This window comes from Micrasema longulum, unplaced genomic scaffold, assembly GCF_059751315.1.
Source record: "Micrasema longulum isolate JH-2025_06_02 unplaced genomic scaffold, ASM5975131v1 h1tg001359l, whole genome shotgun sequence".
NCBI classification, from domain to species: Eukaryota; Metazoa; Arthropoda; class Insecta; order Trichoptera; family Brachycentridae; genus Micrasema; species Micrasema longulum.
In genome coordinates, this window is record NW_028278545.1 from 1 (window position 1) to 144,179 (window position 144,179).

A 144,179-nucleotide genomic window follows, 5' to 3' on the forward strand; every position below is an offset into this window, starting at 1 on the left:
TCTGCACTTTAACTACGGTTGAATTTTTGTATCATCTCGCTGTACTGCCCTGGGCAGTCAAGGCTGCTCACAGGGCTGGGACAGGACAGTACTGTCCTGTCTATTGTATTGCCCTTGTGTGTTTTTAATTTTAATCATAATTATTACTCATAAAATAATGACCCTTCATTAAAGCTGCCATGTTCATTTATTGAATATATGTATGAATATAAGAAAACTCACCGGAGCAGAATCCATCACGAGTTTCACTACTCCGTTTCCAAATTTCTGCTCGTACAATTTGAAGAGTCGTTCTGAGATTTCACTAAGTGTCGTCACTTTAGGTTCTTTGTATATATATTCAATGCCACAGTCGTCCTCAAAATACACTTGATTGAAGAAAGCGACCCGGTAGTATCTACCCAGTAATCTCCGCCCTGTATTCTGAATCTCCAACACTTTAGTGTAGGCTTGGTTGAGGTGACGATAGCAACGAGTAAGAGCTTCAAAGTTCCTTTTTTTCTCATAAAAAGGAAGGATTAATCGGTAGAAAGGACCCAACAATTCGTATCGTTCGGCTTTATCTACATAACCTGTACATGTTTCTAGTTGTTCAAGCAGTCCATTTTCAGTGTATTGAATATCGACCATACCTGTAACAAAAAGCAAATAAGATTATTGCTTATTTGATAACTTAAGAAAACTTATTTAAAAAAAAAATAATAATTTAGATTGGCAAAGCATAAAACAGTAATGTCCTGTAAAATGTGTAATTTAAAAGATACAACTTAGCCTTAGCGGGACAGTATACCACACCATTCCACACAACTTGCATCTATCTTGGAACGGGTATACCTACTTAGATAAATGCAATAAATACAAGAAAAAACAAAGTACATTATTATATAATATGATGAAATTAGAAGACAAATATAGAAAAATGTAATTGTTTATAATTGATAGTATTACGTAAATGAGTATTTATCTCAAAATTATTACTTACTAAAGTCTACTGACTAGCTAGGAGTTTCCCGTGTTAAGTCAGGACTTATTTAATGTATGTATATCTTCGGGTTTCTGGCACAAGTTGGTACCTACAATTTTTTTTAAAATGACATGTCTTCATAAATGCGATCAAATAATTTTTATTTAAAAAGTAAATAAAAATATTTCATAATTTATAAATACACAAAAGAATATTTTGTAATAATCAACTTAAAGTTTTATTTGTATTGTTGATTTGGAATAAGTTTTTAACTTTAAAAGCGAAATAACTCACAACTTGTGCCAGAAATCCGACGATGTAATAATTTAGAATGCAATTTAGCTTAAACTACGTAAAATAGTTTGTAAATAAATCAGATTTATTTACAGTATTTCAAAAAAATAATGTAAATAAAAAAATAGATCTATCATAAAATTTTCACATTTAAACTGTTTTTTTTTCTAATTTTAAGTCAAATTTCACTAACACAAAATTGCATGCCAAATGACACATGTGAATATTATGTTTTAGCATCATCAGAAAAATAATCATTTCCAAAAGAAACTTGTATTAAAAAAATATAAAAAAACAATAAACTAATTATAAATATAATATTGAGATGAGAATATTGAGCCTTCCTCATGTTTCACAACAATCAAGACCCAATAAAAGTATTGGAATAATTAAGATAGTCATAATAAAATACATTATATCTAGAAAGAATTGCTTCATAAAATAACAGTGTCTACAAAACATTGATAAGCTATGGCGTGATTCAGGATACTATGATAACATAATATGTAAAAATATAGTGTGATGAGAAAAATTAACAAATATAAACAGAAGGAGAATTAAAGCTTCATTATTATTCCATAAATAAATCACAATCTGTCAAAGAGGCAAATACATAATAGATTATGTCTGAAAAATATTTTGTTATTTATGTATACCTATATATTTTAAGTGCCGTATGTCAATTATTTAAGACTTATAAAATTAATGTTAGTAAATCGGGTTGTGGTCCTGTGGCTAGTGTCTCGGACTCACGGACCGAAGGTCCGCGGTTCGAATCCCACTCTACCCCAACTCGATTCCATTTTCTAATAGTGAGTTATTTACAACTCGTTGAAAATGGCCCTCAAAATGAAATATTTGGGTAAATCATAAGAACGCAAATATTTCTTTTTCTAAATAAAAAAAAAAAAAAAAAATAAATATTAGTACATAACCACTTACTGACTTTTTTATGTCTACCGGTTTCGAGACGTACAACTCTTGCTATGACAAGACGTATGACAAAACGTATGACAAAACGTATGACGAGACATGTATGGGTGAAAAGATGAACGAACTGTGTGATTGGATGAAGAATAAATGTTTGGATATAATGTGTGTAACAGAGAGCTGGAAAAGGGGAAGTGGTTCGGGAGCATGGTGACGCTATGGTTCTCTTGTCTGGGATCCCAGATACAGATAGAGCTTGCCAGGGAGTTGCCGCATTTTTGTCGCCCAGAATGATAGAATGTATGCAAGAGTATGTCTTTATATGTTCTAGACTTATGTGTTTGTCAGATTTAAGGTTTGATTGATATTAATAGGAATTGAATAAATTCCGACTGCGAATCTGAGAAGGATAAGTTTTGGATTAGTGTAATGAATGTGATGAATGGGAAAAAAGAGAATGAGAGAGTAGTACTTGTGGGAGATTTAAATGGATGAGTGGGAACTCGAGGTATTATAGACAAGGTTTATTTCAGTAGATTGTAGATATACAAATAAAAATATACCTAAAACATAAACTCAAATTTCAAAAATTATACTACTGGTTTTTTATACAAAAATATATTTGGCATTTTATCATGGAAGTTGGGATTTTAAGAAGGAAACTGGCAAATAAAAATATTCTTTTAATAAAAAAGAAATACTTGCGTTCTTATCATATATCCAAATATTTCAATTCTGGGGGCATTTTAAAATAGTCAGAAATAACCCTTCTAGAAAATGGGAATTGAGTTTTAATAATGTAAAAATATTTTTTATTTGTATTCTAAAACAAACAGCCTATCTTTTTTCAAAAGCGATTTTATAACATCGTCATAATAAGTCACTGAATGTTTGAGATCTGCTAAAAGTCTCTTGGCGTTTTTTATATTATTTAAATTATCATAACATCAGAGAAAAAAATGTAATATTAAAAAAATATTAGTTTAAACGAGTGCTTTTATACTGACCGATTGAAGTTTGTGAAATTCATAAATCAGAAGTAAGTCTAGGGATGAAATAATTTTTTTTTTCTAAATAATATTTAATGTGTTTACCTTGCCATTATTAATTCTTTTACATCTTCCCGTCGGAACGTCGGCCATCTCCGAACTCGTCTTATATATCACGTTTTCACAAAAATGCTGGTAAATTATTATAAATCTTAATCAGTGAAAGTCTTTAATCAATTTAGAAAAAATAAAAGTTTCAAATTATCAAATTCTGTAAAAAAAAGAGCATAATAAATCATATGAGAACCGCTTAAGGGAGCTTGGGTTAGGTTCACTGGAAGAGCGGAGACAGCGTGGTGACTTAATTGAAACGTTCAAAATCTTAACAGAGCAATATAATACACCCATACCCAAGTTGAAATCAATGTTCACTATGAATGAAAACCGCCATCTCACAGGGCATTCATTGAAACTCAACACTACTTCCTTCTCATCCAACCCCAGGAAGAACTTCATGACAAACCGAGTTATGGAGAAATGGAATGGCCTTCCCGAGAAAGTGATTGGTGCTAGTTCAATTAATGTATTTAAAAAGCACCTAGATGCACACATCAATTTATAATGTTTAATAACCATGTACACTTGATATCCACGCATCAGCTTAATAGCTGCTAGTGTATTATTACCATTAATAATAAAAATAAACAATATTAAAGTACATTCAATACAACATACGAGAGGCGCTGTCTGCTAACTTCACCCCAAAGAAGCTGGCTTCAAATTCCTATAATAAATAATAAATAAAAACATGTCTTTGGTGACCTGATCTGAACTAATAAAAATTGTGTCATTATCTTAATTATCAAAGTGCTTTTGTTCGTTTTTTTTTCAATCTATAATAATGACTCATTAAATAAATGTCTTGATTAAACTTACAATAATTTATTTTCGTTACGCTTTTTTTTCATAGATTCATAGCTGAAAGCCTTCGGTATAATTTTTAACTCAAAATTTTGTGGTTACTTTGAAAAATACGAAACAATCGACGAAAGAATACGAAGGTGTCACAATTTACATTCTTCTTTTGCAATTTCCCAAAAAGTTAATTTTTTTTAGTTGAGTCATTTTCATTCTAAAGGTGTGATATAAAACACAACATATACGGACCAACATTTTATGAGTTTACTGTTTGCATCACATGTGAATTGCGCCTTGACAAAATCCCCATACGAAGCCCACATGAGAGAGAGAGATTAGAAGACCGTCATATCATAGCGTTCGCGCACATGAATTTCTTGTGGTTCGGATCTCAGGATGCGAACAGTAGGAATGAGAAACAGGTCCCTAATTCTACGCGTCGCGAAATTTGAACAACGAAATTAATTATCCTTAAGCGTTTGAACCAGATTTGGTAATTTTTATATGAAATTGTTAGGCAAGCCCGGCTTCTATGGAAATACCGCCACTGTTGTGATGTCACCATGGCTGTTCAAAATTTATATAGATAACTGTATGAAAGAACTGAAAGGCTTAAGAATGGGAGCAAAAATGGGTGATTTAACTGCAATTGTCTTTTGTATGCTGATGATGCCGTGCTTCTTGCTAACAACAAGGAGGAACTGCAATTCTTGGTAACAAAAGTTTACGATGTATACGAGGGAAGCGATTTGCTGATGAATGTCGATAAATCGAATGTGACGGTTTTTGGAAGAAATGAAAGTATGACTAAATGTGAAATCACTGTGAATAGGGTTATACTAAAACAACAAGAGGAATTTGTGCATCTGGGAAGTATGTTTACTAGGGATGGAATGACCCTGATGTATGGGAGCGAAGTATGGACATTGAAAAACAGAGATAAAAGTAGGCTGATTTAATAAATAAAATGTAATATTATACGTAAATAATAATAAATAAAAATAAAAGAAAAATTTTAAAATTAAAATAACCAATCTTTTAACTTTTAACCTCCTAGCCCCTCTCCTTCCTAACCTCCCACCCTCTTTATTAACCCAATTTTAGTGCATGTTCGGGCAGTGGCGTTTGCATCCCCTTTAACTTTATATGTATTTTATGTATTTTTTCGTAAATACTATGTATACTACGGCGATGTTAAAGGTGCAAGTGTATTTCAGTATTTGCATGCTGGTGTAGTGAGTGTCCTGACGAAGAGACAGGCATGTCTCGAAACCGGTAGACATAAAAAGTCGGTAAATGGTTATTTACTAATATTTACAATCATTAGTTAACATGTTTGACCACAAAGTTAATGCTTTGAACATAAATAATAGGTACTTATAAAAGTAAATTTTATTTTTGAAGCACAAACTTTGTGGTTATTCACTATAATAAAATAAATAAAACAACTTTGTTTTTAACCACTTATTTTTTTATTTTAAAATAGGATAGAATTCATTAGTTAAGTATACCTTGATAAAGAAACTTGTATAGCTTTGAAACCGGTAGGTAGAAAAAAAAGTGGTTAAAGACAAAATTGTTTCATTTATTTTACTTATAAAAGTGTTTAGAAAAATGATTAAACTAGTATATGCTTAAATTTAACTGAAAATAGACATTCAATCGGGTTGCGGTCCCGTGGGTAGTGTCTCGGACTCACGGCTCAAAGGTCCGTGGTTCGAATCCCACTCCACCCCAACTTAATTCCCATTTTCTAATAGTGAGTTATTCACAACTCTTTGAAAATGGCCCTCAAAATGAAATATTTGGGAAAATCATAAGAACGCAAATATTTCTTTTAACTAAAAAAATATAATCACTTTGGTATAATTTGAAAACACGATACTGAGAAACATTCTCGACATTTATCTCTCTTACTGAGCGCGATTCACTAATGCAGTACTTTGTCAATAAAGTTAAGAAGAAGTGTATTGTTATATATTTGTAAAAATATTTGTTTATCAACCTCCTTAATTAAATGTTACTTTTTAACATTTTTTATTTTAAAATTAAGGAAATATGTTTTTTTTGTTTTTTTTTCAATGTATTTTTTTACAGTACTTGAAGTTCTTCTGTTAATAACTTGAAAACCTTATTTTATAATTTTCTTCACCACGTTATAGTATGTATGTGGGTGAATGTGCATGTGCGTGTGAGTGAGTTTGCGTGTGCGAGTATATGTGTGGATATTTATGCATGCGCATTTGCATGCATATGTATATGCACTTATTTATTAAAAAAAAAAATTAAAAACCTTCATTTATTTTTTAATATATGTATATTTTGTACTCAAATTATTAATATTGTAATCCCACAGCAAGCACAAGAGGTTACTTCTTTTTTGGTGTGGTATTTCGTTTAGTTTTTTTGTTTCTGTACTTTTGCTTTATTATGTATTTCTTTTTGTTAACATGTTGTAACTTTTTTATTATATTAAATAAAATATATATTTTTTTAAATTTTACATTTTTTTCAACAATTATTTTCACGTGAGTGATCTATAAAGATCTATGTTTAAAAGTTTGACAATATGATTATATAATGAGAATTCAAGTTATCTGTGCATATTATATCCCAGGGCAATTACTTCAACTAGGTAACTTTAAGATCAGCATTTGTGAGTAGTAACTAAAGTCCGTGGGTGCTACAAATTGCGGATTCAAATCACTATATTTTTTATTTATATAAATGGCTTAAATTGCCTTTAACATATACATTAAACATAAATATGGAGAAAAATAATACGTTTGCACATATATATACATAATAAAAGTTATAAAATTGCATAACTATAACAATAGTAATAAGTAAATACACATAAGTAACCAAAAATATTAACAAAATATTTACATAAATACATTAAGAAATATATACATAGTATGATTTGAATGAATCACGGCTTGCCCATTTGCAACATTCACGGAGAAAAATACAAATATGGGTTTTTAGTGGGTAAAATAAGAAGTTTTTTGTAAGAAGAAAAAAAAGAATTATACATAGACTAAAACTTAAAATAGAAAGACCATATTAGTGAACTAGTTAAACGTATTAGAAAATGTATGAACATATTTATTAGATTAAGGAATATTTTTAAAATCAATCATTTTAAAAGAGCTTTTTACTTAATTGTACAATTTTTGTTACAATATGGTACTTTTGGACGGGGGTGGTGCATATGCCAATATAGTAAACCCTCTTAAATAGTTAGACGTAGCATTAGACGAGGACGACCAAGGAAGACGTGGCATGATCAGATAAACCAAAATCTTAAGTCTGGTCATGTCAAAAGCAGACAGAACCGAAGGGCATGTATGACAAGATGTATGAATGTGGAAGAGGCTAGGATTGTATGCCAGGATAGACGAGTGTGGCGGTCCATTCTCTCTGCCTACCCCTACGGAGAAATGGCGTGATGGTAGTAGTAGCTCTTAAATAGTACAAAGATTAATTATTAAAGTAATTTTAAAGAATCCCTCAACTTTCAAAACGGAAATTCTATATAAATTATTTAAAGTTCATACAGTAGACACTATTTATAAAATAAATACCATTATACAAATTTATAAAGAAGAAAAAATAAAAGAATTTTAGATGAATAAGTCACTCAGATACCAAAATAATATTAAAATCCCTAAATTCCACACAAGTCATGGTCGAAATAGCTTTGTCCTCAAAAATTACAATAACCTCCTCATTAGTTCATTAACTAAATCAATAAATAAATTCAAAATAAATTTAAAGAATTTTTTGAACAAGTGTAAAAACTGCATTCAACTTTAATTAGTATGAACGTATTTATTATTTTCTGTTTTTCTTTATATATATCCAATAAAAAAAAATCTCATGTACACGTATATTTAAAATTACATAAATTCTAATAAATAAACAACTATAATCACTCTCCAAGCACAAGAGTTAGTCTCTTTTTTTGGAGAGTTACAGTTATAACATTTACTAGATGTATAAAAGTAGATTTGTATAGAATAAAAAAACATGTACCATTTATGAATCATATTAATAAAAAAAAACAAAACAACAATGCTGATTTCGAAGTTACCCAGTTATAATGATTACCCCACGATATGTATATTCATATGTTTAAAAAAATGGATGGGACATTGTGAATTTGTGTCTTGCGGAAAATTATGCACAAATTACAAAATATGATATTGCAAAATCAAGCATAGCCGCAATCTCAACAATGTTTTTGACAAAACTATTGTAGCACAGCAGTCAGCTTGTATGTGTGACTAACCTATTCAGTCTACACTAGAGGATGGCGGGGCATGATGGTTCCCAAAGGTGTATAAATATAAGTATTTGCCAACTGATTTGTGAGTAGTACACGTTCTAGCAGCCATGCTGGAAGCACACATCTGCGTCTGCTATCTTGCAACAGTATGGGTAGTGTTAGGAAGTGAAATATGCCGAGTAGATGGGGAACAGGTGAGCCCTATACAGATCAATAATTTCAATATTGACACGGAAGATGTAGATGTGGATAACAGACGCAGTGCAAAGTCAGAACTCAAACTGTTACACGTGGTGAGTGCAATAAATATTTCATTATCAGTAGAATACACAATATAAACCCCACTTACATCTATAGTAAATATTGTTCCTACACATATAGATGTGAAAACAATTGAGTTTACAATGACCAAAATTTTAAACTAACATCGGTTATGATAGTAAAAGATAATATGAATTATAAACAGTAGTAAAATCAAAAACTTTTCAAAGTTTATTTATATTATATTTGTTGAGAAGTGAAACAAGTTAATCGAGGTCATTAACCGAATAATCGTAGTTCAATGTCGAACAATAAAAAAATTAATAATTTACAACAGGGATGAAGAACATTTTAGAGAAGGGGATATGGAAGTTTAGGCATTTACATATTGTGTAACATTCACCATTTTGCCTATGTTTGAACATCCATATTTCTTCAATTCTTCCAGCTGTTGATTTTAGTGAAGTATTGTAATAAAAAAAAATTGCCAATGATTACTTTCTGTTATCTGCAGATCAGATATTGCATATGTAATAAGTTAACCAGTTTTGTCAGGAGCACTAAATATTTTTATTTCATTTTCATTTATTTAATGAATATGTTGAGAAATAATATTTGATGTTTTATGATAAAACTCTTAAGTCAATGATACACACAAAGTATTAATTAAATTTCTCAATTTCTCAAGTTTTAGCTCAAATTATTTAGAAAATCAAGTGCATTCAGTATTATAAATATGTACAATTAATTTATTATTATGATTAAAAATTTACCAATCCAAATCTATTGGTTAAATAAATAGAAAATAAATAAAGCGAGAAATTTCATTGAATTTTTATCAGTTCTTTAACGTATCAGTTCTTTAACGTATCAGTTCTTTAACGTATGTACATCAAACAAGAGTTTTTTATTGCCTACATGTGTTTATGAAAAAACTGATAAAATTTATTATAAATTTTTGCATTGTTATAATATTTTCTGTGGCAAAACTACACATCTCCTAAAGAAGAATAAATTTAATTGCTTCAAAAATATTTTGATTTCGTTACTATAAATACTATAATATATACTATATTGCCATATACTATAAGCATGAGCGCCAGTAAAAGTATGCAAACTGAAAAATCTTACACCGATTTAACGTTTATAAAGTTATACAGCAAACCCCGCCCCCCTCCCCCCACCCATTGATCGCGGGAGATATGTTATGGACATAACCGCGATAAGCGAAATTTCGCAACCAATGAGGTATTTTTCACAGAACTCTATCGGATATTTTCCAGCTGATTCTATGGCTGCACTAGCCGATTCGCCAATCACTTTGAGGCAGTGAAAGTTTGATCATTTTTAAAACTGATCAAATCAACCTTTGCTTGCTTTAAAAATTTCTTCTCCATTTTTCATATTTTAAATGATTGCAACAATTTTTAATTTTGTCTTTTTGTTGCACAATTGATCGCACTGTAGACTCAGGCAATTTAAAATCCCAACCGACAACTGCAAATTTACCACCATTTTATATCATTTTTACTATTTATTTATGTATTTTTTCTAAAGTCACTTCATTGTAAAACATATCGCATTACGATGAGTCCGGACTCACCAGGGTCGTGATCAGCCGGGATTATCTGTATAACAATAGATTTTAAGCTATACTATACATAAAACACTCAATATTCATACGCCATATACGAGTCTAATATTAGTTAGAGTGCAACAAGTTCGGATATTCAGAATTACCCATCATCGGGTGTAAATATAAACTAAACCAAAATAATTATACAGAATAGTACTGACCTGCGGTGATATTTATATATCTATAGACGAGCATTTTTTAACCACTTAAAATCTGGGTATTTTGTCATTACTTAAATTTTAAATCATACATTAATATGTGATAATTCATAATCTGATGATATTAGTATGTATTATTTTATATGTCAAATGGATATTTGGAATAATGTAACGTGTAAAAAAAACACAAAACGGTTGTCCTCTAATGCTCCGATGCAAGCTCTTGCCTTTACAACAGAATCATCATTCCAACTATTTGCGATTTCATAGAAGCTATTACTAGAAAGGCCGCGGCAGTACCCGTTAAATCTAATTGAACTAATCTAACTAATATTCAACTAGCGTGAGGCCTATAAACACAAAGTGTATTATTAATAATACATTAAAAATGTTATTCCACAAAGTAAATGCTAAAACAATAAATACACAGTAACACTAAATAACAATTATAACAATTTATACTGATCAGAAACCACTGGTTCTCGAAACCTGTCTGGAATTAAGTGTACTATGATCATTACATCAAATATGATAGTGATTTAGTGCATAATGGGCCACCTCATTAGCTTATTTAAGATAATAGGTATATGGCAATTGATAGAACAATAATGTACGTGTTGGAAACTGGTGTACTATACTGTACTAACTATCCTGTGTAGCTCTTCCGGCACGGAGACAGGACGCCTGATAGAGAGGAGATGGAGCTATACCCAGACGACCCTAACATTGACAACAAATTCTACCCATACGGATTGAAGGCATTAACTAATGTAAATATATTCATCCTTCATTTCTGTCTGATGTGGCGTACCCGACCGTAAACTGATGATATATTTTTTAAATTGAGAGAATACTTCAGAAAAAATAAGCACAAATACCACTCGGGTGGCTTTGATTTAAGATATATTAGTAATATCATCAAGATAAATTAGTGTTTGTATATCTGCCGAAGTCCATAATGTTTTATACATAAAAACAATAGTAATTTATCATTTTATCTCTAGTACAAAACATGTTTCTAAAATACACAGTTGAATATTTTGATGTACCTATAAAATTATTAAATAATAATTCTGACAGGTTGGTTACAAGCTAAAATTATTAAAATTATTGAATTTATCAGTAAAATATACATAATACACATTTATATTTTTTAGAAAGGATTCATTCTTCCTCCAATAATATTTTTTGACACATTTTTAATTCACACATTGTATATTTATAGTGGAATAATTGTTATCACAGGAAGTTTATTTCAATATATTATGCAGTATTCAAATTAGGTATACAATAGTAAGATATAAAAACAACAGGTAACAAAATACATTTGTAACACCTAATTATTACAGGAAGGGAAACTACGAGAGTACAAATTGGGCCAGATTTTAAGACGATATTATAAGGACTATTTAAGCGGTGTTTATGTACCTGATGAAGTCTATGTACGGACTACAGATTTTGACAGAACTAAGATGAGTGCTCTAGCATGTCTGGCAGGACTTTACCCACCAAAAATGGAGCAACAGTGGCATCCTCAAATTATGTGGCAGCCAATTCCTTACCATACTTTAGCATATGATGATGATGATGTAAGTCAAATTTTTAAAAGTTCCAATGAAAAATTTATGCATCTTACGCCGACAATTCCATCAATACATTTATCTCTTTTAAAAAATGTAATTATTTTTAAATCTATAAGATTAAGATCTATTGTACAAAATAAGAAATTCAGTGGTTCTTTTCACATTTTTTGATTTGTTAATACACTATCAACCTAAGCCAAATTTAAAAATAAAAAAAATAATAATATGTATCGTATTATCATCACAATGATTTTTTAAGTTTTGTAATTACTCCACCTGTGACGTCACAAATTGTCATCAATGAGTTGCGCTTTTTAAAAGTAAAGCCCCATAGCTATCAAAATACACTAAACATTGAAAAAATTGGCTACTCGGAAACCGGAAATCTATCAAAACACATAACAATGCTTTGATTGATTGGTTATTGTTCACCAGAACTTGTGACATTTCATAGTTCATTTTTTCATACATGTTTGAGAAACTTACAGCACAATTAAATGCTCTAATTTTTACTACATGCAGGAAAACATTGGGTATATCCAATTTCCTGTAACACTGAACTTCTTCATTATTTTGCCACCAAGGGAAATTGTAATTCTTACTTCAATAGGATACATGAAATACTTTATTAAACCTTCATAATGTAACTAACTACCCAAGTAACCATTATACTATTTCCTTGTAGTGATAGGCTAAGAGGATAGAACACCAAACTATCAAATCTTTCCAAAGACTTTACTTTTTCCTTAATCATGCTCTTTTTATCCAATTATAAAAATTGATAATAAGTAAATACTAATAATAATGCTAATGAAGATAATGTACTAAATCGTCGGGTTTTCGACACAAGTTGGTAACTACGAATATTCGAAATGTCTTCATAAATGGCATAAAATAATCTTTGTTTCAAAAGTAAATAAAAGTATTTCATATTTTAAAAATACAAAAAGAATATTTTATAATATAATATTCAACTTGCGGTTTTATTTGAATTGTTAATTTGGAATGAGGTTTTAACTTTAAAAGTGCAATATCTCACAACTAGTAAAATATAGTGCCAGAAACCCGACAAAATAATGCAATCTATGGAAATTTCAAATGCAGTAAGTTTCTTTACAGATATTTCTTGTTTTTCCTAATACATAAATAGTTAAACAATATTAATTTGTTCTAATAAATTTAATTAACTATACATATATTAACAATAACAAGAAATTACATTATTTATATTTTCAACTCTTTATTTTGCTAAATTTGCACTTCTTCAAATTTCTGCTGATGATATATTTACATACGACCAAACGAACCAAACAGTTAATGCGCTATCATAAAATTTATGTAAATCACTTTTACAACACCAGCTTAAGATAACATAAAAACTTTAATGTAAAAACACCCATTATTATGTTGAAATATGCGTCAATTATTCATGAGTACAGTAAAAAAATCACAATGGAGGCGACAACAAATATTATTATTACATTTAATCAACATTTATTTTTTAATACGGACTTATACTGTCCATTTAATTAAAGTAAAATACTTTTTTTTTTATATACACGAACGATTAAAGTTGAATATAAAAAATCTAAAGAAAATATTTTAAAATTAAAATTGAGATCCTGGGTTCGATTCCTGGGAAGGTTGACATGAAAAGTTAGTTTTTAAGGTGGGCACCTGAAGCGTAAGTCTGATCACCTTACCTTCACGTAGCAGACAATCAAAATATGTTGCATTTGGTTAACTAATGCAATTCTCAATACAATTTATGGCTCCCTGATTTTTCTGATTCATCTGAAACCTGTGCATTCTGTGCTCTTATCTTAGTGTAAAAAAATGTACATAAATATCTCCAGAAACAGATTATACGACCTTTAATTACCCTACCTACATGAAGCGTAAGACTGATCATCTTACTTCCCATGTAACAAAAATGATTGAGATATAGATTGTATTACCAATACAGTGCATACTGGTGATTATTATTATGACTTATGGACTTGCCACTTCTATTTAAACTTTTAACACACTTAATTCAACATTATGATTTTTTTTAAATGTATTCACATGAAATAATAGGAAATCGAAACATGCCATCTATATTTTTGAATTAAAGATAAAACTAAATTAATTTATTGAGTATTATATTCTCATGGTAATATTACTACTGTCATTGTATTTTTGATAACGCTACTGAAAACATCCGGTTATTACAGCCTTTACTTATAATTATTAGGTTATCAATTTTACATAACTTGTTCTTTCTGACTGTTTCAAAATCATAAAATTATAATCTTCAAATATTTTTTGTGGTTGGTTTTGTATATCGACCAGAACTTCTGAGAAAAACCTCATGGAAAACAATATATTTTTAAATGCACAAGATGCTTCTTTCATATCAGAATTATTGAATTGTTAATAGTTTAACTGTCAAATCTCATGCAGTCAAATAACACTTACATGCACAGACAAACTTTTAAACAAAGTGTAAAGAAACATAAGAAATTATATTTTTATACAATTTTCACACTCATCCTAATTATGTTCCTGCATATTAAGTTTTAGTTTATTACAAATATAAATTATAAATAAACATCAATAAGAGTCTTAAATGAACATCAATAAGAGTTTTAAATAAACATCAATATGAGTAAATCAAACATACATCAAATTTTAATATTCTTTTAATTTCAGATGTTATATTACTATACTTGCCCAAGATTTCTAGAAGCGAGATTAGATGAATTATACAGTGCAAAATTTAGAAAAATATTAGAGCCGTATTCCAATTTTTTCACTAAAATGAGTTATAATACTGGACGCAACTTGACTACACCAGAAGAAATCTTTTACATAGATAATTTATTCCAAGCTGAGGTAAAATAAAATACATAAATATGACATACATTATTACTTTTTTTTATTACACAAAGTTAGATTGTAGAGAAGCTAGACACAGTGTACCTATTAATAAGTATTACAAGTATGATTGATGGATCTATCAATTATTTAAATACAAAGCACATTGATATTAAATTTGTATGAACAAACACAGATGTATGAATGTACATACACAGATATAGGCGTGTATAGCTAATGCACCAAGTTGAGGCAAACACAGATGCATAACTTTTATACAGGGTGTTCCATTTCAGTCTGTTCCATTTCAGTCCATATTATATTTTATTGCATTATTATAATTAAACCAAATCATCAAAAGAGTCGAGAGTTCGAAATACCTGGGAGTATATGTTACAGAAAATGGCAGTTTTTAAAAAGAACTGGGAGTGCGGCTAGGAGTAGCCGGCGCCACATTCAATGGGATATTTACTCAGTGAAAACCAAATGCCGCCTATATAACGCCTGAATAACACCTATTCTCCTCTACGGGTGCAAATCGTGGCACCTCACTAGGGCCCAAAACAGCAAAATACTTAATTTTTGAGAATAGGTGTCTCAGAAGAATCTTGGGTGTACGGTGGTTTGACTTTGTGAGGAATGAAGTAATAAGGAAACGGATGCAGAAAATTCTGGTGACGACTGTCACCAAGCAAGCTGATAAGGTTGGCTGAGCCTTGTACTGCGTATGCCTCCTGAGAGCCTTAACTACGCTTGCCTTCTTTACAAGCCATCAGGTTCTCGACGTCCTGGACGTCCATTGCTGACTGTTCGTCAGGAGTTAATGTCAGAATTATGGGATGCGAACCTGACTTGGGGAGGACACACAGGAGCTGGCAGCCGATAGAAATGCATGGAGGCTCTTTGTGGACACCACATGCTTTAACTAAGGAGCGAACATGGAATAATGTTGATGATGATTATTTTAACAACACGTGACTTAAAATCAAAATGTATTTTATGGCCACCATAGGGGTTAGAGCGTTTGGCTCCGTGCGTGAGCTTAACATAAAATATTTCATAAGTATTTCTAAGAAAAATGATTATATTGTATTTATAATACTAATTTATTATTTTTAATTTGGAAAATATTTAAAAATTAACTACAGAGCAAGACACGTTTACACAACAACAATAATTCCCTAATGGAAGAGACGGGCAATTTATATAGAAACAGATGGATAAAAGATCATTGTAGCAATAACATTAAGCTTTAATTTTTATTCTATCTTCTTAATCCAATTTATTTTTTCATTTCAAATTACAATCGTATACATATTCACCGACATATTATGGCTTTTTAGACTGTGCCCGTTTATAAATTTTTATAATATATTTTAAATGCAAACACCAGAATGTTTTTTTTTTCAGTTCAGTGCCGGAATACGGCATTTAATGACAAAAAAGTATATCCTTGCAAAAAACAAACAAAAAATGTACTCGACATGTAAAATTGCGATAAAATATTCCTAGCAGCTGGAGTAGACACAAAAATACCTGTTCTAATATTATAATAAGGAAAAAAAAATATTACAAAAATAAAATATTTATAAAATACATAATGAAGTTTAAAAAATTAGAAACAATATTACAAAAAATCAAGCTTAATAAATAAAATAAAAATTAGTAAATAACAAAAGAATTACCACGACTCGAATTTGCCTGGATTTACCCGAAAACACTGGAATTGTTACCGCCTCACAACTGTTCGCTATTATTTAAAAAAAAAAACGTAAAATTGTTGAATATTGAATCTCTCAGTAAACGAAACGGGAAAAAAAATCACTGAAAAAGTATATTTATACAGTAAATTAAAAGATCATCCTATAACTTTGTTATTGCATCTGAATGTACATGTCCAATGAACAAACCCCTTGCTATGGCACACTTTTATACTTTTCGTAAGCCTATACAGATACAGTGATACGAACATTTTTCCATGTGTCTGTTCACCTCAACTTAAGTTTCGTTAGCTACACTTTTACATTTAATTTTGAGCAATGTCAAAGTAATAATATAAACACAGTTTTGGAACAAAACATTTTCAATTTTAAACACTTAGAATATGAAAAAAATAGGTAACTTGACTTCCAATTCCTAGAACAATTATTTATTACTAGTAAAAATTACCCTTAAATTGAAATTTTCGAGTAAGTAATAAGAACACAAATGTTTTATTTAAATAACTGACAATATTTTTTTTTTAGAAAAATTACAACATTCCCCCGCCTGATTGGGCTGTTCCGCTTATGGGTCTTATAAAAGAGATGACAACTATAGAATACCAATTACAATTTGCAACTGATGAACTAAAAAGAATTGCCGGAGGTACATACAATATTTTTTTAATTCCAAAAAACACTATTCAAATACTTTATACTTGTTAAAAAATTGAAATTTTAAAACAGGCACACTTCTACAGAATATACTAAAGGATTCCTATGCAAAAATTAAAGGAACATTGGAACCCGAAGGAAGAAAAATATTTCTGTATTCAGGGCACGAGAACAATGTTGCCGCTCTGCTGGCCTGCAGCGGAGTGTTCCAACCCCACCAACCAGCTTATGCCTCGACTGTCATTCTGGAGCTTCATCAGCTCCTACATTCTAAGGATCACGCTTTCAGGGTCAGTAAAAATATTTCCCACTAGAGTCTGGTATACGTTTCATTCTTTCTTACAAAACCAAATTATTTATTTCAGATATTATATATTCGAGATACATCAAAAGAAGCTGAAGTATTGACAGTTCCCGGTTGTGAAGAGTTTTGCCCGTTTGATAAATTTGTCCAATTGACAAAAAATACGGTAACCAGTTCGCTGAAAAAAGACTGCCTATTAAAGCACCCTTGAATACTTTCAATTAGAATCGCAAGCAAAACTACTTGAACCAATCAAGATGTGTTGGAACTTTTAATATGTCAATTCATTGTATTAAACAATGTCAGCAAATAATACATCACAGTTATATGTGATGAAGTCACCATCATGACACAATAAAAAGAGAGCATAATTTTTTTATTTTCTATTATATTTTCACCATCACAAAATTATTTATATATTTCTCAAAGATAGTTGTTTTTGTTAAATGGAAACTTTATGTTTGTTATTTTATTTTAACTGCAGTATATAAAGTACACCTGATATGAAAATAACATCCTAAAAATACAGACTTTTTATACTAAAGAGTCAAAATATAAAAATTACACATTGGGAAATGTGTGATCCCATCATATTAAAAATAATTTTAAATGATAAAAAAAAACATTATTTTTTATCTGAAACACCCCCTAAAAATATATAAACAGATTCAATTATTGATATGAACTGTGTTTTGATGTTTTTTTAAAAATTATTATTATCTACTTACTAATTTACAAAGAGATGTGATCATTTAATATAAAATATTTAAATAAATTATCTTACACCCTTAACGCCACTTATTTTTTTAAACCTATTTAAATAAATCATTTTTAATATCTGAGGAATGGAGAAAATACTTAGCATTTTTTCTCAAATTCATCCCTAATAAGAGATAAACATTATAAGTCATATAATATATTTTATAATCAATATATTGTTGATTAGTCAATCTGCAAATTCAAGTTCTTTCAAGCTTAAACTTAAGTGAAATACGCTGTGTAATTCTAACATTAAAAAAATATTCATTTATTGTTTTTAGATTTAATTGAAAAAAAATAAAAGTGGTTTTCTTACAAAAATAATAAAATTATGGATTAAATTAAATATACAGTTGCTAATAAAATATTAACACGCTGACCATTACACCATGAGGCCGACGGTCCATGCAAGATGTCTCGGGTTCGATTCCCGATATGGTTGATATGAAATATTTATTTAAAAGGTGTTTTTCACACTAGAATATTTCATAGTCCTTGGACTGGTACCTGAAGCATAAGACTAATCATCTTACCTTCACGTTCCAAAAAATGATAAATATTCGCTGCGATTGGCGAACCAATTCAGTGCCCTATGCACCTGTAGGTGCGGAAAGGGGATGATGATGATGATGATGATGAAAATATAGAAAAATAACAACAGCGGAAAGAATGAATTTTTATATTTCTTAAAACATCTAAGTATATTTAAGATGAGTGTTAACTGTTCAGTTGAAGAAATGTGAAGTTATGTATAGTAACTATACATTAATTTACTTAAAGATTTATTTTAAGACAGTATACAACAAGATAGTCACACAGTGATAATCATACTACATATTTGCTTCAAACAAGAGTTGAGTTGATAAAATTTATGATATAAAATAAAACGAGGTGAGCTTTGATTATGCTTTGATGATTACTTATAGGAATATAAAAAATTAACATTCAAAAATATAGGTGGGGTTGGGTTGGGAGAAAAGTGGCACGGGTAAGAAGTGCCACATGGTGAATTTGGTTCTATGTGCACTTTCAAACCGCACGCATCCTTCTAATAGACACCGCAACATGCGCAAGGGTTCGCATTTTGGATTTGTCCCCATTCGCCAATTTTAGTGGTCACATGAGCGTGTAGAATTTTCGTTTGATAAATAACTTTTTTTTCGGATCGCAAAGAATTTTGGATAAATTCCTAGATTGAAGACATTATCCGATTATGTAAGTTTATTTGAAAAACTTATTTTGTTATATTTAAGCCAGTACCTATTTAGGAGACTACAAATAAAGACAGTTTTTATTTTTTAAATGTTTATATTCATAGTCCCCTTCGGGTGACTATGAATATAAACATTTAAAAAATAAAAACTGGGATAAAATATTGTAGAATATTATTGAAATCTTTTAGCATGCCAAATATATGCCAGAGGAAGTTCGAGCATGGCACAGCAACTTTACATAAAATGTATCGAGTTGTGGTCCCGTGGCTAGTGTCTCGGACTCATGGCTTAAAGGTCCGTGGTTCGAATCCCACTCTACTCCAACTTGATTTCCATTTTCTAATAGTGAGTTATTTACAACTCGTTGAAAATTGCCCTTAAAATGAAATATTTGGGTAAATCATAAGAAAGCAAATATTTATTTTTTACAAAAAAAAACATGCTACAAATCTATATCTATCGCGTCCACATCAAATCATCAGTTTTATCCTAAGGAAGTAAAACCTCCTCCTTAATTAAGGTGGCCCACGTAAAAAGACAACTAGAGGAAGAAAGCGTTGTCGAACTGCTATTTTAACTAATACTCCCGAAAAACAGCCCTCGAACAAAAGCAGTCAGGAATAAAGGATCTGGGAACCAGAATAAGAAAAACACAATGGTGAAGAAAAAATTCCCACGAGAAAGAATGCATCAGCGCAGAAGATGAAGAATACTTTTGCATATCATGAATGTTAATCTTATTAAGAGAGTTTTCCGGGAGATGAATGGGTCAAGTGTGCTTCATGTAAACAATGTGCCCACGAGAAATGCATTACAAGGGGATCTTCTACTTTCATTAGTCAATACTGTGATTTTGATAACGATTAATACAAGCAATTTTATTTTACCATCATTTTCTTTTGAATAAAATGATTATTTTTATTCTTAATGCGAGTTATTTATTAATTTGTATGTATTGGCACTTTTCACCCAGCACCTTGGAATTTTTCACCCTGTCAGATTTCTTCAAGAAAAATGACAAAAAAAAATTACCTCGGGAAGCAACTTAATTATTTTGAATAAAAACTATGCTGCAATTATAATAATAATTACAATTCGGTAAACTTAGAATTCCCATAAACATACATGCGCTCGAATTCTTCAATCTAATATAAAAAATGCCACTTTTCTCCCCATCCAAATCTATTACAGAATGTACACTGAAAAACAAAGTCAAATATAATATACATTTATTAAAAGCTTAAGGAAATGTAGTTCTAGTGCCTGTCTACTTACTTACTTATGGCTACCTTTCCATATCTACATACTGTAAGGTAACCTATATAAGAATTCATTTTTCAAATTATATGCCATCAATAATAGTGGTAGTGTGGTTGCGTGACTGTCAGCACATTAAATTTATAATAGTTTTTTTTATTACTAGTAGCTAAAGAGTTGAGAATAATGAATCCTAGACACAAGATGGTCACCCTAATGGAGAAGCTATAGCGAATGTCAAACAAAGCCATGTTCAATTAAGGAAGTAGTTGAAGACCAACAGCGACGATGAAGGTAGATCGTACATGGTACTATGTGGGTGCGCTTGTTGTATTGGCTATTATCGGAGGTCAGTTAATTCCCAATCTTTATAAAAAATGTAATTCAGTTATCTGATAATAGTAATGTACGATTTGATGCATCAAACGGTGTTGATATTAGGACATTACAATAACTCTGTATGCATATTATGTGATCAACAAAAACATGTTTAATTTAAGCAATGTGTGGGGTGTTCATAATACAAAGATCATCAGAAGATGTTACAATATTGCGACAAGTTTATGTGGTAAGAAATAATTTCAATTCAATATATGTTATAATTGAGAAACAGTATGTAACGGATAGTAAATATTTCAGATGTTTAGCCACGGAGAAAGAAGTCCGACATTGGATGAAATTAAAATGTATCCTCTAAACATGAATGATTCTAAATTGTACTATCCATATGGATACGGTGCTCTAACTAATGTAAGTATAAATATTTTTTGTTTAACACTGTTATGTAATACTTTTTATATAAAATATCAATCAAAATTCTTGTTTTAGTTTTACTATTTTTAAGTCCTCACTGGGAAAACCTGTTCTAAGGAGGACTGTACACAGTGATCAAAACATAATTCACATATTTCACATGTCACTCAAATATTTTTTTTATTTCTTCTATGCTAATTTGCTTTAATCAGATTTTGATTGATTTAAAAAAAATATTATTTTAACTGTAAACTTAATTTTATGGGGAAGCATACTAAATAATTTGGGAGAAAAATAATCCTCGCACCTTTGACCAAATATTATGTTAAAGGGAGGAATATTATTTCTTGCTTTCGTCATATATTCATGTCCCTAAGCAGACGATGACAATGTCCGTCTCCAAATCTTTATTGATATTTGTAAGCAGGTTAAAATTAAATAGATATGCCTATTTATGGGTATAACAACTGAGATATTGAAGGGTTTCAAAGTTGTTATGGAAAATTAGTTATAATAAACTGTACCTACTACATCTTAACATTACCTACCTAACAATTTACAAAAAAATAACATTTTTTCCAAGTAAATTCAGAATTTGTCAACTTTTGAAAGGCTACATACAAATGATTAGATAAACACAACACTGGAAAGAGTATAAAATTTTGCTACACAGAGCCATTTTTACAAAATCAAGAATATTTTGAATATGCCGCTTCCTAGGCAGTTATTAAAATTGACATTTATTGCAATAGAGAGGGAAAACATTTTTGTGAAGGGAATATGGAAGTCCATACATTTACCGGGCTTATGACCTGTCATTGGTTGGTTTATGTGATCACTTTAGACACTGTAACTTCACAATTCCGCCTATGTTTGAACATCCACATTTCCTCAACTCTTCCAACTGTTGACTTTTGTGATGTAAGAGCTGAAACCATTATTCATGTGGGTGAAATTTATCTTGCTGAATTATTTCACATCAACAAAGATTTCAGCTCTTTTACTTCACTAAAGCCAAGATGGAAGACCTAAGAAAATGCAAAAATGTGTGTAAAGCAAACCAGTTAATGACAGGTCATAAACATCGGTTGTTTTGGTACTAAATTTCTAATGAGGCAACGATATATTTTATACTCCAATACTGCTAGACTTTAATAATCAATGTTGATTACCTATAGTACGTTGCTAAATTTAAATAAAAAAACGGTAATAAGAATAAACGTGAGTACGTCATTTTTACTATTGAGAGATTAATTTATTACTAGGTACATAGGTAGCGAATAACAACTGACTGACACAAGAGTAGATACGAATACCCCACTAGTTCCCTTCCTCTTACTTAATCTATCAGGCACCATAAAAATCACTCATCATTAGTACGAATTATGGTCAAAACATTCCCTAAGCTCACACTGGGACACCCGGCGAGTATGTTTTCTTAAACGTTTGAGGCTCGTTTACGTAGAGCCTAAGTGATATCAATGTACTCTAAATTCAACCTTAGGTATACAAAATAAACATGCTTTTTGTTTGCAGCACATGTTGTCTGAAGGAGTGCAACTAAATTGAAAATTAAACTGAATAAAATAGATATCATGAGCATTCCCCACGCGTTGCAAAAAACTGTATTTTGGACAGGGGAATGGGGTTGTTTATGCATTGACATATTTTTATATTAAAGCTTTTTACTCAACACGACGCATTATGAACGTGTGAAGTATGATTTTTTAGTGAGGCGGAGCCTCATTTGCCTCACCTTCAAAATAGACACTGGTCATAAGCCTTGTATTAAGTATTCCCTTCTCAAAAATGGTTTCCTTCTCTGTTCAAATGTTACGCGTATAAAATAATGTTTAGACTAATTTTCATTATTTTTTGCAACAAAACCAAAATATGCTGGAAAATTTTTTCATGCTTTATGACATTTTAAAATATTATTTTTAAGGAACATTAATCTGAATTTGAAAATAATAATGAAGTTATAAAGGAACCACGTTTTCATCTGTTTCCATGTTGTCTGAAATTACTAGTTAATGACCCTATGTTAATATGTTAGTGACAGAACATTTTCAAATAAATATTCTAGTGTGCCTAGCTAACACAAATGAAATTTGTATGTTTACTCGGTCCACAGACAGGAACTGAGACATTAATATTTTATAGCACTGCAGGTTTTTAATACTGTTTATCATTGCGTTAATTTCATTTTCAGAAAGGAAAAATGACAATGTTTGATATGGGAGTAACAATTCGTAAATTGTATGATAAATTTTTACCAACGGAGTATGACCATAACATTTTCAAAATGCAGTCAACAAACACAGACCTGTCTAAAATGTGTGCACTCATGGTTCTAGCGGGTTTATGGCCAGTACAAACTGATCACATGTGGAATGATTTGCTGTGGCAACCAATACCTTATTTCTATTTAGAGGAGGATAATGACTATGTAAGATATTGAGCATATTGTGACATGGCTTGTTAATAAAATGAAATTATATAATCAAGTACCTAATTATAATATTGTTAGAAGTAATCTTATTGATCTAGGACAGTGATGGGAACCTTTTCAGCTTGGTGTTTCAAAATTCTGGAAAAACCTGACTTGACTCCGGGCGCCACGTCACATCTAGAAATATTATTGACTTTTTCAGCCCTAGTAAATAAAAGAGTTATGTTTTAAAACTTTTTTATTTTATTTATTATTAAAAATCCAAAACAAATTATTGATTACACTAGTGACTTTTTTGATGCGGAATTGCATTAAATGAGCGAAGAAAGCGCATCACTCATTCTTAGGCGAAGATCGTCCGCAAACGATGTGTGTCACCCAAACTGTCTAGACATGTCACATCTGATGTGTATGTCATAGGTTGCCCATCACTGATCTAGGATCATCGACGTTAAATTTGTGCAATCCAACAAAAGCAGATATATCAATAAAATTTACGGTATAAATAAAGTATACGGTATATTTTTGTAAATAATTGTGATTGAAGATTATTTTATATTTTTTTACATGAGATTTTTTATTGCAATTTATTAATTATTTTTTTTTAGTTTGACAATATTAATATGTCTATTGTAATTTTGAAAGGCATTTCTGTTTAACTGTTTTCTGACAATATTAAAGTGTTTTACATTTTAGGAGTACAAAAACGTAACTGTAGTGATTATTCTTTTCCTTTTAAAAAAATAAATATATATATTAGCGTTCTTTTTACCTAAATATTTCAATTTTGGTGGCCATTTTCAACGAATTGTAAATAACTCACTATTAGAAAATGGAAATCAAGTTGGGGTAGAGTGGGGTTTAAACCTCGGACCTCTGGTCTGCGAGTCCACAACACTGGCCACGGGACCACAACCCGATTATTGATATCGAAGTACAGTGCCTTAATTCAATATGTGTATAATGTTTTCAGCTTCTCTATCCAGAAAGTTGTCCAAGATACATTCAAGAAATACAAATTATTAAGAATGAAACTTTAGACAAGGTTAATCTATTGTCTGCGAGTCCACAACACTGGCCACGGGACCACAACCCGATTATTGATATCGAAGTACAGTACCTTAATTCAATATGTGTATAATGTTTTCAGCTTCTCTATCCAGAAAGTTGTCCAAGATACATTCAAGAAATACAAATTATTAAGAATGAAACTTTAGACAAGGTTAATCTATTGTCTGCGAGTCCACAACACTGGCCACGGGACCACAACCCGATTATTGATATCGAAGTACAGTACCTTAATTCAATATGTGTATAATGTTTTCAGCTTCTCTATCCAGAAAGTTGTCCAAGATACATTCAAGAAATACAAATTATTAAGAATGAAACTTTAGACAAGGTTAATCTATTGTATCAAGATCAATTGCAATATTTAAGCCATAAAACTGGCAACAACATAACAGACACATATCAAATAAAGAAATTGTGGGATCTTCTGATAGCACAGGTGCCGTGAAATGTCACAGATAAGAATACATTAAAATATATATTATTATACATCATATATTTCAAACTTATCTTTGTTTAGGAAAATATGGAAATCTCAACTCCTAAATGGTTTAATCCTATGGATCACGAAATACTACAACTCATAAAAATGGAATATCAAAGTATGTTTTCTAACTCAAACATGAAAAGATTGACTGCAGGTGAATAAATAAAATTTTGTAGAGATATAAAAATCTAGAGACATGTAAATAATACATGTGTATCTATTCACATTTAAATTTTTTTTCAAATTGATTTAGTTCTGTGATAATAATCATAGTTTAATTTAGCAGTAAAAGACAATATTTGCATTTATACTTATTCCAATACTGTTTACACTTATTGTCCTATTTTTACATGAGCAATAATTTAGTGAAAAACTTCCGACGTTTTCTTACGCGCGGTAAAAATTAGAGCATTTAATTATATGGCAAAGTTTCTTGAAAATGTATTAAAAATATATTTTAATAAAAACGAGCAACTTTGAACGACATCACTAGTTCATATGAATCAACCAATGATAAGAGACTTGTGGAAGGTTTCCAGCTTACTTACCGTCAACAGACCAATTGACAGAACTGACCGAGAAGAAGCAGAAGAGAACTTGAGATGTCACATGCGGAGTAATTTCAGAAATACAAAACTTTAAAAAAATCATAACGCTGATAACTTATTTTTTATTTTTTTTGGCTTAGTTTAATAGTCCATTAAAAAATTTAAAAAAACACTGAACTTCCTCATTATGAAAATTTGACATTATGTTGTTGTAATATAATAATTGTAAACCCTTTTGATTTCTAGGTGCTTTTTTCCAACAGATTTTGAATAATAGCAAACAAAAAATTAAATATGATAGTGAAGGCTTTGAAGGAATAAAAATGTTCATGTTTTCTGGATATACACATAATTTGGCCTCAGTGCTAGCGGCCTTGAACAGTTTACATATATTTCAGGATAACTTTGGATCATCCATTGTAATAGAACTTCACTTACGAGTGAAAAACTCCGACTATGCGTACAAAGTATGCACAAAAAATACTAAATTATTTAACAGTTATACATTCGAATCATCTATGCATAAAACTAATATTTAAATATGTATTTTTAGGTTTTCTACCGATTGAAGAATGGTGAAAATATTCGTGTAGAAATACCAGGTTGTGGGTTAATGTGTCCCGTAAAAGACTTTGAAAAAAATATGGACTCCTATTTGGTAAAGAATTATAAGGCTGAATGTAAAGAGATTGTCCATTAACATAAAACTGTGATATACACAACAAAACAATATTTAGTGCAATTCCTAAAGTGGATACAAAATTTGTTATTGATCGGGTTGTGGTCGTGTGGCTAGTGTCTCGGACTCACGGACCAAAGGTCCGTGGTTCGAATCCCTTCGAAAACTCGATTCCATTTTCTAATAGTGAGTTATTTACAACTCGTTGAAAATGGCCCTCAAAATGAAATATTTGGGTAAATCATAAGAACGCAAATATTTCTTTTCTTAAATTTTTTTTTTTTTTTAATTTATTAAAATTTTTTAGTTAGGCTTCATAAAAGAAAGCATTCAATGCGATTGAAATTTTCCATAATTACTATTATGTACTATCTATATTTTCAATATGGATTTAAGCATAAAAATTAAATAATGAAATTAATTATAAAAATAAACAAACTAAAAAAAATTAAACAAAGTCAATTATATGTGTTCATCTCATGGTATGGTAGTCAACAGGTTACGTACCTAACTTATGCTTGTGGTTCCGAGTTTAAATTCCCACAGGTCGTTGAAAAATATTTATTTGAGATTTCTCCATTTTCCTGGACTATTTTTTTATATTCAAGTTAATGTTGCAATTCAGTGCTCTGTGCAGAGATAATAATATATCAGAATGATTAAGTTTTAAAGTAAAATGATTTTTTTGTTCATAATGGTGCTGTACATAATTGTTTAAAATGTTTTATTTTAGAGAAAATAAGCAAAAAAAAACTTGTTATTTATTTTGATTACCAAATAAGATGTATTTTTATTATGAAAAGCAGTTTTTAAATAACAATTTAAAAAGGTAAAAAATGGTACATTTAAGCACAACAACAGAAGACAATAACAATAAACAGATATAAATTATTTTCAATAGCTTTTTAGTTTTTTTTTCTTTTGTGTTTTATATATTCTTTTCTAAAAGGGTTCAATTAAATTATTTACGAGACTAATATTTGTGTTTTTTTTTGTCATAATACCATTTGACCAACACTATACTTCTTTTTAAATAAGAAAATAATAAGCCATAAAACACTATCAGTCAAGATAAGGTTAAAATGTTTTTTTTTTATTCATAGATTTAAAACATGTATTAAAATAATATACATATATTTTTTTAAGAAATAAAAAGTTACTAATAAATAATATCATAGTCCTATGGTGTGTGGCAGACTCCAGATCAGTGATCAATAGTTTTACCCCAAATGAAGATACGTAATATGCCCATTACATAGTTTGATGAATGATCTTATTCATATAACGACAAATACGAGTAATTATAATATTTCAATTAAAATAATCATTGATATTGACAGCATATATTATTAAAGCAAACGCATACAATTTAATCAAGCTGCACATTGATACTCTGTGATAAACATAATACCCCACTGCATCATCTATAAATAGTTTGACTTACCTGGATCTATTTTAAGGCCAGTTTCGTCTCTGGGAATATTGGAGGAGATGCACGTAAAAGATTCTGCTCCCCAGGATATGCAGCCACGGAGACGGAGGTATTCAGCAATTAGTGCAGCTATGTGAAGCTGACAGCACATTGCCTAGAAATATAATAATTTCATATAATTATAATTAATCTACTCCAAGTACTGATGTTTGTCCATAGTTTTATTTTTACGGCATAGCCTGCTAAGCTTCTATTTTGAGGCTTTTCAGCAGGTAGGGTAGAGGGGATATGGAAGGAGGTAATGAAAAATACACCACAACACCCAAACCAATCGAGAAAAAAATTATTCTTGGATTTTTTTCTTGCAACTGGCGGGAATCAAACCCGCGATGCCAGTTTCACAGTTGGCCATCTAACCAACTGCGCCACGGCGCCTTTTCAATCCGAGTTTGCATTTATCGAGTACATGGCAAAAGGCCAATCTATTATCAGCACTTTATTTGTTGCCACACAAATTTTCTTTATACGACAGGCACCGTAGCGCAGTTGGTTAGACGGCCAACTGTGAAACTGGCGTCGCGGGTTTGATTCCCGCCAGTTGGAAAAAAAAAACAAGAATTTCCCAATATACACATTTTTACATACTGCATATCCAGAAGTTCATAGGAAAATATGTATTAAAAAAATAACTCGGAAATAGTATTAGCTTACCTCGTCTAGGTTGAGAGCCCGAGAATGGTGTTGTGCCATGGTGTGCAGCCAGGCGTGACGTAGGCGCGGTGTGGCCCGATACGACACAGCCAGGGTGTGCTGTAATTCCGCCAGCCTCTCCTGCTCTGCACCACCCACAGCTCCTCGGACGGCCATCTCCTCGGTCGCTACCAGAACTGTGCGGATACGCCGCATCAACTCCTTTACCTCCACTGGGAAGCCTAATTGAGTAGTTTATAGCGTATATAAGTATATTTTACAAAAGAGAAATAAATTAATCAGTTTGGATACTAGATATTTTAAAGATAGTTTGGATAGATATTTTAAAGATAGTTTTTTAAAGTTAAAAATACGTTACCAGATCCTTTCATCACTTTGTCACTCGCTGCATAGCTGTTAATTAAAGAAAGGGATTCTTGAAATCTAGTATTGTTAAGGCTTACTACACTCCCTAACATTTCTGACACCCCAATTATAACCTGAAACACATTAAGAAATACTGGTATATGTTTTAAAAATTCATCAATAAAAATGTCGTATTGCTAAATGCTAAATAAATTTACCTGTAAATGTATTCTAGTAAGTCCCTTCCTGTGTGTATGTTCGAAGTTTCCTCTCATCAAGAGGTAAAGTAAAGCGGTAGATTCTTGTCGTAGACTGGCTAAATGACTATCGCAACCCTTAAGCAATACACTGACTAGTTTTCCACAAAGAATCCCATTACCTGAAATGCAAAACTCAAACTGTAAGCATTTATCAGAATAGGCAGGATATAGGAACTTGTTTTATTATCTGTCTATACTAGAGTGCTAAATATATTGAAAAGTTTTTTTTTTAATTCCCACTGCGGATTGTTCTTACCTACAAATAGGGTATCAGAGAACTGATTAATATAAGCCCGCAAAGCAGCAAAGAGATGCTTATTTAGTAATTCACTCTGTGGTACCGCCAACAGACGGAGATATGGCCGCAAGGCAGCTCCATCTAGAGGCCCATGGTTCTCTGTGTACAGGCAGCAGCGATCTACCACTATCATTCCCACTTCAGAAGATAACCAGCCAGCTATATGAGCAGCGGATTCAGCACCACTATCTTTATCTGTAAATTAAATTATTTATTATTATAAATTATAATTTTATAAACGCCATTTGAGGTTGAATTTTACTGAACAACTTTTTACCTTTATTAACAGAAAGAAGTTTCTCTCGATTAACAGTATTATTTTTCTCGGGAAGTGTCGGCGGTTCCTTAGAAAAATCTGGAGGACTCATCCTTGCTGGTAATGTTCTAGCTTTTAATGGTTTATTCTTTCCGATATTTTCTGGAGTGCAATTGCGAACATCTGCCATTATTATTTTCTTGCCTAAATACTTGAAGTTTTCTATACATATTCTAAAATAAAAAAATAAACATTCAATAATTTCAAAACAAATAATATATATTTTTTCAATTAACCACAAATCATATTATTTAAGATGAGGTTATGAAACGAAAAAAATACTCACTCTAGTACACTAAAGAAAGAGTGGAGTTGAGTGGAGGAACATTGTTTCCACCACACAATTAACTGATCATCATCCAAATATTTCAACACAAACAGAAAACAGAATAAAACATCCTGAATTTCACTCTTAGACAGCACACCAAATCTGTAGAAGAATTTAAGATGATAATAACAAATTTAAAAAAACACGAAAAGCAAAAATGTATCATTGGAATAATTATGTACAAATAAATAAAAAATGTATTATATTCGCAAAATCTATTTAATTTAGAAATAACTAACGAAATCAGTACCAAAAAAGATATAAAATCTAAATAATTGATATGGTGCTCTACAAGTTAGCCACCAATTCAATAATTAACACAAAATAAAGATTCTACCGATTGACAGGGTCTGATGAATCTTTATCCAGTAACTTAAGAACATTGTCTGTGCAATGATTATTACAAGTGTCATTGGACATTGTTGAAACATCAGATTCTATAGAAGCATTGGAAGTTCCATTATAGTATCCTGAAAGAATAACAAAACCAATAAATATACAAAAACACCAAAATTACTACACTAAAAAAAAAAAGTGAAAACAATTACCATTTGTATGATTTGCAGATAACGGGATAAAGAAAGTAGACTCTTTCAGATGTGCTGAGTTTCTTATAGGACTGGGCTCATCTAAATGTAGCGTTAACCTATTTCTTTTCGGTGTGCAAATATTATTACTAACTGCTGAATCCTTGGATGACAGACACAAATTAAGAGTATTGGATAAGTTATTAATGTCACCGTTCGATTTCTTTAAGCTACCATTGACATCAAGTAAAGGGTCCTTCAATATCAATCGGTGAATATTGTCTTGAAAGAAAATCATAAATCTTTAAAATTTGTAACACGGATATAATCAGTCACAACTGCGCGAAATGTATAATTACTTACCGCATACAATTGGTAACCAAGGTGCATAGAGTGAAGCTATTCTTGCTCGTGCAGTTTTCCATTTGTATCTGTCATCTATTTCGTGTTTTATTAAAATATCCTTTAAAATAGATAGTGCCGATTTTCTCTTCTGGGGAGCTTCGTTTAATGATAAATGCACTTGCTTTAACAAGATACCGGCCAAAAAATGTCTTTGAATGAATGATTCACTGGGACCCAAATTTTCTGTATCTAAGTAGAAACATATTAAAGATACACGGTTTTGTAAAAAATATTAGGAAAAAAGTATATATATAAATAAAATTATTCGTATATCATATCTTACCAGTACACCAGTCAGACGGTTGCAATCGATTGTGTTGCAAGGGAAGATTAAGCGCTACGTAGTGTTCGTGTTGACATATGATTTGAAGAAATGAAAATTTAAAATCAAAAAGAGCCTTGGGATCACCATGTTTAAATTTATCCATGTAAATTTTAATAAGTTTGAAAACAAATCCTCTGTCCATAAAAGTTAAACATTTCTGAAATAAAGAAACCTTACAATGTACAACAAAAAAATAGGTAATTAGAAGATGAATTTTTACAAATTTTATACAGAATTCAAACAAAAATTAAAAGTACATATTATACTAAGTACATACACCTATGGACAAAAAAAAGTTCGCACTTACCCCGCTATCCGTAATTCCCAGTTTACCTGACTCTATTTCTTAGAAACGATTTTATTATTTAACAATTGCTTTTGTTTATTGTTAAGGAATATATTGGCTACACATTTAAAGTAATTACATTTTTAAAAGCTTCATCAGTCTTTTAAAAACTACGTCTGAAGAAACATCGCTACGAAAATATGGCGAGTTCGGGTCAAATGTCTATCGCGGTAAAATCGAAAATTATTACTCTGTCACAGGAAAATATGTCGAATCGTGAAATTTCTCGTAGAATCGGTTTCTCGGAGTGTTCTGTGAGAATTAAAAAAAAAAAAATTGTGAAACCGGCTCTCTGGAGCGAAAAAAGGGAAGTGGTCGGCAGCGCAAGACAACTCCTAAAGAAGATCGGCTGGTTGCCAAGCTTATCAACCAAAATCGTTTTCTAACTGCTGCAGAAATACACGGAGAGATCCAGTCTACGTGCCAAACCACGTTCTCGGTGAGGATGGTTTCCAGGAGAAAACCTGGCGAAAGATTTCACCCTAAATGTATTACTCGAACAGTAAAGCATTCACCCTATGTCATGATATGGAGGTGCATGACAGCTCATGGTTTGGGTCCACTATAGATAGTCCAAGGCACTATGAATGCCATACAATACGAAACTATTTTGGAAAATCATTTGTTTCCTACAGTTAAAGACATTACACAATTTAGTTCAAATCCTATATTCCAAGATGATTCTGCGCCTTGCCATCGAGCTCGATCTGTGAGTATATAACTTTATTTTATAAATTTAAATTGTTGTAACTTGGTTTGTAATATCATATCTTTCTTACAGGTAACTGAATTCAAAGAGTCTTTTGGAGTTACATCACTGAGTTGGCCTGAAAACAGTCCGGACCTTAACCCGATAGAAAATTTATGGGCAATAATGAAACAAAAAATTGCGAAGAAACGGGCCAAAAATACCCAGGAATTGATTAAAATCATTAACCATGTTTGGGAACATGAAATATCATTAGATATTATAAATAATTTATATTTGTCGATGTCAAACAGAATTTCTTTAGTGATTAAGAGCAAAGGCGATATTACAAAATATTAAAATACTATCGAACCCGAAAAATTACTTTTATTATTATATTCTTTTGTTTAAAATATCGGTCTGTTTACCCTTCACACAAATCTATTAACCAAATGTAATTATTTGCGATTGCCAATAAAGACACAGTGCCGGGTTCAATTATGTCGGGTACAAGAACAATGGTAACGGAGCTGCTACCTGGAAAAAAGCCTATTTATAAATATATATTAAGCTTTTATTTTTATATTTTACTTGGAAACATTACTTAGTCATCAAATCTACAAAAATATATATTTAAAAAAATCCAAGCAATTGAGAAAATTTATTATTTTAAATTAAGAATTTTATTACAAGTGCGAACTTTTTTTGTCCATGGGTGTAGGTTTAGAAATGAGTACAAAAATTATAATTTTTTTTCTCACTTTATAATTTACAATCCATATTATATTCTCTAAAAACCATAATCAAGTTTGAAAAAGCATTTCTAAAAATTTGTGTTAAAAAACAACTTTAAAAATCAACATACCTTCAAAAAGATGGCGACATTTTTGTTTATAATATGTGTTTGAACTGGTTGCTGAAGAACATAAGTGGGTTCCAATGCAATAATTAGTTTTTCTATGTATACATTAAAATTTTCAAGAAATCTTTCACTGCGGCACATCTAAAAAAATGTTTTTATCAAATTAAATCACACATTTTATTGAAATTTAAGAAATAAAATAATTGTAGTTGCGGGAAAATTTTTGATACTGAGTTTATAAAAGATTTTATAATTTGTTAAAAATTACCTTTATTCTTCCAGTATTAAATAGATATTGTGCCATACTTTTTGTTATAATATGGAAAAAGAATTCCGAATGCTGCATAAATTTGTGTCCTAGCAGAAAGTCTTGTTGGGATGACTCTACAAAGGAGTATAGAGGTGCCATTAAATGCTCGTGGACTCCATTTCCGACGCACAAAAATACATACTGGAATAACAATACATATATCAATATAAATTTCCCAAGCACGATAGCAAAATGAGTAGGTATAGTGTATTTTACCTTTATATAGCTATCCAAAAGATCTTTTCTACCAGCATCATATATCATATGAACCAAATGCACCATTAAACGAACAACATGCACTCCCACATCTGACGTACCTTTTACGGTGGCCTAAAAAAATATTAAAATGTTTGTTCTAGAAGAGGAATCAATATTTGAGAATTAATTTATATTGACTTACCAATAGTTCAAACAGTTGATTCAATATAGTCGGTAAAAATTGAATCAAAGTAGAATAATGAATAGCGTGAGCCGCTTTTAATATTTTACAGCTTTCAACTTCTGAGGGAATAGCTCCAGTCGGTGGTTTTATCAATTTTTCTGCGTGGCTAAATAGATTATGAAGATGTAGATCTCTTGAAAGAATTGTGGAATCAAGGACTAACGAGCATTTGAAAAGTGGTTTTTCACTATCAATCCAAACAGTTTCCGGACCAGAATTCTGAAAGAGTTTTGATGTTGCAAATAAGACGATAATAAGAGGTTATTTATTTTATAAATATATAATATATTTTTGAATTCTCACCCCTTTCCCCAAACCCAATGGCTGAATTGAAAGATATCCTGACGCAAGGTGCGTTGCTACAGGAAGGTTCACTACCTCTTCAACAAGTTTGCCAGATTTGTTCAGGAGTGGTATCCAAGAGTAACTGTAAGTTTTAGAGATGTTTTAGATTTTTTATTTTAAATGCAAAAACAACATTTTACACAAGCAATAGTATATCAATTAACATGGCAATATGCAAAACCAAAAATAATATATGCAAGTATTTAATACAGACGCTTACCCCACACAGGTATCTATTCCACAATCTTGTTTCTTTGAAAGGTCACAAGAAACATGATAAAAGGTGAATAGAATATGATGTGCATTAGTCAGTAAAACAGGCAACCTTACTTTCACTTCTTCGAACCAATTAGGACATGTATTATGATGAACAACAGAACACACTTTTTTATTCATTAACCCGTTACTTCCATAAATGACCTAAAATGGAAGTTTTACACTTTAAAACATTTCATTCATAATATAATTACTTAACCTTTATATAATTTATCAAATCATACGCATACATTTAACGAAGTTGCTTCCCGAGAATCACTATCTCTCAATTCCACACAGCAGGCGATATTTCGAGCTCTAGCAAAACACTTTTGAGAATCAAAATTTAGCATCATAGGATAAATATAAAGATGATTAACATAGGCTGTGAATGGATGCTCTAATGGCATATTAATAGTCGATACTTCGAGAGTGCACGGACTAGTTGGAGGCATAGAAAATGGTTTTACTGGAGCCCACCCACACGTTAGGCTATCTGAAAGAAGAATCAATGTTATATAAATTTTATATTCTTTTACTAAAATATAAGTTGCATTTTAATAAGTATTTTTTTAATACTTACTAAGAGGTTGGTCTGTGCACAGCTGAATATTTATCTTAATCCAACCGGGAATAAGAGTTAATTTTGACAACTTCTCAGGTTTTCGATAATCAGACAATATTTTAAGTAAATCATCATCCGACATACGACCCGGTTCTTGACGATATATTGCAGGAAAGTCTGGCCCAGTATCTAATTCATTACTATATAGTCTGAAATAATAAAAAAATATTGTGAGCTTAATTTTACTATTAAATTGTTTTACATACATAATATTCTCACAGTAGTATCGGAGATTATGGGTACCTGAATAATGGTTTTGCAGCCCAAGCAAAGGGCATTTTATAAGAAGCAAGTCGGTTGGCATAAATTTGTACGGTCTTGTGAACTTTAAGACCGAGTCTAGGATCTTTGGCAGCCTTCACATACGGCTCTGTTACTTGATAAATGTTTCCTTGAAGGATTTTATCAATTCTCACAACAAGGAAAATGTCAGGATGAGGATTGTTTATTGACAAAATTGCCTAAAAATATAAGTTCACATTATGCATTATTAGAAACAATATATTGACGAAAAATACTTATTGTGTGGATATCTAAAAATTTGGGTAAAAATAAATACTCGTATTTTCAATTGAATGCAATAAATTTACCTGTTTTTTGCTTTTAAACCAATCATCAGGAAGTAATTTTAAGTCCAATTTAGGATCAGTATCCGAGTGTTCATGGCATAATCCAGAATGGATATCTTCCACTATCAAATCTTTTACCGCAGAATGGTTAATATTAAAATAGAAGTTTTCAGAAAGCTTCTTTCCATTTCTGGCATCAAATAATGAAAGGTATGTATAATATGGCTCTACTTGGCATAAAAGTTGTTTATCTCCGTCTATTGGAGCCTGCAATCGGAATTTTAAGCTTTCGCATTTGAGTAGGATTCGCTGTCCAAACTGTTCTCTGTAAGAAAATATGAACACGTGTATTCTCACTTAATATTCTATTGCGTTAAAGTGAAAAAATATTTAATGACATGTCTACTTACTTGAATGGTTCCACTTGGGGTTCTGGTGTTGGAGAACAATTATTTGCCAACATGAAAAGATTTTTGCGAGCGTAAGTACGCGCAGAAGCAATAGTTGCGGTAGTTTCCTTAGCATAACTTATGAGCTGAGGATTCATGCTATGCTCCAAACCTTTCAGTGTACCAAATATCGCAAGTGGGGGGGCACCTAAAAGTATCGAATATTTTGTGAAAATTGAAACAATTTTTTTAAATGCAATATTAACATTTCTCCTTTTATGTACCTATTATATTACACCCTATAGTAAATGTAATTATTTTGAAATATTAAAAATACATATGTACGCCTGACCACATACTTTTTAGCTGCCCAATAACAGAAGGACATAAGAATTATTTTAAACTTACAAACATAAATTTTCCCATAAATGTCGCTTCTCTCCTATCCTCACTTACCCCCAAAGTGATTCATCACATAGGAAGATTTCTGAGTGAGAATGGTGTAAACTTTTAAGAGGCTTCTATTTAATTTTTTTATTTATCCTTTTGTACATAATGTTAATAGTACATTAAAAACCCCAGTCTACATCAAATCATCTACGTGGATGGCAGAAATCATCCTTCATGGGATGAATTGCCAAAAAAAAAATTAAAAAATACATATGTATATTGTGCATGTATTTCAATATTCTCAGGCACCGTCCAGATGGTATTTTTGTGGTAAATTGGTTTATATAATATGAGAAATTGCAAAAAATGTACCTGATTCTAACTCTTCTTTATTCGCTGACTCTTCTATTTTATTTTGTTGCAGGATGGAAAGCAAAGTTGTTGTCCAACTATCCAATTCAGTTTCTGATTCTGTAGCAAATGTATATCCCTTTGTTCCTGTGTCCATACGGATTTCAAAACAATTTTTCGTACGCTTGGAATTCTAAAATTTGATTAAAAAATTATTATAAAATTCACCAAATATGTCATTTGATTAATCTCAAAGTGATATTTTAGCGAGTTTGTCAGTGATACTGTGCATAAATGTATTGCTTGACAGGTTTGGCAATACAATTTTAGAACTTTTGATAAATTATTACACAAAGAAAATGTTAAAATTTAGAAAAAAACATATTTAATTAGGTAATAACTTATATTTTAATATAAGTTGTAAATTTAAAAACTTAAAACAATATTGCCCAGCTAACAAAGGTACATACACTTTGCTAATACAATGGATTTCATCAAGAATTGCCAATAAATAACATTAGAATGGATTTTAGTAAACACCCCAAAAAAAGTTTTATGGGCAGTAAAAAGTGAAAAGTAATCATTTAAAAAATAACTAAATAAAAACTTTTGAGATAAGCCCTTTAAATGCCCCGACTTCCATATTCTGATCTCAAAGAGGTTATCCATCGCTATTGAAAATAATTATCACAATCAGATATTTTTTCAGTAAATCATTCTAAATCCATATTAAATATTTTAAAATAAGGTTTTCGTATGTACCTATGTATCAACAATATTGATAACCTTTGTTCACACAAAAATAAAATTGGAACTTTTTGTTATCATCAGATATTAATCAATATACTCAAAATTGATGTACACATCTCCAGCTATAGAGGAGTATGTTAATCATTTAAGAAATAACATACAAATAGCTTTTATAATATAGCTACACCTGTATACAGGTTAGTTATCAAATACATATGTATGTGAATTACATTCTTTGGTAAATGTTGAATATCACTGGCCCAAAGCAACAGTAAGATAAACCCGAAATTTCCGATTTTGAGATGCACACGTTAATAAATTAATCAAATTAATGTTTTCAAATAATAAAATATTGAAGTCAGGTAGTTAACCTATGTGAAAATATAGTATTCATAATCTACTTTAAATAATTTAATTCAGACAGACCCTCTGCACACCTCAAAGTCCGATTATATCAGAATATGTTCTTCAGAAATATCTCACTGTTGCTTTGGGCTAGCAATATGTACATGACAATTTGAAGGACTTTCAAAATAAATTCTGAATAATGGAATTTAACCAAGTGAATTGTGTTAGTTAAATAAGACATTTTAAAAACAAAGATAATATAGACACCATCAAATTAATTTTATTCTATAAAATAACCCATCTTAAATAATAAAAAAAAACTAAATAAATACATAATGTGCTTATTAGTTAAAAAATTATGCACTCACCCTTACAACCTCTGTACAGAGATCAAGAATAATAGATTGTTTGGCATCTTCTTTTTTATCATCTTTATGAATATCCAAAACATAAGATCCGTCCATGTGCTGTTTCAAATAACAGTATCGTTTTTTAAATGATTTTGAAGCCAAATTGATAAACATTCTATCAGATCCAATTTCAGGACCTTTCAACAGATATCCTTGTTTTTTAACACAATCAGACTTGGTATTGTTTGAATCCTTGTCCAGTATTTGAATGTCTAAATCAGTTTCATAAACATCCTCTTTTAAGGAGAGTATATTTGGTGATCTGTGAATAAATATGTAAAATGAATAAGTCAAATTGAAACAATATAATGTACTCTTAACTGTATTAACAGAGATTTAGAAAGAGAAATGAAAGTTGCTAATGTCAAAAAACTTTATATATGTAAAATATACAAGGTTAGAAAAATATTATTATTATTTTATTTGAATAGCAGCACCCTCAAATTTCTTAACTTATATGGATAATTTCTATACCATAGAATACAGTTAAAAAAAAATATAGCAAATACTCAAAATGAACAGTCTTGTAGTTAATTTGTGTAATCAATTTGAAATTTTGTACTGTAAAAGAAAAACAATTATACAGGGTGTTCATTAAACCCTGTCACATCCGAAACCACGATGATCAGTATGAGCAAGAAGACATATTGGCACATTAAAATATTTTTTTAGAACTAATAAAATTTAAAAAAATAAAATATCAAAAAAGCAAATAGTTACTAACTTCTGCAGGGGTGAAACGAGGAGAGGGAAGGGGGGAGTATGACACTGTGCAGCGCTTCCCTCACTTCTCCCCTGCAGAAGTAAGCAACCATTTGTTTTTTTTAAACATTTTATTTTTCTTGTTCTAAATGTTTTTAAAGATATGCTAATATGTCTTCTTGCCCATACTGATCATCATGGTTTCGGATGTGACAGGGTTTAAAGAACACCTGTATGTAAGCAATTTCTTTGGACCATTCAAAAATTTCAGCTTTATTCGAAATGAAAAATACGAAACGAAAATAAAACACACGCAAAGGTGAATATTTAACTAGAACAGCAATTGGATTTTTGTAAAAAATATTATTATTTATTAAAGGTAGAAAAGGTGTAACAGAAGAAAATAATTCAGTATCTAGTTATCAGGTTAATGTTTCATTAAATTATCAATCATGTTATAACTACGTAAAACTTTTTTAATCCTGGAAAAGAATATAGATTGTTGATTATATTACAATCAAACCACAAAACAAAACGTTTAAAGGTGGCAAGAAGAGTCATACACATAATAAGGCAATTAATCGAACCTTGGCAAGTCGAGATAAGAACCAGAGTAAGCGTTGTATTTGAAATGTACGAGATTCCAACTGGAGGCATAACTGAGCAGCGCTTGGCGGGTGAGGAGAGGACAGGCAGCCGCCACGCGAGCATCTGGTACTGTAGTATTTACAGTGCGCCATCTTCTCGGTAAAACCACACACTGCAAAAGGAATTATAAACATCACTAGAAAAAATAATTTTCAAAAAAATTAATTGGGGAAAATTAAAAACCATATTATTATATTTTGTTACTCCAGAAATACGCTGCTCCAAACCACTGCTGGGTAGATCCATTAACCTCCGTATATTTTGTAGCTTCAGATATTAAAACCATTGTGAGGATAATAATGGTTTAGTTGTACATTCCTATTTTCATAGAAATATTTTTTGGTGCTTCGTTACTTTATTTTCATTTTAGATTATTAAATTAAATTATTTTATAGTGTAATTTGCTCCGCGACATTGAGCTATTTTACTGGAATAGATCAATATTACATGAAAAATTGCTGAAATATCACAAATATACCTTTGTGCTAAGCAACTAAATTCTGTGGAGAAAAGAAACAACAGAATGAGTTTTAAAAAATGCAGGTTGGGCAAGTAAACTGATTCTTTTAGTCCTTGCCAAAAGTTTTAAATAATGAATCATATCATTTGTCTTTTTTCAAAAAATAATCAGTTATATATATTTTTTTTAACTCTGTTCATTTTTCCTTGCTGGTTATGTACCTAAAAAACAACTGCATAATTAACTGAAAACTCGATTTTTTTTACTCATCCTTTCACACCCAGAATTAATTGTCAATATAATTTCCATTAGAAATATTAATTAATCAAATTAAGACTAAGCTAAGAAGGGAAGATATGAGATTGATTGAATGGAAAATTTCTAAGATAGTAATAATTATTATTAGTATTAGGAATTAATTCAATCTTACCGATACATCATCGACGGGGTACACTAATATTTCCCTCAAAGAATCATTGTGTAAAATTGTTTTATTTTTTGTGACAAATTCCTCAAAGTCTATTGGATCCATTTTTACTACTGTTCAACACTGTCTGCAATAATATGAATATTACTATTTTCATTGAGAAAGAAGAATGGATTGATTTACAAATCAACCACAAAATATAATAAATATAATTTCAATATTGATAAAAAATATATATTTTTAAATGAAATACACTTATAATATGATGGAAATATGTGTATAATTTGTTTACTAAAAAATGATAATACATTGAGAGTGAAAAAAGTGTGACATCTTGGGTATTTTTAATAAACCAATATTAGTAACAACTACTAAAAAAAATCCTAATAATATTATAGCGTTCCTGTAAAATGTAAGATTAATCATTTTACAACATCAGGCCTCGAAAGCTGGACTTTCACCCAAGCTATCTAAAGCTAAAGAGAATTGAAGCATTTGAAATGCTATAGGAGAATGCTTCAAATACCATGGGTAGACAGTGTTAGCAAAGAAGAAGTATTAAGACACACGAAAAAAGAAAGAGAAATTTAAATACAATAAATAAAAAAGCTAGAGTACTAGAGTAGAGAAGTACAAAATAGTTGTATACAAGGAAAAGTTGAAGGAAAACGTAGTAGGAAGACGATATATATCCTGGCTTAAAAACTTAAGAGAGTAGTTTCATTGTAGCTCCAAATCGTTATTTAGAGTGGCTGCGGACAATATTGTCATGATTATGTAAATAGGGGCTAGATTTCTTACTGTCCATGCGCTCTCTAGCTGCAAGACGTGCTGGGATATTTATTTATTGTACAGCGCCCTTGAGGTGATTTTCACAAAAATGGTGCTATATAAATTATCCAATTATATATATATATATATATACATATATATGATAGCCAACCTCTACCGTGGAGTGGCAGCATAAGAAGAAGAACAAAGAAATCAGCTTGTGGTCCCGTGGCTAGTGTTCCGGACTCATGGATCAGAGGTCCGAGGTTCGAACCCCACTCTACCCCAACTTGATTTCCATTTTCTAATAGTGAGTTATTTACAACTCGTTGAACATGGCCAGCAAAATTAAAATATTTGAGTAAATTATAAGAACGCTATCATACTACAAATAACAAGATATGCTGAAATGTGTGTACCAATACAGTCCTATATGCCCAATTAGATGTGTATAAGGGCAAGAAGAATAATACTTTTACAAATTTTAATTGTTATTGACATTTTATACTGTACAGTGTTTCGGAGTATAGCTATAAAAATAATTTCAAAGAGCATTATTGCATCTACCAAAGAAAAAATCCCAAGTTAACTTTTTTCAAGACTACTTTACAATTTTTAAATGAAATATTTATGCATTTTGCATTACTTAATTTGTTTAAAATACCCAATGCATTTTCCTACAAACTATATTTTAATATAAAAGATAAGTATATAAAAATGTGTGGTTTACAAATGATCTCATCTACACAGGATATAGTGATAATATTTTCTTTACCACATAACTGTAAAACACAATATAATAATGATATTGTACTTTAAACACCACAATGCACATATAAATGGAACTGACATATTTATTTTAACAAATCGCTAAATTTTACACCGCACAATCACAGTGGTATACAGAACAAAATACTACTTAGGTTTGTGAAAAATCATTTAATTATTAATTACAATTATCAATTAACCTGAACCGTACACTATCAAGAACAAAAACATAAGTAATTGATGTGATATAATGTCTTAGAAAGGTAGTACTAATAATCCATTTACATATAAACATATCAGATCCAATCACAAAAATAATGCATCAAAGTGTGCAATATTTGTATTTTATTCAGAAGATTGTAAAAATAACAATACATAATGTTTAAGTTAATAAACAGAAACAACAAATACTTGTAATCTCGGTATATTAATATGTGTATTCGCCAAAGTAGTGGATTTTTCATACATACTTTTTCATGACATTTACAATGCACAACTGATAAGGGCAAAATACGTTGAAACTTCCAATAGTCGAGCGACACCCACAGTCCCACATATCAAAAAAGGCTAAATCCAATTCCAATTTTATTTCCTAAAAATGACAGTAAACGTAAATAAGTTATTCTATGATAATAACGCATAAACCATATTTTTTTAACATGTGCCATAAACAATAAATTTAGACAGGAGGTGGTGGTTTGCCTAGTTCTGCAGTTGCGCAGGTACCTAATAATTATGTACAGTCCATTCAGTTTATGCTTATTACTCTGAGAGTTTATGCAATACCTACTAGTTTATGTGTGCGTAACTAAAAGTTTTAAATAAATCTTTCAATTGTGCGTGTTACACAAGTAAAAATTTAATGTTTACTTTGTTAGCCGACATAATAGGCTTTGCAAGATAAATTTTACATTAGGATAAACATTTAAACGCAGTTTACAAGAAGCGGGGTTGCATGATAATTATTAAAAAAAAACTACAAAATGAAAACAAACCGTTTGTCCAGGTGTACGAAACTCTGCTATTTGCAAATGTCAATTTGAAATAAAAGATCTAAACCACCTTTATTTTGAATGTCCCATAAAATATTGACATCCTGAATTGATATCCGACCCCTCCGATATTAACATTCCATTCCCTAGTAGGCATAGGTAACTCAATTTTTAACTGGTCCAAAACGATTTGAGCTCTTGATTTGCAGCTCAAATTTCTAATAGGTGGCTTATAGCTCACAGCAGTTCATTGTGAGTTTCATTCGAATCATACGTGTACGTGACGCTTTACAGACAATTAAATATGAGGTCAGCTGACTTAGTGCGTTAGCGGTGTTTTGGTGAATCATACATTTATTTAAGCTTAACGGTGTGTCCTGTACCATTCAGATAATTATCATAGCCTTTTCATGCTTGAGCTCGCAACTCGCGGCAGTTGAGTGAAATAATGTGATCTGATCTGGAAGCCAGTTCAAAACTCCAGTTCGAATAAAATATTTGAGCTGTTAGCTAACCTGCAGCTCAAAAAATAATCTTGAGTTACCCATGCCAACTTCCGACTAATATTATAACTCTTCTGTTTCCACCTAATAAACTTGCACTGAAAATAATAATGGTGTTAAGTTGAAAATATGTGACATAAAAGGTAATAATATTAAATACTTACACCCTAATTTGTATAATTATTTATTACTAACAGATTTTTTTTTTTAAACTTGACACTGGCTAGAACACCCAAGTAGGAAGTAGGAAGTGAAAAGGCAAAAATCGATGAAGAAGAAAAGCACACAGTTTTTATCTACGGCTTATTTTTATTTGTCATAATTTATATTATACACAATAGTTTAAGTTCACCAAATTCACAATACGCTCGGCAAGTTTTAGTGTTGAGTCAGTAGAGTTAATTATTTGTATTTATTGATCACTGCCTCCTTTGATTTAAATAGATTTAAATCTTAAACCAAAATGACAACAGCGGCGCGTCCAACATTTGATCCCGCAAGAGGAGGATCTGGTCGCGGAGAGAAGGATTTGAGTGCTATCTCCAGACAATATTCCAGTAGGGATTTACCAGGCCACACGAAACTTAAATTCCGGTGAATATATTGCATATGTTTTCTTTATTTTATTCATCCCTTCAATGCATTTTTGACCAAATATAAAGTTTGATAAAAATTTGATATAAACAAAATGTATACAACTCAAATAATGATTGTTTTCAATTAATTTTTTTTAGAGAACAAGGTCAAGGAACAACAGACGAATTAAGAAGCCGTGATTTCCGTAAAGACCTTGAAGAACGTGAGAAGGATGGCAAGCAAATCGCTAGTTCAGCCAGGAAAGTAGAGAGCACAATAAAAAGGCCTAAACTTGACCAAGTTCCTGCTGCTAGTTTGGATGCAGATGATCCCATAGAGGGAGACTCTTCCGACTCTGATGATTCCGATGATGACACAGCTGCTCTTCTAGCTGAGCTCAACCGCATTAAAAAAGAGCGAGCATTAGAACAGACCAAAAAAGTATAAATTTTGTAATTTAGTATTTTATATATCATTGAATGCAAAATCGTCGGCCTCGTGGTGTAGTAGTCAGCGCATTTGCCTACCATGAAAAAGGTCTAGGGTTTGATTCCCGACATGTTCTACTTAAATTATTTATTTAATTTTATGTTTTTACACTAGAATATTTTATAGTCCCTGGACTAGCACCTGAAGCTTGAGACTGATCATCTTACCTTCACCTAACAGAAACGATCAAGAAACGCTGCAATTGATGTACCAATGCAGTGCCCTATGCACCATTAGGTGTGGAAAGGAAATGATGATAAATGCAAAAATAAACCTGAATATTGCGATAACCATATAAGTTAACTATTCAATTCTTTTTAATCCTAAATTACATGCTCTTGAATTAAGAGACACGTTATTGTCATTCATAGAATCTTGTTTTTGTGAGAGACAGCAAAACATTAAGATTGGTATCTGTTTGTCAACCAGCATCGATGTAGCAAATGTATTTGCCTTTACTTGTTTTTGACAACAGTAATTAACATAATTCAAAATACAAATGACTGTTAGCGGCTTCAGTCAGATATTGATTCTTTTAATATTTGGTGCAAAACAAGCCACCTAAAATTAAATATTAAAAAATGTAAAACAATTTATTTTTATAAATTTAAAAGCCTATCTCCTTTGATTACATAATTGAAAATATTTTCTTAATGTTCCCTCTCAAATAGAGAGGGAAACCCTTTTTAGATGTAGTCAAGTCCATTAAGGACCTCTGAGTTATCATGGGCTCTAAACTTACCTTTAATGAACACATTGATGCTATAATTAGTAAATCCCTTAAACTATTTGGTCCCTCTTTTATGTAGACTGGATAAATCTTATTAAATCAGTGCAACATCGTCAGCTAAGAAAAATAGCCTGGACAATTGGCTTCGAGGGGGGAGACAACACATTAAGCACTTCCTATCTTAAATTTAAATAAAAGAAAGTGTGTGTGAGATATCATTGAATTTTTTTATTTGTTTGAAAGATCTATCAATGCCATTATGTATTGAATATACCATCTTTCAAATGTCCGCTGCGGCTTCTCTGGGTGGCACGAATCCGATATGTCCAATTTTCCACGACTGGCGCATAAATCAGGCTGAATTTGACCAATGGCATGGGTTATTTTAGCTTTGAAGGCCGCTGTGGTTTGTGGATTATTCGCATAGATCTGCAACTAAAGAAAACCCTACAAGAAAAAGTCTAACGGGGTCAAATCGCACGATCTCGGTGGCCAGTTCACAATACCTTTAAGTGAGATGACCATGCCCTCAAATCACTATTGCAGAGTGTCCAATGAGGCATGAGCTGTATGGCACGTAGCGCTGTCCTGTTGAAACCACATGTCGTCGGTGTCCATATCATCCAATTCAGGGCAAAAGTTGGTAATCATTGACCTATAACGCTTGCCGTTGACGGTGATGGCCTGGCCAACGTCGTTTTAAGAGAAATATGGACCGGTGACGCCGCCAGCCCTAAAGCCACACCAAACAATGACTTTTTCGGGATGCATTGGACGCTCTTGGATCTCATGTGGATTGGTATCGTCCTAAATTCGACAATTTTGTTTGCTGACGTACTCATTCATACAGAAATGGGCCTCATCGCTGAAGATGATTTTTCAATAAAAATTAGGGTCAGTTTCCAATTGCTCCAGAGCCCATTCAGCGAAAACACGTCGTTGTCTATGGTCGTTTACCTTCAGCTCCTAGGTCAGTTAAATTTTGTATGGGTGCAGGTCCAAGTCATGACGCAAAATTCGCCAAGTTGTGGTCTGCGAAACGCCGAGTTCTTGTGACATTTCTCCTGCGCACTCTCGCAGACAGCGGCTATGTTTTCAGCAGATCTTGCGTTTCATTGACGTACGAGTGTTGGTTGATTGATTACTGAACCAGTGGACTCAAATTTACCCACCACACTGAATAGTCCTCTCAGTAGGACACCTATAGCGACCGTAAAATGGGCGAAGCGCGCGAAACGTTGCCCGAACAGAACACTTATTTTGATGAAAACAATTTTATCATTTGCACGTGTTGTTGAACACTATATCAATCCATGGTAATTTGGCAAAACAGACTGAATAAGTGACAGCCAATTTGACAGATGTTGCTTCAACAATATGGCTACTATTAACTGTTAAAGTTCGGAAGTCCCTATTGGAAGACCCTTTATAAAGAAATGGAGTCAATGTCAAAAATTTCAAGTCTACAAAAACGTAGAAATTACATCAACCGTTTTAAATGGCTTAATTGATGTACTATCGTTACTGGAATAAGTGCCATTCAATGTTCCGATCCACCGGTTGCGAAATAATATGCACAAACTATGGCTTGCAAGAACCAATGTCACAATAGTGTCATATTGGTTGGTTAGAAGAAATTGTCATTTGGCAATAAGCCCGTCAATTTACAATTAATATTATGTACGAAAAGTTAAATAAATCTTTTATTTTTTTAATATTGTAAACTTGAGACACGATTTAGACTTTTGTAAGTCTTTCTAGATTTAAATAGTCACTCAAATAAGCCAGATCTTGTCTCGAGGTAGTTATTTTTTTTTATCCTTGCTTTAATTTTCTTTAGTTATATTTTATTTTAATTGTGCCTGTATATACAAAAATAAAGTATACTTATTTTAGGTACCTAAATGGAATAAATAAGTCCGTAAATAAATAAATAGATGAGATATCTCGGCAGTTTACAAATATAATTACTCTATTTTCTATTATCCGATTTCTGATCTAGGCATAGTACTGCTACTATGTAATTAGTGATAGTCATTATCATTATTTTCCCTATCTGCACCCGGTGGTCATAGGGCACTGCACACCAAATGCAGTGTATCTCGATCGTCAGTTACATGCAGATAAGGTGACAGTCTCATTTATCAGAATCCAGCCCGGGGACAATGAAATATTGCAGTTTAAACCCACTTTTTAAAATAATATTTCACATTGTTCAGTAACTAATATATTAGATTTTATTTTGGATATTTGTAGCATTAACTTTGTGGATCATTGATATATATATAAATTGTTTTTTTGAGAGAAAAATAACTTTGTTTTATGAACCACTTTTTATTGACACAACCCACTAGTTCAGTAACTAATATATTAGATTTTATTTTGGATATTTGTAGCATTAACTTTGTGGATCATTGATATATATATATAAATTGTTTTTTTGAGAGAAAAATAACTTTGTTTTATGAACCACTTTTTATTGACACAACCCACTAGTTCCGGCAACTACACGTTGCCCTCTTCAGGGTTATTAATAACAAACATACATAATATATAAAAGAAACAGAAATAACCCTGAAGAGGGCAATGTATAATTGCCTAAACTAGTCAGTTGTGTTAATAAAAAGTGGTTCATAAAACAAAGTTATTTTATTTATCTAAAAAAAAAAAAACTAATACATTGGTTTCAAAAAAAATTAACACACTGCCTCCGGAAGTTCAGAAGCTAAAGGACAAAAATGCATTCTAATGTTGATGATTTCACTTGATTACAGGAAGTAGAAAAGCGTCAAGAAGATGAGCGCATTCGAATGGAGAATATTTTATCTGGAAACCCTCTATTAAATTATACTTCTAATGCACCAAAGGCAGATTTGAAGGTACAAATTCAATTCATAAACCGTGTTTTTTGTATTTAACTAGAAATTTTTCTAATTAATTTCATTTTGTCTCAGGTAAAAAGGCGTTGGGATGATGATGTGGTTTTCAAAAACTGTGCTCGTTCAGAACCAGAGAAAAAACCAAATACTTTCATCAACGATTCACTCCGCTCAGAGTTCCACAGGAAATTTATGGAAAAATACATTAAATAAAACAACTTTTATATTTTATTTTGATTTGTTGCAATAATTTTAAGTATGTATGTCCTGATTGTCAGCCATTAAACTTATTCATCCACTAACTCAATTGTGTATTTATTTTATACAAAAGCAATTTTAAAGATCACAACACATTTTATGGTTCTTTTCCAAAACTGACTTTACAAATTTGACCTTCTTCAGGAATCAATTTGCTTATTTTTATTGACTCTTAAAATTAATAAAATGATAAGACGTGGATACAGTTAGGTATGAAGAGTTAATTTAGTTCCTGAAAAAATTAGGCCGGTCCACCAAATACATAAAAAATATTTAAAAAGTACATATTTTTTTGTTTTGAATTTCTTCCAAAACTGTCCAATTCCTGGAAATGTTTTATTTTAATAAAATAACTGATTTTTAACCCAAAATTTGTTATTAAAAACAGTTTTTCAAGTTCTGTATTTTTAAAATATTTTTAGCTTGTTTTGTACACACACATTTATAAGTTTTATTGATTTGAATAATTTAAGACAATTTAATTTTCATTCTTAAAGCGTCTTAGTATGGAATTCTATCCTCTCTGTTTACCCCTCCAAGAAACCAGTAAGATGCTTAGGCATTAAATATTATTTGAAAATATATTTTTTGTTCTGCATTGAGTTTATTTATTTTAGTTAAAATATTTACACAATCTTTCATTCCAACATGGGAAAGATTTTTTTTTTTCTATTATACTGTTTAAAGAATTTTTTAATTGTCAAATAGTGTCTAAAATTATTTTTGTGTATTTTGATGCCACTACAATAGTTTTAATTTTTTTATACCAGCTGAAATTTCATACTTGTGAAACATTTCAAATCTTGAATAATAATGTCGCATTATTAGAAAACCTTTCATCGAGAAATGAAATACGATAACATAAACAATGCATTTTTCATAAATTTAGACATGTGACAATATGGTTATCATGTCTGAGAAAATGAATTTGAAATCCAATTTCGTATAGCACTTAACTTCTTCATTTAATCTTTTACAATAAACATATCATTTCTGACGGTATTTTTTTTTTTTTTTCTTAAATTTATCTGTACAAGAAAAAATTCGTTACAAAACAGGTATGTACATACCATGTAAGAATAATAGAAAGTATTTAAGATTTTGTGATATATTACACGCTTTATAAAGTAGACCCAAGATTATAAAATACCTGCTAAGAATTTAATCTAATTTTACTTAAATTGACAAAGTACTGAGGAATCTGGATTTTATCTATAATAATCACTATTGTACATAAAATTTTATAGGTAAATTTTAAACTACCTTTATAGACTATGAGAATTCACTTTGTAAATGTATAATTACATAGCTCCTCATATATTTCAATATTATATACATACTGAATGTAAATTTAATCTAATATAACCCCCTTTGTTTTGGAATTGAAGTAAGAGGTGATCGATAAAGGCTTAAGATTTTGAGAGACAAAATATAGATACTTTTTAATCTATTCAATTCGAGCAATATATCATCATCAGATGGTGAAAGCCACTAACCCACATTTTTTTTTAAATTAGTATTTTGCATATTTAGTAATTTTTTTGCAGTTTTTATATGAAGAATCACCTGGCATGCATTCATACTTAAGCAAAATTCTGTATTGTTATCAATTATCTCTCTTTCCTACTATAAAGAATACATTTTTCTGATTTAAATGGTGCAAAAAAACAATTTTCTGAAAAATGTGAGTTGCCTCTCTTCACCACCACAATGACGATTTGAAGGTTGACTTTAAAATGGATTAAATGTCGCTTGCCTAAAAAAAAAAAAACGTCTGTAATTTTACAGGAAACAGAGAAAATTCAGTACGCAAATCTGTTAACAGTCTAGTTCCAAGGAATATTGAAATGCTCGGGTCTAATTTATAATCTCATTTCCAACTAGAAAAAACACAAAATAAAAAAGGGACTCAAATATCAATAACAATTTGTAGACATTTACAATTAATTAATTAATTTAAAAAATACCTCTTCTGAATGAATAATCGTTAATTTATGTTAAAATTCTCAGGATTCTAGTTCAAATAAGATTTCCCCGTAGTTATGTGGGGATAGCTGCACGGAAAGCAGGCCCTTACAGATAAAATAACGCTACTATAAATAGGCTGTGCATCTGACGTCCACAGTTTCTGTCATATCTGAATTAGCCCTAATAGTTTTAAAAAATAAACATTTTTAGATTAACTATACACCCATTAAATCAGATACTGTCATCCAGTTCCAATAGTAGATGCCGCAGAAGATGTGAGTGCGGAGTTGCCATTTAATTTAGCACCATTGGTAGCTCGGTTAGCAACTGCCAAGTGTTTGGTCTTCAAACGGTCCAGCTCACTGACCCATGAGCGTACATGTTCTAGCCTATGCCATGCCATTTGTAGGACCTTTTGGGACGCATATCCTGAGCCTTCATGTGGCTGACCTGTTGAAACTTGGGTGAGGTAGTTAATCTGCTCATTTAATTTTGATTCTACTTGACTGAGTGTTTTTAAGAACTGGTGTGTATGACCCTCAGCTTGCTTTTGGCTTGATTTTTCTTTACTCAGCTCGAGTAATGCTTGTCCTAAAAAAAAAAAAAAACAGATAAGGACTAAAAAATATATCGGATAAACATTCAGAAGAAATTTATAAAACAATAGCCCAAAAAGGGTTTTGTTTTTCAAGAAACACTGTGTCCAAACAAAGCACAAACTTACAAAATAGGTAAACCGAAATACATTTTTAAAAGAATTTGGTTTATTATTCTAACCTGCACTTTGTAGACATGTCATGATATCCTTTTCAATCGAATCCAAGGATTGAATTCGTTCCATTGGAGCTGTCATTTTTAATCCGATGCACTCTAATTCAGAGATGATGTAGAACTATGACTAGTTCTATAATTGAGTATTTTCAATTTACGCCGAATACTGTCAAGAGACCCTTATTCACTAAGCGTTTAATGATTTAATTAAAGACAACAAAATATCGTGGTCGAAAATAAAAATTTTCGGTAAGGTAAATTTATTTTTCATTAAAATGTTAGATGTGGCGAACGGACAGCGGTAGTAAAAGACGAAAACAAAATACAAATCATTTAATTAAAAACCCACTGATTACCATCTACAGTCAACCAATCAACCACAGATTATACAATCAACAATGACAAATTTCATAAACAATACACCATAGATCTCATAAATCGTTCACAGATATCTTGGCTCTCGGCTCAGATTCCACAGAATTTCTAAAAACTTTTACATTATTATTTTAAAAAATTGTTGACACAATAAGTATAAAATTATAAATTGTTTGTACATATACATAAATAATAATGTTTTCACCTCTCTAATAGAGCGAAAACTCTTGTTTAGAGGGGGAGTTTGTTTTACATTTGTTTTTATTTTTATATATTAAAATAGTTTACAATATGTACAATAATTATTATTATAATTAATAATAATAATACACTAGCAGCTATTAAGCTGATGCGTGTACATCAAGTGTACATGGTTATTAAACATTATAAATTGATCTGTGCATCTAGGCGGTTTTTGACCACATTAACTGAACTAGCACCAATCACTTTCACGGGAAGGCCATTCCATTTCTCCACAATTCGGTTTGTCAGGAAGTTCTTCCTGGGGTTGGATGAGAAGGAGGTAGTGTTGAGTTTCAATGAATGACCTCTGAGATGGCGGTTTTTATCCAAAGTGAACATTGATTTCAATTTGGGTACATTATATTGCTCAGTTAAGATTTTGAACGTTTCAATCAAGTCACCACGCTGCCTCCGCTTTTCCAGTGAACTTAACCCGAGCTCCCTTCAGCGGTCCTCGTATAATTTATTTCTTAGAGAAACTACCATTTTAGTTGCTCTTCTCTGGACTTTCTTCAACAACTCTATGTCTTTTTTTAAATAGGGACTCCAGATTTGGTAGGCATACTCCAGGAGTGAACGAACATATGTTTTATAACTTTTGAGAAACAAATCTTTGGTGATGTGAGCGAATGTTTTCCTTATTAAGTATAAGAGGGAATTGGTGCGTTTGACAATTTCGATAGTATGTGATTCCCGTTTAAGATCACAAGTAATCACAACCCCGAGATCTTTTTGTGACGTTACTGCTTGCACTTGATTTTCATCCACGGTATATATTATTTTCAGATTTTTAGGGCCAATGGGTAGGGCGATGCGTTTCTCAGGGTTTAGCGTTAAGAGCCATTCTTTTGTCCATTGAAAAATCTGATTAAGATAATCTTGGATTTGCTTTAGCAAAAAAGCTTTTTTTCTCAATTCGTCTGGGTGTTGTGATGTATTTTTCATAACTTCCTTCTATATCCTCTCGTGACAACCTGCTGACAAGCCTCTAAAAATAGAAGCTTAGGGGGTTATTCCTTTAAAAAAAAAAAGAAATCACCAGGTAACTATATTTGACGCCATTGTTTATTTATTTTATTATTATGCTTCAGAGAATATTTCAAATAAGGTTTTTTAGTACAATTTCGTATTTTTACCGTGTTACAATCATCATATGCCTTCATTTGTTTGTTTTTTTTAAATCATACATATGGCGGAAGAACTGAGTAATAGGTGCCCTTGAGCTGGTATTCTGAACGGAATTGTGTGTGAAGATATGGTTTTGCTGGCGTGTCTCTCCTACCTACCTATTTAAATTATTATAAAGTAATCACCGATTTCTATCTATTTTTAGTGGACAACACAACAGATATGAAATTTCTACTTTTACAACTTGCAACATTCTTTTCTTAGATTCTCCGATTTGCCCACATACTCGTTCATTTTATCTTTTCCTTCATCATGGTTAGTCCAGTTTTCGTAATCTCTCTGTATTTTTGTCATCTGTCTAATAAAACGTAATTACTTGGCGTAGATTTCATGCTTATGCTTAATTTAACGATTTCTTTGAATTATTTTTAGTCTCATCGCAAGTTTTCGGCGCCACGACATGGGTCGATGGGATTCTACCCCAAGAAGCGGTCCCGCCGTCATCGTGGCAAGGTGAAGGCTTTCCCCAAGGATGATCCAGCCAAACCCGTTCATCTCACAGCGTTCATTGGCTATAAAGCCGGAATGACACACGTGGTCCGAGAAGCTGACAGACCCGGCTCCAGTAAGTGCTTACCTTACTACCTTATTTCATTATTTACCGACAAGTGTCACCCTGTGTTGAGTGAAAACTCGATACTCGTTGACGATGTGTGCAAAGCTGCTTTTAATGCAGTTATAAGCGCACCATGTCGAATAGCAAATTCGCCGCCCTTCGTGGCTGGCGTAAGTCTGTCATATTCCATTTTCCTCCTGTAGTCCATTGGACAATGAATAGGTGGAACGGCCATGCCCTGCACAAAACCTTTCGGATCTACTGTTTATTCATAAATCAGAATGCTCGTTTGACTTTAACAGTTTTTGAATGTACACAGAAATCAACAAGAAGGAGATTGTCGAGGCCGTGACCATCTTGGAAACCCCCCCGATGGTGGTTGTCGGCGTTGTTGGTTACATCGAGACTCCCCATGGCTTAAGATCTCTGTGCACTGTATGGGCTGAGCACATGTCCGAAGATTGCCGCAGACGATTCTACAAAAACTGGTATGTCTTTACTGCCATTTTTTCTAAATCATTTAATATATTCATTCTGATAATTGCGTGTAAATGCATGCATATCTGAATTCAATGTTAATTAATGAAATGTAAATCAGCTCTCCTATGGCAGCATGAGAGTATATTCGCTGGCCTCTGAAGCCGGTAAGGGTGCTATCCTCCGCTCTACGATGAGGCTACCCCTTGTTGTGTTTCAGCTTCTTCATCGAGTAGTCGTTCTGCCGAGGGTTTACTTCTGGTTGGGTTTATCTGGATAACTTTTAATCCGAATTAGGTACAAGTCCAAGAAGAAGGCCTTTACCAAGTCCTGCAAGAAATGGCAGGATGACCTAGGCCGCAAGTCGATCGAGAAGGACTTTAAGAAGATCGTTAGGTACTGCACAGTCATCCGCATCATCGCTCACACTCAGATGAAGCTCTTGAAACAACGCCAGAAGAAGGCGCATGTTATGGAGATTCAGCTGAACGGTGGCTCCATCGAGGACAAGGTCAAGTGGGCTAGAGAACACTTCGAAAAGCCTGTCCAAGTCAGCAATGTATTCGCACCCGATGAGATGATTGATTGCATCGGTGTCACCAAAGGAAAGGGCTTTAAAGGTAATACTTTATTTTTGCGCACTCGTGATCACGCCACTTATTGATCCAACGATCCCTTACAACTGTTTCCAATGTTTTAGGTGTTACATCCCGTTGGCACACAAAGAAACTTCCAAGGAAGACCCACAAGGGTTTGAGGAAGGTAGCGTGTATTGGTGCTTGGCATCCTTCTCGAGTATCCTTCACCGTGGCCAGAGCTGGACAGAAGGGGTATCACCACCGTACGGAAATGAACAAGAAGATTTACCGCATTGGTCAAGGTATGAATTATTGTACCCGTGTCATTTCATATTTCCTAATTTTATGGATTGAAAGTTTTAATTTTCCTTTAGATTATTATTCCAGTCTAGATTATTTTTATTCCAAGTGTTTATACATTTGCCTCTCAACAGGCCAGAAAGCCCAATTAAAGTGAGTTACAGCACAGAACACCCAGGCTTGAGAAAAATCGTATTTAATTTTTGTGTTCTCACCGGGAATACCCGGAATCTTCTGTGCAGGAGTAGCGTCCTATACCATGCCGCTGAAAAGGAGTACACCTTAAGTTGCATTACCCTCATCAAAATATTATCATGAAAAAAAAAAAACAAATATAAGAATTCAACGAGATGAATAAGAATTAATTAATAACCTGGCCAAGTCGATTTCAATGGTGTTCCTGCTGTTTTAAGGCTTCTTCCTCCGTGGTTAGATTTTTTTCTTGACACGTATTTTGTTTCGTATTTAGAATGTTCTTTTTATATTTCCCAAGGTATCCACACCAAGGATGGTAAGGTTGTCAAAAACAATGCTTCCACTGAATATGATCTTTCTGAAAAGTCCATCACCCCCATGGGAGGATTCCCCCACTATGGAGAAGTCAATAATGATTTCATCATGATTAAGGGATGCTGCATGGGTCCTAAGAAAAGAGTCATAACCTTAAGAAAAGTAAGTAATATTTATATTGAATGTAACATCTTAACAGCAGGGCGTAGAAAATTGAATATTTTGCTGACATAATATTTCAGCAGCTTAATACGTTACATTTTGTATGCAAACTATTAGTGTATCGCATGCAAATTTTCTATATAACAGTGATAAATTTATTGCTTCGAATTGTTCCTACCAATATTGAAAATTAATTTCCCTCTTTTACTTTTTTGCTTTGACAAAGGGAACCTTTTCTAAAGTAAATGAGTATCATCTTTTTTAAGTGGTTTCAGTCAAACAGTTGATTCACCGAATATTAACCTTTTGAAATAAAAATAAATCAATATTTTTTATAAAAATAAAAAAAAGATCATAAATTAATGCAGGGCATAATAAATAAATAAATTTTATTAGTAGATTTTTTCAATTTGACCCGCTGATGAGCCAAATATTGTGGAATAACTACAACCAGGTACCTTCAAAATCGCAATTTTTTAATTACCCCACTATAAACACATATTTGTTTTCCTCCATGAATGCTACAAATAAGTAAGTCGTGATTTATCAAAATCATACAATGGCCATTTGAATGATTTGTTTTGTCTATTTGTAGCATTCATGGAGGAGGAAAAAAAATGTGTTTTTAGTCAACAACTTGCAAATGATTTTGAAGTTACATAACTGTAGTAATTCACCCTGTGATATATAGAATATATTGGTAAATGCCCACAGTTATGTATTGGTGGTTTGCTTATTGAATGCAATTTTAATCTGAACACTTTTTTCAGTCCTTGAGAATTCATACTAAGAAAGCTGCCCTGGAAAAGATTAATCTCAAGTTTATTGACACATCATCTAAGTTTGGTCACGGTCGCTTCCAGACCCCAGCGGACAAGGATTCCTTTATGGGAACATTCAAGAAGGACAGGTTGAAGGAAGAAGTTGCGGTCACAGCTGCTGCTGCCACACAAGCTTAATTTTATTTCAAATTATGCTAAAATAAATGTGTGAATTTTATGAAATTTGTTTTTATTTTCAAAATATATTTTTTCTGATATCCCCTGAATTTGATCAAAAGATTAAATTAACATATTAAAATAGAGATAGTGAACATTTCAGAAATCTGCCATCCAGGCGTTGACAGGACCTATGACTTTTCATTGGCTTTATTAAATCACCGTTCTGGGAGAATCAAGTTCTTGTCTGCAAACATTTGGATAGATTCAAAATATTCACTGATCCAGGCTGTCTTGTCCACATAAATTCATATTGTATTTTATAACATTATGTACCTAGCTGCTTTAAACCTTTAACTGCATTTCTTTAGCTTTTTTAAAAAAACTAACTTCTAATCGGTTCTATATTATATTAATTTATATTGTATTTTTTTAAATTTATGTCGTTTATATACTCTTCTTTTTTTATACCAACTTCTAAACACTTCTATCTTTTGTTGCCTTGTGTTGTATTTTTTAAATTTAATGTTGTTTATATACTCATGTTTTATATAACCTTCATGTATGTAAAAGCCTTATGGGCGTGAAAAATTACTAAGAAAAAAAAAAAAGATTGAAATAAATTTTCTGGTATGTAGGTGAAGAAATTCAGTTTGATAAATCTCTAAGATTTTTTTTATGGAATAACAGGCTTAAGCCTCTGTTTTGAGGCTTGTAAGCAGGTGGGATAGAGGATATGGGAAGGTGGTAATGAAAAATACTCCACAACACCTAGACAAATTCAGAAAAAATCAGCAACTGGCGGAAATCGAACCTGCGACACCAGTTTCGCAGTTGGTCATTTAACCAACTGCACCATGGCGCCTAGGATTAAAGAAATTTGGATGCCCAAACATAGGCAGAATAGTAGATGTCATCCTGTTTTGTTTAGTAATAGACACCTGTTAAACTAAGACCTGTGTTTGGAGCTTGTCCAGAAGGGGCAATTAGCGAGATACTAAGCGCCAATACATCATGTTCACAAGCATCGCGCGTATATCGTGTGCACATTGTCACTCGACTTGTGCTTGATTCGCGATTACGTATTTACGCACGAGAGAATTCGCCCTTTCTGGACAAGCTCTTACATTTGAAATTTAATTAATGCATTATTTCACAATGAGCTCGCCTTGCTGTAAAACAGCGATAAGTATATTTAAGAAAAAACAGATGTTACACTGTTTTAGAAATAATTAAATGAGCAGTTTTTAAAAATTACTTATCAGGTTATCTCGATACATTTTTTTGCAAAATATATTTCAGTTTGTTAATATAATCATTTAACTCCTGTTACTATGTATCAGTATTATTCGGGACTGTGATCAATGGCAGTGTTGTTCAGGATTGTGTAACATAAATTAGAATCCCGGAATATGGAAATTTGTAGATTTTAATGAAGGGGCCAATATATATGTATTTCATTAACACCCAGATGGCTCTTTCAATATACAGTCAAAAGTATATAAAGCATTTTAGAAAATAAAATCGTAACCATTGCACTTAACATGTAATTAATTTTAAAAAAAGAAGAGAAAGAGAATAAAGTGAAGATGATTAGAGAAACACATTAAAACGAGGGGATGGCCATTCAATGGATAGGATAGCTGATTTGATTGCGAGTAGTGTGGAGTAAGTCCTAGAGCTCAACATAAGTTTTAGCAGTTCTGTGGATGCGTGCCAGGGGAGAAAGAAATCGAAAACTATTTTTTACAGATAAAAATGTAATAACATAATAATAATATGTATTTGCTTCTTGCTAACAACAATGAGAAACTGCGATTCTTGGTAGTAAAAGTCTACGATGTATGCAAGGGAAGCGATTTGCTGATGAATGTCGATCAATCGAATGTGATGGTTTTTGAAAGAAATGAAAGTATGACTAAATGTGAAATCACTGTGAATGGAGTTATACTAAAACAAATAGAATTTTTGTATCTGGGAAATATGTTTACTAGGAATGGAATGACTGAGAAAGATATTGAAAGGAGGGTGAGTGCCGGGAACAGAGTTAACGGTGCACTTAAATCAACCTTGGCTAATAAATGTTTGTCGCAAGAGGCAAAATTAGCCGTTCACAACGGAGTCCTGGTCCAGACCCTGATGTATGGGAGTGAAAATTATGGACTTGGAAAAACAGGGATGAAAGTAGGCTGAATGCTGTTGAAATGCAATCTCTCAGGCGAATGTGTGGTAAAACTATGTACGATAGATGCACAAATGTTGAGATCCGTACATTATGTAAAGCCGAGATAAACATTATTGACAAAATCAAGAAAGGAGCTCTGTGCTGGTTTGGACATGTAGAGCGAATAGACAGCGAAATAACGGGTAAGAATATTTACAATGCGAATGTTAATGGATGCAGAAATAGAGGAAGACCGAGAAAGATATAGCATGACCAAATCAGACAAATACTTGAAGATGGACATGACAAAAGTTGGAATAATCGGCGCGCGTGCATGAGAAGATGTATGAATGTAGTGGAAGGGAGATCTGTATGAAAGATAGAGTGATGTGGCATTCTATCCTCTCTGCCTACCCTTACGGTGAAACGGAGTGATGGTTTGTTGTTGTTATTGATAATATATGCATGTATATAAATATTCCGGTGGTCATGAACTGACATGTCAGAGCACTCAAAGGGAATATATTATTGGGTTTTGAGATATCCTGTATAATTTTATGCAAATATCCACTATTTACTTATTACATTTTATTGATATCTTTTTAACTTAAAAATTTAATTGCGTCAGTATTCCTAATAGTTTTTTTTGTTTTTGGTAAATTGAATAAAAATAATTAAAATTGAAATGTTTTAGTATTTTTTAAATTAAATTGGAGATAAAATATATAACAAAACTATTCGCAAGGAGTTGTGTGTTTTTAATTATTTATTTAGGTACCAAAACCATATTTTATTAATTGAGCCTTGCGCCGCAGGTTACGTTTTGAATTTTCTAATATGGATACTTTTTTTCAGAAACCTGCAATTTTTTTCATGTTTTAAAATGTATTTTTTGATATTTATACCTTATCCAACATCTGCTAGATCTTTGTCACACCATATACCAACATGCATTACTTGTATGAATATCTTTCATAAAATAAATCGATGAACCTCCTTAAATCAGATCATTACGCCTTACTTAGATGTCTATGAAGATAGTAATTTTTCTCCTCCTAGGGAGAGGACATGAATTAAGTAAGTAGATCTAGATTTTTTTTAAATATAAATGGAAATGCTGAGAGTTAGTGCTGAGTACCTACTTAAAGAGTACGGGCTTGTGAATATTAGAAAGGGTCCTGTAAAATTATGTAAAACTCCCTCTAAATTAAAATAAACAAATAATAATGTATTATATTTCTAACATAAAAAGTATTTTTAAGTTTTCGGCATGATGTCAATGATTTCGGCATCAATTTATTTATAAATTTGTATTAACCAGTTTTATTTTTAGTTGTACGTCGACCGATTTCAAGATTATACAAATTTACTTGCAAATAAGTCTGTCTATAGTGGTATACATTTAAATAATAAGTTGCGCTTTTTTTTAAATATATTTTTTGTCGATTGCTGACATCACCACACTGTCGAAAAAAATCGAAAAAAGGACTAGCGAAGAATATTTTAAAATATTATTTTAGCCCCACCACACTAGGCTCCTTGCGCTGCTCATGCTCATGCTCCTCGCGCTGTCGCCCTCTCGCCCGATGTTGCCCTCTCCGCCCACACACTGCACTTGTCATTTGTCTTTCTATACAATGGACGATGAAACTGTGACAGCGTGCGCGTTATGCATTTTTAGTACAGCTAATTATATCAATGTATATTAATGTGGAATAATGGAATATTTTTATGTATTTTTTATTTCCTTTTTTAATTAGTATAAAATAAAAAAGTACCTTATAATCTTTAACAGAATATTTTTTTTCTCTTATATTACACAAAAATATTATACCTGTCTATCTATTATAAGAGCAAAAATTCATAAACATTTCTTAATTCGGGTAACAGTGAGGTCACATTATTTTAATTGTTAATTATAGTTTGGAAGAGAAAATTATGAATAAATACCCACAAACATGCCATATGCCTTTATGGGATTTTAGTTTACTATTTTTACTGTTAATATGTGTTACATTGCTATGTAATTATCCTTAAATTTTTTTTTTTTTTTTAATGTCGCAAAGAAATATACATCATTCAAAAATGACGCGTGCATCTTGCGTGAGCTGAGCGCTCGATGCGTACTGCGACCGCGCGATTATGTGGCCACTCACTCGCGCTCATATTGCTGGTCTTTGAGTCGCGCTCAAAAACCGACAAAATAGGGAGCGGTGGGCACGACGAGAAGCATGACGTGCGGCATGACGAGTAATGTTGCCACACTACGTCTCTGCTTCCTTTCCTCGCTACTTCCCATGTCACTCGTCGAATGTGTGGTAGGCTCATTAAACTACGGAGTGATCTTGCACTTAAGGTTGATAACTTGACGATAGCTTCAATCAATCTCTTGAATAAATTTTCACCAGCAAGAAAGAAACAAGTACTAGATACGTTATCTTCTTTAAAGAATACGAATAGTTCGGGAATTGATGGTCTTAGTGCTACTATTATTAAATATCTTAAAAAGAATAAAAGCTTACCTATAAAACATATATTAAATACTAGTTTTAAATCAGGATGCTTTCCGTCTTGCTTTAAAGAAGCTTCTATTATTCCTATTTATAAAGTTGGTGAAAAACCCTTGTATCTAATTATCGGCCTATCTCTCTCTTAAGTGTAATCACAAAAATTTTGGAACAAATTGTAAAAAAAGACTCTTGAATTTCCTTGACAGTGGCAATGTTCTTTCAAATAACCAGTTTGGTTTCCAAGAGGGTAGAAGTACGGCAGACGCAATAATTATTGTTACTCGAAATATTACAAGAAGCCTTGGTAATGGAAGAAAGCTCATTGCAGTATTTTTAGACCTTGCTGAAGCTTTTGACACGGTTTCCCAACTAATTCTCATAGAAAGAATACAATTTACTGGCATCAGAGATAAAACTCTTCTATTACTTAAAAATTTCTTATCCCTAAGATCACAACAAACAGCATTAATTCATACATCACAGGAGAAGCGCGAAGTACAAAGTCAACTATTACTTTTGGAGTTCCACAGGGCAGCGTCCTGGGACCAATCTTATTTTTAGTCTACATAAATTCTCTCTGCGAAATAAATAATTCCGGAAAACTTATTTCGTTTGCCGATGATACGGTTTTGTTATTTGAGGCTGGTGACTGGAACTCTGTCTTTCAGAAAGCAAATTGTGGAATACACATTGTTAAACAATAAATAAATCGGGTTGTGGTACCGTGGCTAGTGTTGCGGACTCACGGATCAGAGGTTCGAACCCCACTCTACCCCAACTTGATTTCCATTTTCAAATAGTGAGTTATTTACAACTCGTCGAAAATGGCCAACAAAATTGAAATATTTGGGTAAATTATTAGAACGCTAATATTTATTATTATTTTAAAAAAAACAATGGTTAGATAATAATTTTCTTACACTTATTATCGATAAAATTAAATATTTGACATTTTGTATAAATAATAGTTCACTATCAAGCAATACGCTTAATCTAGGAATTTATTGTGATAAAACAGAACAACTTATGCAACGGGTAGATTCCATAAAATACCTTGGTGTGATATTGATAGGAATTTGCGATGGGAGGCTTCGGTCCAGTCACTAAACTCTAGGTTGAGAAAGCTGTGCCATCTATTCCGCTCTCTTAGAGACATTCTGGATATTGGCACTCTTAGAAGTGTGTATTTTGCTCTGTTTCAATCCACTGCAACCTAAAGAATAGTTGGCTAGGGGGGTTGTGCGGCATCCATTTTAAAGCCTCTCATAATTTCACAGAAATAATTATTGAGAATAATATTCCGGCGCCCTCCAACATACCAGTCAGAACAGTTGTTTTAATACGTGAAGGTGCTGGATATGAGACAACTGTACCTCAAAAGAAGTACTTACACACTTCTGGTCGAACAATAAAGAGAGGTCTCAGCAAAATGTACGTACAAGATTTTCTTAGAGCATGAATTGAATGAATCATACCCAAAACCCGTATGACTGTTTCTTAGAGACATCTCTCAGTTATCGCAACGAGAGTGTTCAATATTTTGGAAGAGCGTATTAAGCTCTCAAGGACAAAAACTATTTTCAGGCTAGAAGTTAAATATATTTTATAATCGTAATTTGATGTTATTTTTTGTCCCATGCTAAATATTTTTCTTCATGTTTTTTTACTGTATTAAGTTAATTCGTTTGTTTTTAAACACATTTTGAGTACCTATTCGTAAATTGTTAGTAACCTTCTGTATTTATTTTTATTTTAATTTATTTTAAATCTTGAAATAGGGCACATGTAAAAAATGTTCGCCAACCATACTTGAGGTCCTAGGTTCGATTCCTGGCAAGGTGGATGTAAAATACCTTCATACATATTATAAAAAAATAATCGCTGATACGTTGCGATTGGCACACTGGTGCAGTGCCTTATGTTCCACGGGCGTGGATTAGAAAATGATGACGCAAAAGTTAATTAGAGTTTTAAGTTAATATGTGGCAAGTTGGAATAATCGGCGCGCGTACAAATGAAGGTGTATGAAATTTGAAGAAGAAAGGTTTGTATGTATCACAAGAATTAATTATGCGTTTTACTTCGTTATAAGTTTTTAAAATAGAAATATTATTTTAATGGCCATCGGTTTGCGAATTATTATTAAAAAAGGTTATGTTTTCCCCAGCGGAAAACATGGGTCAATATTTATTGTTAAAGTTATTGTTTTTAATAGAAAGGGTTTTGGAATTCCAGGTAATTCTCCGCTCGGTCATTTGAATTTAACCCGAGGTCGTAATTGACACCAGCAATGGACGAAATATTTGTACATACCTAGTAACGGCTCTGGCTAATGGAGATTTATTTTAATGTATTTATTTGTAAAGGCGGTCATTAAAATGGGGTTCTTTTCGGAATCGGCTTGCATGAACTAATAGGTTATATTTAAATGCATTATTGCTGAGAAACCCCAGATTAGAGAAAACAATAAAATGTATTGGAAAGTTATATTAAAATTCCTTTTAAAATATCTTAAAATATCACCACGTTTTTTCCCAATACAAATAAAGGTTGGTTTTATAATCTTAAACGAAAATATCTGCTTATTTTACAGGGACAAAAGATTTTAATTCCTGAATATTTTAAACAGGTATGTTTAGCTCGTATCAGACTTTTTGTCCCATGGAGTTGAGACTTACGTCTCAAATAATGTACAAAAAACTTATGTTTGCAAATAAATACATATATACTTTATGCTAGTGAAATAATAAAATAAATAAGTTTGTGCAACACCGACCTAGTTGGTACACGAGATCGTTAAATAATTTAGAACGCGCCTACTTTTCACATGTACGGGGCTAGAAGCTAAAACAAGGAACAGTGTTAGTTTAATAATAACGATATTTGTAGTCTGTGATAATAACCTTTATAGGTCTTTGCTGAATAGGTCTTTACTCCTAAATTAAAAATATATATTAGTTAGATATTAGTTTTTTCTTACACATCTGATTTCTAAAATCAGCACCATAGAAGAAATAAATATACCACAAAAAAGTAAGAAGTAATAAAAGTCTTTCTTTTTCTCGACTGCGCCCGCGGGGCTGGGGGCTCTTGTCAAACTTGTCGTTGTCGTTGTCGATTGACATATTTTCGTTCACGAATATTAGTGTTTTGAACGAAAATGCGGATTTGGACGTCCGAACACACCTTCGAGTATGTATTGTTTTTTTAAAATAATTAAGTTTTCTGTATTTCAAAAAGCAGTGCTTGTATTTCGGGGTTATTCATTCCTTCGCTCGTTTTCAGCCATCCCTGGGAGACCGTCGCTCAGGCAGCTTGGAGGAAGTATCCAAATCCAATGAACCCTGCAGTCATAGGGACAGATGTTGTGGAACGTGATGTAGTTAATGGCGTCTTACGCACTCACCGACTTGTCAGTTCTAAGTGGTATTTTCCAAGATGGGCACAAGCCGTAAGTGTTTATTTCACTAACATTATTATTGTCTAAACCATTCATACTGATTGAAAGAACAATAATACTTGAATCGAACATGTAGGTAGATAGCAGGTACACAATTAGAAATGGAGTCATAAAATAAAATATTAAATTGTCTTTTCTATTTCATTAATTAATTATTAGTTTTACTCAAGATACTTCATATTAAAATGTGGTTTAGAACACAGTTGTGTTTAAGTTTGAAATCACAAAAAATATCCATATGTCATCCTTGACAGGCATACGGAAACTTTTTTTCCGTCATGTAATTTACTGCCAAATAAGACTAAAAAATGGGTACATATGTTACCATCGTGCAATAACGGTATACTGCAAATCAAACATTTGGTTTTCAGCAGACTTTGTATTTAAGGGTTTTATGAGCAACTTTCATTATTTGATGAATCGATTGGTAGCAATCATTTTTGCATCAAGTAAATTTTAATTTTGAAAATTTGGGAATGCAAGATAAAAGTTGAAATTAATGAATGTGATTGAAAATAAAACCAAAATCATTCCTACAATATATTAATTATTGGAGTGAAGTATTAAATACAAATAAATCTCACGGGCTTGCGGGTCTTAAAACTGTAAAATCTTTGAATTTACACGAAATAATTACAATTCAATTTTAGCTATGTTATTTTAAAAATTTTATGGTATTAAATTTATTTAATATATTAAAATAAAATAAAATCACTTTGTTTTTATGTACCACTTATATTTTTTATAATTTGACAACCAACTAGTTTTGGCAATACTATGCCTATGAGTTTGCTGACCATATCCTAACAAATAGTCACTCATTCAACTTTGAAGATGGCATCAAAATTTTACATACAAACTTAAAAGGATATGCACATGATTATTTTGAAATATTGGAGATTAGAAGGCTGTAAATAAAAATTTCAATATTATTAATAATCAAATAAATCTTAGTATTAGTCCTATTTCAAATATGTTCCCTCTCCCTAAATCCACACACAAACCCCTTCTCTTCTCTACTCTTGTAGTCACGTCCCTACCCTCACTGTAAAAAAATTATATGTGTTATGTTAGTTTGTAATTAACCCTGAAGAAGGCATAGTATTGCCGAAACTAGTTGGTTGTCAAATTATAAAAATATCAGAGGTACATAAAAACAAAGTGATTTTATTTTATAATATTAAATAATAATGTTCCACAAAGTAAGTGCTTCAAACATCAAAAATAGAAAAATTTTTGTTCATTTTTAATTTAGGTAAATTAATTTAATTTGAAGTTTTATCAGTTTGGACAATTGTTGATGTTATGATATTCATAACATTTTGGGGTCCATTATTTGTATACAGCTATCATTTAGTGCTATTTTATAATAATATCTGAACATGCAATATAGTAATTTCTTATATAAGAGGGTATTAAAAGCAAACTTAGAAATCTCCACCAAAAACGGAAAATTTGTTATTGATGCCAAAATAAACTATAGGTACATAAAAACCCACCTACCTAAATGATAGCGTAATTCAAAACAGTCTCTAAATCTTGCAAAAACAGATTTCAATTATACTTCTCGACACCGCAAACTTAGCACTCTCCATAGAGTTAGTGAAGCATAATTAAAATCTCACAATTCTTTTTTCAAAGTTTTTCGCAAATATCTCAGTAACTCCTTCAATGGAGATTTCTATGTTTGATTCTAATACCTTCATATATCCTCATACACACATTCACACACATTCACACACATTCACATACACACACATGAATACTATTATCACACACATACAATTATGTAAACTCTCTCTTTTATTTATTAAGTATTATTAGATTAGCAGCGGATTTCTTGAATTGGCTCTAGTATTATTAATATATTTCTATTCATTGTTTTGTAATAGCTGTAAAAATCCCGGATAAAATATAAATGAAAATCTCACAATGAGCCTTGTGGTTTTGTTTTTTTCATTTTAGTAAGCTTTTTTCAATTTGAACTATTTAGTACATTTATTAAAAGTCATATCAAAGTATACAATATTAAAAAATATATAAAAATAATAAAAACCAACTATGGGTCTATGTCGTAAATCGTAATATTACAGGAGAGTAATTATTTAGCCATTTTATGGCCTTTTAAAGAACTGTTTGATGTCTTTGATAACAAGTAATTATAAAAAACATTACAATACATGTATGTGTATTTATTTAATAAGGTAAACATGAACAGAAAATATAAAAGTAAAAATAATGAAACCCACTTAACCACGAAACCGGTCACCATAAAATAGTTAAATATTGACATCGACCCTCTATGTCAAGAAACATGAAGCATGAAATCTCACATTGACCCTTCTGGCCACAGATATAATGTATGTATATATCTACAATGCCTTTATCTCAACTGATCATTGAAATCAACTTGAATTTACACATTGAGATAAGAACATGGTCGGACTGGGAGAAAATTCTTGTTGGAGTCATATGTACAAATTACAGCTGAAATATGTAGTGGAAAGCAAGAAAAACTGGCAAAACTCTTCAAAATAACTAGGCATATCCTGCAAAAACTCATTTAACCTTGAACGTCATTGTGTCATAAAATTAAGTACTAATAATATAGAGATATACTAGTGGACATAATTTCAAAATAAAATTTGGCTCCCTCGAGGTTCCAGGTTTTATTTCTGGCTAGGTCAAATAATAATTTAAGATATTTTTTACGTCAATATTTCATGTTACCAAACTTCTTATCTTTTTGTAAATGAACAATAGATATTGCAGAACTCGCAGATTGCAGATTCAGATGCGGTCTATGGGACATGAATCCTATCTTCATACGAGAGAAATGACGCATATCTCCATACAATTCTTTTGCAAATAGAACAATTGCATTCTGACACCGCAATATTGCTGCAGTTAACTTTCCAAATGTGGTGCCCTGGTAACATTAAGTATTGAGATGGGAAATAAGTGCTTTAATAACTAACTAATAAAGATTCTTGTTGCAACCCGATTACATCATCCTTGAATGTCTGTTGACCATAATTTTTATTATAGAAAATAGTATTCTATGATTCAATATATTAGTTTCTACACACTATTGTTTTCAAAAATTATTTGCATACCTACTTTTAGCTATCTACAAGCAACATTTTAACATAAAGTATTATAAATAACCACATTTTGCCATTCTTTAGATAAGCCAATAAATGTTGGACACCTGCCACAAAAATCACAAGGGATGTCTTCCTTAGATTTTGGTGAGATTTGGCAACAGTTCAATGCTTTTACTAACTTTTACGTTTTATGTGTGCCCGTGAAAAATTAACCTTCAATAACTGTTAACTCATAATATGCAATGAAACCCCTAGCTACTGGTATTCATATTTAAAAAATATTTTATGTTATTATGTATATTTATTTATTTATTTTTGCACCACAACAGGCCAGGAGGCCCAATTACAGTGGTGAATTACATCACAGAACACCCAGGCTTGAGAAAAATTACATGTTTAATTTTTGTGTTCTCACCGGGAATCGAACCCGGAACCTTTCGTGTGTGAGTCAAGCGTCTTGACCACTACACCACAGAGGCCGTATATATATAATATGTATTATTCCGAATCGACCATTTTTAGCGGCCATTTTACGTTTACAAAAATGTAACAACCTGCTTTAAATAGGTAAATAAATATAACGTAACCTTGTTGAGTCAGGGAAAAATCACTATACAGTGTGCATCGAGACTGGATCGCTGTCCACGTTGACACCAAGAGCCCACTGCCTGCCAATTGTCTGCCATTTTCTTATTGCTCCACCCAATAATCATAAAGCCTCCTTCACATCAACGTACATATTATTTTACATTAATTTTTTTTTTGTTAAAATTCAAAAAATGCTGTTTTTAAGAATAACAATTAGAACTCTAGAAAATAAGTTTAAAGTTAAATGCGCTGACATACTAAGACATTTTCTTTTATCTTAACATTGAAATATTATTCGAATTCTCTCTTTTTGTAAAAAAAGATTGTTTTTCCTTGATAGAATACGGTTGACATATGACTGCCAGTTTTTTTATTCACTTGATTAAATGTAGAATGCGGCATCTGTTATGTATTAATAAAAAATAAACCAGGATTGAATTTTTTTGTAAAAAAATACTGTCTAACCTGAGTCTGAATTATGTACCGCATTTTTCGGACCATAAGACGCACATTTTTTCTCAGAAAATTCGTCTTATGTGTCTTATGGTCCGATGGGTCTTATCGTCTGCAAAATACAGTATTACCCGGGGGCCATGATAATTAAGCAGAAAGGGAAATAAAAATATTTTTTTGAAACTTAAGGTTCTCACTAAGTGAGGTTCTATTTTAGTGAGGTTCTCACTCAGCTTGAAACTCACTAAAATATTATTTTCTATACGTTTTGCATTTTAGGATGCTACATACCAGGGGCGTGCGGTGGGGTTTTTGATTAGGGAAGCAATTAATATATAGGTAATTGGTACATAATAATATACACTGCCCTTAAGAAATTAAAACGAAATATTATATACATATGATCAGAAATAATAACAATATTTTAAGATATCTAGTAGAGATGGGCATATCGGTTTTTTCATAAAAGTAGCAATAACAGTTACCGTTTCACAAATAAAACTGTTTCGTGAAGACGTTTAAAAATTATAGCTTAGTGGGGTGTGCGACCCCAACCTTCCCCCCCCCAATTTTCTTTTCTAAACTTAAGTATATGAAGTATTTTTTTGGCTTTCCATTTCTCTTATCGCTTTAAATATTATGCTATGAATAAAAACAATAAAACAATTATGAAAATTTGTTCCGTTGCTCAATTTTTGTTAATTAAGAAACTAAAATGACTTATTTTCTAAAATGCTCTTTTAATTATTTAATGTATTTTATAGGAACCTTATTTCATGGAATAACATATTTTTTTTTAGCAGTAAGGTTATTTTGTAAAGTTTTATTTTATTAAAATCAGTATCAATTATACTTACCAATGAATTTTTTTAATTTACAGCTTATTGGGACAGCCAAGGTATGTTACGCTAGCGAACGATCAATTGTAAATCCATCTATAAGGGAAATGACTCTCAAAACGATTAATCTCACATTCTGTCGGTACATTGCTGTTGATGAAACTCTCCGCTATACACAGCATCCTACGGATGCATCCAAAACCCTCTTAAAGCAGGAAGCTGTTGTCACAGTTCAAGTAAGTGGTTTATTGCATTTAATGTCAGTTATGAAGGTAATAATTCCTCAGGAATTTATTAAGTTCAGTCTAAAATATTACACAACTACAAAACAAAGGGCCTAACAGGATTTATTAAAATAAAAACCTTTGCTTTATGTGTGCTTAACAGTAAATCGTTCAAATGTGAGTGCTTAAACAAGCAAAAATTGTATGTTTACATGATTCACCGACAGGCACCGACATATTAACATAGGCTTAGTAAACATTCAAAAGTATTCTACTTTACATTTTAAGGAGAGTTAACCCATTGAGACAGAATAATGAGTCTGACTCATAGTGTGTAACCCGATCTAAATGTATAAACTCTGAGTTACAACCATACCAAATTTATTTATTTGTAAAAATACAATTATTAACAAATTTATGATTTTTTTATTTATGTTGTTTTATACTTCAAAACTTTCCTCCTTTTAAAAGGCAAAAATAAATGTCGCGCTGTCTTGAATGTTTTTTTAAAAGTATCGTTTTAATGGGTTAATTACGTATTTCTTAAAAATAAAATATTATTTCAACAGTATTTTAAGTATGTCAAAATATTTGTAGACAAGTACAGGAGTTCACCCCTAAGACATTTATCAAGATCAATACTGCTGTCATAAGCAAAAAGGCAGTTATTTGCAAAAGTTGTATTTTTAGATATGATGCATTTTAGTATTTATTAACTTCATGCAAATTTTAAAAACTGTAAATAATCATCATAAGTAAAAACCACAATATTTCTAAAGCATAAAACCTGAGTGTTGCTCATATCATCCACACTGAGTTTTTGCTTATAAATCTCTAGATATTGTGTTATTGCTTTAAAATCTCAAAAAACACTATCGTTTTTCATACTGAAATATTTTTTTTAACTGCCCATTGCCATATATCAAATGATTCGAAATTACCTCCATATTCAACTCATTTTGTGATTTTTGACAAAAAACTGTCTTTTTGCTTATGACGGCAGAATAGATCATTGGCTGGATTATGTTAACTGCATTTTATTAAAATTTTCAGGATGGTAATTCAAAGTTAAATAGTTATAATAAATAAATACCAGAAAATTAAATGCATTTTTCTCCTATGCTTCCGCACAAATAAGAATTTTCTATAAAATACTAGGAAAACAATAAATTATAAGACTTCTGAACAGCATAAGTAGTACATTGGTGGATACTTTTTTTTTGTTTCGTAAAACAAAAAATCAACGCAAAATTTTGTTACCATGATTAAATTGTGGGAATTATTGCATATCAATCAGATTTTTCAACCTTTTATTTGATAATAAATATCCAAAACTGATAAGATAATAAATTGTCTAGCTCTTTATTCTTGGCTTTGTTTATCAGAACATATACATACAATAATAATATTTCTATTATATCATCAATGATTATCCATATTTTTATCATAATGATTTGTTGGCAATTCACTACAATACTAAGGGGGTATTTCACCATCTCCTTGTAAATCCTGACTAACAAAATGGAAGTTAAAATTAGCTACCCGATTTAAATTATATATGCAACCAACTGATTTCACCATTGAAATAATGCTAAATCAATCTTTCGACTAGTTAATCAAGACACTCATCTGGCAACACATCGGAAGAAAGCTCTGACTGAAAAAATCTATGCATTTGTTGTCAAAAATCGCGCATATTTTAAAATCCACATTCCCACGCACAAAACTCGAAACTCGAAATGCAACTTGGTTAGTTTACGAAATTGTGTGCAGAAAACTGTTCCTTATACAAGCTCTAATCGAGTTTAATTATATTTTGTTGGTAGGATACCAACCTAATTTAACATAAAATTTTGGATTCTCACCTAATTATTTCGATTATATTTGGGCGAGCTGTCATAACGAAAACGCGAGCGACGCCATTTTTAAATGCTATTTAAACAGAGGAAATACTTCTAGTTAACTTAAGCGGCAATTTAAATGAGATCGACAATTTTTTTGCGATAATCAGAGAGTGAAATCGATTTTCAAAATGTTGTTTATATAAGCTAATCAGGATTTACAAGATGGTGAAATACCCCCTAATATTACAAAAAAAAATTATTCTAGGGTAATAATGTTACAAATAATGTTTATTTCTAGGGTGTTCCACTCACAGACTATATGGAAGATGTGTTGACAAATAGAATATCACTGAACGCAGGCAAAGGGAGGCAGGCCATAGAGTGGGTCATCGACAAAATTGACACAGAAGTAAAAGAAATCGCATCATCAGCCATGAAAAGTACCGATGAAATTTTGAGTCAAACGAGGAAATCCTTAGATGACATAACAACAACAGCAAGGAAGTCTATGGATGATATTTCTATAAAAACCAAAAAATCCCTCGATGATATCCAAAACCTCGCCACTCCAAATAAGAGACAAGGAAATTTACCAGAATTTTAGGCAGATTTTTTTAATAGTCCAATTTTTCTTAATGTGTACTGTTTAAATTGTCAACATAGGAGAATGTTATGTATTTGCGTGTTGTAGACATTATTTGTAAATATTGTGATATAACCCTTTTATCACTATAATAGGGAACAACTACTAAACAACTGATGTTATGATTTAAGGGATAATAAGTTTATTGATAAATTATTAATTTAACTAAATTAAGTAATCTTGCACAAAAATGCAGTGTTTGTTGTATGAGTTTCTGAATCTGACAAATTTGAACATTCCTCTCTTCTGAAAGCCCCGGGTTCTGATTGTGTAAACTTTTCTGTCTGAAATTTATTTGTTAATTTGAAGAATATAAGATCATTATGCTTGTTGAAATTTGGTTTTTATTAATGTGAGATTTGGAAAGTCAGAATATCATTGTGTTGATAAAATAAAGAAATTTACACATGGAGGATACCTATGCCTGTTACCCTTTTTTGTAATGTTTAACTTTGTGTTCAAATCCTTCCTATGTGTATAGACTATAAAAACATATGTACAATCTTAAATGCCTTCGTTGTGGTTTACTTATAAATTGGCAGACATTTTGTTATTTTAATTTGGAATAAACATTATTTATCTTTTTCTAAATAAATCTAAACCAACACATTATGTATATTTTTTCTTACAATTTAACTAAAATAATCCTCACTTGACTGCTGAATACAATGTAATAACAGATTATAAAGATTGGATGGGTTAAGAAAATTCTTGGCATAGATTGGTTAGGTACGTAATTTATAATATTTTCCCATCCCGGTGAACCTGATGATTGTCAATTAAGACGTATGAGAAGCAATGTATTAAAAAATAGTTAGCAATTTTATTATAACTAGCATATAGCAGATGGCAATAGCCTTTGCTTTTTATACATTTTTATAATACTATGCTTTTCAGATGTCCTAATGAGGAAGTTCAGTGGTATTAAAAAAAAAATATTTGTCATTAAACTTAGGTAAAATAATATTTTTTTATGCATTGGATTATCAGCGCTATGATTTTTTAGTTTTGCAATTTTGAAATCACTTCGCCCGTGATGACATAAGTTCTAGTTGCTGAGTTTTGCTGATTGGTGAGTTGGCTTCCTGGAAACCGGAAATCTATCAACACTTATCAATGGTTGATTCGGAAGAACTTGTTATATAGGTCATTTTTCTTAAAATAATTTTTGAAGAAGTTTATAAAAGAAGAACTATTAGAATATTTATATTTGAACTCATTAAAATAACGAAAACGTGTAAAAATTACGAAATAATATTTCAAGGACTTAGTTGAAATCCACCCGCCAGGGCTGGTATTCCGAACGCATTTACAGCGCGCTATAATGCGTATTTAGTACGTGAAAACGTACTATACCACGCTATGATTGTGTTCGGAAAACCAGCCTAGGGGTGGTATTCTGGATCTTCTCTACTAGAGGATGATTAATTTGAAGATTTTTTTCTTTTAAAGTGACAAGACTTCACATAATGGCCACACTGAAGATTAAACGCAAAAAATATGAGTACGTGAAATCAAACATGATAATTTTCATTTAGAACATTTTTGCGACCTTAAGCATTACCCAAAACAATTAAGTTCAATTGACCAAACCGTATTAGTTTTATTTCCGTTTTGCAGCAGTTTTATACAGCATTTGACATTTAATCATCAGTGTGGCCATTATGTGAATCGTGAATCAAAGTATCGTCAGTAAAATTCTTCAAATTAATCAACCTCTAGGGGTAGAGAAGAACCAGAATACCACCCCAGGAGTGCAATTATGAAACTTCTCTATCCCCTAGATTGGTTAATTTGGGGATATTTATTTTTTCCATGCGGCTAATTTTTGCTTCATATAACACTGATAATTAATCGTCGAATGGTACATAAAATTATAAAATATTAAACTGCTTCAAAAACGGAAATAAAACTAATACGGTTAGGTCGCAATAATGTTCTAAATGAAAATCATCATGTTTGATTTCAAGAGTTTATATTTTTTGGGATAGAAAAGATTCATAATTGCACATTGCACCCCGGGAGATGCCGATCACATATTTGTCGAATAATTTATAATGCCCCATATTCGACTCTATAAAAAACATCGCCATTTTGATGCATTAAATTTTTTCAGAACAAACATCGATGTATATCTATTTTTTTAGCGATGTATTCATATTTTTAAAGCATCGGTGTATCGTATCATCGCACATCGCATGCATCCTTACGGCGCGCAGTGGGTGCCTGTATAATCTCTGCCTGTGGCTAGTCAACAGTGTCAACACTGTCAACAGCTGATTGCACTACCAACTGATAACGTCCGTTAACTAGAAATCTAGAATTATTATCTTTAGCCTGTGATGTAAAAATAAAAAATGTTGTTTTGCCATGTTTCTTGTCCGACTCCAACTTGATTAAAAATTCAAAGCCGGCGCCGTGCGTCGTCGTATGTTGCGTATATACTATATACTACATCACTAATCTCTATTAACGTACTAACTACTACATCATAGCTTACCGGTATGCCATTATATATACGCTTCACGCCGATAAAATATACCTATAACGTGTTTCAACAGTTCAAACTTCAAATGTTCTCATCAGATTTTGATTTTATGACTTTATGTCATTCTAAGAATCCGTACGAGCGCGCGTGAGCGCGGGTGCTGTTTGCTGTTTACTTTGACGTTTATTTAACTTTGTTATGTTATTCACAAAACATGTGCAAAAGTTATAGGTACATTGCTACCGTCTGTAAGTAATTATGTCAATTTAAGTTAGTGGGTACTTTAAAAAAAAATATTTTTTAAAGTAGACAATTGTGTGAATAATATCGGAGGATGACGACAGAATCAGACGACAAATCTTTACGCTTTCGGAGAGCTCAAAGCGTAACGAGAGCAGAAGAGATCACGGAGAAAGAGAAAAAAGCGAGGAAAAGTCAAAATGATAAACCGTAAGTCATATAAATAAATGGAAAAAGACATTCTTGCAAAAACAAGCACACTATCAGTTTATAATTTTGTTATCAATATCGTTATCAATAATATGAATATATAATATTTTTATGGTACATAAATGGTTACAAGAAACAAGTTTCCAGTTAGATTTGAAATGTTAACATCATGTCAGTAGGTAGGTCTCGTTATTATGTTACTGTATACATGATTGTTATTCACTTTCATTTTTACACCACTTCATTGCAAGACATGCTAAGTAATTTATTGTAAATTGTAAGTAAATGGCACAACTCCAAGGTTGATTAGTTATACTCATTTTACTGCACACAATCATTCTAGTTATTTTGATGTGAATTTTTATGTTATTATTAAAAAAACCTCATCTAGTGAGCACCTTACTATGAAATTTTTCTACCTCTTTTTTTATTTTAATAATTGTTTAATTTAATATAATAAAGTCAAAAAGAGAAGAAATAAAAATAATATTTTTTCATACGTACATGAGTATCTATTTATTAGTAAGTAGGTATTTATTATTACATATTTTTAAAAGAGAAAGCCCTACCCAGTTTTAGTTTTATATTTAAAATGTTTTTTCTTCTAATAACACGCAAGGAATATTACTTATGAATTAAGTTTATTAATATTATGTTATGTATATTTTACAAACAAAAGAAAAATAGAAACCAAGTGATTTTTAAATTTTTTAATGTAAATATTTACTTCAAATGATTTACTCAAATATTTCAATCTTGGGGGCATTTTCAACAGGTATTTATAACTCGTATTTATTATTGTAAGTAACTCACAATTAGAAAATGGAAATCAAATTGTGGTAGAGTGTTCAAAATTCGTACATTTAATCTGTGAGTTTGCGACACTACCACGGGACGACAACTCGGTTCTTGACAATGCTCAGAGATGGGCTCCCTGAAATGAGAATGGTTACCCCTTAAGGATGGTACCCACTGCAGCAGATTTTATTTATTGTGTTATGTTTATTTATTTCCCAAATATTTTTCTCACTTATTCTGAGGATGCTCAGTTAATATATTGTAAGTTGCTAGAATATTTTTACCGAGAACCTGCATTATGAGCGTGTTATAATAATATAACTTGATCTATGCATGTTGCGGTGTTATTGGATAGAAGTTCAATATTAAAATTTAAATAAAAAAAATTGGCCAAAATTCTTAAGGAGTTATAATGATTAACAGTAGTTATATATGATAAGCCTTAAAAAAATATGAAAAATATTTAAATTATTGAAAAACAAAATTTGAGCAAGTATCTCAAATTATTGATTTTATGTCCCATCCCATCATTTCGGACACTAAAAATAAAATACTTAAACTCATTAAAATAGCATTATATTAACTCATTAGTTAACCCGAATTTTTTTTGATAATGATCCTTAAGATAAAAAAAAGTTTATTTAATTTACTTTCAGATGATTTTGAATTATCTATTCTTACCTCTGTTTTGTATAAATACATTGAACTCCTTAATAAAGATACCAGTCTCAAAGATGTTGCGAAAGCGATGAAATCGGTCACTGGATATTCCAAATTTGTGGATTAAAGTATCACTCGTCTTTTATTCATATAATAAATTACAATGAACTTCCATCAAGAATTTTCACTTACAAACTTAAAGATTTTATGTTTGATTACATTTGCAGCACATTAACATTAAACTAAAGAATAAAAAGAGGTTAGGAACAACGAACATCATTAATTACATATCAATTATATAAAGGACTAAGAATATTGGTCTTGTATGTATTATCTCTTCTACAATAATTTTTCAGCGCTTGCATATGGACTTAGCGATGATTGTTTAGTAGTAATAAATACTTTTTGTATATGTTTGAAGATGTCACAAGCCTCAAGATTCCTTGTTCTCATGGAGTTCAGGGTTCAGCAACTTCACAGGATTGGTCAACTGGGGATTTTTACTACTTGGAATGGGTGGAATCCGTTTATTTCTTGAAAACCTGATAAAGTTAGTCCACATTTTGATGATATATATTTTTTTATCAATTCCATCAATACATTTATAATTGTGTCCCATATAATTTTCTATCAAAATGTTGTACCTGTTTATAATTCATCATGATCATAGAAAAACGAATCATGTACTTTTCTTTAAAGTTACATGAGAGCGGTATTTTTTTTTGTTGACACTTTGTCACAATTTGATAAGTACAAAAGTATATAATTTGATACTTTAGTTATTTATTTAGTTAGTTATTTATATATTTTTAAACCTGGAATATAAAGCCTTTATATAACTTTTCCAAGATCAAATATAAAAGAAAGTCAATGTCAAATTTTCGCAAATCCGTCATTGTTCTACGATCACGATGAATTGTCCAACAGAGAACGGAATAAAAAATCGCTCCTGAGCGATAATAATGGCACACATCCACTGAATAGATAAAAAATTTATGTTTTCAAGTTAAGTATTCAGAAATATTCCTGGATATATTTTCTATCCGCACTATTAAAAGCAAAAATGACGCTGTTATATTGTAATATTTTACCCAAATTCATGAAATAATATTGGCATAATGAAGATTATGCTATTGTTATTTCTGATGACATTTAAAACTAAGCAAATTTTATTAATGTTTAAAGCATTAATTTTGTGGCCAAACATTTTACTAAATGTTATTAAATATTTTTATATAACCATTTACCAACTTGACCTATGAAACTCACGCCCCTCCCTTCATCTCCTCCCTCTTTTTTCAACTATTTCTCCCACAACATAAAATATTTTTGTAACCTAATCCGTGTTGGTTTTATATTTTTGTGCAACAGCTATGGTGAAGGTGTATAGTGGGTTTTGCATGTTGGTTTAATTGGTATCCTGATGAAGAGACGGGTAAGAAAAGCCGGAAAGTAATGTAATTATTTTAGATAGTCGTACAAATAAAATTTGAACACCTAGTTATACCTTGACTAATAAACAATATACAGGGTGTTCTTTAAACCCTGTCACATCCGAAACCACGATGATCAGTATGAGCAAGAAGACATATTGGCACATTAAAATGAATTTTTAGAACGAATAAAATTTAAAAAATAAAATATTTATAAAAACACATGGTTGCTAACTTCTGCAGGGGAGAACCGAAGAGGGAGAGAAGAGAGTCTGCCACACCGTCAACCGCGCGGCCGCGCCCCCTTCGCTTCTCCCCTGCAGAAGTAAGCAACCATTTGTTCTTTTTAATATTTTATTTTTACAAATTTTCTTCGTTCTAAATATTTTTTAAAATATGCTAATATGTCTTCTTGCCCATACTGATCATCGTGGTTTCGGATGTGACAGGGTTTAAAGAACACCCTGTATATATCCAAAAATTATTTCAAAAACAAAACATTGTTATAAAATCCAGACATTTTTCAATGACACTCTATCTACTTACATAAATATTTGTTTTTAACAAAAATCATCGTCACCCCACGAAACGATGTAACTTCTTTTGGCAACTCATTATACATACTAAGTCCATTATGATACAGACTGTTTTGAGTTGCCTGGATTCTTGTTTTGGGGAGTCTGAAACCTTCACCCCCCCTCGTAGGATAGCACATGGTTATTTACAAATATTTAATAACATTTATTAAGCAAATTTTAATTGGTGCATTTGTTTTTGTGAATGAATGTAAGTTTACCAATAGAGCGGAAGTGTTTGTAATTGCTCTCGAGTTTTTTGAGTTGTGCCATTATTCTCGGGGTGCAAAATTTATGGTATTATATTATATTTTGGATGACATTACAATTTTCAGTTGGTAAGTGTTATTGAATGATTTATTTTTCAGGTACGGTATTATGGTGGATCCTATGCAGTGGTTCAATGTAGTTACGGGGAAAAATACTGGTAGCTCAGAGCATCCATCAATAATCCTTCTTTCGTGTGAGTATAAAAGGGCTCAATACAAAATAAATTTAGGTACCCTACACATGTTCATATCTAGCGCCGGAAAAGGGACAGGAATAAACTAATTTGAAAATGAATACAAGTATATTTTTCTCCCCTCCCATGTAAGCAAGTGTTTGTTCCAAAAGTTCTTTGTGCCAACTGAAACTATAATGGTCCAGCTCTGTCTATATTTGCATGTCATAGGGCATTCATTTGGTGTAACTAGATTACCGTATACAACAGCGTTGTTAATATTTAAGTAAATCGGTATTTATACAAATAACTTTATAATATTTTATGAAACCCCCCCCTTTTTTTAGACCATCTGATTTTGGTCTAAGCTGTACCACAACCTCATTTTAATTGGATTTTTCATTATTTATTTTATACATTTTTATTATTTAATATAAATCGGGTTGTGGTCCCGTGGTAGTATTGTGGACTCACGGACCAAAGGTCCGAGGCTCAAATCCCACTCTACCACAACTCGATTTCCATCTTTCCAGCACAAATTATTTATGACTATTAGGAAATGGTCTGAAAATTTAAATATTTGAGTAAGTAATAAGAACTCGAGTATTTCTCTTTTTTCTTAAAAAAAAAGTGTCCGTTAAATAGTTGTATTTCATTATATCTATGAGAAAGAAAAAAAGAAAGCTTTGAAATGTGTTATTGGCGAATAATGTCATGCATTCAATGGACATCTCTTATATTTTAGAAATTTTAGTTTGTTGAAAAATATTCTATACCATGCAAGGTTTTATAAAATTCCATAGGCATGACGGATGGTTTGATCAAGTATAAGAGCTTACAATATGTAAGTTCCTCTTTCAATGCTTCAATTACTTAATGTCTTACTATAGTTTGAGTTTTATAAATACGGAAGTCATGGAAATAATAATAATAATAAAAATAGAGCAATAATTACAAATCTACATAGGTAGGTACATAAACATCGACTCACCTAGTGTATGTCATTTTAATTATGACTTATGTAGGTATCTTAATTTACGAGAACGTATGAAATGTTAAATAAAATATTTGATTTATCACTTTTGGCATAAATAAAGAAATATGCAAGCACAATAATTATGATTTTTAGAAAAGTTATGTAATAATTAAAAGTTATGTCAATAATTATGATTTTTAGATTTTAAGAAAATTTTGAAAAGCTAATGCTTTCCCAATTTCCCTCAGTTGGGCTGTTTTTTAAAGGAAATATATATTAAGTTGTATTTTTTTTGTTTACCTAGTACTATTTGTATTTTTTAAAATTTAAAAGTAAATCTCACCAAGCCATTTTTGTGGCTTTGTTAGAGCTTTTTAAAAATACCAACTTGATTAATATTAAACCTAAATAAGAAGTATTTACACATAAAAAATAACAATTGGAAAAAAGAAGAACAGTGCATATGTTGTTTGTTTTAATCATATAAATACATTCATTTGATAGCTCTTGAGAATGGAACATGTTACATTCCGAAAATGGGAAATGTGAAAATGACAATAATAGAGAATCAAGAATGTAACTCTGACTTTTTTACTATGGCAGTGTAATATAGTTTTGTTTCCATACTAATCTGTATACCAGCTTTACTTATTAATCCAACACGGTTATTTCAGTTTTGTGGTTTAGTTTTTTAAATTGATTATTTACAATTTTTATATTTTAATCATAGACCTACCTATGTTGATAATCTTCAAGTTTCTAAAATTTTAAAGCTAAATGTTTTTTTGCAGTTTCTATCATTCCAATCCTGTTGAGTTTAATGATTGAAAAAGGCCTTGCAGTGGTAAGCATAATTCAAGTATTTTGTTACTATAAATTTTAGTAAATTAGATGCCATCACATTTGTAGACATTAAATGCAGTCTGAAAATACCTCATAAATTTAAAAAAAAACTTTTTTTTGTCTATATTACAGTAAAGAAAATTTACTACTTTATTAAGGTTTATGAAATTATTTAAAAATAAATTCAGAAACAAAGAGATCTTATACGAAATATATAACTCACAAAAATCTACACATAAAAATAAGTTTTCTGATTGTTATAGGGTATTCTGTCACATAAAATTGGATCATGGAGCCATATTTTAAACATCATTACCCTTGTTATTCTTCCTGTGGTTACATTACATTATAAGGAGAAGGATTTTAGCTTTGGTAATTATAATTTTTGTAATTATTAATTACAGTTTTATTTTATATTGTAATGCATAATGTGTAAGGAAATATATTGTAAATATGTATTGTAAGTGAGTGAGTGAGATGTGTCCAATTTGAGAAGATGTACGATCTTGACTTATTTAACGACTGAGCTTTAAACGGAAGCTGAGTCTCATTGAGAATAATAAAATTTAGCCTATAAAAAAATAAATAAAGGTAAATAACAAAGACAAAAAATACTAAATCTGCTATATAAAACAAACACCACATTTTACACACATCACTCCATAGGCCACACTCCTTATTCACAACAATGGAGATATCAATACATATTGTATTGTGTACGTAATTGGTGCTGCGTCAGGTTTTTGTTTTTTGTAATAATATCATTGTATTATACCAATATAGCACTGTGTGCACAGCATTTTTTTAAATTTTATTTGATTTAATAGCATACTTATACATTTTTACAATTTAAAAAAAATTTCACTTGTTATATTTTTACTAAAACTAAAATCCCACCAAGCCACTTTTTGTAGCTTATTGGTGAAGATTATATTTATACTGACTTAATAATATTATTTACATTTATAAAAACAATGAATAACATAAAAATTAACAGCCGGAAAGATCAGAATAAACATGTTTATACAAATAATAATATATAAATTTATTTTTTAAATACAAGAAAATATATGAAAAAATAAAATATTTACACCTAAGCTACTATTCATATATAAACTCTTGATCGAGTAGCCACTCTCTTATTTTGCTCTTGTTACAATGTGAGTTAAATTTAAGTTCTTTTGGTAATAAATTTAAAATTCTAGGTACTAAATATTTGAGAGTTCTATTTCCATATTTATTACATACTTTTGGTACTACCAAGCCATCATTAGACGTGAAGCGTGTATTATGGTTATGTTTGAGAGGAAACTTGAATTTATTACTATGAAATTGTTCCAAAATGATGCAAAGCCACAGTAGTCCTTAAACATTAATAAATAAATGTATTGTATGTTATTTTTAAACTCACCACAAAAAAAAGGAAAAAACCCCACTATGTAAACCACCTTTAATAATATTTATTTATTTATTTTATTTATTTAATATATATATATTGTCATTTTCCTTGAGTAGTATTTAAGTAATATAATTGCTGTTATAAAATTTTTAGTTGGAGCTATGTCTGTATGCATGCTATATCTTGTGATCTTCCTTAAACTGTGGAGTTATGCTCAGGTCAACTATTGGTGCCGACAATCACAAAAGAAAATCACCCCTAAAAGTACTCTGCGTCGACAGAGTTTATCAGCACCAAACTGGAGTAAGTGTTGAATTTACTAAAATGATTTGATAAGTTATACCTTAGTTGTAGTTGAGTTGTGTTCCCGTGGTAGTGTCGTCGACTCCGGATCAGAGGTCCAATGTTTTTTCCCCGCTTTACTACAACTTACTATTTTTTGCCGTAGTAAATTCAACTTGTTATAAAGAATCCTATTGACCTACAATAATGGTAATTTAAAAAAATATACTGATAACTAAATTTGAAATTTCTTTAAGATAATTACTAGTTTGGTCATATAACTATTAATAGTAAATAAAAAAAATATAAACACATAGGTTGTGATGTTTTTATGATGCATCAGCTCAATAGTGGTCTTGTATTTTGGGCACTATTGTATTTTGTTTTATACCGTTTATGAGATATTATTGAAATGATTATTTTCTAATAAATTATACTCAAATCACGCTTATTTGATTTACTTATGTGTATTACAGTAATAATCTCAATAAAGTATTTATTATATATAGCAAACCCGCCATACTATACCATAATTATTAAAATATTTTAAATTTCAGTTATTTCAGACAGTGTAGACCCAGCATTTGTCGATGATCGTAAGTTTTGTATTGTGCCTTCTGTCTGCATCAATAACAGCACATTTCTTTCTTATTTCCTCATTATCTTGATGTTTGTGTTTTAATCTCACTGTAATTTTTATTTGCACCTTGGTGTTGGACACACTATCTACCTATTTTGTGCTAATCAATTTTTCCTGTTTCCTTATCCTGACTGTTCAATTTGTGATTTAAATAAAATATCAATCATCAATTCATATTTATAATAAACTTCTAATAAAAACTTTCAGCAATAAATTCAAATACTGAAGACTATAATTCTGTACTTAGGATGATTTATCATTTAAAAAACTTTTCAATACATTAAAAAAATACATTTTGCTTGTTATTATAGATTTGTTGGAATTAAGAAATGTAAGTTGTGTAAAATGGAGCTGAAGAAAAAATTGACTTTTTTTTTGGAAATAGATGAAGGCCAAGAAATATGGGTACACGGCATGCATAAATGAAATGATGCATGAAAAATGTCTTAGTGAAAATACACAAAATATAGAGTTTTATTCATAGTATTTTTTCTATCTTGTCTATCTCTATTTTTTTTTAACACAGATAAAATGTATGTTTGGCATATTAATATAATTATCATTTTGATGCATATAAGTTTTATTTAAAAAAAATATGGGTTACATACTTTTTGGTTTAAATTTTAGTTGTAACTAAAACAGTTTTTTTACTAAAGTGCACTTATTTTTTAATATTTCAGAAATATTTTGTTAAATTTTTGTGATTGCACAAAATGCCTTGTAATTGAGTGCAGACTAATAAATAATTTGATTTTTCTTGGATGACTTTTATTGCACATGCTTATTTATAAATTGAATGCTTTATTTAAGTTTCAGGATGAGTATTTCATTTCTGAAACTATACCTCGATTAAATAAAAAAATCAAACAAATAGTAACCAAGTTTAAAAAAAATTGTTGTTGATGGCAAATAATTTTTAATAAAATAGTTATTTAATTTATTTTTGGACAAATTATAACTAAATGTTGTTATTCAACATTATCTGTAAATTTAATATAACTATTAAATTATTATTATTATTGCAGAAGTGTATGAGGATGTTCGTAATGGTATTCACGATGAGGTGGATGATTCGATAGTGAGATATCCTGACAACTTAAATACAAAAGATATATTTTATTTCATTTGTGCTCCGACGCTTTGCTATGAGCTAAATTTCCCAAGAACCACCAGGTAAACATAAAACTAAGCAGTAATTTTCTCCATAATATGTAATGTACATCTCTAGTAGTTATGCCATACGTTTTGTTTGTAGGATCCGAAAAAGATTCCTTATAAAAAGAATTTTGGAAGTTGTGATTGGCGTTCACTTGGCAATGTCACTTTTTCAACAATGGATGGTCCCGTCTGTACAAAATTCACTCACCCCATTCTCTAAAATGGATTATATGCGGTTAACAGAGAGGCTCTTAAAGTTGGCGGTAAGTAAAAAAAAATATTAGAAAAATGTTCAAATAGGTATATTCTAAACATTTCTTACACATATTACGCTTATTATTATTTTCAGATTCCAAATCATTTGATATGGCTTTGTTTTTTCTACATTAACTTCCACTCATTCCTTAATTTGATGGGAGAGCTGATGCATTTTGCTGATCGTAATTTCTACAATGATTGGTGGAATGCAAACAACATCGATACATTCTGGCGCACTTGGAATATGCCGGTACATCGCTGGGCAGTCCGTCATGTATACATTCCTGTCGTAGAACATGGCCACAGCAAGAGTGTGGCTAGTATTATTGTATTCCTGATATCTGCACTGTTCCACGAATATCTGGTATGTAAATGTCCTTATTTAATATGCATCTTACGACTTATCAGTAACTTGCGATTTTGTAATATGATTGTTTTTTATGGCATTTTGCAATGATCTATGTGGTGAATCAGATAGCAGTGGCGAGCTGAGTTTTAAGATAAGCATAAAATGTCCATAGAGGCAGTATAGGAACATTCTAAATAGGGCTATTTTTAATTTGGTAAATAAGCTGTAACTTAATATATGGTGCTTGTGGCTTGTAGTAGCAGTTAAAATATTTTTCAAATTAACACAAATATTTTATTTAAAAAAACTTATTCATTTACAAAATAGACAATTGCAAACAAAAGGTAGTCCCGGAGAGGACTTAAACTTCGATCTTCCTTACTAATAAACAGGGGATCTAAACAGACGCCTATTCCTGGTTCCTGCAAAGTAGTAAAAAAACTGTGTTATAATATTTTATTATTCGCAATGCAAACGGTGGTTCATTTTTTAACTAATAATAGGTATTTATAGATATGTAGTGTAAAAACATTATTATTGATGTAAAACATAAAATAAAAACATAGTAAGCTCCCAATAATCACTTATATGGACGATTTATCCCTGTCAGATGGAAGAAGATTTTACCTGAAAGAAATTGTCGACTTAATGAACTAGACAACGTTGAAGTTGTCAGTTTACAAATTGTTAAAAGAGAGGTACCTACAATAGACTCAGGACCATTTTTCTCTTGGTATTTCAAATTGTATTTTTTAAATATTTTTAGGTGAGTGTTCCTCTACAAACATATAGAGTTTGGGCATTTATGGGAATGATGGCACAAATACCCTTATCCTTCTTGTCTCGATATGCAGAAGTTCACTATGGTCCCAGGTTTGGTAATTTGATAGTATGGAGCTCCATAATATTAGGTCAACCTTTAGCTATCATGATGTACTATCACGATTACGTTATTTCACACTTTACCCAATCACAAGAATAAATATTTATTTTTTAAAGTAAATATGGATACTGTGTATGGTGAGTTTATAAAAAATATGTATTTTATAAGAACAAATTTACTACTAAGTTACCTACCACAATAACATATCTAGTGATTATAAATATTAATAAAACAATTATTATGCTGTATACCAAAATTCTAAAATAACTATTATTTATCAATACTGCCACCATTATTGATCTTGTGTGCTAAATGTTTATGTTTATTTCTTTTTACTGATTAAGGTTCTCTCTAAAATGATAATTAAAAATGAAAACTTGATGAATTTAACATCACATATGGTTGGCTAGTTTCCTTAGAGTTTTTATACAATGAGATATCTATGTATATAATACATGTTTTGTCAATTTACTGTTTTTTATTTTATATATTTAATCAAGTAAATCAATGTTTTCTTATTTTTATAGTAAAGTATTGGTAGAAAATTACATATTTAGTACAACATACTGTGTAAAGGGAAACAAATATACTAGATTTTTCAATCTTCATGTGCGTTTTATACATAATTTTTAAGAAAAACATTATTTTATGAAGAAAATTAAGGCAATTTATTTATGATTTGCACATGGAACAATTTCTGTCCGTATTTAAAAAATTTGCTATGTGAACTTAGAATATAAAAAAGTGCCATTTTAATGCCATACCTATGGCTAGCAACTATTTATATTAGATTATTATTATTTTACTTTGGGTTTAGACCTAACAATTTACATAAATTATCAAAGGTGAATAATTATCTCCAAACAATGTTCATCTAATTACTTGATTCAATAAGTTCTACAAAAAAAGTAATCTGTCCCTAGTTATAATAAACGTAGTATTGTGTGTATTTATTTATGTTCTGTAGATTCTAATGTCATGTATTCTCTTACATAACTACGATTCTCAAAGATCATAAAATACCGTCTATAGATCTAATATCATGTATTTTAACTATCTAAATTTGAGAATTTTAATATCTAATGTAACGAAGAGGGTACACAATATGTCTGTCAATTAAAGTGAAATCTACTTGAAATCAAATGACGTATTGCAAATAGAAAATAGATGCAAAAAAGCGTAAACATTTGATTTTTCAAAAAAGTTTTTTCCATAGTCCTTATATCATTCGACAATCTCTAGATTTAAAAAAAATAATCTTAATTTAAATATACTAAAAATAATGTAAATAGGGCGAGTTCTTTCCATAATATGTAATTTTAACAGTCTGATTTACATAATATACTATACAGAGTATAATTGTTAATGTGCATTTTTTTTATATAAACATACCTGCTAATTTAAAAGTACATCTATGCTTTCTTTAATATGTATTTTTATTATGTATTTTTATTATGTATTTTTGTGTATTTTTTGCCTTATATGCTCCTATTTCAATGGAAATCATTTTTTGTTAACTGAATTCAAGTGTACATATTGTTTAATTCTTTAAACTTATCAATTTACTATTTATAATAATGATTGCAAGAACAATCAAGTTTTTAAAATCATGCAAAAGTTTTCATCAACCCATTAAAATGATTTGAAAGTAAATATAAAGATTTTTCAAACTTATTCTGTAGTGTTTAAACTGTATTCTGATCAATATTTTATTTATTAACAAGTGATTCAGTGCTTTATAATGTAATGTTAAAATTTATTATATTCTTTAAAAAAACTATTGGTGCCAAAATTTTTCTCTCTAAGTCAAAAATGTGCTTTGTGATGTCATAAAAATTGTGTTCCCATAATTTTACTTTTTTAACATTTTATGCATATTATAACAATGTTTTTGAATTTATATTTGTACGGTATCTTGATAGACAACATAATATTACTTACACAGTTGAAGTAAGAAATCCTATTTCTAGTAATTACGTTTTTACATGTTCAAAATGTACTATTTACTATAATATTATGCCATATGATAATATTAACATTCTAATGTATATCCTGTATTTGTGCAACTTTTTGTATAATGGTTATTAATTAGTAATTGTTTACTAATATTTTTATTACATGCATTTTGTTGAATAAAAAATATTTTCTTGAAGTTTATTTTAATATATTTCTAGCGATTTCTAAGAAAGAAAGAAAGAAGTAATAGAAATGAATAATTTGTTTCTGTGATGTGTTTTTCATTCTTCAAATTTCTTAAAGTGTCCCTTCTAATACCCAAGGATAAATGAATGATGTATGGGTAAAAAGCTTTTAGCTGTAAAATAGTAAAGGATAATTGATATATACAATATATTTGTTGTTTACTATAAATATGTATGTAGAACTGTTGGTTTCCCAAATAAATAGAAAATAAAAAGATGGTAGTCAAATGTAGTTTGTAACCAATCTTTATAAATTATTTTTAATTATGTATTTTTCGATACGGGCTTGTCTAGTGAAAGAGACTAAATATAAAAAAAAATGTTTTGCATGCAATGCCAGTAGGTACTAAGTTTTTAAGGACTGATTTTTAATTTCAAAGTAACTTTTTATGCATTTATTTGTGGAACAATAATTATTTGGATCCTGCGTCTAAAGATGTTCATAACTAGTATAGACATTTTAAATATGATATTTGTACTTATACCTACGAGTTATGAAGTTTATTGACAGTTTAAATTCATTAAAAACATTTTTTTGTACAAAAATGTTTGTCACAGTGTACTAATAAAATTCAGTGTGCCCATTTTCAACTATTAATAAATAACTAGAAAATGTGAGCAAGAAAATTTTTGATTGAACCTTCGACTTCTGATCCCGAGTCCAAACCACCGGAGCCATGAATTGGATTATCCAAAAGGTTTAGGTACATCTGCAATATATTTTTCCATTTCTTTTATAAATTAATTTCAAGTATTTCAAAAATTATTTTAAATTAATGTATTTAGATTAGTTATAAATGTACATTCAAATTCCAATCATTAGATAAGTTCATTAATACATTGAACTGTTAAGATGATTGCAACTAAGTTATATTTTGTGATTAATAACACATTATTCAACATTGATGTGATGTCCGTAAACATACATTATGTGTTCTATCAATAAATAATATTTGGATTTGAACGTTTTAATAAAGTAAACTTTGCTACTATCATCTTGTTATTTTTAATCGAAAAAATAATAAGCGTTGCAAAAAAATTACAATTAGTAAAAATTCTCGTTTGTGCCTACTTTTGTGTGTTGAGATTGTATGGGATCACTGTGGTTTGATTCTCTGATAAATTACCGAATAACATCGACATATCCTAAGAAAAGTATTAATTGTAGGAATGCGTTGGTTTCTCAGAGTAATAATGCGTCAACCTATAGAGAAGCCCTATCACTACGTTTCATAGAACGCAAGCGATGTTGGTTAGCAACAAATTGGCGGTCATATTGTTTTGTTTGACAACATACACATAACGGTTCTATCGGATGCTTTTGTCGTTGTGCTTGGCTTTGTTTGTAAATAACTTGAATATTTACATTATAATAAATAAAAATCGACTGTGGGGAATTGCAGTATGTTTGGTTGGAGCAGTAGGAGCGTCAAAAGTGTTAAAGGATTCGGTTTTCACAGGTAATTGATTTCGAATATTTTACCATGATTTACATTGATTTTTGGCATTTATTGTCCCGACACGTGCATAAGTGTTGCTTAAAAACTTTCCTTAGATCAACGTATTTACTTCAGATACTATTTTTTCTCAATTTAGAGATACATTTGTGAATTAAAGTATGTTTACTGTTGATAATGACAATTGATTACGGGCAATATGTCGTCGGGGCCGCACTAGGCATCCATATAAAGTAAAAGTTTTTACTGAGTAGAGGTCGAATCAAATTTTACTCGAAAATAGCAATGTTAACCTTGAAATCGCATTTAAAATGACGTGTCCAAATTTCAGGCCGCTACGACTCCCGTTTCGGAGATGTGAACGGACACAAACAAACAAACTCAACACATGACTTTGGTTCCATGGAGTTGGGATTTATGTCTCAACAAATGTAAAATAAGTATATTGTGAATAAAATTATAAATAAATAAAAAAAATACACGTGGATTTTCAGTATTATAAAATAAATTATAAGCGAATTAAAGAAAAATAAATTGGAATAACCCTGTAATAAAAAATACACAGGTACATATTAAAAAATATTTACAATGCAAATTTATCCATTTGGCAATTCTCGACCTGAGTACGGCCCATTGTTTTGCTGCGAACTGTAGCTAACTTAATACCCAATAGTCATAGAATGGTTTTACTACGTTTGGGCTCCTCTATAGCTTGGCGCATTATTACTCTGAGGTTGGTTTGTTATTTTCGGTTATTAATTTAGAATATTTGGCGATTTGTAATAAAATATAATATGATTGTCTTTTTTATTCACGCTATTTTTAACTCTTTAAACGATGGCGTATGAAGAAAGGTTTCCTTTCCCGCAAAATAGAAATATGGGATATTGAAACCAAATTTTAAACTTAACTTAACGATAACTTACTATAAAATGAATAAAAAAGGCTCTAAAAGCGGTTGGAAAAATATTTCTGTAAAATAACTAAGGATTATTTTGAATGATATTCTGGGTAATATAAAAATGTACTGTTTAATTTAGTATGGAGATGGTAAAAAAAAAAAACACAAAAAATGCATTTGTTGCTAGATTAGACTAGATTAATTTTATTTTTCCAAGCAAAAATATCATACAGTTTTATGCATCTACCTAGCTAAATATACAATCTAAAAGACCAAATTGTCAAATGATTTAGAAAATTAAATTAAAATGATAATAAATATTTGATTCTTGACACCAATCATCCAGGTTAAATTATTTAAAAACATGCACCAAATCCTAGCACGCATTTAAAAAACGTAAATCTTTCTACAATAGTAGTACCTTAAAAATAACAATAAAATGGCTTATTTAGATAATATTGATAAAAACAAACATTCATCTTCCTCGTTTTCTTGTCATATTTAAAAAATATATATTTCTTAGATGACTTTCGATCTCGGTAAATTTTACGTTTGTAGATCATATTTATTTATTGTTTCGCTGCGTTACTGTATGAATCAATAACGAAATACATTGAAATACACATTGGTTTAAATTAAAGCTAACTTGCGTTTTTTTAGTATGATTATCTATTATTAAATTCATTAGAACCACCGATGATCAAGAATCGGTACGTCCTTTACCTGTCTTGTGTGCGGTAAAAAAAAGTTCACAAATTGCGGGTTTTAAGGCGCAGAAGTTTTGTTTAGGGCCCGGCCGACGCAAAACGTTTTTTATTTTTCCGTCACAGGTAGAAAAGTGAGGGTGGCTTTTGCCCCCCAACTCTCCAAATTTAACAAGTGTGTAATAAATATAAAATTAAGAAGACACTGAACAAGAAACGAAAAAATTGAGACGACACGCGGAAAAAGAATTTAATTAATGAATCATGAATGCTCATAAACAGGCTGAATTTTGTCTTCTTTTAAATAAGCCGTGTTACTCTACCTCTCAATCAAAAAGATGCTACATAAATGTTGACAGTGTTAAAAACTACTATCGCATTTCAATATATATATATATATATTTCAATTTTATACCTTATTTGACAGAAAGGTTTTCAAAACATAAATTTCTGTTGGTTAGATTTCAAAGTTTATTGCCGACAGATCTTCTTAACCTTTCTAATGCCACTATAAAAAAAATAAGACATGGTAATGTTTTAAGACGCCTAAAAATATATTATCTACGAAACTCGTATTCCGACAAAAGGTTAAATGGTTTAACACTGGTACATCTTTACAGATCTAGGGATCCGATGCTATTTTGGGTAAACTAGCAGAAAAGCCTCGAAGACTTGACATCAGACTGCATTCAATAATGAGTTTAGCTTTGTATTTTAAATTATATGTGTTCGATATTATTGATTTAAAAAAAAAAATATGGTAAACCATAGTAAACAAAGAGCTTTTTTTGATATTGGTCTTATTATTATTAAACCATACAAACTTTAAAACCCTCCCCGAAAAAAATCCTGGGTGCGCCGCTGAGCTCATATTTTCACGTAAATCCTCGAGGTGTTCTCGGAGGAGGCGCCCCTGTAGTTTTCCCCCCAGACATCATCTCTATTACCTCGTGTAGGAGACCCTCCTGACGCACTACGTGTCCAATCCATCTAGCACGTCTTTTTGAGATGACCTTGAGCAGTTGTCTTCCTCCTTCGATTCTACTAAGAATCTCGTCATTCGTGATGCAGTCTCTCCAATTCCCAGAATTTCTTCTGGAAGACCACATCTCGAAAGCCTAAGCATAGTCTCTTTGTCTCGATGTGTTTATTATTTAAGTTACCGCGTTCCTACCACGTATGAAGTTTTGGTTCAGTTATTGACTAGGTAAATATACCTACTAGATACGTACCCTATACCCGTCTAGCTTCTTCTTTAGGACGCAGCTACCTACCTAAACATAAAAAAATATTAATAGTTTTTATTAGTACCTACATACATATTTATTGAGCTACGTGTTACCCTAAACCAGGGGTCGGCAGTTTATCATGTGAGAAGAGCCAAATTTTCACGGAAACACGACGACAAAGGTACCAGCGAGCCGCAAACATTCACCCCCGGCAACATAAATAGCCGAACCCGTAAAAAATAGATCTTAGACATTTATTTATTTTTTCCGTTCCATTCCAACACATTTTCCAATTTTATGCTTATACGTATACCTATATGCATACTTTACATCAATGAAACACTGATTTTGACATTTGAAAAAAGTTTTGAGAGTTTTTCTATTCGAGACAAAAAATATTTAAAAAATGGATTAAAAAAACTTCTTTAATTGTTATGCTTTAATTATTTTTTTATTGGGTAAAAACAGGGTACAAACAGTATGTACACAAATATTGTCAATTTCTTTGTAAATTAGTGTAGACACTCATGCACACACCAAAAAAAATGTTTACACATAATTCAATAATTTACAGTATGTTAAATATAACAAATGTAAAAGAAACGAAATGAAAAAAATTGTTTAAAATAATAAAGTTAAATAAATTTACATACATTGTCACAAAAAATATCTGCCTCGGTAAATCTATTGTTATATTGGTCGCATATTCTAGGTATTATAGATTGTTTCAAATTGTTTGTTAAACTCTTTAAACTGAAATATTGAATTTAAAAAACATTTGTTTAGCAAATAAAACACCCTAAAGGATGTTTAAAAAATATTTATTAATTAGTTAGAACATTTATATTTTGTATGACCGCCTTTGGCCTTTATCACACCATTTTTTCGTCTTGGCATGGATTTGTACAGTTTACTAAAAAAATCTGCGGAAATTTCTTCAAACCATACTAGTTCTATTACATTTTTTAACTTGTGCACCGTTTTCGGAGATTTCTTCCTAATTTTTTTTCCCATCACACATATTTGTAAATGACGTGTTGTAACTGTTACTGATGCGGGGTCCCGCTCGTGTCAAGGTGACTTTATTGTAATAAATCGAGTATTTACAAAACAACCGATAAGATAAAATAGTATTACTTTGTCGACATTTAACCTTTTACTTCCAACGAGGAACTTCAGCCCTACGGGAAATTGGATGCGAAAAATGTTTTCTTACGCTCGGTAAAAATTAGAGCATTAAATTGTAGAGCAAAGTTTCTTGAAAATGGACGAAAAAAGTTATAAAAAATATTTTAATAAAAAACGAACGGTACGTCTACGTACCAATCGTCAGGACTGACCGAAAAGAAGCGGAAGAGAACTTGAGACGTCACACGTGGAGAATTTGAAGAAAAATGAAACTTAAAAAAGTTATAGAGCTGATAATAAAAAAAAAGTTTTTTGGCTCAGTTTAATAGTCTATTAACAAACATATATTTTTAAAAACCATTGAACTTCCTCATTAGCAAAATAAGAGTAGGTACCTTATAAGGTCAACAATTTCCCTAGCCATGCCACAATGATAGATGAGTGCGTTCTGGAGAGAGGGATATTGAGTGTGAGTAATTTATTCAATATATCAAAATAAATCATGTTCATGTACATAATATTATACAGGTACCTATTCATGATACGTTGTTATCAAAATGGATACCGGATCAGTTGTCGTGCAATGAGGAAGTTGATAAAAATGCTAGTTAGCTATGGCAATCTTTTTGTGTTATTTTAAAGGCGTTAAGTTTCTATAAAAGTCTTACGTTTTTCATATTTGGTACGAAAAAAATATTTTGGTAAGCAGATAGTATCTAAATTTTGGAGCAGCTTTCAATTAACTAAATGTTTTCGTTTTATTTTTGAGTTTATTTATTACTGTACTTGAAAATATTAAATAATTTATTTAACCTTTTCTGTGTCGCTAGGTTCTTTTGGAAGTTCCCAGCAGGCCGCAAATTTTTAGGTAATTTTTAGAAAAAAAAAAAACCTAATATAATTATTTTAAAAACATATGTAATAAAACAGATTCATAAAAACATACCAAATAAATACACGATGTGTCATTTAAGACAACATTGCTTTAGAAAAACGCAATTATTTTTTTTACAAAATGTCAGGGTTGTCATTTGCCTCATACATTCATCATTGTATATTTCATACATTACATCTTCATACATTGTATAGATCAAAAATTCATATTCTCTTTCCATTTTAAGTCGTAGATGAAAACAAGATTTTTCTACTAAGTTAAATTAAAGCGATATTTTGCCACAGAAACGATGATTATTATTTAAGTAAGGAAAAATATGTATAAAAATTGACAATAAATCCTTGACACGTCGTATTCAGGTCACGGTAATAAAAATATATAAAATAAACAAACACAGACTCGTGCATTTCCCTACAAAATCAAAATAAATGTGCTTGTAAATGAAGAACTTAAGCCCTACGGCAAATTGGATACAATAAATGTTTTGTTGCGGGCGTAAAAATTAGGGCATTAAATTGTAGCGCAAAGTTTCCTGAAAATGTACGAAAAAAATAATAAAAAACATTTTAATAAAAACCGACTACTTTGAACGACGTCACCGGTTCATATGAATCAACCAATGATAAGAGAGTTATGGACGATTGCCGGTTTACTTGCCGTGAATGGACCAATGGGCAGAACTGATCTAGAATAAGCGGAAGAGAACTTTTGACGTCACACGTGAAGTTATTTAAAAAATACGAAACTTTAAAAAATTGTAGCGCTAATAATACGATAGATAATTTAAGCTAATAATAAAAAAAAAGTTTTTTAGCTTAGTTTAATAGTCTATTAACAAATAAAAAAAATAATGAAAAACCACATAACTTTTTCATTAAGAAATAATATCCTTCTACCCGCAAAAAATAGTTTTATAATACACAGAAAAGTAATAAACAATAAATTAAACCGCGGCGAAACCGTAAAATAAAAGCATTAGATATTAAACCAAACTAAGGTTGTCAAAAAAGAATGCTTCTCAAAATTAAGTGTCAACCCTGCATTATCGACGCGTGTTAAACATCAAACTTGGCTCTCATTTGAACCGCAGTCGTGTTATTAATTTTAATGATTCTTCATGTCCTAATGTTTCATAAAGATTCTAACAGAAGCCTCCGAGTGTACGAAATCTGAAATCGTTTGGAATACTCGACTTTGACAAGTAAAGCGCGTACAAAGGCGTGCATCTTTGCACGCTATTTTTGTATGGCCGGCCCTCCAAGCACGGAAACGGAAAGAGCGTTAACGCGCTTATGACACTTAACCGGTTAAAAGGGTGATTTTGACTGCACTTTCCATAGCCTCTAAATTAGATCTGAGTGGGATGTAAGAAGAATTAATCATCTGGCCTTAATGTATAAAAATACGCTGCAATTGGCGTACAAGTACAAATGGAGTGCCTAATGCACCACCGGATTTAGAGAAATTATGATGATGGTGATGATGGCAATAGGGAAATATAGCTTTTTCAAAAACATTTTTAAAGTAATAAAGGTCTATGAAATAATCCAGTAAAAAAATATTTTTAAATTTGTAATTTGAATTCCCGCAAAAATGGTCATTCCATTGGCCACGCCCCTAATACGTCACGATTCATCTTTATTTGCTCCTCACCGTTAAAATTAGTTTAGAACACTGTCGCAAATCTTGACGTCACAACAATCAAGACCAAACATTCTCTTAATACCCATCCACAATTCCTCTTTCTTCTCTTACTCATATAGTGTCCATGCGGCTCGACTGTGGGATCATCTCCCATCCACCATCAAAGATGTTACTACATTATCTCTGTTTAAATCACGTCTGAAGAAACATCTCCTTTCGCTTCCTTAATCTCTCCTCCTTTCTTGTCCTTCTTTTTTCCCTTTTCCCATTGAGTAATAGTTTCGATTTAAGGTAATTTATAAACAAATACGTTTATTTCTATTTTTATATATCTTTAGCTTTTTAATATTTTTTTTCAATTGAATATGTTCTGTAACTTGAATTATAAAAATAAAACTTTCATTTTATTGGTTGGTTGGAAGAAATTGCCATTTGGCAATAAGCCCGCCAATCTACAAATAAAATTATGTACAAAAAGTTAAAAAAACAAATGAATAAATAAACATGTCGCGTTTTTCTGGTGACGTATTTTTAAAATTTACAAATAAAAACATTTTTCTACAATATCCAGATTTATTTTGAAAATACAACTAATTATTCTAAATCCAGGTCATATATATTTTTATCGGTATTCGTAGTTTATGATATTTCCCTATTATCATGTCCATGAAAACTATTTTATAATCCAAGTTTTAGTAGGACTAAATATCCTTACAGTCGATACATTTCTTTTTATCCCGAACTCAGCGGTTAGGTTCCCAGTGGGTTCACAATAGTTAAAAGTCAAATGTACTTGTATCATTATACCTACGCGTTATGTAACTTTCAAATTCTGCGTTTGTTTGAACATACATTATCCTGCTGTTGTCATTTATTGTTTCTCAGATAAATAAAAAAAATACTAAACCCTTTTTAATGTAGGTGAGATTATTCAAAATTTGTCGCCTATTATAAAAAGGTTGAAATAATATATTCGTATTCTTCGTTTTGTTTTGTCCCCGACTTGTGTTTTCATCTCAGCTGAGATATTAATATATCTAGATGAAATTCCTCGAGGGTAAAATTTAAAGCTTTCCTATAAAGATTTGGACTTACCTGAAATAATTTGTTATTGTATAAATGATATTGAAAAAAGTAATGTTTGAGAATATTACCTAATATATGCAAGAGAATCGTCAGAAATATTTAATAATCACGGATTAAATGCAAAGCCAAGCATTATTATTTGTCTGAGCAAATAGAATGCTTCACAGACCCCCCTTTGTTTCTCTGTTATTCGGTCTTCAGTTAGAGAGGGCGCATAGACAGAAATATAGACTAAAGACTTACAATCTACATACATACAAACCTATAAATATGTGAGAAAATATCATCATCATCATTCCCTTTCCGCGCCTAATGGTGCATAAGGTACTGCATTGGTACACCAATCTCAGCGTATCTTGATAAAAAAATTGTTACATGAAGGATGATCTTCAGTCAGTCCAGAGACTATGAAATATTTGATTGCAAAAACACCGTTTTATATAATTCATGTCAACCACCGAGACCTATTGCATGGTAGGCAAACGCGCTGACCATTACTCTGCGAGGCGGACAAATAGAACGAGTGAGAAAATATAATAAATATTAAGAAATACGCAGATTTAAATTGTATCCGATTATATATAGTCACATTAAAAATAACAAAGTAATCAGTTATAATCGGTATAACCAAATGGTTACGAATTGTCATTCCATCATACTACCATCAATAAACTATCAATATTTCCTTTTCAGTTTGTGGGATTTAAATATTAGAATTTTTCAAGTAAAACCTCTTTTTCATCATCTTTTAGGAGATCCTAAGATCTGTGTTACAGAAAACTAGTTGTTCTTCGAGATGATGAGGTCCAACTGTTCCTCCATCTCTTGGGTGGTCTTCCAGGCGGACATTGTCCAGATGGGATTTCACTGTCTGCAGCGTACAAAAGTCTGCCGCTGCTCATTCTGTTCACAGGTCCCTCCAGTATCTTCTTCTGGATCTGCTCCATCGCACGATATCCTCTATTGAAATATGAATACATATATCTAATTATAGTATGAGCGATTCGCACTCTGAGCGTTTTTCCAGTACCTAATGGACCTTACGACCTTGGTGAAACCAAGTTGTTAGTTTCAATTTTTAATTGGTTTTTTGTCAGTTACAACATAATTTATTATCTGTATTATATATAAATATGTCACATTAAACTCTGGCAATAATTTTAATTACATCTGTATTGTAATGAATTATATGCCAAAATGCCTGTTGGGTGCAAATAAACGGCTGTAACTAAACAAACAACATAATAAGAATAGTTCATAATTATACCTAATATTATGTTTAATTTGTATGTCCTATGATTATAAGAGTTATCTTTGACTGTCTATAAAGATAAACCGATATTTGTGTACGAAAATGAGCATATTTGCATGAACATTTAAAGTATCTTCGTCGGTAACCTATAATTGAACATATAAAGTAGAAAAAATTGTATGCATATTTTGCTTTTCATACAAAGAACTTTATTTTACTTTGTATATCAAACAAGAAATAAGATAAGATAAATGTTAACTTCCCATTGTAATCGGGGCCCTGAATTTAAATACGCCTTTGCATAGGCAAAATTTAAGCACATCGGAGGAAATTAACTCATCATTCATTCATTTACCTATCCGCATCCAGTGGTGTATAGGGCTCTACAATGTTATTTCAATTTCAGCTTACCTCATGTCTGATATTTTCTATATTCCTAACATTAAAACTAATCATCAGAAACATTCTCCATCGCTCGTATATGTGAAACATTTAACAAGAATTGTAATGGTCTAGATATATTCAACACTCCATATAATAGATACAGAAGAGTACTAACAAGCTTGATTCAGAATAACAGAGAATAGACGTTTTGCCATTTTTCGCTCTTTATTTCTCGTCATCAAATCAAATGTAATTTTCTACTCCTACTTTCCTTCAATCGTCCTCCACCACTCCTCATCAATTTCCTTCTTTTTCCTTCCCACTATCTCCTTGTTTTGTCCCTATTTCTTTTATTTTAATTTATCCGAATGACATTGTTTCAATTACTTATCATTTTATTAACTAAAACCATCGTCGCTTTATTTTATCACAATTGAGTGAATACATGTTATTGTGAGGCAGGCCCACATTTTCATATATACATTTTTTATAGCTTTTATTTACAATCATTTAACCTGTACATCTGTTTTTATTCTAAATAATAATTTTAAAAAAGATTAGGTAAGGTGATCAGTCTTACGCTTCAGATGCCGGTTCAGTGACAAATAACTATTTCACTGTACAACCACCTTTAAAATCAATATTTTATAATTTTTATACTGTAATAATTTTTATATTCTTCTTTTACCAGGTAGTTAATTCAACAATGTTTGAGTGTGTCCAAATGCTTGCAGACCGGCTGGATTTCCTCCCTAGGGAGTTATTCAAATTGAAATTTATTTCAACAAAGAGGGAAAACATTTTTGAGAAGGAATTATGGAAGTCTAGGCATTTACAGGGATTATGACCTGTCATTGGCTGGTTTAAGTGGCCACTTTACACACTGTGTAACATTAACCATTCTGACCATATTTTAACATCCACATTTCCTCAACTCTTCCATCTGTTGACTTTTGTGAAGTAAAAGAGCTAAAACCTTTATCACGTGGGTGAGATTAATCCGGCTAAACCAAAACACCTACTAGGCAACGCCTGAAAATTTTTTATACTTCTTCTTTTACCAGGTAGTTAATTCAACAATGTTTGAGTATGCCCAAATGCTTGCAGACTGGCTGGATTTCCTCCCTAGGGAGTTATTCATATTAAAATTTATTTCAACAGTGAGGGAAAACATTTTTGAGAAGGGAATATGGAAGTGTCGGCAACTACCTGGTAAAAGAAGAATTACAAAAATTGGAAAATTGTTTTCAGGCGTTGTCTAGTAGGTGATTTGGTTCAGCCAGATAAATCTCAATATTTTATGCTCACCCTGTTAAGGATTGAACCCGGAACCTCCAGTAAGAAAGGCCAACGCGCCAACCTTTACACTACGCGGCGGATTTGTCTAGGTACTCAATTTTATTTTTCAGCACTTTTACCTGAGAATAGTTATCGAGTTGAAAACACTCGTCTAGGGTTCTGGTTCCATTTCACACACAAAACTGTATCGATCAAACTCCCGGACTCGGACCCAGAAGAAAAAAAATACAGTATAATATTTACAGTTCTTTTAATATTTTATTTTAATTAAAAATAAATATTTGCATATGTCAATGAAAGTTTAAATTTCTTGTCGATTTATTTAAAAAAAAATACTCTTAATCATCGGTTATTGTGAGCAAAATGTTTCAAAAACCTATTTCGTTGATAATAATTTAAATATATTATAGCAACGTTTAAGGTGTAGGCACTAACTATACTATATATTATTTAATATTAGAATTCTAGTAATTTCCTGTGAGGAAGTTCAGTGCTACAGGACTTTTTTTTTTAGAAAAGAAAATTTTGCTTAAATAATTATTTCAATTTTTGGGGCCATTTTCAACACGTTCTAAAAAACTAACTAATAAAAAATGGGAATTAAGTTAAGGGTAGAGTGGGGTTCGAAGCTCGGACCTCTGATCCGTGAGTCAGCAACACTAGCTACGGGACCACAATACGATTCTAATTTAAGCATTATTGGATATAAAAAACGTTTTCTTTTGTGCGTTAAAAATTAAAGTATTTAATTGTATGGCGAAGTTTCTCGAAAATGTATAAAAAAAAGGAATAAAAATGAACTACTTTAAACGACGTCACTAGTACTCCAAAATCAACCATTGATATAGTGTTGTGATAGATTACCGGTTACCGGGAAGCCAACTCACTAATCAGGACAACTCACCGAAGAAAACTTATGACGTCACAGGCGGAGCAATTGCAAAATCACAAAACTTTAAAAAAGTCATAGCATTGATAATAGGATACATTTTTTTTTTTTGGAAAAGAAGTCTTTGGGTTCTTATGATTTACCCAAATATTTAAATTTTGATGGCCATTTTCAACGAGTTGTAAATAACTCACTATTAGAAAATGGGAATCAAGTTGGGGTGAGTGGGATTCGAACCACGAGTGGGGTGCGATCTTTGATCCATGAGTCCATGACACTAGCCACGGGACCACAACCCGATTTTAAAATATTAGAAAAAAAATTACATTGTATTATATTATTAAATAATTAATAAAAATACATAAATAAAACACAGAACTTCCTCATTCGGTATAAATGATTATGAATTATATAAATAGTCAATGAAGATACGATATACCTAACGTAGCGATGCGAATCCACTGTCAATATAATATTATATAATCATTCGATCACCAAATTATTCAATTATTTTGTTCCGTGAAATCACCACTACAGTTAAATAAACAAATTGCTGTAAATCATTACTGTAATTGGGTATATTCCAAAATCTTTCGCGGTTGTATAAAACACTTGCGTATATAAAACACTATCTCGCGTATTTTGTATGTAAATGTTGTGGTGCAAAAAAAAAAACGAAATTGAAAAAAAACATTGATTTCCTATTACTCATCATCCCATATCCGCACCTAATGGTGCATAGAGCACTGCATCGATACACTAAACGCGGCGTATCCTATTTATTTTTGTTACACGAAGGTAAGATAATCAAGTCTAGGACTATGAAATATTCTAGTGTAAAAATATTTTTTTATAATTTTAATTAATTTTTTGGATAAACATTTAAAAATAAATTTATCATATCAACCATGCCGGAAATCGATCCTGAGACCTCTTGCATGGTAGGCAAACGAGCTGACCTAACTACGAGGCGGACTTGTTGAATATAACACTATGTCATATTAATTATTATAAGTAAATACATTAGATGAGTAGTTATTTACCGCCGAGATTTTGTTCTGTGTGAAATAGAACTAGACGACAAAACCCTCGATGAGAGAAAAAATTAAATATTACTTGATTCATGTGGTAACTTATACCTATATAAATAATTATAAATTTCTTCGTCAATCTGTTAAGCGCGATGCCTATATTCAACATTTGTGCGCGAAGGAACCAAGTATTTAAAAATGATGGAAGGTACTCGTATTAAAAGCAAGCTTAGAAATCTCCATTGAAGGAGTTACTGAGATATTTGCGAAAAACTTTGAAAAAGGAATTGTGAAATTTCCCATTATGCTTCACCAACTCAATGGAGAATGCTAAGTTTGCGGTGTCAAGTAGTATAATTGAAATCTGTTTTTCCAAGATTTAGAGACAGTTTTAAATTACGCTATTATTAAGGTGTGTAGGTTTTTATATATACTTTATTTTGGTATCAATAACTAATTTTCCGTTTTTGGTGGAGATTTCTAAGTTTGCTTCTAATACCTTTATGTATTAATTTGTTTCTTCTTTTTAAGGTGATACCGTGTGTGTTGGATTTGTTCTGACGTTTTGGCTACCATTTCAGGAGCCATCTTTAGGGTAAACTTGTGTTTTCTAGAAAAAAGTATGTGTTTAAGTACTAGTAATTTGTACCGTGTCGCAGTCGGCAGTAGGCACATTTCTATTCATTTTTAAAGTATGTAGTGCTGGGAACCATGTTGAGTTTAATTTCAGTCCGTCGTCTTTGTTTATGTTATTTGGGTGACTGTTTATTTCCATTGCCTCTTTTATTATTCGTGCCTTTTGTTATCATTGCCTATTTTATTATTCACCTAAAAAAGAAGAAACAAATTGATAACAGTTACCGTGAAAACCTTCGTACCTATTTACCCTTATGTATTGTATATATTGTTAGAACAATGTATGTTGCAAAGTACATATAATTAACATTAGGTAATGAAATGAACACAAATATGTAATGACGACTGCCAGTTCAGCTGTACCGAGAGCCGGGAGCAGTGGGAGAGTGGTTAAAGTTTATATGTTCCGCGGTAATGGTAAGCGTTGGTTGTTCAGCGCGTAGCTAATTGTACCACAATGTGATTTCACGCTAGACCTGACCACCTTATCCCCTCGCCCTCTCTCCTTCCCACCCTCGCCTACCGCTGTGAAAGGGTTCATGTTTAACCGCAAATAACAAGGGGTGATGCAAGGACGGTGCGTGCCATAAACACCTCAACATTATTTCTCACACTGAACACCGAGGAAGAAAAAAATACATAATTTGCTCGACGTTTCCGAAATTTGGTGCTGAAGGCGGGTTTCGCGCGTCACGTGGACTGTAAGATGCACGAACGTCTCAATTTGAAAATAATCATCAATAACCGAAATAATCCTCGCGACATATTTTTTTATTTCGGATATGCTGCACCAAAAGAACGAGGAGAGTCGCCAAAAGTCGGTCGTGACAGGGACGATTGACCAAATAAAAAAAACTAATGGAGTCCTCGAAGACCACGATGCTCACCATTAGTCAAGACGATCATTGCTGAAGAAAAAAATTAATTATTTCTCATTTTTTCTTAGAACACATTACACATTGACTAGAAATTGAAACGGATAACTAGGTTCACTGGAAAAGTAACATTGTGTCAACAGTTTCAAAACATTTTGTTTAAGTTTGAGAGATAAACAATATGTTTGCAATCTTTTCCTAGTCGGTCCCTCGTGACTGAGGATCGTGACCACCATGTGTACTCTCGAAACTGCAGTCTTCTACTTGTCTCGGCACCCCGCACTTCCGAGAGCTGTCACAAAGGAAGAGCCTGTTGCAGTTTCTATAGTTAGACCAGTGCATGGGAGACCTTCCTCGTCCTCTTTTTTCCATTATGCTGCCGACCATAACAAACTTTTCAATGCTCAGCTCAACTCTTCTTATCTCCTTGCGAGGTGACCAAAATATCGGAGAGCTTTTCTGAGACATATGGTCAAGAGTTTGTCTGTACCTAAGCTTCAGTTCCTGGAGAATGGAGGCGTTAGTGCGTCTGGCTGTCCAGGGTATTCTTAGCATGCACCTACAGCACCACATCTCAAAAGCATATATTATGTTGCGTTCTTTTGTCCTTATTGTCCATGTTTTCGCCCTATATAAATAAATTGAAAAAACTAAAGTTCTGACCAATCACATTTTCGTTGCTTTCGATATGCCTGTCCTTCCATATATTTTCAAACTTGGCATTGCACATTTTGCCATCCCAGCTCTTCTTTTGATTTCAGGCTTGCAACTGAAACTGATCGAAGGTATATACTTTGAATTCTGCGATGTTTTGCTGACCTCAAATTAATCGTAGATCTTTTTGCTGATCCGTAAAATAAAAATAGTGTTTTATACACTCACAACACTAGATTAAAATTAAGGTCCTTTGGTCCTTCCCCGAATTAAAACATCATTTGGAAAACACATTAAATTAGTGACAGCATTCGAGAATTATCGTTGCAGGTGAGTAATAAAAAGTATATCCTATTTTTTATTTTGAATTTACAAAAATAGTATCTACACTTGGTGGTTAACAAAAAATTATAATGTGTAACTCTTAATTAAATTTATTATACGCTGCTCTGTAGCACTGATGATGTTGACTATAGAGAATAAAGGTATGGAGAAAACTAGCGATAGGGTAACCTAGGGGCAAACGGACCGTCTTAAGGTTTTTTGGTATGCAAACGGAAATTTATTGCTAAAAATATATAAAATATATACTAAAAATTAAATAAGCTATTACAGCATCATAAAAAATGTTCATTTCACACATAAACTTAATGACTGCTACAAAATATTTATAAAAATAAAAAAGAGGCAAATGTCATTTTGGTCATCGTTTTCACATTGAACGCATCTGAAATTTGGGTCTTCTACATTGGCAATACACTCTTGATGATAGCAATTTCAACAGTCAGTGTACTGCACCCATTCCTCTTCATCAAAGTAGCACTTCCTACAGGATGCGTAAAATTTAGATTGAGATTGTGAACTGCGGCAGTTTTTCTACATCTCAGGTAGTGTGGTCCCTTAATTTTGGCATATTTTGATCAGTTAACACTCGCTTACGGAGAGTATTCCTTGGCACCACATATGTGGTTGCTACTGCTTTAAGAGGCATTTTGTGAAGTTTTAATTTTTTAGAGCCTTTATGGCTGCTTGTATCGCCTCATCATCCCAAAAGCAGCGATAAGACGTCTTTGGTCTATTTCGGACCATATCTTAACCAAAAACAAAAATAAATCATTTTAAAAATCCTTACAAAGTATGGGGTCCGTATGCCCCGTTTTGCGACTGTCCGTTTGCCCCGCGAGACAATGTTTATTCGTATAATTTGTAATATAAAAAAAATGGCGCTATTAATCACGTTTTTGGTGCCTGTCTGAACGTTAAAACGTTCCTACGAGTCGCAAATACAATAACCTCAAGATCATTCCACCAATTTTCTAACACTTCATGATGCTTGAATTTTCAAAATTATTGCTAAATCCAATTAGTACTACCGACTTCAGCACACGTAGCTCAATAAACACGCAAAAGCACACCTAATAAACCAGATTAACACTGATAAGGCTTTTAACTCATCAAAGAGCGATGACACAACAATGGCGGATTGACAGCCGTATTTCACTCTGCTGACCCAAACGTTAAGATGGGGTCTGTATGCCTCTGGGTTATATTGTTGAAACGGGAAGTATTTGTAGACCTGAATTTTTTTTTAATGGATTGGTTTCCAAGATTGACAACTGCTAAAACTTTATTAATTTAGGTATTATTAAACTATTTTATTTCAACCAAATGATTTTGTAAGTTTTAATTTACAAAGGCAAACATATTTAATTATTTTATTTATTTACATTTTTTGTTTACATTTAAGTACCATTTTAATAACATATAACACTATGTATTTATTGAAATAAAATAGAACCGACATTGGCATGGCCTGTGGTTGGGTATACTAAATATAGAATAACTATATTATGACATTTATGTTGTGAAAATGAAATAGAGACATATAAAATAAAAATGGAAAGTTTAAACTTAATTCCCCTTATGTAGACATGTATGATTTGTATTCAATGAACAATGCCTATATTACAGGCAATTGATATTTTTTTACTACATGGTTTAATTATCTAATAAAACAAACAGTTGCTACGTCACCTGCCGTCCCTGCGTTCAATAGCGTTTCATAAATTAGAAGCGGCGGAGATTTGACGGTTTAATTGTGAATAAATATGACGGGATGTTTGACTACGTAGCTACTAGCTACTAGCTACTCACTCTACTGGCGCTTGTTAATCTTTATGTACGTATATTGTAAAGTGGCCCTCCCCTACAGATATAATAATTAAAAGGTTTAGTCATTAAAACAACATCAATCTCGGCACTTCATACTTTGGTAGAGAGGTAATTTAAAATCTCGTATACCTACATCGATTAGGATTAGAGATTGCATTTCTACGCTGCGCCGTCGCGCGTCGGATGCTTTTGATCGCCGTATCTGGTGCAAACATACAATACGCTCGTATATTTTTTTAATTTACACTGACGCCGAAGCGCGACGCTCTTAATAAAACGCTCATAAAAAATATTTTTTTTTAAAAATCGCGAACAAGTTTGTCCAAACTCATATACCTACCTAATATGAAACATAGTAAATATTCTGAAATAAATATAAAACTGCTAGAAACAATTCAATAAGTATTTTTTACTAAATGAAACAAAAATAAAGTTGATATGACCGTATGCATTTTTAAATTTGAAATAATACGAACATAAAATTGTTCTCAAAATATAACATGCAGAAAATCACGTACTGGCGTCGACGTAACAATGAAATAAAAATCGTATTTTCTTCGAAGGCATCGGAAAAAAAAGTTTATAGGCGTTTCTCCAATGGGAGAGTACTAGGGCGGGGCTACGAGAGGGACCGCCCTTCCCTCCCCCGCGTCCCACCGCACCCGCCGTAGGCCGGCAGTCCCGGCGCCGAGGAGGGCCGCCGTCAGTAGTTGTCAGGCTGTCATTGCGGTCGCCTGCCGTAAACGGTTTCCGAACCTCGCGAGTTTCCGCATCGAGCGTCCGCCATGCAGACGGTGGTACCCGCGATACGTTGCGATTCTACCATCGACGATCGCAAACTAGACGACGAGCACTTAGCCGACGAATACGTTCAGGAGTTTGTGTTAGATCATCTCGAAGACAACGTCAAGAGGGAGCCGCAGCGTCACCACCAGATGTGGCATGAAAACGACCCCCGCATGGTCCGGCCGGGAGTGTGGGCCGATCCGCGCAGGCCCCCATCCTGCGAGCCCGCCACGTACGGCTCCCAGCAGCCGGTGCCCGTGGCTATACCGGGCCTGTTGCCGCTCGGGGCCATGCCGGGCTCGCCGCCCGAGAGCCCGCCGGGCAGCCGCAGCCCCGCGTGCCACCAGCCCGGCCTCATGGAGGACATGATGTGGCTGCCGCAGGCCCTGCGCCAGGAGCAGCAGCCGCTGGACCTGCGCCCCATGCACTGCGTGCCCGACGACTGGGACAGGCGCGAGTATCTGCCGCACGAGGGCCCCCCGCACATGATGCGCCCGCTGAGCGCCTGCTCCGCCGGCAGCGCCCTGTCCCCCCGCCACATGCACAACCTGTCCAGCGGGTATTCCACGTGCGGCAGCGACGACCTGCTGAACGACGACATGCTCATGTCGCTGTCGGTGCGCGAGCTCAACAAGCGGCTGCACGGCTGCCCGCGCGAGGAGGTGGTGCGCCTGAAGCAGAAGCGGCGCACGCTCAAGAACCGCGGCTACGCCCAGAACTGCCGCAGCAAGCGCCTGCAGCAGCGCCAGGACCTGGAGATCACGAACCGCTCGCTGCACGGGGACTTGCAGCGCCTGAAGATGGAGTTGGCGCGCGTGGCTCAGGAGCGGGACTTGCTGAAGCAGCGCTTGCTGGCAGGCCGCGCCCCGCAGGACCAGGGCGGCCCGGAATTCTACCTGTGACGGCAACTGCCGCCACCACAGAAAGCCTCGTGCACTTGGTCGCGGTATTGACTCTCCCGTAGCTCCGCTCCTCGGAGTGCGTTGCGTCGTGAAGTGAAGTGTTAAGGACGATGGCGCGAAGCCTTTACTATACATAAATACAATTATATTGTCACCTACGCGCATATCTTTTAATTAGATTTCTTAATACTGAAGTCGTCGCTTCGTTCGTTAGCTATCGGTTGAGTTTTGTTATGTTTGATATTAATTTTCTTTCAAAGTGTAGAAGTTTTTAAGGATAGGATAGGTTAACCATTGAGATTAGTTATTATTTCGACATAACGTGTGGACTACAAAGTTCTTCGAAATTTCGAAATACATCGATAACAGTCATAACTAGGTACCTTCATAACATGTACATTCCGCGAAGCTACTTCATTAAAATAATTAATAAGGTTGTGTTTAAAGATATAACTATGTTAAACTATGATAAAGACTTTATTTCTTTTACTTTATGAGACTAAGAAATAAAGTAAGAAACTATTCTTGTGTACATATTAATGATTAATAATGAACTATGGTGTTTAAATATATAATATGATATTTATGTAAGAGTAACACACATTTTTATTTATCATTTAATACGAAGCATGGAATGTGAATAAGTATTACATTTTTTATTTAAAATATTGTAACTACTACCTTTCTAAATTGGTTTCAATAAATCATTATAATATACTGCAATTTTTATTCAATTAACATGGGAACCATATGAATAGGTTTTTTTTTTGTTTAAATTTTTAAGATTTAATGCTCATATCGCAATCATATCAAAACACGATATTTGCATTCATTTGACAATTTACACATGAAAACAAAACTTACGCGTGATAATCGTATTGGCTGATACATTGTTGAGAAACAAACCCACATAACATGCGACGGCCTTATAATATAATTAGATTTTATCAACCCACAGGACATAAATGATCTATGATTGTTGGTCAGCTGTTTACGCCTGACTAGCTGGGAGTTTTAATCATTATTGCACTTCTTGTTACTAAAACATGAGTCCGTTCTACGGCTGAAATTTGATATTTTTTATGCCTCTATAATTTTGCAAATTTTTTTACGAAAAAATACAGAATTTTCATAACATTTATCAACCAATTAAGATTAAGATTTAGGAAAATTACAAAAAAAACAGTTTCATACAAATGCTTTAAAGGCAATTAGAAAATTTCCTCTAAAATCTTTTTCATCTCTGTTGTAATATTTATCCAAATAACTCCCCATAATGTCTTTGTTTACAAACATTTGGACTAACTCAAAATATTGTTGATAAAACCTATACTGGCCCAAGAAGCGTAAAAATTTAAAAATATTTTCAGGCGTTGAGCAGGTGAAATAATTCAGTCAGATGAATCTCACACAGATCATTAAAGGTTTCGGCTATTCGAATTATCAAAAATCAACAGATTGAAGAATAGGATAAATATGGGTATTCGAACATTAGCAAAAATGGTAAATGGTACACAGTGTGTAAAGTGGCCACTTAAACCGGCCAATGGGAGATCTTAAGCCCCGTAAATGCTTAAACTTCCATATTGCCTTCTATAAAATGTTATTCATTTCTGTTGTAATTAGGAAATAGTTTTATAACGAAAGCAAGTTGAAGATAAATCAACGTTAGGGAAAATGTCATATTATGGTGCTGAGTTAGTAAGATTCAGGTCAAAAAATTCTTAAGATCTAATATGCTAATTAATAAATATATTTATTTATTTGTTGATGGGTAGCTAACATAAACTCGTATATATACTGAAGTCGTCGCTTCGTTCGTTAGCTATTGGTTGAGTTTTGTTATGTTTGATATTAATTTTCTTTCAAAGTGTAGAGGTTTTTAAGGATACGATAGATCAACCATTGAGTTTAGTTGTTATAACGACATAACGTAAATATGTTATATAATGTATGAGCGACATAATGTAAATACTGTATAATTTTATTACAGTGAAAAAGCTTATGATTTATTTTATTTTACATGTCCGGTATATTATTTTATTAATATAAAAAATATTTTTAACAAAAATTAATTAAGTAGATATTAAAAAAATTTAAAAAAAAAAACAATACGAAAATAATCAGATCAACACCGTCGCAAACCAAATTCATCGGGTTGTGGTCCTTTAGTATCGTATTTATCGTTCACTCACGGGTCAAAGGTCCGAGGTTCGCACCCCGCTCTGCCAAAACTTGAACTTAAACTAGATAATGGCCATCAAATTTGAAATATTTAGATAAATCGTAAGAACCCAAATGTTTCTTAAAACAAAAAAAAAGTTTTTCTATGGATGAAATCAAAAATATTATTATTATTTGTCAGCCTTGTGGTGAAATGGTCACCGCGTTTGCCTACCATGCGAGAGGTCTCGAGTTCGATTCCTGACATGGTTGATTTGAAATATTTATTTGAAAGGGTGTTTTCACACCAGAATATTTCATAGTACTTGGACTGGTATCTGAAGCGTAAGACTGATCATTTTACCTTTATGTTACAAAAAATGATCAAGATACGCTGCGATTGGTGTATCAATGCAGTTCCTACACCATAAGTTGCGGAAAGGAAATGATGATGATGATGGTTTTATTATTTTATTTATTAAAAGAAAACAACAACCATTGTAAGAAAAAAAATAAAAATTATAGGCCAATTGTAGTTTTCTATATATAAATAAATACAATGGAAAATAAAAAAAGCGTATCCGTGAAAAGCCACTCCGTATTATTCCACTTGTAAAAATATAAAATAAAATAATAATAATTAAAGAGAACATAATAATATGAAAAGATTTTTTTTTTATAAAATGCGTAAATAAAAAGTATTCATTTTGTGTTGGAAATTAAACATTTGAGTAACTACAGTAAATACTATTTGCCTGTATGTGAGAGAGAAGGTATAAGGTATGTGTTTGTGTGGGTGTATATATGTGTTCCTGTGTCTGGGTGGATAAAGAATACAGTTCTGAGTGTGAAATAGAACCAGAACCCTGAACGAGCGTTTCCGACGTGATGGTAACTCTCAGGTAAAAATTCTGAAAAAGGTAATCGAGTGGAGACATGTCTGCCTCGTAATGTAGTAGTTGGGGCGTTCGCCTGCCATTCTTGAGATCCTTTCGATTCTTGGCAGGGTGGACGAGAAATGATGGTTATAATGGTGGATATTCCCTGAAATATTTCATTGTTTCCGGACTGGCACCTTAAGCGTAAGATTGAAAACGCTCAAATGAGATGTTCTACCTTACCCGGCGTATTCGCCCGACATTGCTCCTTCGCTTGATGACTCATGGCCTGGCTCATGGAGGAGCATTTCCATTCTTATGAAGATGCCAAAAAATGTCTCGATTTGTGGATAACCTCAAAACATGAGTCATTCTTTAGAGGTGGTATCGTAATATTGTGTAATAATATTGCGTAGAAAAAAAGTTAGAAGCACATATGTGTTTTCATCGATTTTCCAGGGTTGCATTCGACTGAAATGCATATTCCAAAAAAATTGGAAAATGTTATTTTTCGGTAAATTAAAAAAGTTTGTATTTTAACGTTTAAAAACATCAATTATTTTTAATGGATACTGAATTGATCAATTTCCTAACAATTTCTTAATTGCTACATGTTAACATATTTTTAATGGATTTTTAGTCATGTTTAAAATTTTTTAACCGATATTCGAGAGATTTTTGAAAAACGGATTCTTACACAGAATGCACCACTGCCGGTAAGTAGCGTAGAGTTTGACATTTGCAAAAATAATTCTTTATTTGAAAAAATAATTTTTCATGTTTTGGAATTTAACCACAAACAAGTACCAGGTACCTACAACAAGTACCTACCTATGTAATTAAATCCAATACTCGAATATTAAAAATGTTTAGTTTTGGAATTCAATCGCATTTTGAAATTTGCACGTTTTCACAATAGTCATTTTTCTTTTATTATTATTTATTTATTGACGGACTTTTACAGTCCATTCCAAAAATGGTAAACACATTTTCTAATACTAAATACAGGTACAAATGAAATAAAATATAACGAAATAAAATTAAAGCTAGGACAAAAAAATAAAAAAAACCACCTCAAGACAAGATCTGGTGTATCTTAGTTCTTTCTTTTCTTTTGGTTTCCAATTAAATGTCAAGGTCACGTCAAAACCTGGCTGACGGTTTAAGAATAACTAAATACGCGTCGGTCATGAGTTGAGTGTCATGTCATCTCAGGGTAAAAAGTGGTCTGACTTTTATTCATCAACACGTATTCCCGTATTTTTTCCATGGATTATGGCACTAGAGTAGTAATTTTTGCACGATTTTAATTTAAGTACGACAAGGCCTTTTATAACCAATAAAATAAACGAAAAACGATTGCTAAGCCAGCAGGCAAGCCAATGTTCGGGAATATCAATAATTTTTAGTTTTGGAATTCAATCATTAACAAGTATACCTACTTATCAATGAAAAGTCTTTTTCCTTTTATACAGACAGTTTTTGCACGCTTTCACAATTTATTTGCATTTGCATTTTTTAAATGCAGGGCATTTTTTAAATATATTTACTTTGGTATCAAATTAAATGTCAAGATAACGTCAAAACACGGCTAACGATTAAAGAATGACTAAATTCGCTTTTGGCAAGAGTTATAACATAACTTTAGAAGGCTTAAGGTAAAACGCGGTCTGACTTTTTTTTAACACGTAATGTATAGTAAAATCTGGCTGGCGGTTAAAGAATTAGCGTTGAGCATGAGTTAAGTGTCATAATTTTAGAGTCTTAGATATATCGTGGTCAGACTATTTTCATTAGAACGTATTCTTGTATTTTCTCCCTGGATTATGGCACTAGAGCAGTGATTTTTGCACAATTTTGATTTTAGCACAACGAGGCCTCTTAGCCAATTACACGAGGAGATAGAACGAAAAACTTACCCATATTACGAATTTATAAATAGCTCGAAAAAAGGAATAATAAATAACGTGTGTCCTTATTTACGAAATATCGTTTGCTGAACCAGCTTATAGCAGGCAAGCCAACGTTCGGGAATAAAAATAATTTTTAGTTTTGGAATTCGACCATAAACAAGTACCTAAGTGCCTACTTAAATTCAATATTGGAATATCGATAGCTTTTAGTTTTGGAATTCAATCATAAACAAGTACCTAAGTACCTTATTTCCAATGAAAAGTCTTTTTCCTTTAGTTCGAATAGTTTTTGCACGCTTTCACGACACAATCAAGCATTTTTATTTTCATTTTAAGACAAATATTAAATTAAATTTTAACTACAATATACAAACAAGAAATACAAGAGCGTCAAATAATGCAACTTGCGAACAACCTAGAACTAACAGAAAAAAACAGTTTTGTACATATAGAAATAAAGTTCTTCAATTCACTTTCTAATGATCTAAAAAATATACAAAATATATACGTACTTAAAAAACACCCGATCAAAATAGTTCTTATAGCTCGTGATAGTGATATGAAATGTTAAATTATTGACTTTTATTAAAACTATTGTGTCATAATGAATTATATACCCCCAGGCCAGCACTTTTGCTGATTGGGAATATTTCGTACAAAAAATATGTGATGTAATGAAATATGTAAAGTTAAAACGATGTATTTTGTCATTTTCGTAATATATTTTGGTTTCGAATTAAATGTCAAACTCACATCAAAACACGGCTGGCGATTAAAGAATGACTAAATTTGCATTAGGCATGAGTTGAGGTGTCATAATTTTAGAAAGCACAGGGTAAAACGATGTTATTTTCTCCATAGATTGTGGCACTAGAGTAGTGATTTTTGCACGATTTTGATTTGAGCACGATGAGGTCTCTTAGTCAACCACACGTGGAGGTAAAACAAACCCTTATTACGAATACAAAAATAGCTTAAGAAAGTAAAAAATAAATAACGTGTGTAATTCATTACAAAAAAATGTTTGTTCAACCAGCTAATAGCAGGCAAGCTAACGTTCGGGAAGGACAACGTCTGTCGGGTCCGCTTGTTTATATTATAAAACTTACAAACAATTAAACATAAACTTTACATTTTTTAAGTAGGTATATGAAAATTTGATTGGCAGAATGGCACAATCCATTTTACTTCTATCTACCTCCACTCTCCATTTTTTATAGGCCTCTTAAACATTTTCTCGTTACTAATTGTTTTAATGGGCAGTGCAGGTAGGTTATAGATTATTGCATAAAATTCAATCTCTTTGAACGAAATTTGTGTAAATTTGTATATGTTGTCTTTGTGTTGTAGATCTTGTGATAACTGTATTATTGGAATGTGGATATTTAATTAAATTGTTTGCGGCATAGTACCTAAAACGCTTCGTTGTAAAACAATTTTTTTTTAGTCAAATTTATAATTTATTTTTACAAGTATATCACAGCCTTAAAAATACCCACCAATCGCAAATAATGATGCAAACTATTTGTTTGTGTAGATTATTTTAAGCATTTAGTTTAGAAATACAACGAATATGCTAAAAAAGTTTCCCATGGCAAAAAATTTAATAATTTATTTTTTTAAAATTTGGTGTTAAAGTATAGTATGAGGTGAGGAGGAAACTTGTAGAATGGTATTGATTGTTCGATATTGATTTGCCGGCATTACTAGAGAGTTGAACTCGAGGTAAAGTGCTGACGGAGAAATAGGAGTGCAGAACTGATAGAAGCTGCCAGCAATATGGGGACTCAGCAAATATCTTCTGAATGATCCACCGTAGTGCGACAACTTTATGTTTACCGGGTATTTTTTTATCCGGTAAACTATATTTTTATTGATACATGCATCTTTTCAACGAATGTTTGTTGAAAAAATTATCTAACAAATTTATCTTCTATATACCTACTTAATGTTCTACCTACTTAAAGTTCATTTAAAAATAAATATTAGATTTTTTTTTCCGAAATTTATAAAAAATTACTTAGGGTACCCGTCCATGGACAGTGAAATATCGCAGTGGAAAACCACCCTAATTTAAAAAAAAATTACAATGAGGAAGTTCAGTGGTTTTTAATTTTATTATTTATTTGTTAAAAGACTATTAAACTAAGCCAAAATTGTTTTAGTGTTATCAGCACTATGATTTTAAAAAAAAGTTTTGTTTGTTTTAAATAACTCAGTGTGTGGCGTCTTAAGTTCTCTTCCATTTTTTGCAATGAGTTCTGTCAATTGGCCAGTTGCCTTCCCGTCGCCGGAAATCATTCACAACACTTTATAATTGGTTGATTACTTAGTTAGATTTTTTAAAGGTATTTTCAGAAACTTCCCCGTACTATTAATTGCTCTTATTTTTACCGTGCGTAAGAAAACACGTTTTATATCAAATTTCCCGTAACACTGAACTTCCTCATCGCTGCGTATTTAGATTACTTTTTGAACGGTGCACTAAAATCAACCTTACGAAAAAATTATCGTCGCTGGAGGCAAAACTTGTCTTATTTATGGAAGTGAGGTATGGAATTGGAAAGACAAGGATGAATGTATGCTGGATGCTGTCGAAATGCGATTTCTCGGGGGAATGTGTGGTAAAACTATACATGATATGTACCTACAAATGCCGAGATTCGTGCTTTATGTGAGGCTGAGACAATCATTAAACACAAAATAATGGAGCCCTGCAATGGAATCCAATTGCAGCTATCTGGATTTTTTTTGTTAAATATTAGGTAAGGTGATCAGTCTTACGCTTTTGGTGCCGGTACTGTAATTATGAAATATTTCAGTGTACAGCCATCTTTTATACCAATATTTCGCGTTCACCCTGCCAGCAATTGAACCTCCTGCAGATTGGCCAATACGCCAATACGAGGCGGACTTATATCCACGCGATTTTCCTTTTTAGGGTCTTTACCTGAAAAGAGTCATTGGGTTCTACGGTTCTGGTTCTTTTTCACAGAACTGTAGTCTTCATCCGCATGAACACAAATAAAAGAAACTACGTTTTTTTGTGTATCATATTATCAGTGCTGTGATTTTTTTTTGTAGTTTTGAAATTACTCCGCGTGTGAGGTCACAAGTTCTTTTCGGTGAGTTCTGCTGATTGGTGAATTGGCTTCCTATAAAGCGGAAATCTATCCCGAGACTCTTTTATTGGTGGATTTGGAAGAATTAGGGACGTCGTTCAAAGCAGTTCGTTTTATTAGTTTTTTCATACATTTTCAAGAAACTTCGCCGTCCAATTTGATGCTCTAATTTTTACCGTGCCTAAAAATACATTTTTTATATCAAATTTCCCTTAGCGCTGAACTTCCCCATGATGTAGGAATTATCTAAAAATATTACAAAAGTCTAGGCGATTGCTGACTATGTACCTACCTTTTTGTTTTTTAAAAGGGATAACTGTCATAGCGTCAGGTGACAACCGGCCGTAAAACAGAAACCAAACAACAAATCTTCTAGTCCGACATGTAGATTGAGGACTAGGAAGGCTAAAACCAAGTAAATGGGACTTACAACAAATATCCTAGTCTAACATTTAGATTGAGGACTAGAAAGGCTGAACCCAAGTAAATGGGACATACAACAAATCTCCTAGTCCAGCGTGTAGATTAAGGACTAGGAAGGCTGAGCATAAGTAAATGGTACATACAGCCAGTAGGAAGAAGAAGACTGCTATGTGGTATGAAGTTGGATTGGCATGGTTTAGCTCAAAGTCTTATGTCTTTCGTTTTTATGAATATATTGTATAACCTTATTTTTTGCCCTTGTTTGTCTTTGCTACAAAGTTTTATGTTCTTTTTGTTCAGTTTCTTGCATTTATGTTTCTTTATATAACTTTGTAATTGGCTTAAGCCGTATATATAATAAATTAATAAATAAATAATAAAGTATTCGTTTTTTAACGGACCAATTGATGTACGGTAGTGAGTTGTATTTTTACATTGACATATGTATTTTTAATTACTAATATTTTGAGTACCTCCAAATCTTGAATACGAATACTGGATTCAACCCTCTTAAAGATATTTTATCAAACAAATACATAATAGTAATTATCATAAAGTCCATATTCACGAGCTGGTGCATAGGGCTCTGCGATCGTACAATTAATTGAGCGTTTATTGATCATTTGTTATATGAAGGCAATGTGATCAGTCTACAGGTGCTAGTCCAGGGGCAGTGAAATATTGCAGTGTCAAATTACTTTTTAAATTAATATTTTATGTCAACTTAGGAATCGAACCCGGGACCTCTAGCATGGCAGGCCAATGCGCCAACCACAACATCAGATACTTTACTCACGCACGGAAGGTTCCGGGTTTGATTCCCGGTATAAGAACACAAGAATTAAACGTGATTTTTCTCGAGCATTTCACCACTCTAATTGGGTCTCCTGACCTGTTTTTTTGGGCAAAACAAAAATGCCAGAACTGCCACTGGGACTCTCTTACAGTCAAACCAAACACACAAATGTTTTCTTAATTATTACAATATCTAGCGTTTACTTTAAATTCATTAACTTTATTAAGTCACATCTTCCAAGTATTTAATAATACTACATTTTTATCATTTAAAAATATGTTATACTAATCAAAGACATGGACATATACATAGACTTTCAGTTTACCTTCTCAACAGAGTTCTACATTTCTGTTGAAATACATTTTTATGTTTTTAAATATATTTTATTTAAAAATATTACAACAGAGATAAATAACATTCTATAGAACGGAATATAGAAGTCTAGGCATTTACAGAGCTTATGACCAGTTATCAGCTGGCTTAAGTGGTCACTTTAGACAGTGTGTAATATTTACCATTTTGCCTTTGTTTACCTAAGGTCATAAGTCCCGTAAATACGTAGACTTCTTAATCCATTCTATAAAATGTTAATCTCTGTTGTAATATATTAATATTAAAAACACCCAAGGGGGTTGAATTCAGTTCTTGTCGACAAAAATTTGGAATTATTAAAAATATTGTTGATATTTTATTTGAAATGCAAACAGACAGACAGGTTACAATGTTTATACTTTGAAAAAAAAAGAAGAGGAAAAATAAAAGAGCTGGCCACCCATTTATATTAATTCACTTGAATTGGACGATATAAAGCGACGGTTTAAACAATATAAATAATAAGTAGTTAAAGCTTAGAGTTATAATGCGTAAACCTATAGAGAAGCCCTATCACTATGTTTCATAGAACGCAAGCGGGTTGGTTTGTTGATTAGCAACAAATTGACGGCCATTTTGTTTTGCTTGACAACATAAACATAACAGTTTGATCGGATACTTTTGTAGCTGCGCTTGACTTTGTTTATAAATAACTTGGATATTTACATTATAATAAATAAAAATCGACAATGGTGAATTGCAGTGTGTTTGGTTGAAGCTGTAGGAGCGTCAAAGGTGTTAAAGGAGTCGGTTTTCACAGGTAATTGATTTCGAATATTTTACCATGATTAACATTGATTTTTGGCATTTATTGTCCCGACACGTGCATAAGTGTTGCTTAAAAACTTTCCTTATATCAACGTATTTACTTCAGATACTATTTTTTCTTAATTTAGGAGATAAATTTTTGAATTAAAGTATGTTTACTGTTGATAATGACAGTTGATTACGGGTAATATGTCGGGGTCGCACTAGGCATCCAAATAAAGTTTGAGTTTTTATCGAGTAGAGGTCGAATACAATTTTACTCGAAAAAAGCAATGTTTTTTTAAATTTATTTTTTTATATTTTTTTTATTATATTGAAAACATATTATACATAATTATATACAATATTCCCAAGGAGTTTTTTAAAAAAAAACTCATTTAGGGATAATATTTTTTTAGAGACGTTTTTAAATTTTAAACTATAATATTATTTAACAAAAGCAGAAAAATTAGAATTATGATATACTACAAAATTAAAAAGGGTATGAAAAATACTTGAAAATAACAGAATAAACAGAATACTAGGCATGGAAATAAATTCAAAATAAATGTTTACATTATGCAATATGTTAACCTTGGAATTGCATTAAAAATGACGCGTCCAAATTTCAGGCCGCTACGACTCCCGTTTCGGAGATGTGAACGGACAAACAAACAAACTCAACACATGACTTTGGTTCCATGGAGTTGGGATTTATGTCTCAACAAATGTAAAATAAGTATATTGTGAATAAAATTAAAAATAAATTAAAAAAAATACACGTGGATTTTCAGTTTTATAAAATAAATTATAAGCGAATTATAGAAAAATAAATTGGAATAACCCTGCAATAATAAATGCACAGGTATATATTTAAAAGTATTTACAATCCAAATTAATATCCATTTAACAATTCTTGGCCTGAGTACGGCCCATTGTTTTGCTGCGAACTGTACCTAACTTAATACCTTATAGTCATAGGATGGTTTTTCTACGTTTGGGCTCCTCTGCAGCTTGGCGCATTATTAATCTGAGAGTTAAAACAATATTCTTGATAAAAATGTATATAAATATTATATTCTATATGGGCAGAGATAACGACAAGAAAATGACAATCAGGAACACACTCGTATTCCCAGACTAAAAATAGAAGAAAAGTGTATTTGAACGATTATGGCGCAGAGCATCTACGACTTGAAGCATATTAAAATGAAATTCTATACCAATTCCACTTTGCATGTAGCACTTAGATCTAAGTAGCATTTGAGAGAGCCGTCCCGACGCGCGCTCTCATTGGGCGACGCCGCTGACGTCACCACGCCCACTTCCTGCCCCTCGCCCCTCTCCCGCCCACCGTCGGACCATACATCATTCTAACCGCTGCTTCTGGACCTGTCTAAATCCACTATATTATATGCATTATATGTTTATCCAACAATACGAAACAACCATTAGAGATAAATTTTATCTAGATTTATTTCACGTGTCGTGTATCTACCATACAATACATTATAATAAATCATTGATGAGATAATGAAACCGTATAACTGTTTTTTGGGAAATTTTAGAATAATTTGTGAGTAACAAGATCATGCAATGTTAAAAAAATATTTATTAAACACAGATTTGATTATTTTTTTACATTTTTTTTCACAAAAACAACATTATGCGCAAAAAACATACATTCTCGAAAAAAAAATGTTTTAACCTTATTACTTTACTAGCTTAAACCCGCGGCATCGCTCGCACGGTATTAGGGAAAATAACTTAGTTAATTAGTTTTATAGTTTAACATTTAAAAAAAATCCCAATGGAATGATTTCTTTTTTTGGGATAAAAAGTAGCCTATATCGATTGCATAAGTCAATTATGGCCAAGCAAAAATACGTCGATCCTTTAGTCTATGTAGACGTAGCATCGTTATTCTGTTTTAATAATGATTTATTTTTGCACTAAGAATTTTTCCGAGGGAGTCAAATGTTTTTTCGAGATAAAAAATAGCTTTTGACACTTGTTAACTCTTCGGCCATCCCTATTTTAAAAATCACGCCAACCGGTCACCCCGTTGCGACGTGAAAGAAAAATTCATTAATGATAATAACAATAATACTAAATCTTTATTGACCATAGTGTACAATGTGATAAATACAAAAATAAAACAAAGGTAAATATGGTTAAAAGGAGGACTTATTGCCACAAGTAATTTCTCACAGCCTGGCCAAAAATAAATAAAAAATACAACAATGAAAATTAATTAAAAAAAAAAAATATTTTCCAATATCAATTTTTCCGAGGAAATGATATTTTTTTCGATTAAAAATTAACATATTTTACTTCTCATCTCTCTAGCTATCCCTATGCAAAAAATCACGTCAATCAGTCCCTACGTTGCGACGTGACGGCAACACAAACAAACGAACACACTTTCGCATTTATACTATTAGTATGGATTTTTGGAAGTGCAATGATGTTAAAATCACTGTGTATCCGATTTTGTAAAACATGACGGCAAGATGATCAGTCTTACGTTTCAGATCCGGTCCGAGAACTATAAAATATTCCAGTGAAAAAATTCTATATACGCTTTACGTTAATTTTGCTAGAAATTAAAAAACAAGAACCTCGGGAGAGTTACACAAACGTGCTCATCGGTCACCACAAGTAGCACTGATTACCTGAGACTGGCCATCGAGTCTAAAACATTCGCCCAGGATTAAATGTATATTTTACACACATAACGTTATTCCTCATTTCACTCGGATACGAGCTTAAAACCACATTTAATTTATGTTATTGTGTATTTATTTTATTTTGTAAGACTAAAGTTAAAGCTACGTTAAAGAAATAAAGACTTTGTTTACAGACGTTCCAATTTGCAGTCAAATTATTAAAACATTTTTTTATAACTATCTATCCCTGCACAATTCGATACAAGCCCGTGTGTTGTTTTTTTGTTGTAGATATTTATAATGGGGTTCATTTATTTTTTGCATCATTACCAAAATGGCCAAGAAGCCTAATTACAGCGGTGAATTACAAAACGAAAACACCCAGGCTTGAATAAAATCACATTTAAAAAAAGTCATTCCTTTGCCGTGATAAAATAACAGTAGGAAAAGTTTACTCATATTTTGTATCGACATGTAAAAGATAAAAAAAAACAAACACATATTACATCTGTAGCTTGGATCTAAAGGGATATTAATTCCAACTTTACAGTAGAGTAGACTGTACGGCATCTAAGCTTTCCTACGCTCATATTATTTGGAAAGGTATTTTTTGGACCACAACGCACTTTTTTGCCCCGAAAATTCATACAAAAATTGGGGTGCGTCTTATCATCCAAAGCATGTTTTTTTCTTCTAAAATTTGATAGATAAATTTTAAGGTGCGTTTTATGGTCCGATACGTCTTATCGTCCGCAAAGTACGATAAGTGGCGAGATGTTTAGTGAAATGTATTAGCATTTTTTTAGCTATTAGGCAATGTAGGCAGTGACGCTATCATTTATTTATTTATTTATTTATTTATTAGTTTATACATACAATGTTACAAAATGGCACAAAAAACACTCTGGCAAAATTCTGCTAGTACTAGGAGTAGGCTCAGTATATGAAGGGTCGGCAAGCCAGAAATATTAATACGCCTAATGTTGCAATCGGTTCCTATATGGGCAAATGCCTGTTCTAAGAAACCGATTTGTTGCGGCAAATATGGTTTACGAATATTTTTCCTATAAATAAAAAAAACTATATTGAAGAAATTAAAAACATAAAATAAATTACCATATAATGTATGTTTCTATCCAGTGTATAAAAATGTTTATTTAAAAAAAAATACCTTTGCCAAAATGTTGGGAAAATAAACCATTCCACAGAAATACTATTTATGCAAGAGGATTCGTTTACCAAAATAAAACTGGAGCTACAATAGGGGCCATTTTGGAAAATATCATAAATTGACTACGTATAATTTAAAATTATTGAAAAAAATAAATAAACGAAGGAAAATATAATGGAAGTTGTGAGAATGCAGTCAGAATATGGAGTAATTGGTACGAAGGTTAATGCGCTGCACGCAGAAGTGTAACAGACGCAGACGCTTACGACGACAAAACTGCACGTGAAGAAAGTTCGGGAGTGCACAACTTCTCTATTACTCCCACTCTACCTTTTGCTGGCTTTGTGATGATACGTCGGCAGATTTTTGTAGTGACAAGGTCGTCGCTTCACGGACGGAAACTGTTCCGCCCGCCGCGCCCCCGCCGCCCGCACCCCGGAGCGCCGCCCCGCGCCCGCCCCCAATCAATAGCCCAGTTATGTAAGAATGAACGGATCCAGACTGAAATGGAAACCGCCGACTCGGTACTCGGTGCTCGGTGCGTGGAGTTAGCAGTCTCCCAGTCTCCCGGTCTCCCAGACTAGCTGACTCGCTGACTGGCAACCAGACCGGAGGTTGGCAAAATCACTTTTGAGCTTTGGCAGCGATTTTCCGAGACCGGGGAAATGACTGAAGCTGCACTTAGTAATCGATCAAGGTCAACTACTTTGGAACTTTTGAGAGGAAAAAGGGTTTATGATGTAAACAGGCAGGTGATTTTTTTACGATACCCACTTCGTAGACTCGTCTAAGTCTCGGGTTCACGGGAACAAAAATTATGTTTATGCCAACAATATTTTGAATTTTGTCCAAATTTTTGCAGACATAAACTGGATTAGTAGATTTAATATATAAATGTCATCAACTATCGAATACCTAAATTTTGTAAATGAAGTCTAGAAATTTAACCGTCCATACGCTCAGTGGCTCCAAGACTTATTATAATTGAACTATTTTTAAAAATTATTTATTTTAATAAAATTCAACCACTAAACTTCACTATCGAATCAAAACATAATGCAAATGAGGGCTGGATTTTTTACCGTCTATGCATTCTGTAGCTGCATGACGTGCTGTAATCTAGTTCCTAGCTGTACGAGTATAATTTTCTTATTATTATTTATGTATATATATATCTGTGTGAATATGTATTATTTTATGTATATTTTTTAGACACCATAAGTATTTATTATATCATGTAAGTGAATGCCTCGACACGGGTTGTGCCCAGTGAGGTATTCATATTTAAAAGAAATAGTGTTTTGTAAAACGCGAAATAAAAATATAAAATAAATGAATAAATAAATAAATAAACAAATAAATAAATAAATTGAAACACATCATAATTGGAAACGATGAACTAGAATCTCAATCCTCCATGCGCTCTATAGCTAAAAGACGTCCTGGGATATTTATTTATTGTATAGCGCCCTTGAGGTGATTTTGAACAAAAACAGGGCAATATAAATAAATTATCCAAATATATTGTTACTTGACCTAATGTCTGCGCAGTAGTTAAGTATGTTAGCTGTACGAATAATATAATTTTGCTTTCTTTTTTTAGTCTTACTATTATTTATGTGTGTGAATATGTATTATTTTATGTATATTTTTTAGACACCATAAGTAAATAATATATCATGTAAGTGAATGCCTCGACACGGGTTGTGCCCAGTGAGGTATCCATATTTAAAAAAAATAGTGTTATGTCAAACGTGAAATAAAAATTAATAAATAATAATAATTCACTCCCTGGAGATATGTACCATTATGATTTATTATCCCATATTTCCATCACTAAAATGTTTTTCATTTCTGTTGTAATTCTGTTTGTGTGTTTATTCTGTTCCCATGCAGATAAAGGTTACGATTCTTTGTGGACTATAACCAAAATTTTAGACTTTTAAACTGATGGCCTACTTTCAGGTAAAAATCATTAAAAATAAATTGATTGTAGATAAGTCCATCTCGTAGTGTAGTGGTTAGTGTGTTCGCATACTATGCTTGAGGTCCTAGGTTCAACATAGTGGACGTGAACTATTGGTGGTTCTACACTGCAATCTTGTATTGTTCCTTGACTGATTACGAAGGGAAGCATACCTATAGCAAAAATGATCCAGATACGTTGTGATCGAAGTACTAATGCAGTGCTCTATGAACCACTGGGTACGGGTAGGGAAATCATGGTAATGTTGTAAAAATTGAATAAATACTCCGCAAAACAAAAATTGCCTAGGTAAATTAAACCCCTTAAATCAAGTGTGCTAGTTATAATTTCATGAAGTTAGGAAGTTCTTGGCTTTGTTCGATAATTGAATAATTTCAATGAAAGATGACATAAAGTAATCATATTAAATTTTATACAGTTCAATAGAGTGTTTGATAAACTTTGTTTGTGTGTGTGACAGAACGTATTGAAATAAAATATTCTAGTTTGACTATTAACACAAACGAAATTTGTATGTTTACTTTGATCACCGACAAGCACTAATACATGAACGCACTGTACTTAATGAGGAAGTTCAGTGCTACGAAGAATTGGATATAAAAAATAAATTCTTACAAGCGGTAAAAATCCGATCATTTAATTGTAAATAAATTGAAATAAAAACGAACTACTTTGAGTTACGTCAGAAGTTCTTCCAAATTGAGTTTAAATAGAGTGTGGTGATAGATTTCGGTTTCCGCGAAGTCAACTCTCCAATCAGCAGAACTCACTGACAAGAACTTGTGACGTCACGGGCGGAGTAATTTCAAAATTACAAAACTTTTAAAAATCATAGCGCTGATAATACGACACATACTTTTTTTTTAAAATGACATAGTTTGATAGTCTATTAAAAAATAAAAAATAAATGAAAAAAACCACTGAAATTCCTCATTGTTACAAAAAACATAATTTATTTTTAAGAGATAGTTTTTCATGGTTTTTTAAAAAAATATTTTTATGAATACTATTGTAAACATGGTATTATGTATAGGTATAGTCGCAAAATGCAGTAAGAAATATTGTAAACAAACGTAGGAACCGATGATGGCTATTAAATCCGCATTTATGTCACTTATTTGTTCTGTCATGATGATGATACCACCCCCTCCCTTCCCATTAGTCGTGACGTAGAGACCCCTCTCGCACAATCAGATGACATCCCCGAGTAGTTATTGAAATACACGTTTATTTACAAAACCCTCATCTCTATGTTACTGCCTACCTTAAATGGTTCGGAAGTACGAACCTTGATTTCACAAAGGCGTACAAGGATTTTGTTTGAAATGGAAAGTGGAGAGTTCAGTGTCGACGTGTGATCAGGAAACACGCAATCTTTTCATACTTCACTGACTTTGGGTTAATGCACATACTACCTACCCACTACCCACTACTCACTACTCACTACCTGTTGGGTGCGGGAAAATCAGAAAAAAGGGAGATTGGATCACTTTTATTATTTTTTAAAAGAAATAATTTATTTTGTTTTTTTTACAATATACATAAGAGGTAAAACAGAGTAGTAAATAAAGGATAATTACATAGCAATGAAAGACATATTAACAGTAAAAATAGTAAACAAAAAATCCCACAAAGGCATTGCCTGTTCGTGGGTATACAAGAAATGTTTATAAATTTTAGCTCCCATTATAAATAGACATGTATAATATTTTTGTGTAATATAAGAAATAGAAAAGAAAATATTGTGTAAAAGATTATAAAGTACTTTTTTTATAGTTATTAAAAAGGAAATAAAAAATATTAAAAAAACAAAAATATTCCTAATTATTAAAGGGCAACAAAATATATCATAGAAAAAAAAGAGTTAATATCTTTACTTTGAACTTTACGTATTATACTCGCATTCTCCATTCAGATATTTTGCAACTATGTTACATCATCATCAGAATTACCTTTCTGTGCATAAGGCACTGCATTGATACACAAATTGCAGCGTATCTTGATCATTTTTGTTACATGAAGGTAATAGAAGAAACTATTCAAACCTTAAAATTGCTATGCCACCTGTTTTATTTCGATATAAGCAGTATACGAGGTTTGATAAAAAAAATACACGGAATATTTTAATTTCGAATTTAAAAACGTAATAATTGAATTATTGTAACGCGAAAGAAAATTAACTGTATTTAACCTTTCCCTCACTAAGCATAAAAAAAAACGCATGATCCGAACGGGGGTACCAAACGACCCCCGCGCCTACTTGTATATGGCATTAGGAGAATAAAACGTTGGAAGTGTTTATGACCGTGCAATAATTTATTCGTGTTTTCGCGTACACATATTTTAGTCATTCGTGTATTTTATTCATTTTTGTTAGTTTGCCGAATGCTTATGTACATAAAGTGAAATTGACCAAATTGGTCTATGGGGGATTCGAATCCCCCCTTCGATCCGGCTAGGTTAAGCAAGATACTTTTTTAAAAATGAAAAAAATAGCAATTTTTGAATCAATATCTTGAAAAAATTTACATGAATAAAACTGCGGTGTTTATCTTTTAATCTAAAAATCAGTTCGATAGAACTTCAAGGGCCGTCCCCCGCGGTGTTCGGTGTTCGGTGTCGCGTCGCGGTGCCGTCTAGTACGGGCCCGCGCCCGCGCCCCCTCGCGGGGGGACTACGTACTTTGTGTGCAGCCCCATGCACTGTGCACATAATAATTGAGACGAGATGATACGTGAGAATCACCCCAGACGATTTGAATAAGGACTAAAGGATGTCGGTGAGCAAATTTACTATCATCCGTAAAGGGTGGCGGAAATGCTAAACGCGGAAAAGACAGACAGCATGGCAATTTATGCAAAAATATATTTTGAAATAAATAAAATGTTAATATTTTCAAGGTTTGAAATTAGATTTGATTCCCGCCAGTTGCAAGAAAAAAATCCAAGAAATGTTTTTTTCTCTCTCTTTCTCACCTGCTGACAAGCCTCTAAAATTGAGGCTTAGCGGGTTACTTCTTTAAAAATAATAGAAAAAAAGGCTTCGTATTAACAACCATGCAAAAAAAACGGGTTATAATCCCGTAATCACGGGTCATCGCGAATTAGATGTATTGTACTGAAGTTTGAAACTTGCTTTGCGGCACCTTTCTAGAACCTACGGTTATTTTACGACATTTGTGCAGGTAAAAATCCTAAATCGAGTGGATATAAATCCGCCTCATAGTGTAGTGGTTGGCGCATCCGTCTATCTTACTTGAAGTCCTGGGTTCAATTTCTAAGAGAGTGAAAATGAAATATTTGATTATTAGGTGGTTTTGGGGTTTTCACTGAAATATTCCATTTCCCTCGACTGGCACGCGAAGCGTAAGATCGATCACCTTACGTTCCTGTAAAAGGTGATCAAAATAAGATGCATTTGATTTAACAGTACAGTGCCCTATGCACCACTGGAACCATATAACGGTTTGATGATGGTGATGAAGTTATTTTTAATATGTTATGGGCGTATGTATCTGCATACATGTGCAAATTTATTTTGGTGGCATAATACGTGGATTCGGAATTTATTTGTTCTGTAAAATACTAACGTTGTTATGTTTTTTATTTTTATTTTAAAACGAGTATTTTAGATAGGCGCAGGCGCCGTAGCGTAGTTGGTTAGATGGCCAAGTGTGACACTTGCGTCGCGGGTTCGATTCCCGTTAATTTCAAAAAAAGAAACCAAGATTTTTTCTCGATTGGCCTAGGTTTTGTGGTGTATTTTCCATAACTGCCTTACATATCATCTCTTCCCACCTGCCGATAAGCCCCTAAAATAGAGGCTTAGCGGATTATTCCTTCAAAAAAATGCCACATTATTTTATGAAAAATTCATTGATTTTTGTCATCAGTGTTGCTGAAAACTAGCTCCCGAGATGATGAGGTTCAACTGTTTCTCCATCTCTTGGGTGGTCTACCAGCCGGTCGTTGTCCAGATGGGATTTCACTGGGTGCGGTGTACACAAGTCTGTCGCTGCCCATTCTGTCCACATGATCCCTCCAGTATTATCGTCTAGATCTGCTCAATCGCACAATATCCTCTAATTCACACGTATGTCTAATTACAGTATAACGGCTTCGATCTCAGAAAGTTTTTCCAGTAACGGTTCTTAAGACCTTTGGCACGAACAGTGTCAGCCAGCGCTTCCACATCATACGTCATGATGTGTCTCACACATGTCTCGTATGTTTTCCGTCTAATATTTGTGTAAGGTATATAGCTCTGTTTGTGATAATAAAACCGATAGTTGATTTGTCACCTCCTAAATTTATAAAAGTATATTTGTGCTGTATTTTATGGCCATTATATAATGTGTTATTTTTTAAAATATGTTTTATATTATTATGCTTGAATAAAACGGAGAATTTGCCTATGTACACTATCACCAACCATTTATTGATAAAATCCATAAAATTCAATAACAATATTTAAATCCATATTGGAATTATCTCTAAACTCTTCATCTAACTAATGAACTGTATTTTTTAATTTTATTTTATTAGGTAATTCAACAAAGATACATACTAGAAAATATACAATTTGAAAGCATTCGTTGATACAATTTTACATGCATATATATGTATCTTCAATTATAGAATTACACAAAATAGATTTATATATTTATTTTTTATTTATTTATTTATTTATTTTTTTGCACCACAACAGGCCAGGAGGCCCAATTACAGTGGTGAATTACATCACAGAACACCCAGGCTTGAGAAAATACACACTTTAATTTTTGTGTTCTCACCGGGAATCGAACCCGGAACCTTTCGTGTGTGAGTCAAGCGTCTTGACCACTACACCACGGAGGCCGCCAATATTAAGATGCTATATTAAGATGCAATACATATTTTTGAATCTTTTTTAAAAAAAAAAATATACAGGATACAATGCAATAAAAAATTAGTTGTACGTGTTTACTTAATGAATAAGATTTATTCTTAAGAGATTATTCGCAAAAGCTGAGAGAGTATCATGAAAAATGACAATTTTATTGTTTCGGCAGTATATATTATATTCCCGACACATGCGGGCCATAGGTGTGTGGTATGTAGCAAAATTTGAAAACAAAGGCAGTTTTAATATTTCCCGATGTCTGAGTGTTCTCAATCCCGCATTTATTTGTATTTTATTTAAGAGGTAAGTATCTACTTTACAGTTTAATATTTTATACAAAAATTTTATATCGAAAACAATGCGGCGTTTTATCATAGAATTAAAATGATAAAGAATTAGAAGTTGCTCGTAATTTGAATTTGAATGTGGGTTAGAAATTTGGAACTTACACAAATGTCGATCAATATGTTCAATAACACGTGTTGAAATTTAGAAAAATATGTAAAATATTGTTTCGACCTGTTCTTTCTCTTGTTCGTCGCAGTGAGGGTGGAAAAGCGCATTAGAAAAGCTTCGTTTGTTCTCAATCGCGTTTGTCGCGCGTGGCCGATCTCGCTCCCGCGCTGTGGGCGGCGGCGCCGCTAAACGCGTTAGGAATAAACGCGCCCTTAATCCCGCAGCGCCGAAAGTGACGTATTACGACGCTCTAATCCCCGGTATGTGCGTGTCATAAACTAACGAGGATGATGGAATTGGATTTACGCCGGTACTTGTCCACAATCCGGCATGACCTCCTCGAGATTTCGTTTCTTCGAGCGGCTATAATAAATCGTGATAATTTTATTAATAATAATTCAAGCATTAACTTTACGGTCAAACGTCTCAATAAATGATTAAAAGTTCAAAAGTTGTCTCCTACCGAAAAGTCTCCATACTTTTTGGCTTATTAATAATAACATATTTGTGTTCCGTCAAATACTACATAAACGCAGCACTAAAACTGAAAAAAAAAATCGTTTGCAGATAACCATTTTTGTCGGCCTCGTGGTGTAATGGTCAGCGCGTTTACCCACTATGAAAGAGGTCTCGGGTTCGATTCCCGACATAGTAAATATGAAATTGTTATTTAAAAGGGTGTTCTCACACTACAATATTTCATAGTCCCTAGACTGGTACCTGAAGCGTAAGACTGATCATTTTACCATCATGTAACAAAAATGAGTGCGGAAAAGGAATGATGATTTCGTGACATAAATGTATCTTTGTCAGGACACTAACTCAACTAACAAGCAAATCCCGGTATACACCCTCGCCATAGTAGTTACACAAAAATATGAAACCAATGAGAAGTTAAAGTTAACGTCAACTTCTAATAGTATGTGTCCTATCAGGATTTTGTACGACTATGATGATGGCGTATAGTGAGATTTGCATGTTAATTTTATTAGTATCCTGACGAAGAGTTGGGTACGTCTCGAAACCGATAAATATAGAAGAGTCGTGAAGTTGTTAAATCAAAATATTGACCAACATTTAAATCATTATTTTCTTATCCGCCAATAGTGGTGCTCAGGACACTGTATGGTACGTTAACCAACTGCAGTAATGCTGCGTTAATTAAATTTACACACTGTGTAGCATTCACCATTCTGCTTATGTTTTAATATTCATACTTCCCCAACTCTTCCATCTGGTGACTTTAAGAAGACGTATAAAAATAAAAAAAATTCAGGCGTTGTCTTGTAGGTGAATTGGTTCAGCCGGATGAATCTCACCCACATGATGAAGGTTTCAGCTCTTTTACCTCACAAAAGTCAACAGATGGAAGAGTTGAGGAAATATAGATATTTGAACATAGGCATAATGGTGAATGTTATACAGTGTGTAAAGTGGCCACTTAAACTAGCCAATAACAGGACGTAAGCCCGACTTGGGCGTAAATGCCTTGACTTACATATCACCTTCTTAAAAATGTTTTTCCTCTCTGTTGCAAAAAAAATAGACATAAACAGCTCCTAAAGGCGGAAATCCAGCCTGTCAGCAAAAAATTGGACATTATAGTTTTACTTGCCGTCCTCCTAAAACTACAATAAATTATTGTCGAAAGTAGCCAAAAGTTGACTGAACTAATATGTGTGGTGCATATATTTTACATATGCATGTTTGTATTTAATATGAATAGCGATCTATTTTGTTTTGCATTCTTTTGTGCTATCAGATAATAATTACAACATTCAAATGGCGAGTGGTAGGAACATAACGTATTTAGCACAACTTGCAACCACATAAACCAATACAGTATTTAATTATATTCGTCATAAATACGAGTAGTTATCTAATTCATTTATTTATATACGGCATTTCTGCCATTTACATATATGTGGTTTAAAGAGGACTTGAAAAAAAAATCGAGTATGATATATTAATAAATAATACTATACACATTATAAATTACTTGAAATACAAACATATTTTAAAGTAATTAAATTTTTAATAAGTTTCCGATAAATAACAAAATTCTTTAATCAATCAAATTATAACTATTCTAACACGATCTCCTGAAGTTGATTTGCTCTTTTTGATAAGAATATGTTGGTCATTTTATTTTTTAAGTTAGACAGGGTAACACTAAATATATCAAAATATGATGCATATTCATTCTTGGTGTTCTGTAATCTAAAAATAGGTGTGTTATATTGAGCTACCGTTCGAGAATTTTGACAATAAAATATTGTACATGTTTTGCTTAACCTAAGTGGTACATAGAACGAAATGAACTTCAGTAGATCATCATTAGGATGGTATCAAACACTACTTTTATTATTTTATATAAAGACGTAAGATCGGTCGATGTTCTTCGTTCTTGCAATTTAGTTAATTTTAGAGAGTCTAGAATTTTGTTATAAATTAATTGATTACTAGGAAAATCCATCTTAAAATTAATATAGCAAAGAAACTTCTTCTGAATTCTCTCAATAGACTCTGAGAAAATAGACTCTTATATCGATATCTACAATTTATTAATATGGTATATCTAGGAAACATAACAAATAACTGTATATACCGTGTCTACCTAGTTTGTTATTGTACTTTTTTCAGAAAATAAATAGTTTATGTTATATGCTCGTTTTACAGAATACTGTCATAATTATTAATGGCGTATAATGGAATAAACACGTTGCAAGCGCAAAAAAAGGCATTTTAATTCATGGGTAATTGCCTTCCGTGCTTTCATTCTCTAATGGATTTTTATCATGATCAGACGCGATGCTACACAGAAATCTGCCAACGTCTGAGATGAAAAAATAATTTAATTGTACTGCAACTGTAAACAATGGAACAGATGTGTAATTTAATTCGTAAATTATATCTTATGAGTTGAACCCGGCAGTGCTTTGCTGGATTTGAGTACGTACTCGTATGTAGATTAAATGAACACAATCGAAAGTTTGATATCAATTACTGTATTATTGTATTTAGTCCAAATTAGATATGAAAGTATACATTATTATTTTTGTGTTTCGGTTTACATAAATGTGAGGACAGAGAATTTTGATATATAGGAATACGAACATTGTTTTCCTGTCACTGTCTTGCAGATGCCTTTTCGATACTGTGCGAAAAAGACAACTGCATGTCAGATCTTTTGTTAGAATATACAAAGTGGTCGTTTCACTGTCCCGTTTTCCGCACCTCAAAACTGAACCGATTTTGTTATTTTTTAAGACAGAGTATTAGAATAAAAAAAATTGTATCGGTACGTTTTGCGTTTTTCAAAAATAGCTATAATTGTATACCGTCCGCCCGAAGACAGCAGATAAAACCGTTTTTTTTTTGGATGGTTCTAGTTCCTATAATACACCATTATTATAAAAACAAAACAAAAAGGACACGTCAATGGTAAATATCTATAGTGTGTACAAAAATTACTGCTCTAGTGCCACAATCCAGAGAGAAAATACGGGAATACCTTTGTATGAAGACAAGTCGGACTGCGTTTCCTCTTAAGATTAAACATTATTGAGTATGCTTACAAAACTTTAATAAAAAATATTTTGTAAAAACCGTTCCGATCAACGTAAAAAAGATGTTGTAACTTTTTATTGGTAAGTAGGTACCTAGGTATTGTATTCCCAAAAATCCAGTTAAAAAATGGGTGAAAATTATAAGGAATTTAAGGAAATAATCTGATTGGTATCCATAAAAAACGAATGTTGTTTGTTAACATTCAAAAACATTTTTTTTATACACTAAAAAAATACTTCTTCCCAGTTTTTGATTATATACATTCTCGTCGAATGCAACCATGGTGAAAAATAAAAAAAACATGTACTCTTCTAGCTTTCTTTCTACTTGATAAATTGAATTTTAATAGTTATAAATTTGCTCGTGGCAAAGATCTACATTTAGCTGAAAACCACACGTAAATTGGTCCAGTAGTTATTCAGTCCATCGAGGACACATACAAACGTTACCTTTTATATAATATAAAAGAATTATGGAACCAGTAGAATAGATAATCAATTTTATTTTTTGACAGTTGCAGTCAGTTATGTCGTATACACTAAGGTACAATGAAAAAAAAATATGCTTCATAGAACGATAGGTTCAAATTATGTTCTTGAAATGAGCGTTGTCGCGTCATGCCGCATCAACATTGTCGTGCAAAACGCGCAGTAGAGTAAAAAATACTAACTGTCTATGCTAGTTTATTGTGAATTCAAAGCTGTATGTCGCTCCCTTTTACGCTTCTTCACATTTACTGACCGCTGGCTGCACGTATAACACCATTTCCCACCAAATAAAAAAATATTTCCGATCCTATATATAATATATATCAACAGTCGTATAATGAGTTTCTCACATAAGTTATTGCATGTAAATCGTGATCTGATATATTTTTTTTAGCAATACAATTTTTCTTTGCTTAATCTAAAATGTACCTAGCCAGAGTAGGAATAACGTGTATATTTATGATTCGTCAGTGATTATGATGTTGCATGTAAATAATATAAATCTTTGTTTACAAAAATGCATTTGTGCTGTGAACACCAATAAAATAAATAAAATATACCTTATTAGTTGTATGTAAATTATTCCTTAAGAACAGTAAAACACTGAATACCTAAACACTTATTATTATTTTTTAAATTCACTAGTAACAAACACGAACTCCCTAGACTGACAGATGTTTACAATTGTTTTGAAAAATAAATTGTTATTGTTCCATTTTCAAATAAGTTATATCTTTTAAATCAGTTGCAACGTAGGTACCGTACCTACCGTACAAGTTTCTACCTATACAATACATGTCATGTTTAAAAAAATGTTTAAATCTCGAACGCAAAATGACACAATTGTTGTGCAATAATAAAAACAGCAGAGCATCGCACATTGTTTTCGTAATGCGCATTATATTTAAATAAATAAGTGGTGTTCTTGTGAAATATTAAAATGAATTGATCAACTCAAGAAAGTTATAGGTCCTAGGCTGGAGTCAGAGCTATAATGTAAGTTTGTTAATATACGTTTGTTTTACTTGCATGCATGAAAGGTAACACTATTATCGTAGGTACTATTAATAGACACATAGACGCGTCCTGTAAAGTTAAAAAATAGAAAAAAATAGTGACTCGAAAACGTACTCATAGTTACCAAGTTTATTTATACCAGGGCTGCATTTAACGAGAATGAATATACGACCAAAAATGGGAGGTTAGCCATATTTGACAGATAAAAATCTGTGAATATCTAAGAATATCTCGCAGTCATAGAATTAAGAATAGTCCAGAAACCGCATACGCATATCAAACAGAAGGCGACTCGACCATTCATAAATGAGTAGGTTTACGTTTTGACCCATTAGTTTCTTTGTAGAAGTTGCTCAGTACGCAACTCCTGATTCGAATTTAAGCATGCCGTGTTGTGTCCTTTTCAAGTGTAGAAATACTGCTAGGGTCATAAAGAAACGGGGTGCAATCACATTTCATGTGTAATTATCAAATGAATGTGTTTGTCACAAATGCATTACTTAAAAATTGAATTATTTTTCCATCTCTCAGATTGTTGAAGAAACAGAAATTTCGTTAGTGTTGCCAGGGTAGTAAAAATGTTTACCCTACTTTGCTCATATAATAAGAGAAATAATGAAAATTGAACCTCGGATTAAACAACGCCGTGGTGGACATTTGGCCGACATTATCTTCAAAACATGAAATATTATTTAACATGATATAAAAATATCCGTTTTATGTAAAATAAAATTTGTTTTATATTTTAAGTTCAAAGTTCATTAATTCAATTACTCTTATTAAATTACCCTTTACTTATCTACTCTGTTGTGTCAATCAATGTTTCCGAGTGCCCAATAAAATTTTAGAAAAATTAACATTTTTTTTTTTTTTATCTTACATTTGTGTTATGGTTATATTCTTCGCGATCTGGCAATATTACTCAGTGACTTCAAGTATGCGTGCGGCGAAAGTGTGTCTAAGTGGGGGAATTATTAGACACAGTCCGATGTATTCAAATATGATTCTACGCTCCTTCTGGACTCTTCTTAATTCTATGCTCGCAGTATAATATCAAAACACTGCCGTATCTCCGTATCAGACCGCCACACTCCCCGTGTCCTTATAATATCATTTAATATTTCCTTCCGCAATCAGCGAGCGGAGCGGGGCCCGCAAATTGAATGTTAAGTACAAAATAAAAATATAGAGAGGGATTACAATTAAATTTTAAACGCCGCAGTGCTCTTTCTTTGGGAGATAAAGCGAGGGGCGGAGGCCCCGGGAAAGGGGCACTTGCAGAGCTCTTCTTAATTTAAATCGAGAGATTCATTTCTTTCAATCATAATTTTAATGTCATAATCCGCTTAGCTTCGCGGAAAAGTTATTACTCTTTAAAAGACATTTTTGTTTATGGTTTGATGAAGCAAAGAAATCTGGGTGGGTAGATACTTCATAGACTTTTTAACTTTTATATTTTTGTTATTTTCACAGGGCGATGTAATTGTTATTTTTGTTAGGTTAGGTTAGGTTTTAAACTTTTATATTTTTATTATTTCCAAAGGGCGTGTTCGTAAAATACATTCTTAAATAATAAATGGCATAATGTAATATTGTATAACTGTATAGTAAATTAACTAGTAGGTAGTAATGGTATTGTTTATTTTTGCATAAAAATGTAAGCTTCAAAAAAGGTTGTACCTAGTTAGGCAGACTAGACATAATTTAGATAAATCTATTACCTAAGTGTACGAGTTATATGTAGTAGATAAAGTAATTGTTATTTTGTTAGTAAACTATGATTATTATTATTATTATTATTGTTATTTTTGTTAGGTTTGATAAAGCGTAGAAATCGGAATGAGGACTTCAGCCCTACGGGAAATTGGATACAAAAAATGTTTTCTGTCGCGGGGTAAAAATTAGAGCATTAAATTGTACGGCAAAGTTTTTTGAAAATGTACGGAAAAAATAATCAAAAATATTTTAATAAAAACGCACTACTTTGAATGACGTCACTGGTTCATATGAATCAGTCTATAATCTGAGAGCTATGGAAGATTTCCGGTCTGCTTGTCGCTTCTGGACCAATGTGAAGAACTGAATGAGAATAAGCGGAAATGAACCTCTGACGTTACTCGCGGAGTTATTTCAGAAATACAAAACTTTAAAAAATCGTAGCGATGATAATACGATATAAAACATTTTTTAGCTTAGTTAAAAAAAAATAAAAAAACCACTGAACTTCCTCATTGGTAAGTACTCGTACTTCGTTGAAATTTTAAGTTTCAAAATAATATTAATTTCCGCTTTTTTGTGTTGTCCCGGAAAAGATTTTAACTAGGTAGGCACGAAGGGTTAAAACATTTTTTTTTCACATGAATGCTTTGGTTCTGGCTTGGAACGTTAAGCGTAAGTCTAATCATCGTACATTCGTGTAACAAATATTAAATTAAATAAAACAAATTAAAGTACAGTAAAGACTTATTTTTTTTAATCGATGTTTTGATGGAAAACGGCACCCATTTACATTCTTACAAATAGTGTTTTAATCGTAGTTCCCAAAAAAATACAAAGAAAAAGTAAAACACCTTAACCAGCCAATAACAGGTCATAAGCCTTGTAAATACCTAGAATTCCATATTTCTGTCTCTAAAATGTTCTTCATCTATTTTGTAATGTGTTAAAATAATAAAAGTATTTTTCCAAAAAAAAAATATTATCAACCGTTCAATATTATTTTTTGCACTGTAACAAGCCACGGAGCCTAATTACTCAGCTATTATAATCTCGTCTGAAATTGAACCCGAAATTTCCGTGTGTGAGACGAGCGTCATAGCTATACTATGCATATTGCTATGTCAACATAATGTTGTTATTTATTTATTTATTATATTTTTTTATTTTTAGATTTATTTTGTTTATTCATACCAATGTATTAGAAAAAAAAATATAACGTATCCCAAACTTTATGAGGCCAAGAGCCCTGTATTGAGTTGGGATACAGCATAAAGAAAAGGAAAGTGGATGCATGATTAAATATAGCAAAAAACAAAAAAATGAGATTAACATATTTATTATTTATATTACTACGACAGTAATTTTTACATAATCGCAATAATGTCGTGGGATTTCGGTTTTGGATTAAAAAGAGTACAAACGGCCCGATCGCGATCGCTGATTAATATGATTTATTTATTAGATCGTATGTCGTGTGGGAAGGAAAAATTACCAGGAAATATATATGTCATAATATCAGCTTACCTGTTCATCGAGAAATTGTAATTAATGAGAAGTTTGACAATGAATCAAGTCATTTACCAACTGTAACACTTTATATAGTTTTATAGGACGTCCTTGACAGTCGCCGGCTTTGATCTTTTCTTTGAAATTTATCGACCTAATTAAATCGTATTATTTTATTAAAATAGAGATCTGTGAGAATTTTTATTTGCGATTAGTGATTAAAGTTAGTCAACTATAATATTTTATATATTATAATGTAGTCATTGTAAACCATTATGTTATATTTGTGGTTAAAATCAAATTATCTGAATCTGAGTAATCCAATATTCTGATATCCGAGCTGAACCCGGCAATGCTTTGCTTTTGCTAGATATGAGTACATACTCGAATATAAAATTAACACGACCGAAAGTTTTATATGAATTATTGTATTCAGTTAAAATTAGATATGTACATGCATATATATTATTGTTTTTGTGTTTCGGGTTACATAAATTGTGGGGGTATGCGGTGACAGGAAATTATGATAAATAGGTATTTGAACTTTATGTTCCTGTCACTGTCTTGAAGATGCCTCCTTGATGTTATGCACAGAAGACAACTGCATTTCAGACCTTTTATGCCCAACTAAAATGAACAAAATCAATGTATCGTTGTCCTGTTTCCCGCACTTCAAAACTGAACCGATTTAGTTTTTTAAAAATTATTATTATTTTTATTTTTTTAAATTTTTGTAGACACAAAAAAACCACATCCTTCCATTTTTTTTGTATGCGTATTCTCGACGAACGTAACCCTAGTGACCGATTAAAAAAACATTAACGCTCTTAACTTTTTTCTACCTAATAAATTGGAGATTTTAAGAGCTATAAACCTGCTCGTGGTAAAGATGTACATTTCGCTGAAAACCGGACGTAAATCGGTGCATCGAGGACACACATACGAACATTGCCTTATATATATAGATAATATAAATTATATACAAATTATTTTATTTTAAACATATTTAGCATAACTTTAGCATTCGAAGGAATTAGAAAATTAAATATTTCAATATATTGTATACCTCAGAAAAAGCTTACCTACCTGTTTATCTCGATATGCCTTTTACAAAAAATATTATGGAAGGGAAAAATGCGGTTTTGTTCATTCAATTATTTTTTTAAATCTCAGTATCACGATACGTTAACGTGTTTGGATTCGTTTATTTGATTTCTATACAAGAAGTTCTTGGTTCAATTCCAAAGAGGATCGATATGAGATGTTTTTTATTACGTATCTTTTCCCAGAATAACATCTTAAGCGAAATAATAATCATAGCTTCAAACATAAAATATCGATAATATACGTCGTAGTTGGTTTACCTATTTTGTACCCTGTAGGCTTTAAAATATATTCATATTTTTATTAGGAAATCATAAATCAGAACATTTATGATATTGTTTTGACCAGGAGAAATAATATTAAAAACACAATTTGTAATGGTACAAAATCACGGAAGTATGACTTGAAATAACTATTTGAAACAATAAAACCTAGATATGTTTGTTTTCAACCATACACGTTACAAGGAGAAATTTAAATTGATCAAAAAATATAGTAAAAGACAACCTTGAACTAGATTTTTCTGTAATTTCCTGTTTTCTTCACTGACTTCCGTACCGTAAAAATAATTTGTCATTTGACATTCGAAATTAATGGTTTCCACCATTTAATTTCCTTTTCACCAGAAAAATATTACAATTGGGACTTAAACTGTTTAAAAACTTTATTAAGTATCATTTTTGAGGGTTACCGTCTTCAAAGCACGCAATTTTATTGAAGAACTTATTCATGAGTGTGGATAGTGTATTTCACAGTAAATAAGTTAGTTTTATGGGTAAAATAAATATGACCTCAGTTTCAATGAAAAATTACTATGCTAGTACAATCAAACTACCTTATACTTAAATCAGCAAAAAAAGTGACATGACCGAAAACGTAGAAATATAAATCTAAGTATATTTTCGATTCTGGACCAATAAAAAAATAGTGGTAAATAACTGGGCAGAAAATGGGAGTCAGGTTTTAGTACATGTTTGGTATTTTGACTTTATAAAAAAAAAAAAAAATTTACACTATAAATTTAAGATGTTACTATTCACTCATATTAAACACACACTCACCCTGTCCATAAACCCACCCTCACACCCATATACACTCACACACGTATTCACATACCCACCAAAACCACACTCCACTCACTTACACACGCATCCTCACACAAAAAACTCGCACACATGCACTCTTATGAATTATTATCTAACTGAACTGGATTTTTATAATTGTATTTATGTGGAAAACTGATTTGGCTTTATTTTATGTTTTTTTGGAATGTTGTGTATATTTTTTTGTATTGCTGAATAAAAAAAATACGGGGATTTTAGCTTCGGGCTCCTGATCAGTAAGTCAGCGACCCTACAGTAGCACCTTAATCATACATAAAAAAATATAGATTTGATAAACTTACAGTGGCGCAACGTTATTAGCCTAATTTTTCCACAACGATATTATTTGTTTTCACAAACAATAATTGGCCAACAGATACTATTTTTATATAAATAATTTCTCTGTGTCGTATGTATCTGTTACACAATATTATTTTATTTATAATTGATACCAACATATTTTTAGAACCTTGGAAACGCGATGTTCTCTTTGTTCTGGTGTCTAATAATAGATCCGGTAAACTAAACCTGCCTGCACCCAGAAATATGTAGGTTAATGCCCTAGTTCTGTTATCTCGAGCTAAAAAAATGAATTCACTCAACTTAGTTGTCACGAGTCTAGTATTCCAATGTTTCGAATTAAATTACGTATAAAGAAACATGGGAACGAATTAACAAGTACATCGGCCTACATCAGTCAGGGGTTACAATGGTTTAAATACAACTAAACCGACCCATTAGTATCCAATTGTTTAACGTACCTACTGTATGTATCAGCCTTAATCCGCATTTAAAAGCGTTCGGTCACAGCGTCGAAAGGTACGAACCAACTTCACATAGATGGGATGTTTTACATATTTACAGGTAAAGATTTTTGACATTGTGCCCTCAGGAGTGATCAGTTGTCTGTAATTCGAGGATAGTGATGTTTGAAACCACCCGCGATTATCCTCCCCAAGCTAGGGACTGAAGCCCCACACATACTGGTGAAGCCTTAACAACTTTACTAACCTTTCTGATGCGCACAGGGCGCTGGTGCTGTGGATGAAGCTATTGTTTTAATACAAATGGGAAATTGCCCCTTAATACTGAACGCATTTTAATACAATTTAGGTAGACCTTTCTACTTAGAAAAGCAACATTCCCCTTGTACCGAATAGAATTATTTACTAACCACATTTTATTTTTTATTTATTTGTTTCAAAAAAACAACAGCCACTTAAAAAAAATACAAAGTTTACATATAAACCAAAATCATCGGCCAATTATACTTTACTATTTATAGTAATTTATTACTAAATGCAAAGCAAAAAAAAGCATACTTGGGTAAAGTTATTCTGTATCACTCCACATGTAAATGAAAAAAAAATAGTTGTAATTAAATAACTCATGTATATTAAAAGAAAAAGTTTTTTGTTGTTAAATCGGGCTTAAGAAAACCCTTTTGTCAACGGATCCACACGGAGTTACCTCAAATTACTCTTTTACATAAATTTGTAAACGAGTTTGGGAAAACGAAAAATGAATTGCCTATTTCCAAAATTTATAAAAAAAGCAGATTAAAAATAACCAGCTTGTAATATTAATAAATTTTCACGTTTAAACTTAAAATTTAATATTTTTCTTAAGTTAGGTTAGAAAGGTAAGAAAAGTTTATTTACACTCAAATAAACTTTTCTTGAACAAAAATCTTAGCACGACAATAATTAAACAACGTACTTAATTTTTTTTTTGTTTAAATCTTTTTTATTCGATTTATAGCTTTTCTATCATGTTACGCGAAATTAAGCATTTATAATAAAGTCAAGTGTCTGCATTTAAATCACAATTTTGGCATTAAAAACACGTCTGTTTCGTCAGAAAGCAAAGTATTTTCAGTATGACGATAAACACGTTTTGAGGGTGCCTATCTGTATTTTCCTAAGAATGGGCGTAGTACATACTTGTTCCATTGTGAGTCTAGAAGGGAAAAATTACACTTAACCACGATTTTCGTTGACACCGTCCTGAATTAATAACGCGCCCGCGGTGCGGCGCGGTGTGGCGCGGTGCGGCGCGGTGCGGCTCGGCGCACGGAGACTTTGGCACGAAACCCGATAACAGATATGAGGACACCTCTGTACCTATATAATGTAGAAAGTGTAGCTGCCACCTACACTTGACCTACCTCTGCTTCGTTCTACTCTGGTACTAGTCACTTGTCACTCGAAGGTTAATCAAGATTTGCTCAAGTTACTTGAAAAAATTCCAAATTCTCCAGCCGTAATAATAAAAAATAAATTCTAAAACATCGATGTTATTTATATTAAAGATAATGTAGATACCATGCATTAAAAAAAATTGATTATTTTATTTAAATCGCTTACACAATATTAACTGATACACAATGTGTCATATTCAATGCACGTGTTATTAAATTTAGTAGATTTTATTCGAAATCAATATTTGTGGTTAAATGAGATCTCTCAGACGAATGTGTGGTAAAACTAAGTACGATAGATGCACAAATGTTGAGATCCGTACATTATGTAAGGCTGAGACAAGCATTATCGACAAAATCAAGAAAGGAGCTCTGTGCTGGTTTGGACATGTATAACGAATGGACAGCGAAAGAACGGCTAAGAATATTTACAATGCGAATGTTGATGGATGCAGAAATAGAGGAAGACCGAGAAGGACATGAAAGACATGACCAAATCCAACAAATACTTAAAGATGGACATGTCAAAAGTCGGAATAAACGGCGCGCGTGCATGAGAAGATGTATGAATATAGAGGAAGCGAGATCTGTATGCAAAGATAGAGTGTCTGGCGTTCTATCCTCTCTGCCTACCCTTACGGGGAAACGGCGTGATGGTTTGTTTTGTTTGTTTGAATTTTTGTATTGTTTTTCATACCCTTAGCTGTAACTTATAATGCATAGTGCAACCGCTTTATTATACCAATTTCAGCATCATATTCCAATATTATTTTAATAGCTATTGTGCTATGTGTGTGAACAGTGACTTGGCTGCGGTCCCGTGGTAGTGTTTTGGATTCCGGATCAAAGGTTCGAGGTTAACTTTCTCCTCGGTCACAACTCGATTAAATGACGGCTAAAGTGATATATTTAGGAATTATAGATCAGATATAAAATAGAAGGGAGTAATTTTAATAATTGAACAATAATTAGTATTTTGGGCGGACAGTGATAGAGGCTGGAGTGGTGACAGGGTCAGGGGGAACACGGGGGGCAGAGGGAAGACTAGGGGATGTATGTCACCGTCACCCTGTCAGGACCCTTTGACGGACAAATTGGTTTCGTTTGCGAGTCACAAAGGTCGCCGATTCCAAATCGCTTGGAGAATTTGAATCCAGTTATGGGCCGAGGCGTTTAGTCGGCTTTCCGGCCCACGAAAACACCCCACGTGGGGTTAAAAGGGATTACG

At 31.9% G+C, this 144,179-nt stretch overlaps 9 protein-coding genes across 15 annotated transcripts; 7 read left to right on the forward strand and 2 right to left on the reverse strand.

Moving 5' to 3' along the window:
- On the reverse strand, positions 1 to 43,257 carry Ziz (dedicator of cytokinesis protein Ziz). Its single transcript, XM_088235337.1, has 28 exons — positions 43,053 to 43,257; positions 41,047 to 41,170; positions 40,096 to 40,268; positions 38,765 to 39,068; positions 37,320 to 37,491; positions 36,579 to 36,765; positions 36,190 to 36,493; positions 35,843 to 36,060; positions 35,558 to 35,748; positions 35,226 to 35,470; positions 34,940 to 35,139; positions 34,678 to 34,801; positions 34,333 to 34,593; positions 34,149 to 34,262; positions 33,891 to 34,073; positions 33,626 to 33,763; positions 31,685 to 31,883; positions 31,360 to 31,590; positions 31,018 to 31,278; positions 30,807 to 30,939; positions 30,428 to 30,571; positions 30,103 to 30,314; positions 29,784 to 30,020; positions 29,486 to 29,646; positions 29,281 to 29,401; positions 28,923 to 29,143; positions 28,224 to 28,365; positions 1 to 632 (listed from the first exon to the last, which is right to left on the reverse strand). Exons 2-28 carry the CDS (start codon positions 41,146 to 41,148, stop codon positions 184 to 186), a joined length of 5,427 nt encoding a protein of 1,808 aa, XP_088091463.1. The 5' UTR covers positions 41,149 to 41,170; positions 43,053 to 43,257; the 3' UTR covers positions 1 to 183.
- Positions 8,471 to 18,354, forward strand: LOC148275690 (venom acid phosphatase Acph-1-like). Its single transcript, XM_088235338.1, has 7 exons — positions 8,471 to 8,679; positions 11,101 to 11,211; positions 11,791 to 12,030; positions 14,719 to 14,901; positions 17,130 to 17,250; positions 17,331 to 17,548; positions 17,624 to 18,354. Exons 1-7 carry the CDS (start codon positions 8,494 to 8,496, stop codon positions 17,771 to 17,773), a joined length of 1,209 nt encoding a protein of 402 aa, XP_088091464.1. The 5' UTR covers positions 8,471 to 8,493; the 3' UTR covers positions 17,774 to 18,354.
- On the forward strand, positions 20,948 to 27,752 carry LOC148275691 (venom acid phosphatase Acph-1-like). 2 transcript variants are annotated; one of them, XM_088235339.1, is made up of 8 exons: positions 20,948 to 21,141; positions 21,293 to 21,360; positions 21,432 to 21,542; positions 23,758 to 23,994; positions 25,325 to 25,504; positions 25,586 to 25,706; positions 26,347 to 26,567; positions 26,654 to 27,752. In XM_088235339.1, exons 1-8 carry the CDS (start codon positions 21,081 to 21,083, stop codon positions 26,798 to 26,800), a joined length of 1,146 nt encoding a protein of 381 aa, XP_088091465.1. In that variant the 5' UTR covers positions 20,948 to 21,080; the 3' UTR covers positions 26,801 to 27,752. The 2 variants fall into 2 exon arrangements, with proteins under 2 accessions (XP_088091465.1, XP_088091466.1); XM_088235340.1 differs by lacking the exons at positions 25,325 to 25,504; positions 25,586 to 25,706; positions 26,347 to 26,567; positions 26,654 to 27,752 and adding an exon at positions 24,971 to 25,246.
- A 559-nt stretch (positions 43,258 to 43,816) lies between the features above and the next one.
- On the forward strand, positions 43,817 to 49,053 carry c12.1 (spliceosome-associated protein CWC15). 2 transcript variants are annotated; one of them, XM_088235344.1, is made up of 5 exons: positions 43,817 to 44,220; positions 44,522 to 44,671; positions 44,812 to 45,094; positions 48,647 to 48,751; positions 48,827 to 49,053. In XM_088235344.1, exons 2-5 carry the CDS (start codon positions 44,541 to 44,543, stop codon positions 48,962 to 48,964), a joined length of 657 nt encoding a protein of 218 aa, XP_088091470.1. In that variant the 5' UTR covers positions 43,817 to 44,220; positions 44,522 to 44,540; the 3' UTR covers positions 48,965 to 49,053. The 2 variants fall into 2 exon arrangements, with proteins under 2 accessions (XP_088091470.1, XP_088091468.1); XM_088235342.1 differs by lacking the exon at positions 43,817 to 44,220 and having other exon boundaries at positions 44,348 to 44,671.
- An 859-nt stretch (positions 49,054 to 49,912) lies between these two features.
- On the reverse strand, positions 49,913 to 52,148 carry MED11 (mediator complex subunit 11). Its single transcript, XM_088235345.1, has 2 exons — positions 51,755 to 52,148; positions 49,913 to 51,568 (listed from the first exon to the last, which is right to left on the reverse strand). The coding sequence occupies exons 1-2, from the start codon at positions 51,828 to 51,830 to the stop codon at positions 51,219 to 51,221; spliced, it is 426 nt and encodes a 141-aa protein (XP_088091471.1). The 5' UTR covers positions 51,831 to 52,148; the 3' UTR covers positions 49,913 to 51,218.
- Positions 52,149 to 53,783: 1,635 nt separating this feature from the next.
- On the forward strand, positions 53,784 to 57,136 carry RpL3 (ribosomal protein L3). The gene is made up of 7 exons (XM_088235341.1): positions 53,784 to 53,809; positions 53,927 to 54,119; positions 54,430 to 54,598; positions 54,885 to 55,207; positions 55,288 to 55,467; positions 55,959 to 56,137; positions 56,908 to 57,136. The coding sequence occupies exons 1-7, from the start codon at positions 53,807 to 53,809 to the stop codon at positions 57,094 to 57,096; spliced, it is 1,236 nt and encodes a 411-aa protein (XP_088091467.1). The 5' UTR covers positions 53,784 to 53,806; the 3' UTR covers positions 57,097 to 57,136.
- A 7,376-nt stretch (positions 57,137 to 64,512) lies between these two features.
- slmo (PRELI domain containing slowmo) lies at positions 64,513 to 73,519 on the forward strand. Of its 3 annotated transcripts, XR_015823959.1 has the most exons (5): positions 64,783 to 64,941; positions 65,035 to 65,200; positions 68,398 to 68,460; positions 70,238 to 70,432; positions 72,563 to 73,519. XR_015823959.1 is itself a non-coding variant. In XM_088235320.1 (4 exons), exons 1-4 carry the CDS (start codon positions 64,910 to 64,912, stop codon positions 72,866 to 72,868), a joined length of 699 nt encoding a protein of 232 aa, XP_088091446.1. In that variant the 5' UTR covers positions 64,513 to 64,909; the 3' UTR covers positions 72,869 to 73,519. The 3 variants fall into 3 exon arrangements, 2 of the variants coding, with proteins under 2 accessions (XP_088091446.1, XP_088091447.1); XM_088235320.1 differs by lacking the exon at positions 68,398 to 68,460 and having other exon boundaries at positions 64,513 to 64,941; XM_088235321.1 differs by lacking the exon at positions 64,783 to 64,941 and having other exon boundaries at positions 65,132 to 65,200.
- Positions 73,520 to 75,036: 1,517 nt separating this feature from the next.
- Positions 75,037 to 87,180, forward strand: mdy (diacylglycerol O-acyltransferase). Of its 3 annotated transcripts, XM_088235326.1 has the most exons (11): positions 75,037 to 75,845; positions 77,725 to 77,853; positions 79,680 to 79,774; positions 81,521 to 81,573; positions 81,836 to 81,944; positions 83,125 to 83,274; positions 83,811 to 83,849; positions 84,919 to 85,066; positions 85,149 to 85,314; positions 85,401 to 85,673; positions 86,425 to 87,180. In XM_088235326.1, the coding sequence occupies exons 1-11, from the start codon at positions 75,730 to 75,732 to the stop codon at positions 86,638 to 86,640; spliced, it is 1,494 nt and encodes a 497-aa protein (XP_088091452.1). In that variant the 5' UTR covers positions 75,037 to 75,729; the 3' UTR covers positions 86,641 to 87,180. The 3 variants fall into 3 exon arrangements, with proteins under 3 accessions (XP_088091452.1, XP_088091453.1, XP_088091454.1); XM_088235327.1 differs by lacking the exon at positions 83,811 to 83,849; XM_088235328.1 differs by lacking the exon at positions 77,725 to 77,853 and having other exon boundaries at positions 75,196 to 75,845.
- Positions 87,181 to 107,696: 20,516 nt separating this feature from the next.
- On the forward strand, positions 107,697 to 108,764 carry LOC148275697 (neural retina-specific leucine zipper protein-like). The gene has a single exon (XM_088235332.1). The coding sequence runs from the start codon at positions 107,764 to 107,766 to the stop codon at positions 108,664 to 108,666; it is 903 nt and encodes a 300-aa protein (XP_088091458.1). The 5' UTR covers positions 107,697 to 107,763; the 3' UTR covers positions 108,667 to 108,764.
- The last annotated feature ends 35,415 nt before the right edge of the window (positions 108,765 to 144,179 follow it).

Coding starts and splice junctions, on each gene's coding strand:
- slmo (XM_088235320.1), top strand. CDS start 64,910: ATGCGGATTTGGACGTCCGAACACACCTTCGA. Junction 64,942..65,034: donor ACGTCCGAACACACCTTCGA/GTATGTATTGTT, acceptor GCTCGTTTTCAG/CCATCCCTGGGAGACCGTCG. Junction 65,201..70,237: donor TTCCAAGATGGGCACAAGCC/GTAAGTGTTTAT, acceptor TTTAATTTACAG/CTTATTGGGACAGCCAAGGT.
- LOC148275691 (XM_088235339.1), top strand. CDS start 21,081: ATGAAGGTAGATCGTACATGGTACTATGTGGGTGCGCTTGTTGTATTG. Junction 21,543..23,757: donor GATACGGTGCTCTAACTAAT/GTAAGTATAAAT, acceptor TTTCATTTTCAG/AAAGGAAAAATGACAATGTT. Junction 26,568..26,653: donor ACTCCGACTATGCGTACAAA/GTATGCACAAAA, acceptor ATGTATTTTTAG/GTTTTCTACCGATTGAAGAA.
- Ziz (XM_088235337.1), bottom strand. CDS start 41,148: ATGGATCCAATAGACTTTGAGGAATTTGTCACAAAAAATAAAACAATT. Junction 37,492..38,764: donor TCTGTACAGAGGTTGTAAGG/GTGAGTGCATAA, acceptor ATCAAATTTTAG/AATTCCAAGCGTACGAAAAA. Junction 30,572..30,806: donor TCATCAGACCCTGTCAATCG/GTAGAATCTTTA, acceptor ATTCTTCTACAG/ATTTGGTGTGCTGTCTAAGA.
- RpL3 (XM_088235341.1), top strand. Junction 55,208..55,287: donor CAAAGGAAAGGGCTTTAAAG/GTAATACTTTAT, acceptor CCAATGTTTTAG/GTGTTACATCCCGTTGGCAC. Junction 55,468..55,958: donor GATTTACCGCATTGGTCAAG/GTATGAATTATT, acceptor ATATTTCCCAAG/GTATCCACACCAAGGATGGT.
- MED11 (XM_088235345.1), bottom strand. CDS start 51,830: ATGACAGCTCCAATGGAACGAATTCAATCCTTGGATTCGATTGAAAAG. Junction 51,569..51,754: donor GACATGTCTACAAAGTGCAG/GTTAGAATAATA, acceptor TTTTTTTTTTAG/GACAAGCATTACTCGAGCTG.
- c12.1 (XM_088235344.1), top strand. CDS start 44,541: ATGACAACAGCGGCGCGTCCAACATTTGATCCCGCAAGAGGAGGATCT. Junction 45,095..48,646: donor CATTAGAACAGACCAAAAAA/GTATAAATTTTG, acceptor ACTTGATTACAG/GAAGTAGAAAAGCGTCAAGA. Junction 48,752..48,826: donor CACCAAAGGCAGATTTGAAG/GTACAAATTCAA, acceptor ATTTTGTCTCAG/GTAAAAAGGCGTTGGGATGA.
- mdy (XM_088235326.1), top strand. CDS start 75,730: ATGACGACAGAATCAGACGACAAATCTTTACGCTTTCGGAGAGCTCAA. Junction 75,846..77,724: donor AAAAGTCAAAATGATAAACC/GTAAGTCATATA, acceptor ATATGTTTGAAG/ATGTCACAAGCCTCAAGATT. Junction 83,850..84,918: donor CCCAGCATTTGTCGATGATC/GTAAGTTTTGTA, acceptor TTATTATTGCAG/AAGTGTATGAGGATGTTCGT.
- LOC148275697 (XM_088235332.1), top strand. CDS start 107,764: ATGCAGACGGTGGTACCCGCGATACGTTGCGATTCTACCATCGACGAT.
- LOC148275690 (XM_088235338.1), top strand. CDS start 8,494: ATGCTGGAAGCACACATCTGCGTCTGCTATCTTGCAACAGTATGGGTA. Junction 12,031..14,718: donor TAGCATATGATGATGATGAT/GTAAGTCAAATT, acceptor TTTTAATTTCAG/ATGTTATATTACTATACTTG. Junction 17,251..17,330: donor ACTAAAAAGAATTGCCGGAG/GTACATACAATA, acceptor ATTTTAAAACAG/GCACACTTCTACAGAATATA.